The following is a 144,179-nucleotide window of genomic DNA, read 5'->3' as shown; positions in this document are numbered from 1 at the left end:
TGAGGCTTCATATACTTGTTTGTAGCTTTTAAAAACATGTTTTAATATTAAGAGTTTTGCTTTCATAAGTTACCTCAAATCTAAACATAAGTTCTTCTAACTACCTCCGAAAAATTGGTTTGCTGACCTACAGAAAGAAAACAGCTCTTGCTTTTGAAATGAAGAGGAAAGAAACAACTAAAAAGTCATTTAAGTTTAGTTTGGGTTTTGAATTATTTTCCCATTTAGAAATTGTCTCATTAGCTAAGCTAATAAGGAGTAGCATTAGAATTTTGCTGTTACTCACATAATGTAAAAACCGTGGGTAGTCATTGTTAAATAGAGTGACTCAAACGGAGAAGCATGCAATAGCACATCCTCAGAGCTTGGTGGAGTTGGGCAAGCAATGCAGATTAGATAGAGGCTACACCAGGGTTGATGACATCTGTGTCAGAGGCCCTAGCTCATCCACAGCTGTAGCAAGAAAGCAAATTCATAAACTACATACATAAAGTAAATGGTAAACTAATGGTCTCTACTTCTATACTGAAGATTTAGGCTTCCAGTGTGTATCAGGTGAGAAGTATAATAATTCAGATATAGAAAAAATTTCTGACATATGCATTCTCAAGAGAGATCATTTAACTTTTTTTTCTGAAAGCTACCTTTTATTTTTCAAATCATATTTAAGCTCCTAGATGGACAAGACTAGCTATATCTATCATGGGAAAGCAGTCTGTAGAGAGCATGGACATCTGAGCCTTAGAAACATGGGTTCAAGTTCAGACTTTGTTTCTTGCCGCCGTTTGACTCTGGCAAAGTCTTAATTACTCTGTCCCTCTGGCTTTTCATTTGTAGATGAGCAAATAATTCCTTGTACTCTGGGTTCTCAATTCACACTCACCATTATTTTCTTAGTAGTCAGGACCTACACTATGTTCTGTGTAGGTAAGACCTCAAATTACATTTATTGAATTAATTCTTAAACAATTGCCACAAATTCAAGTCAAAATCCATTCCTGTATTGACATACAGCCTTTTTGTTTGTTTGCTTGTGTGCTGCAAGGACATGAAGCATCCCCCCTTTGTTTGATTTCTACGCTGAGCTGATTAATCCCTTTCCCACCCTGTTCAACTTCATTTTTTTCTAAAGAATAGCTTTATTTCTAGGCTCAAGGATGTAGTGCTTGCCCAACCTTTGTGCAGAAATGTCCAATGAATGCACAGAGATGAAAAGCAGCTCAAGAAAAATCTTCAATTTGGCAAGTAATCTATGAGGTGACCTGGAGCAAAGCACTCGAACCAGCAGGCATGACGGTTTTCATGTGGCCAACCAGATGAACCCTCTCCTACTGGGTCCTGTAGAAGACGGGGAAACTGACCAATCAGCAATGGATGCAGAATGGACAAAGCACGCAGAAAGGCTAATGATTGTCCTATTGTTAGAATGAGATATTATGCAGATCCTTAGATTTTCCTGAGCTCCAGGTGGTCTTTTACTTCCAATTCTCATCACACTTATCCTTAAAATAAGTCTCCTTTTCCTTACAGTAGCTTATGTGAGTCTCAGATCCTGCCAACCAAAAAAATAAAACCTAATTAACTGATTTGGCACAACTTTCACCCTAAGTACATCCCAATGCTTGGCTACTTGCCGAGGCTACAACAGGAAGACACCTGTAAGGAATGTGCTACAAATCTGGCATTGCTGTGACTGAGATACACCTGCTCTTCATCTGATTGCACTGTTCCATATGTATGTGTCCCCCATGAAACATTCTTTGGGTCATATCCTAGCTCTCCAGCATGAATAATTTCAAGTAAGTAAAAGCATCACCCAGCCTTCATGCTATTTTAAAAAGCATCCTGTCTCAGAGAAGAAACAAATACAATCAGGCAGAACCTGTGCAGGGTACACATCTTGTGTAAACAATTATTTGTCCATAATGTTCTCATCTCCCACCAGGAAGTGTCTATGCTCCATGAAACTTCTTAATCCTAGAGAAGTTTGGGAAGTTCACTCTATGGGGTTTACACTGCTTTCGGCTCCCAGCATGTTCTTGTTTCACTTGACTAATTTTTGTGCTCTACTGAATCCCTCTGTGGGGCAGAAAGCAGTATTTTGTGTCTGGCAAGGAAAGAAAAAGAGACACACACACACACACACATACACACACCACTGAATCCTATTGACTAAATGCTACCTGAGCTATTAAAGGAAGACAGCAAGTGTTGAAATGCATTACTTATATGCCAGGCAGCCATCAACTACATTTTGCTTTATAGCATTGATCAGAGCTTTACTAGACTACACTTAGGGAAATTACCATTTGTGTTTATTTACAGGGAGTGAAGGTGAGATGGTTTATCAGCACTCTGAGCCAAAGGCTGCCAGTGGAAAGCACCGAGGTGACCGTGTATCCTAAAATAATCTCTAAACACTGCAACTGGCAAAAGCCTTCTTGATCACCATGAATAAATGGTTTCACCAGACGCCTTTACCTCCTGGGTATGTGTTTAGGTAATTTACAGGGAAAGGCCCACTCAATCAGTATCACACAAAGGGAGCTCCTGTGTTGGCAAAGTTCTATTGCAGTTCACTTACCCTCCTCTCCTGGGACAGCATTAGGTCCAAGGAGGAGAGGTTCAACAGCTCCTACTCTTTCCTGTTTCCAAACATTGGGTTATTGCTTCCTGTCTTCATGCTTTCTACTGTGTGCAAAATATTATCTGTCTATGCAAGTCTGTTAATTTAAATCCTCCAAACAGCAATACTAACCAAGTCTGAGTTGGCTGTTTCCAGTTCTCTCTTGCCTTGGGAACTCAAGGGAAACTACCCCATGGGGAAGGGTAGAGTGAGCAATGTGACTGTGACTGTGGTCACATGGTGCAAATGGAGGACATGTGAATAGACCTAGTATCTTCCATTCCCACCAGGGTCCAAATGAGCAACAGCTCTTCAATCCTAGAATTCAATGTCACTCTCCAAGTGGAGAGAGGTCATTTTAAAATCCCAGGTTCAATAAATTTACCTTATGACCCAACAATTCCACTCCTAGGAACCTCCACAAACACAGGTTCAAATGTTCATCAGCTAGTGAACAGAAAAACATCGTGTGCTTTATCTCCATGATGGAATACTATTCATCCACAATGAGGTATGAAATACTGATATATGTCACAACATGCATAAACATAAAAAATATGTGCTAAATGAAAGAAACGAGACATAAAAGACAACATAGTGCATGTCTCCACCATATAAAAAGTCCAGAAAAAACAAGCTGGAGGTGGGAAAAGGGATTGACTGCAAAGGGACATGTGGAATCTTTCAAAGGTAAAATTGAATTGTGGCAATGGTTGTACAACTCTGTAAATTTATTAAAGATCATTGAATTGTGCAGTTAAAATGATCAAATTTTACTGTAGGTAATATATACTCTAATAAAACTGTTAAGGAAAAATAATCCAAGGTTGATCATTCAGCTTGAATAAGGTGGGGGATTTGGAAAGAGATACTATGCTGAAGTTCCTCATGTTCCTAGAAATCATGACCCCCTTCTTGCCATCTGTTCATTTTTATCTCAGCCATCTCAAATGAGTGGCCAGCATGCATTCATTTACCTAAATCATATTCTCTGGGGTCTCTTTCTTGCCCTACCAAATGTTAAAGAATTTCAGGTAGAAAGAATTGGGGAGAAGAAATGATCACCTTGACATTCTCATTGGTTTTTGTAAATTGCCGCAGTGAGGCAGTAGACAAAACATGAACATGGTATCCCAGACTGCTCTCTTCTATGACTTTGTATTTTGTGTACGAAAAGTATTTGTGCAGCCATTTCTATAATCCTGGCTGATATCCCACAAAAGCATCAAATATGTGTAGGAGACGACTGCGTGTATACCTATTATTAAGAGAGGGAACATCGTGATCCAGGAGATAGAGGAACGTCCACTGGAGAGAAAACTCTTCCTCGAGCCTCCAGGGGCCTCTGACCCACAGCAGCCATGGTGTGTAGCTCGACTGCACATGTTTACAGCTTGGTGAACATCAAAAACATTCGTTGAATTAGGTAGTTGCATAATAGCCTTTTATTTTTGATTATTTATGCATTAGCAGCAAGCAATGGAGATGTGCTATGTAAGAAAGTTATTATTTGCTAATTTGCTGCTTTTAAAATACATGGCACACTATCTATTATTTATCATGCATTACAATTACAACAACAGTTTAATTAATCACCAGCACCCTGTTTTGTACCGATCTACAACAGAATTCTGGGTAATGGTGTTGTTTACCATTTAGCAAGTAGCAACATTTCACTCTGTTTCACTACATTAAACTGCTCAAATAAAGCAAACGGATATTGAAAAGAGTTGGCCATCTGCCTTTATTTTCCTTTACTTTTGTTCAAAAAAAAAAAACCTCTCAAAAGAGAAAGAACACATCCATGAAACTGATAGTGACAAAAAGCACTCTTTTTTTTCTTTATCAGGTCAGAATCTCATCTAAATGCAGTTCTGATGAATAGACTTAAAAATAAAAAAGAAACCTGCTTTGCGGATTTGGAGTGGGTCTCAAGACCAGCCGTGAAGCCTAATGATTATTTAACGGTGCCGCACTTGAGACTGGATTCTGTGAGCCTCCTTTCCTCGCCCCCCCTTAAGAGTTTGATGAATAGGTCTTGTGACAGCCATTTAGGAATAAACAAGAATTCATCAGTCTGCATAAGAAGAAGCCAGTTTATAGATTAAGTTTCCTGAGGTAATTCATGAGGTCAGTCCCATTTAGATGGAGACTATTAAGGCTTGGCTCTCAAGAGTGGCCATACAGGAGAGTCACTCCAAATGGACCCCGCTTACACAAAGCCCCCTTTCAGGGAGCAGACTGCCATTTTTATGACCCTTCTGCTAGGACGCACATCAACTTGTCACTGTGCAGATCTGCTAGGGCAAGACCTCATCACTCTATTAAAGAGCTCTGTGACCTATTGATTTGAAGTATTTAAAGCAGGGGTGAAGTTCAAAGCAATTTCTTTTCTATACTATTACTCAGTCTCTCTGTGTCTTGGCTCTAAAACATCTGCTGTCAGTTCTCTTCTGTTGTCTGATTCTGGAATCTGTCACTGGAGAACTGAGTAGTTTTATTTAAAATAAATTGGATTCCTTTTCAGTTTTCAGCATTTCACATTGTGATCAATGGTTTATGCTCCTTCATCTGTGGGGAGACTTCACTGCAAGTGTATCCTTTTATGTCTCTTTAGGGTGAGACTGAAGCAGCATTAGCCTCTGAGGTTTTATAATAGAATCAAGTCTTAGAAGTAAGTAGCAGCCACTAGCTCCTCTAATTGGCCAATCAACAAAAATAACAACCTTTGATTTAAAAAAAAAATGCAGCAAGAAGAAAAGAAAAAAAACTCCAACTGTGGCTCCAGGACCCAAATGCTAACAGCATCTGTTTTTACTTTTATTTGCTCCAAGAAATGAAAACAGAGTAAATAACTCAGTTATTTTTAAATGTCAGCAGGTAAGGCAAAACTGGGAGCCAGTTTTGAGAGGGGCCTTGTATAACGATGCAGGCTGCCATACCTGTTTAGTGGAAAGGCAGGAACTAGATACATTCATCATAGTCTATACATTAGGCACTGTATGTGCGTGACCTCAGTGATAGAAGGAAACTAGTAATGGCTTTAACTGGCTTGGTGGGGAGGCTGCTCCAGCTTTTTGCAAGAGTCTGTCCTCAGCCACAGTGATATCAGGAAAGTTGTTTGAAATACCAAACCTTAATGAAAACATTATATTTAAAAAACACACAAAAATGATTTTTTTAAAAAATAATTATGTTTAAATCACGGACAAAGAAAACAATACAAATTTCAGGATTGTACTCAGTTTCACATTGTTACCACTAAGTCCAAAAAAGTAATTTATCCTTCTTGTACTTTATTTCTAGACCAGGGTATCCAATGACAGTTGAAACACAAGACACTTCACTCTTCCTGAGTCTCTGTTAAATATATCTTCTATTATTCCTTAGGCCTCAGTGTGGACAGCATCTCTCTAACAGGAAACATTCTCACGGAGTCAGCTGTCACCTCTCTGAAGATGACTCCGAGCTCTCGCATCCATCTCTGACAGACCTCCTCGGCTCTGATCAGAGCAGCGGTCAGTGCCCAAGTCTGCAAGCTGGCTCCCCTTCCCTCCAGCACAACCTGTTTAAAATTAATAACTCCTCTTACAATCTTCTTTTCAAACTCTGCCTCCTCTCCTATCAACAGTGTTTAGTGCTTCCCAGTCACATATCTCTTTCCCCCGTCTTCTAGCTGTTGTCTAGTCCTGGAGAGCTGCAAACAGAATGTCTCTGAGCCCCACACCTTCTCCAGAGCCTGCAGATCTAGATCATCTCCACCCAGATCGTCAGTACTTTCCATCAACAGTTGCTGATGATTAGTAAGGCATTAATTAATGCCTTATTTAATCAATACAAGCTAAAAAATAAAGATTGATAGTGTTTACCACAAGATTTAACCCATTTCGGTTTTAATACGATTTACTAAGAATACTAATATGTTTAAGCCTATAGAAAACAGTTAACTTATATTCTAACTTTCCCTGTTTGCAAACATTTTGTGTTTTATCTATGGGCTACAAGGACATAAATATGAAAATTGCATCATTTATTCAATGGTATATTTTAAAAAACTAGTTGTACCTCAGCTCATGCAATATGTTGAGTACTTGTTAATTAGAATGTAATTCAGGCTTCAAAAAAAAAAAAACCAACTCTGAATGTGTATCCTTTCCAGCTGTTTTACTTTTTATATTTTTCCAGCACAGAAATTATGCTACAATCGCTCTGAGGTCAATAGCAAGTTCAGGCCTCACTGAAAATTTTCAATAAAGATAGCACAAAAGATTTGAAGAAGATAATACTTTCTGTTCAGATCCTCTCAGAAAGTAAGTAATAGATGATATTTGACATCACTTCTATACTTTAAATTTGAAAGAGGAAAGAGGGGAAGGAAACTTGTGGATGTCAATAGACTCAGATCGTTACAAGTCAGTGTCATCTTGAGTGTGCAATGCTGAGTATGTTGGAATTTATGGCATGAGTTCACAGAGTGCGCTTCCAAAGTGGACTGGAATAGGATGGATCAACTCGGCTCTATTCAATGAAAAGTAAGATGATAAAAAATATTTCTATCTACAAAACATTGATGATTTCATATTCAAGCACCTTTTCTATGAAAATCTAAATCTTAAGTATGTTCAACTTCTAACCCATTCTCTTTGCTAATCTGATATCTAACAATTTCTAAACTAGGGAGAAATAATCTTATTTATTTTTTCAAAAAATGATTTGGATCACAGAGTTGATACTGAAGAAAGTTCAAGTACATCTATCGATATGTCTTTTAGCCTTTATTTTCTGCATATGTACATATAATAAGACATTGAAGCAAAATCAAATAATAGAGCCTTTCTCTTCTCAAAAGATAAAGGACACAATGAATAAGGTTAAATTCTGCTGCTGGATATGCTGATCTTTCATTAAAATCCTATAGATTTTTCTATACAAAATCATGTCCAGGATACTCATTTTTTGCAAATGCATATATAATTCTGTATATTGAGTGCCTCTGTTATCACAAAAAGACAATAGTTAAGATATTTAAGAAAAATGATTTAGTTATGAAACTAAAAACTTTGTTCCATTTCTGTGAAGTGATTTAAATATTAATAGATTTAACCTAATTTTGTCTTTGATATTGTTAGTGAATCCTCAAGAAAGAAAAATATTTATCCATTACCTTTTTACTAGAAAAATTCAAACATATCAGAATAAATCTTAGGTGTTTTTCCTTTTAAAAAAGAATATTGGAGAACCAATATGAAAGAGCAATTCATAAATTATAAAGCATCCTTCCACTTACATTTTAATTAAAGATGCTGTTGATTTACTTACCTGCCTTGATTATAAACCATTTATAGCACAATGGAAATAACTCACTGTTTAGAAATTAATATTTTTATACAAACTTTTAAAGCATTTCTATCTTAATCCAATCCTACATTCAATTAGTTTAAAGTCTAGTGGATGGACAAAAATATAATTCATAACTTTAATTCATAAACTTGATTATTTCCCCACTATTGATATAAGCAAAGAAGCAAAGCACTAGTTCACACATTTGTTGAAACATAGGGATTATATAAATCAGTTGATTACCTTTTTTAGGAGCTGCTTTTGGATACACATGTTAGACATGCCTAGAGTGGATTAGCCAAATATGAGTTTATTTTAGCGTAAGAAGGCTGGTGATCTTGAATGTCATCGGTGTTCCAGGATTCTCTTATGTTTCTGCACTACGTTATCTTTACTACATGACTTTCATCTTTGAGTTCATCTCACGGTTATAAAGATATCACTCCACCTCCAAGTTCACATATATGTTCCAGACAAGAAGAAAAAGAACTCACCAAGAAGGGAAGAGCAGAGACTATATCAAGAGAACAAAGCTTTCACAGAAATCCCCAGCAAAGTTTTGCTTTGGTTTCACTGGCCAGAACCACATTACATGCTCACTCCTAAATGCATGGGTGCCTTGGAGATACAGCTTCTAAGCTGGGAATATCTTTGCCCTAAGCAAAATCAGGGTTCTATGTATAAGAAACAAGGGAATGTGGATATTGGTCAAATTGCTGGAAGTGCCTGCCATTATAGTCCACTATGTGAATAGTTTAACTTCCCAACTTTTCCATTTTCCCATATGCCTAGAATCCCTTAGAATCGCATGTATTAGGTCTTGCTCGGGGACCCTGCTCTGGGCCTGAACTTGAAAGAGCCTGCTCTGGCTCTCCCATGCCATGGCCTTCTCTAAAGGAAAGGAGTTTACCAGACCAAGGGGAGACATCTACACAGAAGCCATATTCCCATCCCTGCCAGATCATTCCCATGATACTCAGGCTACGGGATGACCTTCCCAAATGACTGAGGAGTCTCTTCCATGGCCTGGGTAAACCTTGTCCTTGGGTCTTTCCTTCTGAAATATGAATTCACTGCTGGTATAAATGCCCTTACACCCGAAGGATGGCCAAAGGACAGTGTTTACAAAGGGTGTGAACGGAGCTTCGACATGTAGGCAGGGTTTTTACTAGAGTGTGGGCAAGGATCCTCATAGAGCCAAACAGAGCCAAGGGCGAAGAATAAAGGGGGAATACATTAACCCACTGCCCTGGGATGTGAACACTGAGGAGTCTAAGAATTCTAAATTCAATCTGGTTTTCCACTCATTCTAAAAATATATTTGCAAAGGCAGAAGGATAGGACATACTTTATTGAACTATCTAATAAGTTATTTATAACTTATATTTAGACCTATGATATGCAGGCCTCCATCTTTACCCTACCCTCAACCACACAAATATTAGGGGTGGGACAGGACCAAAAGTCTACGGGCTCTGAGAGAATGAGTTCTTATCCATAAACTGGCATTATTTAGTGAACTTGCACATTTTGAAAAGTTAGACTTTGATAGAACTGACCATAGTGTAGACATAGTCCTAAATATTTAGTTAAATAATAGAACCAATAGCCCTATCTAACCTGACTGATATTGTATTAATTCTGCTAAATGTGCTTATTGACTGGTTATTATTTTTCTCAATTCTTAATATCTTGTGGAGAAAGAGCATGAGTCCCTTAAATTAAAAATTCAGCCTAGCACATAGAAAGTTTAATGTGATTTATTTAATTGCAATTAATATTTAAAAGAAATGATGATGATAATAGAAGATTCTATCTTGAATGCCTATTATTCATTTAATCAACAAACATTTTGTGGAGACCCACTATGTGCCAGGAACTATTCTAGGATACAGTGTTTAGGTTACAGTTGTGAAAAAGGCAGGTAAGCTGTGTGCAAGCGCAGCTGATGCCTTTTACATATAAAAACATCTCCCAGTAAGCAGAGTAATTTAGAAATTTCTGAAATTCAGACCTTGTCCATGATATAGCTAAGCAAGGGCTATTTCTTATTACTTTAAATGAGAAACATCGAATGCAATTTATTTGGAGCTAAACCCTCAAACCATTTTTTATGTTCACTAAAAAAAATAATAAAGTAGAGTGAACATAAAAATAAAGAACAGAATAATAAAGCTATCCTTTGTATAGAGGATGAGCGGAGTGAACTTTTCGGTCAGCTTTGATAATCCAGTGTGGAGTCACTGTCAGCCATGACAGTTATGTCCAGTGCGGTGTCTAGACTGAGGTAATGGAATGTAATGGGAATGTCCTTATGAGGGCCCCAGAATGCCCAAAACCACAAGTCTGGACACTGGGATGAAAACTCCATCTGGACACCAATATGAGTGGGGCCTCCACTCCTGTTGGCCTAGAAGAGCTCAGAGCTCTGGCGACCCAATGCTCGAGCTTGGCTGTGCCGAAAGTAACTCTTAAAGCCCTGCCAGGCTTCCATGCCACTGGCTGAGTGCCACCCCTGTAGCCACCTGGCTTGAGACTAACAGCCACCTCTCTATCTGCAGATGCCAGTGACCAGGACTTTGTGCCAGGTGCTCACTCTGCTCACTCTGATTGCATAAGCTCCCTCTCTGTGTGTAACATCTGTGTGACTCTATTGGCTTGTTGGGGAGGTCTCCCCTCATAAAGCTGGCATTGTAGAAAGACATAAACATGTGTGAGTGACTCCTTTGGGGGTGATCCCTTGCTCATGACACACCTATAAAGTAGTAAAAACTAGCAGAATGCAAAATACCGAAAACATAACGTCATTATCAAGCAATGAATATGGTTGTAAATAAACGGGTTCTTTATAGGCAATAACACAGACCTTCTTAGGCCCACCAACAACATGGGAAACACACAGCACCCATCCCCTTGCTTGACACTGTGTACATTGCTGAAGTCGACAGCTGATTCTGCTTCTTGTTAGTACCAAACCAGTTTTCTCACCACAGACGACAATATATGTGGAATAATGTACATGGAATAAAGTACATGGAACATCATTTTCAGACATTAGACAAAAGGCAATACAGGACTGTGATCCTGAGAGAAAGGAAACAAGCTCGTGAGACTACAGTAGAGCAGCGTCTGCGGGGAGGCACTTCTTGAACCACAAGGCAGAAAGGAGGAGCCCAAACGTAAGACAGACGTCTCGCGCAGATGAGTAAACAGAAATCTGAGTCTCAAAAGGCTAAAATAGCTACAATTCATGGAACAGAGGGGAAAGGAGGGAACCTCACAAAGAAGGAGTTCCAGAAATCTGCAGAAAGTCCCTTTGAATCTTTGATTCAATATTAATCGGCAAAATCACAAGGGGCGCTCCCCCTACCAGGAGACTGGATGCTCAGTAATTCCCAGAGCTGAAACAAGAAGGAAGATGTCCATGTTCAGCACAGCCAGACTGAAAAGATCTCATGGACCGCAGAAGGCATTTGGCAGTGTTTCTATATATTCTCAATGAGCAACCAAAACCAAATTTTAAAAATACCATTTAAGTGTAATTAAGTATATGAAATATTTAAGGAAAATTTTGTCAAATTTTTGCAAGACTTGTACCCGGAAGATGAAAAAAATATCATAGAAGTTCTAAATAAATTGAAAAATACGCCATGTTCTTGGATTTGAAAACTCAATATTGTTCAAATTTCAGCTCTTTCTACATTAATCTGTATTTTCAATATAATACTCTTCAAAATCTCTGTAGGCTTCTTTGTAGAAATTGATAAACTTATTCCAGAACTTACAAAGAAATAACAACTTCAAATATCCAAACACATTGCAAAAGTAGAACAGAGTTGGAGAATTTACACTACTGAACTTTAGGATATGTTACAAATCTCTAGGAACTATGGCAGTCTACCCTTAGAAGAAATATACAACTATAAATAAAAGGAACAATAGTGAGTCAGTAGATACACCCACACATACAGTCATTTGATTTTGACAAAGACTTCAGGGTAATTTAATGAGAAAGGCATATTTTCAACAAATGATGCTGTAACAATTATAGCTATATGCAAAAAAATTAATTTCATCTTTGCCTTACATCATATATAAAAATTTACTCTAACTGGGTCATAAACAACATGAGAATCAAAATTATGAAACTTTTTTGAAATAAACAGAATCATCTTTGCTTATGCAATGCTTTCTTAAATTGGACATAGCTCAAACTATAAAATAAAATACATATTGGTTATTTGGACTTCATCCAAATTAAAAATTTTATTCTTCAAAAGACAGTGTTTAAAAAAAGATAGGCAAGTCACAGACAGGGAGGACTAATAGTGAATTTAACAATTATATAAAAACAATATACAAGAATCAATTATATTTCTGTATATTAACAATAAACAATTACATAATAAAGTTTTAAAATAATACCATTTCCAATAGCATCTCAAAGTATAAAAATATTTTAAAATGTATTTAATGAAAGATGTGTCAGACCAAAACACTGAGTATTACAACTCTCTGTTTAATAAAACATTTAAAATATCTAAGTAAATGAATGGTGGACAGCTGTGGAGGGGGTGGTACAGGGATGGCACAAAGAAGGAAAAACACAGGAAAGAACTCACAGACACAAACAACAGTATGGTGATCTCAGAGGTAAGGGCGCTGGGTAGATGTGGAAGAGGGTATAGGAGGGATAAATTGGAATGGTAAAAACAAAATAAAGTAAAAAGTAAAAAAGAAAACAAAAATATATCTAAGTAAATAGAGAGACCATGTGTATGAACTGGAAGACCCAAGATTAGAAAGAAATGTATTCTTCCCAAACTAATATATACATTCAATTTATTCCCAGTTGAATTCTCAACAAGCTTTTCTATAGAAATTATTAGTGTTTAGTATGGTTTAGTAGCATGTCCTTTAAATATCATATAAGATCTGATGAAAATACTTGTAAGTTTAGCTTTAAGAATCCTATTTCTCAGATTGCGTTCACGGGCACTGAACATGACCTCTATTGACAGGTTATTAGATTTGTTGGCAGTCTGAGGGCTCCAGTTCACCCGGAGAAGACTCCACTATGTGTAGCCAATGGTGACGCTTATACCGGCCTGAAAGTAATAAACAAACTTATTGTATCAAATAGGAAGGAAAAAATAAATCATGTTTGATGTACCTTTAATTTTCTAACATTGCTGCTCAGAATATTATTTATAAAAACATTTTATTTCACTTTAAATATAAATTTTTATATTTCTGATTTACATATTAGATAAGTATCCTATCAGCTATGGTGATTAGCCATAATTCTCAATAAAAATAATGAAAACATTTAAAAATATTTTATTTAAAGTATTTGAAATGCTATTTATGCTGTAATTATAATTATATGACAGTTATAGGTATAGAAAAAGATTAATGGAAAAATAGCAAATTGCTATAAATGGTTATGTTCAAGGTATAAAATCATATATATTTTGTCAATTCTTCAAATTATTTTAATGTAATCATATTACTTTTGTAAAGGAAAAATAAATTATTGTTATCTTATCAGTACTACACTGAATCTGAAAATAAAACTCAAAAGGGATATATTCTTCACCTAAATACAGAAATTGACTGACCAAGCTTTGATTTGAAGTATTTATAATGTACTTAAATTAAAAAGGGTTTCACTTTTAGAAAGAATTTGCATGCATTGCAAAGTGAAGTGAAAACGGTGAGCTAATTACAAGGTAAATTCAATTAATGTGGCCACCTAATCTAAATTACTCAGGTTCATTGTAGCTCCAAGGAAGCAAAGACACCCGCCCAGGACCCACCACGTGAAAACCGACATTTAGTAAACCCCGTCAATGCTAATAAACAAAATTAATACTCTTTTTCTATTCTAACTGCTTTATTTTTATGTGTGGGTGTATGAAGTACTAGATAACTTCTCAACATATTTATTTCTAAGAAAAGCAGATTGAAAAAACTATTCCTACATCTATTGATTCTTAGATGTGTAACCCAGCTACAACTGAATAGTCTCAAAGTCATTTTATGGGCTAAAATCCCATGGTGGCTGAAATTGTAGGTCTAGAGAAGTTGGAGAAAAGAATACACTTATTGTCCTGTTTGGGGTTTAAACTATTAAGTTAAGAAAATGTATAAGCCAGTGCTTCTTTAAGTTTACTTGCAGAGCAATTGCCTTATGTCAATCGGAGATGAATCTGGTAAAATCCTGTGGAACAACCTGGGATTGAAAAGAGAAAAGACACTATCTACAGCTTTTGCACAAATGTCTTGGCTGCTAATCTTCCATCTTCTCCGGTAGAGAACAATGTCAAGGTAATATTTTGGGAAACAGAAACCCAAATCCCTTATGATTGCTCTGGAACCCCTAAATAATCCAGGATAATCCCCCATCTCAAGAATCTTAATGTAATCAGATCTTTAAAGTACCTCTTGCCCTTTAAGGTAACATTACCAGTTCCAGGGATCAAAGCCTGTATATCTTTGGGAGCCAATATAAGCTTACCATACTAATGTTAATAGTCCTGGTGGCCACGGTAATGAAGATGGCAGTGATGGTAGACTTCAGCAGAAGTGCTGACAACTTCCATTGTGACTGTACAAATGGTAAAGAGTGGGGGTGGCAATGGAGGCCATGGTGATGTTGACAAAGGCAAAATAGTGGTGTTACTGGGAGCAGAATGGCAGGACTAGGAACATGAGTGAATAGTTCAGTCTCAACAGTAGTTCGAACATCTCAGTGCAGACAGTACCCCTGACTAGCTCTCCAAGAGACAGACCAGAGTGCCCTAACTGGACTAACCACAGCTTGGCCTTCAACAAGAACTACCAGCTGGTTGTGCAGCCTAGAGCTGCAACTGAGATAGAGAAAAAGTCCCATGCTTGCAGGAGAATATAATTTATATACCGAAACCATGGCTACACAGCAATTCCCTTCAAAGTGTATAAAGAGCAGATATATGTGACCTATTAAATAATAAACGGTCACATGGTGAATTGGTTGGTAACTGAGAAAAGCTGTTGACTCGTGGGACTAGGGTAGTATGAACATTAAGCTAATAGAAAGACATGTTCTTTCCTTGTAATCTCCCCAGGATTTTCTATACAATTAATTTCCCAGGATGCATGAGGGAAGACTGTCCACTCCCAGGTAAACGTGTTATTCAGGGAGCCATGTGGTTCTGTCTTTGGAGAGATTACCGATGTGCTGCCTATGCAGTCGCACTGCTTCTCCCTGACTTCTGTTGACTTCGGGGAGTCTCTTTCTGGGACACGACATCCTCTCAATAGCTTGATCTCTCAAGAGCCATGAGACTTCCTCATAAAAGAGAACTTGCCAGCACAATCACTTGCGCTCCAGTTTCTGGAGGCACTTATTCATCCTCATTAATGTAAACGCTTCCCCTCTGGATATAAGGTAGCAGGCATCCGGTAGCCAGGCCGTGGATTTTGGCAATTAGCTCCCACAGTTCCCTAGAAAGACAACAATTAGTGTACCAGGCCAACAATAGGAAAGAAATTGCTCTGAATACTACAGACCACTGTTTTGAAACTCCATCTTGGTGTGTTGACATATTATAAAAAACTCCTAGCTCTACTGCCCTGTGGACTAAAATTGTGGAGAGCAGTTTTCAGCAGTCATCTCCAAACACTGTGCAGGTAGACACTCTGATCGCACCCTTGTTTTAGCGTGCTCAGCACCCTGTCCTGAGAAGTCTGAGTCCATTAGACATCTATTATAACTGACATCTTGTTGCAGTGGGGGTGAATAGATGCATTAGACAGATGATCTTAATTGGCTTTCTTCCAAAAGAATTTTTTTAAGAAGAGACAGCTGAAATTCATTCACATTTACAATTAGTAAAACTTTCTTTCATTATTGAAATGCTTGCTGAAACAGCAGCCGCAGCAGGGTGACAAATCCCGTTATCACGCTTTCTGCAATTGTCTCCCCCGATAGACACCTATTGAGAGCATTGTCTGGGTTTGTGTATAAGACTGACAAACAAGCTGTAGGTAGGGGTGGGAGGGGGCTATGCAGCTTGCTCCAAAGTGCTTTTGTGTGTGTATGTGCGTGTGTTTGAGGTTGTTCAGTAGAGAGATCTAAGATTCTAAAAAAGAATCTGAGGACACACTATGCATGCTAACAAGATCAGTCATTGGGCATTAATAGGATTCTCATGCTTTGCACCTTTAATTTTCCATTTTCTTGCATTTTTCTCTGTGAGCCATGGCAGGTGCTATTTGTTTGTTGGGCTGTTACTGGGCAAAAGGGGGGTGGGGGAGAGATCATTTTTTTTAAGTGAGCAGTTAACAGCTGAACTCACATGGCTGACAATGGAATCATGATGAAGGGCAAACAGAAAAGAGTGTAAAGATTATCCCCTAAGAGTCTTGTGGAATAATGAACTGCTTCCTGAAGGGACTGGGACTAGCATTCCTTCCTGGCCAGGTGAAGGGGACTCCACAGGCACAGCTCATGCGGCACTGAAGACCAATGAGCTTATCAAACTTAAAACTATTTCTCCCCAGGGGAAGGAAGAAAAGATAAGACCTTCAAATGTGGAGTAGAAGGAGAGAAAGGAGAGAAAGTGCAGAGGAAAGAAAAATCAGTGAAGCCACGTTGACAATCCCTGTTGCTGTTTTCATGAGACTTGAGTCTCCTTTTCATCCCACAAACTGCCTGCGAGACCTGTTTAAACACCTTGGTTTGTTTATTGAACTGTCCGGCAGGTGCCACGTTGTCTTCTCCCACATTCAAACTGAGTGCTTAATAGTTTCTTTCCTTTCTGCCCGTGCTCACCTGGAACCATGTTGGCTGATACAAGCCGTGCCCTTTCCATTCTCCCTCTAGTTCTCCCTCTGGTTCGAAAACCACAATTCCAGCCAGGTGAAGCCTGCTGCCCTGATTGAAAAGGGGCCATGTGCTCAGTGTCCTGGTTTTGCTGAGCTGTGTCAATGCGGCACTGAAGACCAATGAGCTTTTCAACCTTAAAACTATTTCTCCCCAGGGGAAGGAAGAAAAGATAAGACCTTCAAATGTGGAGTAGACACACAACATGGACACACAATGTGAGATTGAGAGGTGAGGCAATAAGTAGTGCTGCTTGAAAGAGATTCTGGACTCTCTTTCAAGAAAGAGAAGTTTTCATGGCTTTGTCACTGATAACCGTTTCAAAGTTTTATGCTTCTCCTTAGTGCATTCTGAACTTGAATGATGTCAACAAATTAAGAATCTCTCCAAATAGTAAGCACCATGAGGGCACAAATCACTTCCTGTCATGATCACCTCTGTAGTTCCCAGCCAGCACAATCCTGCACATAGTAGGTGCTCAATAAATTTTTTATCGAATCAATGAAGGAATTACTGAGTTTCACTCAGCTCTGCCACTATTGTGTGAAAAGAAGTTTCATGCTGATACTATGTACCAGATACCCAACACCACAGACAAAATGTCATGTAAAATAGTACCTTTGCTTTTAAGAAGCCTAGAGTTGAGGGTAAGAGATAGATATTTAAATCAAGAGTATTGCAAGAGTTCTGAGAAAAAACATGTAAGCACATTTAGAGTAAAGAAGAAAACAATTATTTCTATATGAGAGGGAGGGTCAGAAAAATCACTTTCTATAAAGTGACTTTTGAACTGAATTTTAACAGATGAGCCAAACATCGAGGCCCTTGGCTTGCCAGTACTAAACCTGACTCGAGCTCATCGTGGCCACTGCAGTGACCTCTCCATGTCTCCTCTGCGTGATTCCATGTGAATCCTGTCATGGAAGACTCTCTTGGGCCCAGGATGCCAGCTCATTTCAATGGACCTCTTATCACTGTTAGTTAAGATAGTAGCCTTCAAGATCATTCATTCTCTCATCCCACACTCTTCTGGCCTCCCATCAACTCTATCCAAAAGAGCAGAGAAACTAAGGGATAAATTATGTAAGTGTCAGCATTCAATGGTCTTAGTAAAACAAGGTTGTTGCTTTGCAAGTGTAGATTCCAAACAAGTCTTTAAGCCCCTAGTTCCAGCCAGTTTCCTCTCTTGTATAGAAATTCTAAACCCTCCACTGCTCTAACAAATTTTAGTTGTACCTTCTCATGGGGAAGGGGAAGAATAGGGAGAGAAAAAGTGATCCTGGTAGAAAAAGATGGAAATTTATAGATGTAATGATCTCTATGGTGTGTTTCTCCTCTAAAATCCAAGTATTTGGACCCATCTTTGAATGATAGGCAGATTGTGGGTCAATATCAGAGCAAATGTGATTATGGAAGCATATGAGGTAAGGTCCATGAACAATTTCCAGAAATGCTGTAAAACTATTTCTGAAATTAAGTGCACTAAATAACTTCAAAATTCCCTTCAATGTTTAGATTTTGTAATGTTATGAATGCTATTATAGCATTACAGAACAAGAGACTTAAAGAAACTAAGCAGATCTACTAAAAATTAGGGGAGGAATTATAATAATACATATTCTTTCTTGTTCTAAGGAACTAGTTGTTTAAATCATAATAAAAGTCTTTGGAAGGGCATCCTATCCATAGGCCAAAGAATTGCCTCTTGACTGACACTTTAGGAAGCAGAGAACAGTCTCCTAAATTTTTCCCCTTCCCAGTATCTTCATTGTTGATCTCAGTGCCTCCGTTGTTTCCACTTCAGCAGGATGTGCTTCAGAGCTAAACTTGACACCAACTCTTGACCAATGACCAGTGATGCTGACACAAGATAAATGGATGGAAGATTTCTGGTGTCGCCAAGCAGTTTTATCATAATTTGGTATTGACATTACCATTCCTCTCAAGGACTCCAAGCATATAAATAGACGTGCCGTGGTCACGTCACTCTAACAGCCCTTTGAAGGAGGCTTCTAACCCTTTGAAGGCAACATTCACCGTTGCTTTCTTCTAAGAATGAGCACAGGGTCTCCTTGACCCTTCAGCTAGATAGCAGCTCAGCCATAGAATTACAGTATCCTAGAGTATTTCTGATTTTAGAATATGAGAGGTTTAAATATCAAGTTTAACATAAATGAGCAAGTAGAAACTGAAGAGTTAGGTTTGCTGAAAATCAACTACAATAAAGAGGAAGGACAAAAGGAAGTACAAGAAAGAGGAGTAGAAGAAGTAGGAGGAGAAAGAAAGATAAGAAACATTTTTTAGATGTCTACTGCATGCCAGGGACCAGGACAACCCTTTCAAACCCTTTCACTTAAAACATCTAATTCTGTGAGGTGCATATTTCTCCTCTCATAGTTACAGCTGAGGGAAAGGAGCTTTAGAGACACTAACTGACCTGCCCAAGTATACACAAATACTGCGTGTCAGACTACCGTACTGGACTCAGGCTAGGAAATCAGCAGGGCAAGACTGGTTGTGAGTAACAAGTTTACAGAAGTTTAGAAAAATATTGGAGGCACTTGCATGCTTTGTGTTTTAATCTTGTACAGTTAAGTCAATTTCTAAAGCCCCACAGAGCACCAAAATATCAGAAAAATATCAACAAAATTTCTTGTTGTCTGGATCAGATATGGCAAACAAAAGAGTATTTACATACATCAAGATAAATTAGTTGAATATATACCAAAATTACAACTCCTCTAAAACGTCTTTTACTTTGGGTGGAAAGAATAGACATTAGATACTTTCATTTCAAAGATATATACTATATTACTTTGAAAATAACAAGGCATAAAATGTTACTGAACCAAACAAGAAAAATAAACCTAATCAAGGAGGTAAAAGACCTATACTCAGAAAACTACACAACACTGAAGAAAGAAATTAAAGAAGACACAAATAAATGGAAGCATATACCATGCTCATGGACTGGAAGAATTAACATCATCAAAATGGCCATACTACCCAAAGCAATTTATAGATTCAATGCAGTCCCTATTAAAATACCAATGACATATTTCACAGATATAGAACAAACATTTCAAAAATATATATGGAACCATAAACAACCCCAAATAGCTGCAGCAATTTTGAGAAGAACAAAGTAGGAAGGATCACAAGACCTGACATCAAACTATATCACAAGGCCACCGTAATCAAAATAGCCTGGTACTGGCATAAGAACAGACACATACATCAATGGAACAGAAAAAAGAGCCCAGAAATAAACCCATGTCTCTATGGTCAATTAATATTCCACAAAAGGGCAGAAGCATAAAATGATGTAAAAATAGCCTCTTTAACAAACAGTGTTGGGAGATCTGGAATGGTACACATGAAGAAATGAAACTAGACCACCAACTTACACCATACACAAAAATAAACCCAAGATGGATAAAAGACTTAAATATAAGTCATGGTACCATAAAAGTCCTAGAGGAGAACATAGGCAGGAAAATCTCAGATATTCCACGCAGCAATATTTTCACCGATATATCCCTTAGAGCAAGGGACATAAAGGAAAGAATAAACAAATGAAACTTTATCAAAAAAAAGTTTCTGCATGGCTAAAGAAAACATCGGCAAAATGAAAAGGGAACCAACTGTATGGGAAAATATATTTGCAAATGATACCTCAGACAAGGGTTTGATATCCAAAATATATAAAGAATTCACACAACTCCACTCCAGGAAGACAAACAACCCAATTACAAAATGGGCAAAGGACCTGAACAGACACTTCTCCAAGGAGGACATACAGAGGGCCCAGAGACATGTTAAAGGATGCTCAGCATCACTGGTCATCAGAGAGATGCAAATTAAAACCACAATGAGATACCACTTCACACCAGTCAGAAGGCCATCATAAACAAATCAACAAACAATGAATGCTGACAAGGCTGTGGAGAAAAGGGAACCCTAGTGCATTGTTGGTGGGAGTGAAGACTGGTGCAACCACTATGGAAAGCAGTATGGAATCTCCTTAAAAAACTGAAAATGGAACTGCCTTTTGACCCAGAAATTCCACTGCTGGGATTACACCTTAAAGATCCTGAAACACCAATTTAAAAGAACCTATGCACCCCTATGTTCACAGCAGCATAATTTACAATAGCCAAGTGCTGGAAACAACCTAAGTGCCCGTTAGTAAATGAGTGGATCAAAAAACCATGGTACATTTACACAATGGAATACTACACAGCAGAGATAATGGAGGACCTCCTACGCTTTGCGACAGCGTAGATGGAACTGGAGAGCATTATGCTAAGTGAAATAAGCCAGGCAGTGAAGGACAAAGACCATATGATCTCACCTATAAGTGGAACCTAATCAACAAAACAAATAAGCAAGCAAAATGTAACCAGAGACATTGAAATAAAGAACAAACTGACAGTTACCCTATGGGTTGGGGGAGGGGGATAATGGGGAAAAGAAGGGGAAGGGTCATCAAGGAACATGTATAAAGGACCCATGGACAAAGCGAAAAGGGGGAAGGATTGAGGGTGGGAGGTGGGGGGAGTGGGGCAAGGGAAAGTGGTGGCAGGAAAATGGAGGCAACTGTACTTGAACAACAATAAAATAAGTAAATAAATAAATAAATAAATTTTTGAAAAAAGCTCTTTCTTATATATCATCTCATTTAATTCTAGTAATTACCCCATATTGTTATTTTTCCTTTACAAATGTAGCTCTGACAAAATCAAGGTCACATCTGTAATGGGTATCAGAGCTGGGAATCCAATGTAGGTCTTTTGCTTCCACTATAATATGACCAGACTATTCATAACATATCAATTCTGTGATGATGAAACCATTTGCATAAGTATCTTTACTTGATTTCACTGAAGTTAAACTTAATTTTATCCTAATTGTGACAGCAAAGAGTTTCAGTTGAAACTAGATTTTCTTAGCTATTTTATGACCTGACATTTTAGAGTTTCCCAGAACCTCTCTGCCATAAAGGAAACAATGAACAGCTTGTGTAATTTGCCTGGTGAATGTTAGGTTAGGTGAGGGATGTTTGAGTGCAGAGCATCTGCGTCTGTAATCTGAGAAGCAGCTTGATAACCAGAAGCTGAATCCAGAATATTCACCTTGAATTGCACTCTGGCCTGTGACGTGTCCGTCTACATGTCTGTGAAAGTAGATGCAAATGAGAAGTGTGTAGATACATATCTATTTACATCTATACACATATGTATTTATATATGCATAGTAATGTGTAACTAGAGATGCCACTTCCTAAGTATCAAAACACGCAATCTGCATGAGTTTCACTGCTATATAGAGTGTGAGGAGTGTGGCAGATCACCTAGTAAAAATTGTGCATGTTATATACAAGACAGAATTAACATTACTCCCTCACTGGGCTTATTATTTAAAAAATAGATAGATAAAGAGCAGGATGACAGCTAAGTGGGGGGAGGGCTTTAGGGGGTGGAGGGATTGAGCACAAAAGAAAAGGAAAAAGGACTCATGGACATAGATAACAGTGTGGTGATTGCACAGCATGGGGAGGGAGGTATAAGGGGACTAAACAGTAATAGGAAAAAATACAATTAAAAAATTAAGTATAAAAAAAAAGCAAGAATGAAATGAACTAAAACTCCCCATTGAAAATCAAACAACATATTAGTCTGCTTCCTTTGAAGGTTTCTCATTTTTTAAATGATTATGGAAACCATTTAAATCACTCAAATTAGTATTTGTGGGATCTATAGACACGCTTGGGTTTCGGTGCCTATGCTTAAGAGAAACGAGTACACTCAGAACTCGCCTTCTCAGCTGGGCCTTCCTTCTCTTTGTCCTTGACCTTCGCTGGCACTCAAGCTGCAAGTCCATTTTCAGCCTCTCATTGGCAGAATGGGGCAAACCCTGTGTAACAGACCCTATTGTGTTCCACCCAGGCCCCTCAAAGCCTTTCAAACATTTTTTTGCTTTCTCTGAGCATTTCCTTCTAACTGTCCCACCCACAGTTAGAGAATTTGGAGAATTATCACTGGGCTGCGGCAGTGTTTTGCTTGCACAAAGAGCTGTGGAAAGCGCCTGAAGGTTACATGTCCCTGAAGCATGGAGTATGAAAGCTCTTGCCTGCGTTGGGACAAACTCAGAAATATAATTTACACTCAGTAGCTCCCCTCCAGGATCAGGCTGAGGCTGGAAATTTGCCTAAAATTATACCCTTACTGAGCCTCCTGCTCTTCCTGGTCCTGCTTCCTCCCCTTTTCTTCCAGTGTCTCCTGGGACACACTCTTAAAAAGTTACTCATGGGATCCACTGCTAGAAATCACCTATAACACCTGGAGTATGTTGAGCTGGCCTTCCTTCTTTCTTTCCTTCCATCCTTCCTTCCTTCTCTTCTTGTCCTTCTTTTCCCTTCTCTTTTTCCTCTTTTGCTGTGTAGTTTTTTCATCTTAACTCCTTTGAAAAATAAATTTCTGGCATATAAATCAATAAATTAACAAGAGCAAAGATTTATAGATCACTTACTATCAAGTATTGTTCTAAGTGCTTTGCATGCATTAACTCATTTAACCCTTATAACAACCCCAGATATAGGCACTAATATTATCTTCACTTTACAGGAAAGGAAATAGAGGTTTTCCTGTAAATTGAGCAGAGAGGTTAAGTAATTAAGGTCACACAGCTAGGATCTGAAGGCAGTGATTCTGGCTTCAGAGTCTGTGCTTTTATATTTAGAAACAGGTTGGCTTTCTGAGTCCCAGATGCGATGCATTCACAAACAATAAGAATTTAGAAAAGTTTCTGAACTCTCTACGCCCTAGTTTCTCTCCTTCTTAAACTCTCACTGTAAAATGGGACGTCCTGGCAGCTTGTTTTTACAAAATAACAAAAGAATTTTGTAAATCAAGTCTACATTTATTTTCCTAAACTTTTACTTAGTGAAAATTTAAACGCAGCCACAACTTCTGTCAAGTGTTAAATTATGCCTCTACTAAAATAAATCTCCTGATGATTTAGCAAGGAAACATTACTACTACTTTTTTATTGTTGTCAAAATATTAAATAGGATTTAACGTTTAAATTTTTCAAAGATATTCCCTAAGATGTTGAAATAATGAGGACATTGCCTCAAATTTTTGCTTTTGGCCTGGTTTTGACAATGATGAAACAAGTAGGATTATTTTACAACTAAATCCCTTTGTTACAAACTTGAGGAAATGTCAGTAATTACAATGTTTACTGCTTAGCTGTAACCCCAGGAAGTCAATCTAAATAAAACATGTTATATTCCTTGCAGAAATATTTAAGTGTAGTAGAATAAAGGTAATTTAGAAGGTATTTTATCACTTAAAGATTTTCTTTTTATGGCAACATATATGTAATACTTAGTATGTGCCAGACGTTGTTCTAAATGTGTTAATGTTCTTAATTTCATTAATCCTTGTCCATCCCATGAGGTAAGTACTATTATTATCCTTATGCCATAAATATGTAAACTGAGACATGGAAAGATTAAGATCTCTACCTCAGAGCACAGAGCTGGTGAATACTGAAAACTGAACAGGGAGTGGGGCCCTGAGATGCAACTTCAGGGTCTGTGCTCCAACCATCACACACACTGCCTCTTAGCTAATTATATGGAAATGAAGGGCTAGCTTGACATCACTTATAAAGATTAATTCAGTACAGCTATTTTTAATCTATGAGTGCAAAGGAAATGCCCTACTAAGTCAATGTGACTAAGGATTGTAGGTATGAGCTTCGTGAAAAAGATGATGTTGCCCTATATCTGTAGAAATGAAAACCAGGACAAACGATTTCCTCCATGCCTTCCAAGTCTATGTTAATGAACTCCAAAGTCAAAGTAATCTGATAGTTAACATGAAATAAATATGGGGAGGGGGAGATTAGGGAACCACAATTCAGCAGCATGTAATCCCAAAGGGAAGATATTCTGCTAGAAGCCCTTTGTTAGACAGGTCCCATGGTGTCTGGGGATTGGTACCCGATTCAACACAGAGGGACACGGCCTGGGCAGGTGTGTCACTCTGGGCAGGTTTCATAACTGTTCTACCTTGGACTCCTCCTATCCATAAATCTTTGGTAGTTAAAACATGCAGGTTTGCTTTTGGTTTGGTTGTGAGTGCAGAGAAGCGCCAGGACCTCCAATTTCATTTATTAATTGCATATTGGCTTGTGCTTTGGACATTCATCTTTGTGGATTCTTTTTTTAAAAAGACTAGCTAGCTAGCTAGCTATTTATTTTAGAAAGAGAGGGAGAGAAGGAGAGAAACATCAATCTATTGCCTCTCACACACCCTCAACTAGGGACTCAGCATTCAACCCAGGCATGCACCCTGACCAGGAATCGATCCAGCAACCTTTCAGTTCACAGGCCATTGTTCATTCCACTGAGCCACACTAGCCAGGGTCTTGTGGATTCTCATGCTACTTTCCCAATATATACCCAGGCAGTTCTTGTGACTGCTCAATGTTTAAATCATGTTCTATTCATACATTTAATTACAAGGTGCCCTGGAGCAATATACTTGCTGTTTGTCGGCCATTGCCATTGCCACCTCCCACTGGTGTCTGTGGGGTTACAACTTCCAAATGAACTTCCATGGAGGGTGGAGGGGTGGGAGAGCAAGATGAGGGAAAAAGGTAATGGTAATGTAAATGCTACTGGACATGAAAAAATAGTTGCACTTGACTGATGAATTGTGAAAGAACCCCTGGGTTTTTTCTCTGCATTTGAAGCTGGCCATCTGTTGGTCATCTACCTATTAGCTTTAATTCATGCAGGAAAAGGAAACACAAGGTATTTCATTCTGTGTGATGTTAATTCAATTTTCGGGGAACAGTACACAGATTCACACTAAACACCGCAGAAAGCTTTCTCTACAAAAGAGAGTCAGCTGTATGTGTGTAAATATACACTCCTTTTGCTTACACTCAAGAACCATTAGTGCCAATTCTATTTGCCAGACTCTTCAAGATGCAAAGGTTATGACAGGGAAAAATATAATGTCTCTGTCCTCATGGAGTCTACAGTCTAGTGGGAGAAATAGAGAAATAAACTAATAAATAATACAAATTCAGCTAGTGATGAGTGCTGTGAAGCAGAACGTAGCACAGAGAATGGTGGGAGAGGGAATGCTGCTATTTTATGTCTAAGCGCGCTGTCTGGGACGGCACTGGAGCAAAGGCATGAGTGGCGATAGCTCTGCAGAGACCCAGGGGAGGAGTCCTCCAGGAAGAGGGCACAGCAGGTGGAAGTGTCTCAGAGGGGAAATGAATGTGGTCTGTTCCAGGAATAAGATGTCTAATTATGGCTGAAAGGCACTAAGTATTGGGGAAATCAGTAGAAAATAAAAGTAGAAAAACTGGGAGGAGCAAATTCACAGAGAACCTTTGCATATCGTAATAAGGATTTAGAATTGTATTCAAATAACATAAGAAGCAGTGAGTTTTGAGCAGGAGAATCACGTGGTCTGATTTGTATTTTGAGACTCATGTTGTTGTGTGGAAAACAGACTTCAGTGAGCTGGAGCAGAAGTAGGACGAGCAGCTAGGGGATATTACAGAGGTCTGGGTGAGAGCTGGCGGTGGTTCCGACCAGGATGGTGGTCAAGGTGGTGAGAGTATATTTTTCTGAATGTTTTTAAGGGGGAGCCAATAGCAATCTACTTGCTACTAGATTGGATAGGGAGGGTGAGGGAAACAAGGAAAGTAATAATGACTCCCAGATTTTTGGCCTGAGAGAATAGTTTAATGACGATGTTATTAATTCAGTTTTCCTAAAAATTGGGGGGAAATCAAAATTAAAGAATCAAGAGTTCCATTATGAACTTTTGAAGTGTAAGATACTTATGAGGTAGTAACGTGAGGATATTAAGGCAATTGGGTCCATGAGTCTGGTTCCCTGAGGAAAGAACAGAGTAGAGGCATAAACTGGGATTCCTTAGTGCTGTGTGATACTTAAAACCAGAGGACTCAATGAGATGCATTCTCTACAGAGAGAATGCCGATAGAAAAGGGAATAGAATCAGTGGATGCAGCCCTGGAGAAGTCCATCCATTTGTGCAAAGGAGGAGGAGGAGGAAGCAGAAAAGTGTAATGTCTCAGGATTCAAGAGAAGAACATGTTTCAAAAAAGAAAGGACAGTCAGATTAAAATCAAGAGTTGTGGATGGCCAAGTAATGAACACCAGGTAGAGGAGAGACTGCTGGATCTGGTAAGATGAGGGTCATAAGTGAAATGTAGCCACAGGTGTATAACCTTGGGCTGGATTAAAAAGAGGAGAGTGGAGAAGAAAAGACTCAGAACATAGACAACCCTTCTTAAGTGTTTGTTATAAAGTAGGGAAAAAATGGGGCCTTAACCCAGAGTAAAGAGGGACTCGAGCATGGTTTTGTTTTGTTTTGTTTTTTGTTTGTCTGTTTCTTATGGAAGCTATAATGGCATTGTTTCGGTATTTGGGGAAACGGAGGAAGATTGATTAATCAGAAGAGACTCAGGTGAGGCAGTAGAGCAACAGAGTCCGTGAGTAGTTGGAGGGAATGGCATAGTTAGGAAGGTGGAAGGATAGTTCAATCACTCCACTGCAATAGGTAGAAAAGCAGTTTTCATGGGTCCTGATGCAGGATGGCAGCTTAGGGTTTAGCAAACCAAACAGTCCTAGTTTTTCACTCAATATTCTCACTTGTTAGTGACACGGAACTGTTGCCACTGCTCGATTTGACTTTTCTTCTTTAGTCTTTTAGGTTCTGATAATCTTCTATGTTTTATATAGTTTCCATTTTACTGTGGTCTATGCTGATATGTTTAATGTTTAGTTTTTTATAAATAAAGACCTGTATCAATAAAATACCCGAAATTCTTAATTTCTGCTTCAGCAGGAAAAACCACAGAAGAGTAACTGTACTTTTAATATACTCCCAAAGGAATGAAGTTGGATATTTAATGTCCCAGGAATGGTTTTCCTTTCTCTCTCTTGTTGATGTTCTGCCTTCTCTTGGACACAAGAGGCATCTTGCTCAAATACCAAAGGCAGTGGGTGTACAAAACCAATGCAATTTGTCAGGAAAAAAGCAGCTTCCAGGTTAGTTTGAAATGGACAAAATAAGAACTTCGCAAGTTCTCCCTGCATAATTCTACTGATTTCACCTCTCCCCATTAGAGATCAGCAACCCAAAATTTTACCTTTTAACCATTTTGTGCCTATCATCATATAGGCCACAGCAGTGTATAAGCAGACGATAAAAAATTTTGTAATGGTTTCTGGATTATTATGATAGCTATCGATTTTCTACTTTCCTCAAAAACAATTTCATAGTTGGCAGCTATTAGAAAAATAAATTGTCTCAAGTACTTTTCTAAACACAACTCTCAAATTGAGTTAGAGAACAAGAATATATAAACCACATAGCCTTTAGAATTTTCTAATTTTCTTCAAGAATTGGAGATGTTGGACTTGACCCACACACACTTTGGCCATGAATTCAGAGAGAGGACATTTGTTGAAGATTGGAGTGTCTGGAAGGACTAGTAAGCCGGCAGACTTACTTTATAAACTGGCAAATCTATGACAAATAAGTACCTCACCAAGTTGCTTATATAATAATAGCTAAGCTTAGTATAAGCACCAGGTCACACTAGGCTCTTTTTGCTCTTTATCTAGTCAAATGCTGACAGTTATTCGGTGACAGATAGGTCCATTATTCCCATTTTATGAATAAGGTAACTGAGGCTCCAAAACCTAGATAGAATGAGTTGCCCAGAGTCGCTTAGTTGGAAAGTGGCAGAACTAAGACTCAAACCAAGTCATCCTGAAGCAAGGCCCACCCTCCTCACTGCCGCAGTCTATGGCCACAAAGGATAGGCATCATTCCAGCCTTTGCGCATATAAACAGAGGACCCCGTGGATCTCATGGCTAATACCAGCTCCATGTGCTGACACCTGCAATGCAAAAAAACCAAATGTGAAATAATTAAAAAACTGGGTTAGAGTTTACAGATTATGTTTCATTTAATATTTAAAAATCGTTTTTCATAAATTCATTTTTTGTGACAAGAATCAAACCACCATTAGAAGAGTTGTAGCTCTGATTAATAGAGGGAAAATTGCATAGATTTGATGTATCATCCATCCTACCTTTAATTTAAATCACAATCAACAATAGACTTATTATCAATTACCTTTTATTAGGTCCATTATTTTCTTCTTTTTCCTTAAATGCAGGTCTTTGGCCCACGCACAGAACCATTTAGTATTCATTGGAAAATGTTGGGAAATGAACTGTTCCAAGCAATTAGGATTCCACTGGGTCTCCTTTCCCTTCCCCAAATCCATTGCCTTTGTCTGACTTTGGAATTGTAGCCTTTATAAGGCCATCCTGGGGTTTAATTTCTCACTCCCTGAACTAGTATCACTATTAAGTCTTCCATCCTTTGATGGAATCATTGCTACCTTCACCAAAAGATAAACAATAAGGTGTATCATTTGACTGGGCCATTACAATTCCTTTGGGGACATTGTGAGGCACCAAGCCACAGAAAAGCACATTAAAGGACCAATAACACATGTTATGTCTTGTCTAGTTGCTATTAGATTGTCTTTTTTACCGTGAAAAAAACTAAAATATGTTTTAATTTCTTATCATTTTTATAATTGGTGATTGATTTTTGAGCAATCATTCCATGATACTGATTCTCTTAAACAAGAAAAATATTGTTTGAAGATTTTAGGAGCCACTAAGTCATGCCAGGAGACTTTAACCAAGGAAGTACTGTGCGCAGGCATGGTTCTGTTAGATGTGTGGGCTGGGAGATGCTGCACAGGCGTGAAGCTACAAGGTTCCATGGGACCTTCAAACACAAGTTCACCAAGTCAAATGGGGCTAACTGAGGATAAGAAGACAAGACACAGGGCTAAAAGGATTAAAACCAGAGGGAAGAAATCAGTAAATAAGGATTTTGCAGGTTGAGTCGTGTGTCCCCCAAAACTTCGGTTGGGGCAGGGGACATCATAGCCCATTTGGGCAGGACAAAGACCCAGGCCCTCCATGCACACTCGTTCCTAACTTTCAATGGATACAGAAGTCAGGGATTCAGAAAAAAAGATGAACAAAACCCACATGTTAATTATCATCTTACATATAGTTTTCTATTGCAAAACTATGACTTATAGAGTTAAAAATAATCCAGAACTTTTGTCACACTACGTTAATAGTATATTTTATTTAAACAGAACAAATCTATAGGCAGCATACGACTAGTGAAAGCAGCACAATTTGGCAGACAATGCACGAATGTTCCTCTCTCTAGACGCACAGATGATTCATTCTTGAACTCACGACAAGCGTGCCTCAAAATCTAGTTACTGGAAAATTACAGACCAAATGTTGATCTAATCTAATGTTGATGCAAATGTGCAGACCTACATATTATAGGGTTAGCCAAACAGCCACATCATGCTGAAATTAGTAGTGATGAAGCTAAACTAACAGTTATTCATAATTCTAAAGCTAGATTAGCAGCAATTGAGAATCACAACAAACTGTTGCTGTAATAATAACAATATATCCTTCCCCCCAATTGTGGGAAATCCCTGTGATGCCTATGTGAAAGAGGAGCTGTCATTCATTCGAATATGTCAGTACATACTCAAGCATTAGTCATTGCCTACTAGGGTGCCGAGGATTCATCAGCGAACGAAACAAAGTCCTTCCTCCCACAGAGCTTACATATTGCCAAACATGTGTGATATGCAGTCAACACTTGAGCCCTCAGTAAACCCAGGTGAGTCAAATTTTGGTTTTAATATTAAACATGATAGGTTGCTATCAAGTAACCTTGGCCATATATAAAAGAGAAAAATCAAAAGAATTGTGCATCCCCACACTCAAAAAACATCCTACAGTTCTGGATCAGCCTGTGGCCCATTAGGAGGGTAATTGCTACTCTCCAACAGGTCACATATCATACTTGAGAATCACTTTTCTAAAACATATCCTTTAGATCTGCCGGAATAATTTGACCTTTGACTTCCTGAAACGGCTCCGAGTGTTTTATCCCTCTGTTGGAATACAAGCAGAGCATCAGCTGCGGTCTCCTCTCTTCAGTCTTAGCAGTACGAGGTGATGAAAGGACAGCCTGTTTTTTCTTTAGATTGCCTAGGAAAACACCAGAAACTCAGTCTGCCTCTTCTTCCAGTGGGACTCACTCGACGTCCTGGCTGCACCAGCTTTTTCCGGCAAAGAAGCTTGTTCCTGCGGCAGCAGACATGGAAGTTTGCTCCGCGCGGTGGGGTCTAAGCTACCCTGGGTTAAGGGGTTCCTGGTGTACCTGATCTACTTTTAATTCGCCTGGGATCTCTCTTAAAAATCTTATCTCAAATTTATCCATTTCACCTATGAAGCTTTCTGAGATATAAAGGTTTAATTTTCAAACAAGTGAAAAAATAGAACTCTTACACAAATAAAAAGTTAGGTCGTGTCAAAAAACCATTTAACTCGTTAACAAGAGAACTAGCAGGGCAGTGAAAGCGGTTCAGAGACAAATCTGAGGACCAGATATAAATCTAGTCACTCAGTAAAACATCTTAAAGGAAATTTGCTAATTTAAAGACAAACGTGCTCAATGTCCTTCAGGAAAATAAAATTGGGATCTTTAGGGTTATCTGCTCTGTGGACAGAGGCATTTACCTCTCTCCAGGATGAGAATCTCTGAGTTACCTATGTCTTCACAGAGTCTGAGCCCTAGCCAACAGCATATAATAAACATTAAACAGAGATTTTACCCTCAGGAAGGCCTATTAAAAACTGCTACAGTATGATACTGCAAGGACTTGCAATTGCCTCATTTCCAAATTGGAATTATTGTTGCTAACACAGGGCTTTTCTTTTTTAAAGAGCAAAAAGACCAAAAATTAAAAAAATAGTGTGTCTATGTTATTATGTCTAATGTTTAATTATTGGCTATATTTTGAGTACTCACTTAACACCCACTGTGATACCTTTAAAACCACTGGTGCGTCTATAAAATCTTCCAGCTGTATTAAATATAATGGTCTAGCCTCTCTGTGGCTCTTTCTGTGTGTGCACATGTGTGTATGTGAGTGTGTGTTTACCTGTCCATAGAAGGAACAATATAGGAGGTGATAAGACGGATTTGTCTTGCGCTAGCATTGTTGGCTCCAAGTCCCCTGTCTTCCAGCTAAAATTGCATCCTCCGGGCAGAATAATCTACTGGGTAAGAATGTGAGCTTTGGCTTCAGACAGTTGTGTGTAGTAATCCTGGCTCTTTTATTGACTGTGTCCTCTGGCAAGTTAGTTAACCTTTCCAAATCTCAATTTCTGCATCTGTAAACTACAGCAACAATACCTACATCGCAGGGCTGATGTGAGCATTGCATCCAAAGTGCTAAGACATTTCTGGCACGTAGAAGAGGTATATGGTAAATATTAGCACTTGTTCCCTTTTCCTAACTTTATAAACCCCTTCACCACACACAAAAATATTACACCGGGATCTTTGAGGTAAGAATGCACACACATTTTGTATGGATGCTTAGGGTAATTACCGAAATCACACTGTTACTCTTAGTCTTAATTTATAGCAAATTTAAAGTAAGATCTGGGTTTGCTTTGTTGTGTTTTGTTTATTTTCCTTTTAATTTTATTTGACTCGTTCTGTAATATGAATCTGGAGTTAAAACACGAGAATGCTTTGCCAACATCAGGCTTCTGTCCCAAAACACTAGAAGTTCATGGTTACATGTACATATAACACCCATTCCTGACATCACTGGATCCCTCATTCACTTCATGTCAGAAGTAGTGGTATATGAAGGCATGGTCCTCTAGAATCAGCTGGGGAACAAGCAAGTATGTTCTTTGTGTTTTATTCTTAATGCCAATCTATCGAGTTCTCCCTGTATAGATCTTGAGAGACATCTCCAATTTAGACTCATGAGCCATCTTCTCAAACCTCTAATTTATTTAATCATTTTAGGTAAATGCGTGTGTGTGTGTATAGTATGTCCAGAAAAAGTCCAGCCATTGTTAGCATAACAAGAATGATTTGCACAACATCAATATACACTGGCAGCCAAGGAGAGCAGACTGGAATGCACATGCACGAATAATGACCACTTCACTGTACTAGTCAGTGGGAGTGGGCCATTGAGTGAGCATGTGTGGCCATCACATCCAAAATGACTAAGTGGGTAGAACAATGAATCTGTACCAAATTTTGCATTAAGCTTCAACATTCTGCCTGGAAACTATTTGGATGATCCAGAAGGCTTTAGCTATAAGCAACTAGTGATTGGCAGCTTCATCAGGGCAATGTGCCTGCTCATGCATCATGTCTCACGCAGAGTTTTTGGCAAAACATCAAATCACCCACATGACTCAGCCCCCTGAAGCCCAGATTTGGTACCCTCTGACTTCTGGCTTTCCCCAAAACTAAAATCACCTTTGAAAGGGAAGAGATTTCTGACCATTGATGGGATTTAGGAAAATACGAGGGGGCAGCTGATGGCAATTGGGAGAACTGTGTGAGGTCCCAACGTGCCTACTTTGAAGGAGACTGAGGCATCATTGTCCTATGTGCTTCTTGTGTCTTTCTCAATAAATGTCTCTATTTTTCATATTACATGAAAGTAACATGTAGAAGAGAATCTCACTCAAGTTCATCTTGCTCATAATAGAGTTTGTTTCCTTAGAAAGACTTGTGCCAGAACCAAACTGTAATTGCATAAATTTGTAAAAAATTGTGCAAAAAATTTTAAATCGTTTATCCTTAATAAGCATTAGTTTGTTTGTAGCCTTTCCACAGATGAAGAAACGCAAGAAGCTGACATACTAGCAAGGTATAAAGTCAACAAACTCGGTTACAAATGCAAAAGGAAATCCACTATACTCTGTTGTTTCATTAAAAAGGTTGAGGGACTTTAGGAAAGGTACAGAATCGTTCCTTGGAGCATGAGATGACATTTACCCTGCACATCTGTCACCTCGTTGGTGAATTGTCTTCTGAAAAACTACTAGAAAAGGGGAAAAGACAAGCAAGAATGCGAAATTCCATTACTCATTTTATAGGTGCAATGGAGCTGTTTTTTTGGTTCCTCTAGGAGCGTCTTATTGTTTAAATGATGTAAGAGACTATCTGTGACACCGTAGTGTGCGGTGTTAACATCGTCACCACCGATTAGTAGTCAGGCTGACAAGTGCAGCTGTGTAAACGTGTGTTTTCACCGATGCTGTTGGTAGATTGTCTCTGAAGCAGCAATCACTGTGACATCAATGTCAACACTCATGGCCCGTAAACAAGGACGGCCTGCCTCAGGACGGGGTTGAGGGAATCGATGCTTCACTTGAGTGCTTTGAGAGGCCAAGATCAAAAGCACTTTTAAGCATATCATATAATTATTATCATTAAGAAGCATGAGGTGAGGAGTTCCAAACTCCCACATTTTCAAAGCAACAAAAGCAGCACAGCTTTAATGGGACTTCGAAGTCAGAAAAATCTCCAGGTATTTTCATTAGAGAAACTCACAACTAATTAAGGAAAACCCTATCAGGACGAGTGTTTAATTGTGTTTGCTTGTCTGCCCGTGTCACGTACTGTGTTCTAAAAGTGGATGGGTGTCAGGGATTGTGCTGAAAGACTGTGCTGGGACCAGCCAACAGCATTTATTGTGAACAAGCGTGGTGTAGCAGGGTTATTTATTTGTCTAAATAAATAAGTTCTTAATAAACACCAATGATTTGCTTAATTGTCCACATAGCCCAAAGGTTATTCGGAACTTTCTCTGCAAAAAAATCATACCTAATTTATATTACAGGGAGATATATTAAATCATCTACATAGAGACATGCTGGGAAAGTCTACCAGATAATAAAATGAAAACAAACAGTGCCAAATATGTATCCAAGAGAGGCTGCTCATAGAGATGGTAGACCAGAATTGCTTACTGGCTTGTTTGGGGTGATGAAAGTTCTAGAACTGGGCAGTGGTGATGATTTTGCAACATTATAAAGGTATGTATGGCCACTGAATTATATATTTAAAAACGGTTTAAATAAAAATTTTTTACTATGTGTATTTTACCATTTTTTTTAAGAAAGTAAGTAACAAACTGCTTGTCCTCAAAGAGCTGAGGGCACGGGGAAGAAGTGGTTGGTACAGCAGAGGTAAGTGTGGCAGCATTCCCCCTTCACTGGTGTGAGGAGGAAATGGTTCTTAGATGCTCCAGCACCCTCTGTATGCCCTACTTCTGACGTGGTGGCAAAAATGTCAACAGTCTACTCTGTGTGGCCAGGTGCTAAGGTTCACCTTCAACAGCATGCCTGTCAGTACTCACAGCTGAGTGGTTCTGTGGTAAGAATCCACTTCATCACACAGGGCTTCATGGAGGCCCTCGCAGAGCATTGCTTGTGGAAACCGTCCTGGACCTGTCACTCCAGGCTAGCAGCTAAAAAGTATCCCAGTTCAATGGCTCGCCCCATCCCCAAGCAAGCCAGGGTCCTGTAATGTTGGCATACTCCTAGCTGTGAGAGTTGGAACCATTCATATCTGTTTCCTACGTTAGAAGTGAAGGCCCCAAATGCTGAAAATATAATAGAATATCATTTACTGAGTATCTACCAGGTGCTTGGCACTGTTCGAGGCACTCACACATGTGCTCACTTAATGCTCAGAGAGGCTCTGTGAGATGGTTTTATAGCTGAGACGAGGAAAGCCCAGAGCTTCTCCATACTCCCCAATGCCCTTTAGCAACCGGTAGAGACGCCAAGATTCAAGCCCAGAGAATCTGCTTCTAGCTCTGAAGCAGATTGAATACTGAACTCTTCAGCCTCTGTAAATAAAAAGTCTTTACATGCAGATGAAAGCCTAGAAATCTTATTATGTTTCTTCTGAATTTCTCTTGGAAAAGTAAGAGGCGCTGCACTGGCACCTCAGGTGGGTGGGGATGAGGGTGGATCCAGGGAGTGTGCAGTGGGCGGCTGTGACTCACCTCCTCCTTTGACTAGAAGGTGACACCACTGCTGAGTACTTGACTCCTATGGCAGTGAACCCCGGGTTCGGGATTAGAGATGAGCCACTCTGGGGGATTCTACAGGGGCCCGGCACAAATAACACCCTTTTTTATTACAAAATCACAAGCATGTAATTCTGTAACATAACAATATCACACTCAAGTACATCATATGACATTGTAGGTGAAATGTTCAAATTAAAACTATAAATTATTACACCTGTCTTATTACCCTACCACCACATTCAAACAGGCGTTACTTCAGCCGGACCCTGTATAAGGACAGTGCTGTACTCCCTGACCAAGCAGTCGTCACATATCCTCCAACCCAATGCATCTTGGCTCTGTGAGGTCCAATCTGCATACCCTGGTTCAGAGAACAGTCCCGTCTTCCCATGCTATCAGTACACCATTAGTATCCATTGTACTGGGTACCAAGCTCCCAGCCTCACCTGCAGGATGAACCTGCACTATGGTCATCAGAGTCGGGCTCATATTGTGTGAACATCATTTTAATTTCAGCAAAACATCATTGGTCACCTAAATTAATGTTATTGAATTAGGTTGCTCATATTGTTTTAGTTTGATTTATATTTCTTTGTGAATTTTACAGCTATGGTAGAGCTATAAGGATAAGAAATACATGACTATAAGCTTTTATTGTATGCATGTTATATTATGTTAAAATCAGTTTAAGTCAATAGTGAGGACTCCTGGGAACATTTTTCCTTTAAATGGAAACTTGTGACACACTCAGTAATGTTTATTCTTCCCTTTTCCAGTAAGTACTCCTCTGCATTACTTACAAATGTTTTTTTTTTCAAAATGGAAAAATGATTATGTTAAACTATTCATATATGTTTTTTACTGCCTCCCACGTCATGAAAGTCCCCAGTCTAATCAGCTCTAAAGTCCTGTTGATTTAACACAAAAAAAACCCTCACTTTTTTCCCCACTGCCTTCATGCTTTGTGGGTTGCTGGTTAGCTTCAGTACCCCCACTCACTACACACCCACTGAATGGCATCCATTGCCAGCTACTGGGACTACCAGAGGACCTGGCCCCTTCCCAGGAGGATCTGGCAGGGAAGAAAGACCCAGGAACAATGGTGAAGCCTGGCAGGAATAGTGCAGCAAGAAAGAGGAGGTAACTCTGCAGAAGAGAAAGAGAAGGCGCACGGCCTGGACTTCAGGGACAACATCACAGAGGCAGTGGCTTCTCAGCCTTATCCTGACTATTCATCTCGTGATGTTCACCCAGAACGCAGATGCCTAGTTTTTGCAAAAGCCCTTTCTTCTTAAGAAATGTTTTCAAATAAAATGTAGTTGGTAGCATTGCCTAGTACATCTGAGGCTATTTTATTTTATTGTTATCTATTTCTTTGGAATCAGACTAGCCTGGCTCTGAAGTCCTGTTCTTCTATTTACTAGCCCTGTTGTGTTGGATAAAGCACCCAGCTCCTGCGAGCCTCGGGGTCCTTGTCTGTATAACAGATGTGATGTCGTGTCCACACCACCTGGTTGTCTTGATCTAACAAGATCATGTAAGTAATGTGCTAAGCATAGGGCCAGACACAAGTCAGCGCACCAGGGGTGGTAGCTGCTAATATTTTAATTAGTAGAACTCTTTGAAAGAAAGTCTGAAACACAAATCTCACACCCAACTATATCCTGATTGCAGTGGCATCACGTGGAAATAATTTACTTTATCCAGATTTTAGATACTTAGAAATGAATGTGTTTTGTTTCTAAATGGTGGCTAGGTGAATCTTCTGATTTTGAAAGCTGTCTCCTAGAGTCTATCCAAAGTGTGCCTTTGCGATGTGCCCATTGTACCTTTATGTTTAGCTATACCAATCAACCCTTCATAATAAGTTGAGATCATAATATGATGCCAATCACCCACAAGAATCACCCACAGGTATCACCCACAGGAATAGGCCATGACCACTAAATCGATCTAACACTTGAATGACTAAGATAAAAATAAAAATAAATAAACTTTAAATCCCCAAACATATCCATACAATGTTATTTTGGGGCCGTGCTCAGCAGAGTATTTAGTATGGATCTTAGTAAAATAAGTAAATAAACAAGGTAGAGAAAGTTTGAAGAGAGAGCGAGAATATCATACATTTCAGGTTTTCAAGGGCTGGTGGGCCTAAGTATTTTGGTAAACAAACATCTGTCAGGGTTTTCAAACCTTCCCGAGTGCCCAAGAGTCACTTGTTTGGTGTAAGGAGACTATGGAGTCAAAAGCCCCAGGCAAATTCAGTGGGCTGGCTGCCCCTGGGAAAAGCAGAGATTTAGCTGAATGTCTCGTGCCATTTTGGTGCCAACTAACGACTCCTCGATACTAATGAGGCCCCATCATTTAAGAGCAGGTACAGTAACTGACATTAATAAAAATAAATCTATTGGAAAGTTCATTCATTCTTTCAGGGACAGCTGTGTTTAGGGGCCTGTCTACTACTAGCAAAGGCTCTGCTCTCAGGGTCCTGAACCCAGCTGGAGGTTTAGTAATTCCTGTTCACCGCTGTGCCTCTCAGCCACTACGCTAACCTTTCAGTGGTGCACGGGACATCGGGCGCTCCTGTTTCTGTATTGGTAATGGAAGCCTAGAACCCCCAATGCTGTCTGTGCATATGTGTGCATGCGCGCGCGCCCTATGACTGTCTTGGAAATCTTCACCCCAGTGATGTCTAGATGTTGACAGCTCTTTGCCTGCAGTCAGCTTTCAACCATTCCTACCAAACTTCCTGATTAGTTCAGGCAAAAGGGAACAGTCCCCAACCACAGACAGAGCCTCTTGTAGCTGGTCGCCCTGCAGTCTCAGGCTTGTTTCTATGGTTATTGGGAACCAAATGGTGCGGTGGGACAATTTCACAGTTCATTATGTAAGAAGTAGTGGAACCTCAAAAATGTAGTTGAGGGCAAGCTTGCAAACCTTGCATATGTTTCTAAATTTGACAAAGTTACTAACATTGACAGTTGTTGAGCTTTGGTCAGAATTACCCAAAAGGAAATAAGAACTAGCCTTTGCCATATAACATTACAAGCAGAAGTGACTGTTATAGGTTCACTGTTTGTTTAGAAGTTTTGTGAGGCCTGTTTGAAGGCAGGAGAATGATTTTTGCAGGATTCCTCCCAACTCCATAGTTTATGAGTTCACAATCAGGCAGAAAAATATACAAATATACATAAGTGGTGTCCCTGCCCCCACCAGAGATTTCTGATCATTCCAGTTGGCTAGAACAATGTAAAGAGTGACTTTTCATGATGGTTTTCTCCATACAGTTTGGACTAAAGCCAGGATAGGCAGGGGCAGCTGTGCAAACCAAAGCTGACTGTTGGCTAAGAAGTCCCCATGTTCTAGCTGAACCTCAAAGAAAGGTGCTATTCAGTGCAAATTGTGTGAAGTGTGAGGGTTCCTATTTCACTAGACCTTGTTCGCTCACATCCAGTCATGACCAGGGAAGCATAAGCTTTCAGCCAAGTCTAAAACCCGCTCAGCCCCTGTGGATTTGAGTTTAGCTCTTTTAAAACAACATTTTGATGAGTTGTGTGTAAATGAATCAGAAACATATGGATTCAATTTTCCTTGAAGTGTATGTGGGTTTAAAAATTAAGGGGGATCAATGTGTAGTGCTTGAGTGTGTTTCCAAGGCAAACGTTTAAAAAACAATGCAAGACGCTGTGCAGAACAGAAAACACACCTTCCTTCTTGAAGCCGGAACAATCGCAGCAGACCAACAGGCCAGTCCTGGGACCCTGATGTTGGGGAACACATGTGAGGTCTGGCCTTCCCAGGCCTGCTCTTATTCCGCTGGCAGCATCCTGCGATGTCTTGGGACCTTGCAAACAACACCCAGCAAATGAAAAGCAGACACCATCCAACAGAGAAGCCAAATCATATCTAGACTGCAAATAAAATCACCAGGCAAACTGAACACATTTTCAAACAAAGTACTTGCACTCTCTTTTTAAGTTAATTTAATTCTAAATGGAGGAGAGTCTGCAGACTGAGGTATAAACTGAAGCTGAGATACATAAACCATACATGCTGTCTTCTGAACACTGAACCTCCTCAAGGCCAGAGGCCATGAATATCGGTGAAATGGACTGTTTGGGGCTGAAACTCGGCCAGGGGAGAGCCCAGCTGCCGACCCTTCGGGCTTCGGGGACACGTCACTGGTTTGCCACACCCTCACTGCAATCCTACCTCAGCAGCAAGAATCAGCTCCATGATAGAACTCTGAGTCCAGACGCAGGTTTGCCATGTTTTAAACATTTAAGAACCGATATAAGTTGTTGTTTTTAAGTGTGAGAACACTAAAACAACCTTCTATGTACTATTACAGTAATCGTGTAAAGCATAGGACAGTTCAACCTCAAAAATATATAAAGATAAAAAGGAGAGACACGAGAAAGTCCTTCCCAACTAGGGCAGTTAGCCAACATATGCTGACATTTGTTCAAATAACCTATCTTAATCATAATTTTTAAAGCAGTTAACCCGGACCATAATACTTTATCTTATAATTTTAATTGATTTTACTTGTACATAGTCTTTTATTAATTAAAGAGGCCCAGCCTGTCCGGGTAAGTGATAGGAGAAAATCAGATTGCAGACATGGTATGCCATCACTGTGTCACTCAGCTGGGAGTGTTTGAGGGACTAAGAGATAGCAGAGTTGCAGTGCTCTTGGCCTTGGATGCCCCTCCTGCCTTCTGGGCGAAGTCCATGGAGGAGCAGTGGGAGACCAGATGTCTGGCCCTGGAAGGGGCTGGTAGAAAGGCTGCAAACTGATTCAGGATGATTCCTTCCACCCACAACTCTGCAAGCCCTAATGTTCCTGTAGTGCAAGCACGATATTGGCTTAAGAGCAAGACCCGACCTTGTAAAAGCTTTATCAGTCACAGGCCCTGGCTTGCCAACTGCATTGGATTCAGCCCAGTTCTTTCTATGAGATTGGATTCATCTCATTGTTCTCCCACGAATGCCCGTCTACACTCGACCTTTTCCCTCCCCTGACATGGACTTCCTCTCCTCTCAAACAAGTCTAAGTTATTTAGAATCACACAGAGCATTTTCCATGCTCTTAAATGTTAAAAGAATATCTGTTCATATAAATGATGGTGTCCTGAAAGGCAGATTGTGGTTGATCAGTTTTATTTTCATGGTGGTTGTCTGACTTCATTCCCAAGGTCACCCTCTGCTTTCTGCACTCACAGACTTCCCATGTGGAAAAGAGCCACTTGTTCTCTTCCCATTACCTCCAATTACCCCTCTCTTCCTCAGCAGAGTGAAACATAAGCAGATACATCTCCTACCCTTCCACTGGCAATTTTTAGTCAAAGAAAAATTCAGCTTAGTTATTTGTGTTTAATAAGTAAGACATTTTTTGCCTTGGCTGGTGTTGCTCAGTGGATTGAGCGCCAGCCTGTGAACCAAAGGGTTGCCAATTCAATTCCCAATCAGGACACATGCCTGGGTTGCAGGCCAGGCCCCCAACAGGGGCCACATGAGAGGTAACCACACATTGATGTCTCTCCCCCCTCTTTCTCACTTGTTTCCCCTTTCTCTAAAAATAAATAAATAAAATCTTTTTTAAAAAGTAGGAAATTTTTAATACCAAAATCAACCATGTAATGGTTTTCAAAATTCACTCACCTGTCAAACATTTCCTGACTGCCTACTATGTACCAGGCACTCTCCTCAGAACCAGGAACACAAAAACACATGAGAAACTGTTACTTCAATCACCTTTCATTTTCTAAGAGTGGGGCGTAGGTGTACAGTATTAGCAAATTCCTGCAATTGAGAGATTTGTTTACCGAGGTAGAAAGATACGCAGTACACCATGGCTGGGACAAAGGAGGGGCTGGCCAATTCTACCTTAGAAGACTGGGAGGGAGAAGGCTTATGCAAGAAGACCACTGTTTTAATCACCTTTTATTGACCCTGTAGATGAGGGCGAGATTCTGCCCCAGGGTTATGGGGATGACTGAACGCATGAGACTCGACACAGCTTATTGGTCACATACTCACTGCTGGGGGAGAAGGACACTGCATGCCATGCGGGGTCACACAGGACTGGCAAGGTGGTTTGTCTGGGGGATCTCATCTGCAGGGGCAGAGTGGGGAGTAGAAATTGCGGTTTGGCCACTGGAGGCCTCCCAATTTCACCAGACAACTAGGCAGCACGTCATAGCAGGCCTCAGTTTTAGGTCTTGTACCACAGAGCCTGAAAACGAGTGGGCTCGCCCTCAGTGCCTGGGTGAGGGCGGCATTCCAAACTGAAGAACAAGTGACAGCAAAGGCCCAAAGGCATAAAGCAGCCTGGAAAATAAGTTAAATATTTTGGAAAAAAAATGAAGAATTCTTTCTCCAGATTCATAGAAAAGAAACCACAACCATTCTTTAAAGTTTAAAACATTTAAACATTAGAGCTATGAAAGAAGAGAAGACATGTTAATTGAGAGCAACACAATCCAGTAGAAATATAATGCGAGCCAAAAATATGAGTCACCTATGTAATTTTAAGTTTTCTAGTAGCCACATTTTCAAAAGTAGAAAGAAATAAGGGAAATTAATTTTAATGATATAGTTTATTTGACACAATATATCCCAATCTTATCATTTCAACATGTAATGATATAAGAAATATTAACAAGATGTTTACATTCTTTTTTTTATAATAAGTCTTTGAAATCTAATATGTATTTGTGCAGTTACAGCACACCCCGATTTGGACGAGCCACACAATTCAAGTGCTCCCATGCAGCTGATGGCTCCCATGCTGCACAGCCCAGATTTAAAGCATTTTGAATGAGCTTGAATTTGAAACAAAAAACTATATTTTTTTCATCTGTAGATCAGCTGTTAAAACAACAAGCTTGCACAATTGAGTACAAATTTTTAAATGTGGGATAGAAAATGCGTGAAGTGTATTATTACTTAGTCACAAACTTTTTACTGTAATAATTACAGGTAGTACTTCTAGATCCCACCATACTTTCCCACTAAGTCGGCCAGTGCCCCTATTACCTGGAATTGGCGTATGGGATGAGCCCCATGCTGCCCCCATCCCAGGTTTACAGGCAGTGCTTTCAGACGACAACAAACACACAAATCTAAAGTCTTCTTTATAGTCTAAGCTTCAAACACTAGACTTTAGGACAGCAGAAATATGACGCAAAAGAAACCACTGGCAGTAGGTTTGAAAAAAATAACTCTTCTACCATATGATTTCACTCAAATGTGGAATCTAATGAACAAACTGACCTAACAGGCAAAATAGAGACAGACTTGTAGTTAGAGAGCAGGCTGACAGCTAAGGGCCAGGGGAGGTTAGGGGGTGGAGGGATTGAGCAAAAAGGAAAAAGGACTCATGGACGTGGACAACAGTGTGGTGATTACAGTGGGGGGAGGGGAATAAGGGACTAAATGTTCATGGAAAAAGTACAATACAAAATTTTTTAACTCTTCATTTAATATCATTTATTAGATATTTAGATGACAACCATACCTAGCTACTTGACCAAATGACTACCCGTTTTATACCTGCAGTTAAACCGCACCATCTAAAAGACCTCATTTGTTTTTGGACTTCTGCAGAGAACATTCTCCCAGTTTCCCATACATATCTGCGCTGACTTTTTCAGAAAACAAAGGTAACTGTAATAGTAAGTTGTGTAGCAGAGCCCTTACAGACGCAAATTCAATGGTCACACACAAACTATTGCCCTACTAACAAAATATGCATTCTGGGGGGCAGAAAAATAACATCTTATCCAATTCAGCATGGCTGTTTTTGCCCCATCTGAATTCTTTGATTAAGAGACCTGATTTATTTTGATGATCTATTTTTAAGTATCTCTATTTTTTTCTCTCAGTAAAAATATTTCTGGCTGAACCTAGATTTTTCTGTCATCTTAAAAAAGCCATTGCTTAAGAATTCACATTTCATGCCATGTATTTACTATACAACATGGAAAATAACATCCTCTTTGACATAGAGTGATAGAAAGAAACCCAGGAAAGGAGATTCAGAGACCTTGTTTTCACATTGTTCTTAGTGTTTTATATATACAGGAATGAATTGTGATTTATCTGGGGAATTATTGTTCCAAAAATGTACAGAATTCCAAACATGGGGAGATGGTCGAAAGAGTTCGCAGTGAAGTCTGGTAAAGTCAGGATGTGCACTGATAAGTAAAGGCCCCGTTTCCAGGATTGTTAAAATATTTGGGAAGCAATTTCAGAAAGCTCTCCTGGAGGTTAACTAATAAAACACTCCATAGAACACCTCATGGACCAAACCAACCCCGTTCTCTGCTAGTGGGTATTTAAACTGCTTTCTTTTTGATCATATAAAAGGTCTCTTGCTTGACTAATTTTCTTCCATGAAATGTATGCGTTTCAGTCTGAAAATCCCCCCAAACCATCATTTAAAATTTTATCTTTGACATACATTAGGCGAATAGAAAAAAAATTAAAAAGTAATGAAGAGGGGCTCAAACTGCTTTGAGAAGTTCCCATACATGTGCTAATTAATGAGTCCATCTAAAAATATTCCCAGAAAGCTGGATGAGTAAAGCAGACTGGGATAAATAATGCAAAGACCCTGTGGCATTGTCACAAACACCGTAATCAGGGCCGTTGGTGAATTCAGCGGGAGCCTCCGAATGCTGTGCCTGAGAATAAAACATCAACGAAGTAAGACTGCGCTAACAACCTCAGGGTTATCACACACACACACACACACACACACACACACACACACACAACTTTTCTCTTTCAACCTTTTGGTTCAGACTAAGCAGCTTTTTCAGGGTTTATATTCTCCTGACCCTCTACTTTCAGGTCTGTTTCTACCTAAAGTGAAATAGAATTTCTTACATGTGCTGTGGAAATGTGCAATCTTCATGCAAACATTGGCCCCGTTACATAAGCACATGGAGATGATTAGCTGTGAAATAAGGCATTAGTGCACAGCCTCAAACACCAAATGAAATGCTCTCCGATTACAGGGATTGCGACCTCTGGAAGTCCCTTTTGTGAAATGACAAGCCTGCTGGTTTAGTCTTCGGATACAATGCCCAACTGTGTTTTTTAAGTACAATCGAGTTTCATCAGCCAGACCAAAAATACTGCTAGTTGAAATGCATTCTGTAGTCACTAGAAAAAAACACTAGTAGCTCCCTAAATGAGGGGTAAATAGCACTATTATGGTAATTTCTGGTTTTAATGCTTTCAGCTAACACAGGAAGGCCATGATTTGGATGTTGCAATGGAGATATTAGAAAAAACACCTAGATATTTCACTAAAAGTGCTACAGAAATGACAGCATAAATTGTGCAATTTCACACCCTCCACCCCTTCCACTGCCCGAAAAAAAAAAAAAAACCATAAGCATTTAATGGCCTGATGAGTGTGTATGTGACATGTGCCATGTATTTTGTTATACACATTTCTAAGGTTCCCTCATTCAAGCCATTAAGATTGCACAAGACCAAGTCAAAGCTGCTCTTCCTCCAGCTCTGCCCCTCCCCACATACTGAAGTGAGTGCTGTGTGATCCTAATTGTCCAGAGCAAAGGGGAAGCTGGACCACTCCCGCACTGACCCACTCATGTCCACTTTCCCAGGATAGCTGCAACTTTGCACTTTGTAAGACCAGACTGGGCTTCCACTCTGTGTCAGCGACCCATTTACCAGACTAATTGTACTGCTTTCTCAACCTTACTGAGTGTGAAAAAAGTCTACTCCTTAGGAGTAAACACAAGGTCTGGAGACAGTGTGAAGCCCACCTGCTAATGAAGGCCCTCGGTCTCATCTTCCTCTAAAATCAAGGCTTCCTACAAAAAGAATCAACTGCCCCCTGGGCCCCCCGACAGGGAGTCAAATAACCAGGTATTTACATTTAGAAAAGATAGAGTCTTCTCTGGCAGCCTGGAAAACTGCACAGCTGTCAAGATTCAAATAAACGCTTTCAAAAATCTCTCTTAAGAACCAAGGATGCCATTTGAAGAGCAAAGTAGTGAGCAATTTCCACTAGCATCGCAGGATTTTTTAAAACTAATTCTGTTTAAAAGACGCAACCTGACTATATTCACAAAAAAAGTCTATGGCTTGAGCCTTTAAAACGTATTATAAATTTTAACATACTAGATTTTTCATTCCTGCATAGTAAGTTTTTTTCCTTTAAATGGAATAAATGATCTAGTATACTGATTTCTCACTATAAAAGGCATTTTTAACATTTAGGAGAAAAAGAGGATTTTTTACTTTCACTCATATAATCCAATGTATGTTCTTTTAACAAGTTGGATAAAAATGTCAAAATTAATTGCTATTCTATGTCTAAATCTTGTTATAATAGAAGTTTATGCCTACACTATATGAGGGTTCTCTCATTTCTATTCATGTTAATGTTCTAGGGGGCTCGGTACCTTTGTGCCCCAGAATCTGGGTGTTCCTGAGATATCTGGAGGATTAGGAGGACAGGATGTATGGGAACAAGAGCTTCCTTGACTGACATTGGCAGTTGGAAACGGGTGGGTGGCAATTCTGAGTGCAGCAAGACAACCCTCATTCAGATTGCCCCTCTGCCTCAGCTTCCTTGGCCTCTGGCCTGGGTCATTAGGAAAGAAATCTTCAATCAACAGAGTAAAATGAATAAATAAGTAGATAGTAAGTGCATACATAAATGCAATAGCCAATAAGTATTTGCTGAGTCCATGAGACTATAGCAGTTAATCAATGAAGGACACAGAAATGCCTGCGCACCTGAAGTTTATAAACTGATGGGAGTGGGGAGGGGTGGGGAGAGAATATATCTAAGTAAAATATGTAATATACAGTTGTGAGTACACAAAACACAGAGTATATTCTTGTATTATTATTTATTAATTATTGGATTATTTTCCATACAAACAACTGTACTTTTGCCCACCCTGTATTTACAAGGCAATTAGTTGTAAAGGGAAAAAAATAAGTCAGGAAAGGCAACATGGGGAGATTAAGGAGGTCTGTGGACACTTCAGGTAGGTTGGTTGGAGGGGATCTACCTGAGAGGACACTTGAGTAAAACACTGAAGGAAATGAGGAACATCTGAGGGAATTTTTTTCCAGGTGGAAGGAGCAGCAAGTGCAAAGGACCTGAGTCAGACAATGTCTGATGTGGTCAAGGAGAAGAAGAGTGAGTGGGTGGAGACTAGTAGAAGAAACGGTCAGAGTGATGTGGTAAAGGCAGACCAACCAGATAGGGCCCAACAGGCAAATGTGACCACATCTGCTTGGAAGTGATGAGAAGTCCTTGGAGTGTTTGAGCAGAGAAGTGGCAGGATCTCAGTAATGACTTGATCTCCATAAGGACAAGGAGAGCACAGAGAGGCTTACAATCTGGAAGAACAGACATTTAAGTTGAGATTTTAAGAAAGAACAAGAGTTAGCTAGAGCCTAGTGTGTTTGAGGGAGGTAGACAAAAGGAATTTTTAGAGCCAAAAAACAATATGTGAGAAGGCTCAGTGGGATTAGTGCTGGTGTTTTCTGAACCATTGGCAAATGATGGTGGTGATAGCCATACTTTCTGTACTCAAAATCGGACATCAGTTTCTTTCCATGAGAGGGTACTGCAACATCAGTTTCTGGGTCCTGGTTTTTGTGAGGACAGCAATAACAGTATGCTCTGGTATTTTCCTAGGCATTCCTTTGACCTGGGTTTCAGCAATGATGAAGATACGGCTACAATGAGGTAAAGCAGAAGAGAAAAAAGAATGGTAGATGCCCCATAGTAGGCAGCAGAGAACCAGCAATTATTGAGATGTGGTACTAACTCAGGGCCTTTGCACTTGTTGTTCCTTCTGCTGGAAAGCTTTTCCCCCAGATATATCTCAGTTCCTTTAGTGTTGTAGAAATGTTATCTTCTATGGCAAAACAACTCACAATTCCTGGAATGTAAGGATTTAAAGCTGCAGTGTTCCAAGGGTAGGTTAAAGCAAAGCCAGAGAAATAAAAAACAGAGCTGTAGAAATATGGGCTAAAGATGAAAAAGAAATGGATAGTATTTGTGCATTTTTCAAAGAGTTTTTGAAGCTATTGCTTTCTTTTGTCTACACAAGTACATCTGCCTACACAAGTACACTTGTCTACACAAGTAATCTGAACACAGAATCCTTGGTAACCAGTTCAAGTTTCTTTAGACAAGCCTTGAGGTAAGTAAATGGCCCAGGAAGACAGGGTAAAAAGGGAAGACCAATAGACGAACTTGTCAGGAGAAAGTCTAGTCTGCATCTCCCAGAACAGTGACATAAAAGAGCCATAGATTGCCATATACTTCATTTTCATGCAGCACAAAAGAACCTTTTGCGTGTTTTTCAAGATGCTGTACCACTTGCTAACAGGAGAATGAATTAGTATGAACTTCCTAGAGAAATTTTCTAATCTTAAAATTCTTAAAATCAGAATTTTAAGAACTAAAAGCCTTAAATTGTGATTACTATATTAGTTGATATTCTTTGGACTCTACGTAACCAAAAATCCAATCAAACTGCTTTAGAAATGGGGAACTATATGGACTCCCATAAGTAGTTGTGAGAAGGTTGAGCAAGTTGATGTCTTGACTTAGTCCAGTGGCTCTACTTTTATTCCCCGTGACTTCCCATATTTGAGCTTGCCCATCAGACAGAGTAAAGAGTCCTGAGTACAACATAATGTCCAAAAATAGAGGACTGATTAAAGTATGGTGGAATATTAACCATCCATAAACATATGTTAGAGCACTTTAAAGACTTAAAAATATGATCATGATAAATTTAAAAAAACATATTTCAGAGAAATATGTCCAACACGATTCTACTTTTTGTTGGGGAAAATATGCTCTATGGTTAGAGGAAGAATAAACACAAATACTGAAATGTTAAAAGTTGTAAATTATATCTCCACAATGGGAAAAAGGATCATTTTTTCTTCTTTTTTGATATTGGTATTCTCTAAGTTTTCTACAGTAATTACATTTGGGAGAACATAGATATTATTTTAATGTCATGTAATGACATGTGTGAGTTTGATACCAAAATATGACAATGCGCACAGAGCTCCACTGTCCATAGTTCCTCGTGCCTGTTAGGCTCAGAGAACTGCACCCTCACTTCCCTTCTCTGGCCCTCAAGTCTCCCAGCACTGATCCCCACTCAAAGCCTCCGTCTCCAGTCTGCACTCAGGGGTCTCTTTTCTGACGTTATCTCAAACTCAGCCTGGCCCCTTGGGGAGCCCCAGTCTTCAGAGAGCAACCATGCCCAGGTAGGCTTGGAATCATGACGGCTAAAGGCATTTCTGAAGTTATTCCTTTTTTTTTTTTTCAGTAACGTCTGAAACATCATTTTGCTGTTCTGGTGGCCATAACAATCTATTTATCCCTCCTTATAAACCAACATTTAAACAACAGCATAAAAGGCTTATCTTTTAAAAATCAACTAAAAGTGGTTGAAATGAGACTTCGAAGACCTATGGTCTTTTCCTCCCCCATCAATTGATACCCAAAGGAGAAGCTACCCAATCCTGATGTTTACAGAATGACATCCATCACACAGGTAATTACTCATCCATCTTAATGCTTCCTTTTAAGTTTGCCCTTAAGGAGCCTGTGATCCCCCAAGTCAAGGGCCTCAGTAAAATCAATAAAAACTCGTCCTATCAGGCCACTAGCCAGATCATTTTCCACCTTTTAACAAGGCAGTGGTTATTAAATGCCTCGTTTGAAAACCCAAGTGGGGTCATCAGACTTTCATGATGAGAATAATCCATCAATTGTACATGTGCTATCTTCTCAGTGTCTTTGATATGATTGATAAAGTAGGTAATAGCCTACAGTTTTTCAATATCTGAACATGCTCTCTTTTTTAGATTGGGTTTGCAGCATAGCAAAGGGAATTTCATAAGTAAAGGAAGCTTGTTAAAAGAGAAAGAAATTTGACTGTGATAGTTCAGTCAATGCGTAAGATGTTCCGCTGGCTCTAACTTTGAAAGCTGAGCTCTAAGTGCCTTCATTAGTCTTTAACCTAGCTATTCAATGACCAGAGATTCTGATTCTATAAATTTACAATAAGATATATCTTATAACACCTCAAGCTATACTTTTTATTAGCTGGATTGTTGCCCTGAATTTGTAGGTGAGATTAGAGATCTAGGGCCATAGAAATTAAGAAGCGTCCATTGCTTTTGGACTCTTCTTAAATACCAGACAATCTGAAAAAGGTAACAGAAAAAAAATATATATATATATACTTTTGTGGGTGTCTACAAAAACAAATGTTTTGAATACCTCTCTGGTATCATAATTGCTAAAGACTTGTGTTCTGACACCAGCAGACATCTATATGAGTGATAAAAACAACCCATCACTTGACAAATTAAATCTCCTTCTCTCTTCATTCCATAACTGTTTGATTTGGTCGGGGAAGTATTTTATGGTCATGTATTTCCCACTTAAAATAGAATCCTTTTTATCGTGTCACATTAATGATTAAATTGAAAGGAAATGATTTCGAAACCCTTACTGCGTTATTCTGAATTTATGAAATTAATCAAAACAATTGAATTTGATGTATGATAATTTCCAGTAAAGAGCAATTATCTGGCATTCTGCACTCCTGCACATTATCAGGTCAAGGATAATTGGCATGGTGATGGAATCCTGAGAAATGGCATGACTCTGAAGCATCTTCCAAGTTATTAAAGACGTATTAGAAATTTCTTATTAAATATATTTTGTACCCTAAGTATTTAAAATTAGGTAAATCGCAAATGGTTTATTTGGCTATCTCAATTTACCAGATTATTGAATTGCCCCAAAGGCTTGATTTCCAGAATATAAGAGCATAACAGACAGTAAGCTCTTCTTACCTTCCCTGTTAGCTCAGCGACAAGCTCCAGCACCCAGGCCAGAAGAAATGGGAGTCAATGAAAACTCAAATGTTCTCTTTAGTTTTTATTGGAATTTATTTAGAGAGAAAATGCATTAATGGAAGAAATAAAATGGATCAGCTGCAGCCAGCTTATGTTCCTTTTCTTTTCATGTGAGTGATAATGGAAGGAAAAATAATGGTTAGGAAGGCAGTATAAATAAACACAAGCCTTTTATTTATGAATTTAGGCTTGCTTTACATGATGCCTTTGTGATCCGTTTATCCCTGACACCACCCTCTGGGTGAGTGGCACTGTGGTGGAGAACACCAGCACCAGGCAGGCAGGGGGACCTGGGCTCAGATCCCTGTTTACCACTTACTTGCTGTCTGACTCTGGACAAGTTACTTAATGTCTCTGCCTCAATTTCTTCATTTATAAAATAAGGTTAATAATATATCAGAAGGTTGATATAAGGATAAAAGAGTTAATGATTAGGAAAGTTGCTAAGATTCCAATCGTGTGCATGAAGATTACATGCATTTTATTATGTAATCTGCACACTCCCTAAAAACTATATTTGTCATTTCTGTTTTATCAGTGAAGGAACTGAGGCTTAGCAAAGTTAGGTGACTTGACCCTGGCCAGGAAAGGTAGGTCAGTTGGTTGGAAAGTCATCCCAATACACCAAGGTTGCAGGTTCGAACCTTTGCCAGGACACATAGAAGAATCAACCAACGAATACATAAATAAGTGAAACAACTAAAAATGACATCCTCTCTCTCTCTCTCTCTTTCTCTCTCTCTTTCTCTCATATCAATTTAAAAAATAGTTAGGTGACTTGCCTGAGGTCACTTGCCTAAGTAAGTGGGAGTTTGGGTGATGCACTTTAAACTGCTAGCACAGCAAATAGGATATATTTACTACTCCTGATCCACCATACTAGCCTTCTTCAGGACCACTGCACATACTCTGCTCCCTTCTCCCTTTGCATCTGCTGGTTCCTCTGCTTGTAATGCACTTCCCTCTCTTCTCTGCCTCCCAAACTTCTACACATCCTCCAGATCTCAATTCAGGAGACCTGAACTCCTCAGCAGAGTTCCCCAAGTTCCCGTATAGACCAGATTCTTTATTATAAGTTCCCAGTGGAATGCTGTCTTATTTGAAGTTTTATAATTCTTTGTATGACTGCAAGTGTGACGGAGAACTGTCTTCATCAGACAGTAAGTTCCTGAGACAGGCCTTGTGTGAATGTTTGCTCATTGTGATATTCTCAGCACCTAGAACTCTTCCTGGCATGAAGAAAGAGGAAAATAATACTTTTTCAAGAATTGTGAATGAGTGAATACACTAAGTGCATAATTCATTTTGGTTCTTATTACTTTTTATTCATTTACAGAAGAGGAAACTAAGGCTCAGTAGTTTAAATAAGCTGCTCAAGGTCACCCAGTTGACATGTTCTAAATCATGCTCACACTGACTGTTTGCAAGGCTCTCACTGTCATACTCGATTTTTTAACTGAATATCAAATTCAGAGACTGTGACAGAATAATGGCCCCCACAAAGATGTCCTGTTCTAATCCCCAGAACCTGTTAATGGGTTACCTTATATGACAAAACAGACTATGCAGATGTGATTAAAGATTTGGAGATTGGGAGATTATCCTGGATTATCTAGACAGAACCAATAATCACAAGATTCTTATAAGAGGGAGACAGGAGTCAGAGAAGGAAATGTGATGACTGAAGCCAAAGTCACAGTAATGTCATTTCTGGAAGGAGGCCATAAGCCAAGATAGAAAAGAAAATGAAGGAATTCTCCTTAGAGTCTCCAGAAGGAACCAGCCCCAACAACACCTTCCTTGCTCTTAGTCATATAAGACCTATTTTCAGACATCTACTTTATAGAACTTTATGATAATAAATTTGTGTTGTATTGTTTAGGCCACTGTGTTTGTAGTAATTTGCTCATAGAAGCAATAGAAAACTAACACAAATGTTAATCATCACAGGTCCATTGATAAGGTCATCTGCATGATGATGTAATAATGAAGTGTCATGGGCAGTATGCTGCAAGATCAAGGTTAATGAATAGATATAACTAACACACAACAATAAAGGACCATTTTTTGAACTCGATCTACACAGTTACTCAACCCAGATACTTCAAACCAACAAACCAAAAAAATTTATTCTTTAGTCTCTAACCCTGAATGATCTAAATTTTAAAAAAGCAAATTCCATGGAAAATTAATCTCATCTTCTTTGTTCTGAGATAATGCAATGCATTAGGAAAAGTTCCTGACAAAAGTCAAAAATGTTGATTTAAAGCCCACACACCATTTTTTATGTGTGTGACCTAAGATTGTGTACTTGCCCTTTCTTAACCCATGATAACATAAGTGAAATAAGAAGCTACCTCCCCAATCTACTATTCTATGACCTCATAATAATATTAGTTGGGTGAAAAGATTTTGTCTTTTCAATTAAGAGTGCTTGCTATGTTCTAAACTGCTCCTCCTACCACCATGCCCCTCCCCCAGCTTCTTCTTGCACACTGAAATCTAATATTCACTCTAAAGGCATGCACACCATTTGCAGTTCAGGAAGATTACAAAAGAGTTGAGAGTTCAAGCTGCCACTGGTCATTTGCTTGCATATGAATCCAGAATCATCACTAACCCGGGTATTAGACTATGGCTCTACTCTAAGTCTACCCTAAGATGTGGTAAAATTCTGCATGGGCCCATAACCTCCTCTTTAATAAATTCTCTGCCTTAAATCATGGGAATATTAAAAATAATGAGACTAATAAAAATAAAGCACCTTGAAGTGTGATTTTTTAAAACTCACAATTTTACCAGGGAAATATACATATCTCTTCCCAGACTCAGACAAGAGAATAAGAGATATAAGAGAAAGTGATCAGAAGGAAGACAAGGTTGAATTTGCAAATAAATCCTTGGCTTTTTCTTAACTGGAGACCTATAAAAATGAAAAGATTTAGAACTATCCAAATCGGATATGCTACCATTGTCACCACATGCCTGCTGACAGATAATTTTGCTAATACATTCAGTGGAACTGGAAAAATTGAAATATCTATTCCCTGTATATTGTAATGACTCCAGCAATGAAAATTTTATATTAACATTGATAATCATATCCTTGAAACAAGAAAGGAACGTAGGCTGGAAGAGCATTGTATTTTTAAACATCACACTAGCCATTGTTTTTGGAAAGACACAGTTTGTGTTCTAACTAGTACTTCACTGGCTTATCTTCACTAAGTAATAATATAGGGTAAAGAATATTAGTAAACTGAAGATGAAAAATAAAATGGCTTTCTTCCCAAAGAGATTTTTAAATATGCTATAATTTTATATATTACCCAACCAGCATTATTAACACATAGGGATATTTATAGCTCTTTATACATTATAGAATTGACTCATAGTTTGCTCTGTAATCCTCTGTCTAAAAGACCTGTTTTATGGCTATTTCTAGGACTAGAGGTGACTGTAGAAACTATGTCATAGACATCATCAGGAAGAAGACTGATCACTTGAGAAGCACGAATCTGCCAAACCTATTCTCGTGCCTCTCAATGGATCTGGATGCAGCAGCCTCAGTTGTGAGATTTCCTATCCAGTCACTGGATTATAGTCTTATAGAGAAGGCAGGACAACTGTTTCTGAAAAGAAAAATCAGTTGGAGGAAGCAAGTCAATAGTAAAGACTCAAGTTATGTAATTCCTTTAGCAACAACTCAAAAGAAAAAAGTTCCTTTGTGGGTTTTTTTTTCTTTCCTGAATCCAGATATTTATTGATTTCATTGGTTAGACTAATATATTGGGTATCTATGATGGACCAATATAGACTAATAGGGTAGACTAGAGTCAAGCTTAGAAGGGGTTATGGAAAAGGAGACTAAGTAGTCGTTTGCCTCCAAGATGCCCAGTATCTACAATGATCATGTCTCTTGGTATTCACACCCCTATATAGTCCTTTACACATTGAATCAGAGTTGGTTGTATGACCAACAGAATGTGGTGGGAGTGATAGTGTGTTACCTCTATGGCTAGATCATCAATGGCATTGTGGCTTCAGCCTTGATCTTTTGAATTACACATTATGAGGGAAGCCAGCCACCATGTTGTAAGGACACTCAATAGCCCTGTGTTGAGATCCACAAGGAGAGCAGAAGACCCAGCCGGCAGTCAGCATCAATCTGCTAGACACGTACAATGAGCCACCTTGGAAATGAATCTTCCATCCCAGTCAAGTCTTCAGATAACTGCAGCCTCAGTCAACATCTGACTACACCTTCATGGAAGACCCTTAAGGATTAGTGTCCACTTAACACACTCCTAAATTCCTGACCCACAGAAACCATGCAAGAAAACTTGTTATTATAAGTGAGATCATATGGTATTTGTCTTTCGCCACCTGGCTTATTTCACTTAGCATAACAGTCCCAGTTCCAACCATGCTGTTGTGAAAGGTAGGGATTTCTTTCTTTCTGCTGTGTAGTAGTCCAGAGGAATCTAATTAACAAAATAAACTAACGAGCAAAACAAAACCAGAGACATGGACATGGAACAGACTGATGGCTACCAGAGGATAGAGGGGATGGGTCCAATGGTGGAAATAAGGGAAGGGGATTAGTCCAAGAACATATATGAATGACCCATGGACATGGACAATGGTATGGGAAATGATTGTGGGAGCGGGTGGATGGGCTGAGCAGAGGAGGGCAAAGGGGGAAAATTGAGACAACTACAATAGAATAAATAAGAAAAAAAGAAAAAAACATGTCATTGTTCTTTTAAATCATTAAGTTTTGGGGAGATTAGTTACAAAGATAGACAACAAATTCTTCCAAATGAATGGCATGTGTTTAAATGTGACCTACAGGGCAATCTAACAGTGGTTAGGAACACAGTTATTGGAATTATACTGGTCTGGGTTTGAATCCTAGAAAAGTGATTCTGCAATATTTCACTTTTATAACTCATTTCTTCATCTAAAGAATACAGATAACAATGCTACCTTACCTATTATTGTGCCCAAGGTCCCACATCAATAGGCTGTATGAGCTTTAGTGTCCATTGACCGTCTAAAACTCTGTAAAATGAAATATATAGCAGGTCTCTCTATAAAGTATCCAGCCATGTAATATTAAAAATAGAGACATTTATTGAAGAAGACACAAGATATAAGAAACATTGTACATAGGACAATGACTCCTCAGTCCCCTTCAAAGTAGGCACCTTGGGACCTCCCAATCACCATCAGCTGCTCTGTTGTATTTTCCTAAATCTCATTGACAGTCTGAAATCTCTTCCCTTTCAAAGGTGATTTTAGTTTTGGGAAAAGCCAGAAGTCACAGGGCGTCAATTCTGGGCTATAGAGGGGCTGAGTCACCTGGGTGATTTGACGTTTTGCAAAAAAACTCTGCTCAAGATGTGGTGCATGAGCAGGTGCTTTGTTGTGATGAAGCTGCCAATCACCAGTTGCCCATAGCTGCGGCCTTCTAAATCGTTCAAATAGTTTCCTTGGAGGAATGTTCAAGCTTAACGCAAAATTTGATGCAGATTCATTGCTCTACTTGCTGAGTCATTTTGAATGTGATGGCCACAGAGTACACATGCTCACTCAACAGTACCTACTGCCCCCATACAGTGAAGTTGTCATTGTTCATGTATGCATGTTCCAGTCCACTGCCCTTGGCTGCCAGGTTATACTGATATTTTGCAAACTGTTCCCATTATATTAACAATGGCTGGACTTTTCCCTGATAGACATGTATATGTATATGTATATGTATGTGTGTATGTATATGTATGTGTGATATGTATATCAAGAGGACATGGTTTATTGAATCTTTACTCTCTTTTGGCTACTGGACCCAGTAGGTACTTTACATACATTAGTGTAAAATCTTATTTGATATCAATTGAGATCATATAATTTAAAAGCTCTGCCCCTCCTCCTTTTGGGGGGAGGAAGAATTGATCGAAGATGACTGTTGTATGATACAAACTACTAATTGTAATCAAGTTCTATTACAGCAAATTAATCTTTGTGTAAAAGATGAAAAGTATTTCATCAAACAGAAACCAAGGAAAAAGCTTTATTGTAGCCTAATAGTGAGCTAATCCTTTTATGCACCAGGGACCAGCTAAGGTAATAAATCCATGGGTATTTACTACCTAAAACTGAGGCTTAGAGGGCAGAAGCTTAGCCCCAGGGAGGCAATACTGCAAGTCTAACTTCCTGATAGATCTCCTGGTTTATACCCAGCACCTCTCTCCCCTGGCCCCACCCAACCTTCTAGCTATTTAGGTTATGTTTTGACTTATAAAAATAAAACAAAACAAAAAACTATTAAACCAGCCCTTTGTTACTGAGACCTGAAAAATTCACTGGGGCAGAGTATTTTTTAAGTGTTCTGATTTGAAACAGTATTTCATTTGGTTTTGTCTTGTTCTCTTTTCCCTTTCTGTTCTTCCTACAGTTTCTGGTAATCATGGGAACTTTGGACATGATCGTTCCACAGCCTCTGTCTCCAATCTTTTTTTTTTTTTTTTTTGCCAATTCCAATTTGTTCTGAGTCCTGCAGCAAATTAAATAAATAATAAATGAAATGGCCAGAGGCAATGGCACCATCGCCCTACACACTCAGGAGAGAACCCAGAGGTTGTAGAGAGCTCTCTGCAGAGAAGATGGAAAACAATGTCTCAAGAGCCCGATTATTTACCATAGCTGCTGAAATGAGATGATTTATGTCGAAGACAAGCCTGTCCGGGAAATAGTAACCAACTAGTATAAATTTAGATCTATTATTTTTTTAAAAAATGATCCTTGGACCAAAAAGAGCCCAACATAAATAGAAACTAAATGACTCTGGATTGTCGATACACCTATGCATTTTATATGTACAGACAGGTATTGGCTGTTTAATTATGACTGGATATTCTGACACTTAGTTGATGGAGAGTCAAAAACTAAGAATATAAAAATCTTGTGTCTCAAATTAATAGGTCACACAAAATAATTTCAGTTAGGTCACAGGTGGAAGAGGATGAACTTATAAGGGTCAGCTTTAATTTTCTGGTGCATTATATGAACACCAAGGCATTTAATTGGCCACAACCTTGGTAGAGAAACAGTCAAGGGTTACACTTACTATATTAGGATCAGGATTTACTTACTTCAAAAAAAAAAAAAAGCACCCTACAGGATCACATACTGAAATAAAAAATTCAAAATGTCAAATAGCAATACTGGTTCCATTGGACAAGCATCAAAAGGGAAGTCATTAAAGCCCTGGGAGAGTTCAAAACATGATATGCCCAGGCCTCAGAGAAGCATCGGGAAAGAGGAGCCCGTGGTTGGCTAAAGCTTAGAGGATGGGGTTGCTCCAATGGCAAGATGGTTGTTAATAAAGTTTTTTTGAAGCTGCATACAACCAGTAAAGAAAAATATGTTTTACATGAATGTATGTGATTATTAATATATGTTCTACTATATATCATATACATTATAAAGCACATGCAAAAATAAAAACTTAGAAAGCAACAATAAATACATATATGTTTCTTTACCTTTTTCCAACATCTCACCACTGGTTACGGCAATGTCACCAAGATTCAGAGATGAAGAAGAAGGTTGTAGAAATAGAAGTGGGATAAGGGTGGGAGACAAGAAGTAGGAGGGATTGAGGACTGCAGACGACTTAGGTTTGCCTGCCTACTACTTAATGCTCAAGCACACAGTGAGTGGATATTAAGGATATCAGTGAAATTTCACATCCCTTCAAATAATACTTTATTCCTTTCCCTGTGATTGTCAAGGACTGTACCCACGGGGGGGTACCATCCTGATTTACCCCCATTCCACCATTCTTTGAACTCTACTTTCCTGCTGGCCACATGGAAGCTGGGTGGCCAAACACTAGCATGAATAATCCAACAAAAAGAAAGACAGAAAGCCAATTAACCCTCACTTTGACCGTGGCAGTGACAGGACCGATCCCAGATCTATCACAGACTGCCTGCCCTTGAGTGGAGAGTGGTCCTTAGACTCCAGTCACCTACACAGAACTACAGTTTAAAGTGCAGACGTCTGAGCTCTGCCCGTCCTCAGGAAATGCTGCTTCAGCTGGTCTGCTGTGGGCCTGGAGTCCTGCATTTTATAATTTTCAGACAATGCTGAGGCAGGTGACTGATGGTATCAGTCAGGAGGAAGCTAGACTGCTGGATCCTAAATCCTTAGGCATCTATTCTACCACACCCATTTTTCTGAAGATAGCGGATCAGATGAGGAATGGTCAGAGACCTTCTAGGGAGAGCTCAGACAGGGCATGGCTGAGCGGTCCCCCTGTCCTCCTGTGATATTTAGATCCATAAATGCCCTTTGAGAGCACTGCAGCAATCACCTCTAGTGACCAATCTGAGGGTGCTGAGCTCAGCCATTCTACCCTGCAGCTCCAATGCCCGACAACGAGCATTTCTGCATGACCACTGTAGCTCAGGAAGCACATTGGGTAAGGGGTCCTGGGACAGCCTTGAGATGCTGTGAAGAAGTGGCAATGTGAAAAGACACTGAGGGGTAAGTGGGACTGAGAGAACATTCAGGGCTTTGGGCCGGTGGAGAGGGACAATAGGGATGCTATTGACAGGACTGGAAATCTACATGGACAGACGGGAAGAACAATGAAATCAGCTACGGAGTTGCACATGATTTGGTAAGCAATGGGAGCCTCTAAAGGTGTTTTCAACAGGTAGGTAAGTACAATAAGATGAGCTCGGGGAAATTATCAGAGCAACATGAATGATGTATAGAAGGCATAGAATTTGAATGCAACAAAATAAGCATTCTTATAGGTTCAATGATTCACTATTTTTGACACCTTATGAAGGAATTAACTGAGGAATTAATAAGGCCTTCTCCACCAAAACCAACAAAGTGATAGAGACAGAAAAGGAAATTCATACATATCGTGTTCACCTCCATAGAGATATATGGCTATTTCCTCACAGATAAATGCATAAATATGGTCCAGCAGAGTCTTACGTCAGTCAGATGTAAAATACAAAAAAAATCCCCTCCACTCAGTCCCAATTTTTCAGGTGCACTAGCATGTCATAGAAATAATCTTAGAACCCACAAATGGAAATGGCTGTTTTAAAGCTCTACTATTCTGCCAAACAAATCCAGGCCTCTGAGGACTAAGGCCAAGTAACCTGACTCATGTTTTTGCACGTGGGGTGGCCCTCTTCCAAACAAGTTCACATCCTGACAGCAGAGCGCCCTCCCCTCCTTTACATGCGTGTGTCCTGAGTTGGCACAGAGACCGCACTCTGAGGTGCCCTTCTGTGTGTTCCATGAATAACAGCCAGTGTAATGTAACTCCTCTGAGAACTAACTGACCCGCTTATTTTCATTACCTGTTTTCTGCATACCCGATAGTTTGAAGTTGCAATGACAATCTTGTTCAACATCTGAAGAGAATACCTTCATTAACAGATTCTGTGAATAGTTACTGAGTTAACCACAGTGTGTTACATGATTGCGAAGATGCATGGAGGGGAGCTAACAGGGGTAAATATGAGAGCAGAAACATTTACATCATTTCTTGGAGGCGGTAGGAGGGTAGAGTAACTGCTATAACAAAGAATCCTAAATCTCGGTGGCCTTGCACAATGTATGACAATACCTTGCTCGTGCAAAATCAGTGCAGATGTTCCCAGTCAGATGGCTTTCCTAGAAGCTCCTTCCATCTGCTGATACCAATGTCTTCAACATATGGTCCCCGGGGAAGGGAAAATCAGAGAGTAAAAGAGCAAGCATGAGAGGTTTTTATAAGCCAGTTCTGGAAGTGGCAGATATGAGGAAGGCTAATGGGAAATAGAGTTTAGCAGTGGACCCAGAAGGAATATAAAGGAGATTTGGAGCACACATAGCATTATTTCTGCCACAAAGTGTTAGCAATGTTTCTGTTTACCTCATTAGTTAGTGGTTTTTCTCTAAAGTGAAGCCTAATTTGGCCAAGCACAAACTAAAAAGTTATGTGGTATAGTAGGTAGATATAATAATTTTATATTATATTGTTTATCATTAATTAATATAATTATTTATTACCACTATTTTTATCAAACCCCTGATGATGTTCTCCTCATCTCAGTTTCAAAAACCTTTCTTATGAACTTTATTACTAAATTATTCTGGTAGCCGCCCCAAATCAGGCTGGCCCGTTTAAAATGGTTATTTTAGAAGAGTGATCCACTTTTTCCATTCTAGAAGAGATGACCTTTATAAGTTCGGAGACCTAATCACTTTTGGCGAATTCAAAACAGGTGAGAAATACCTTATAAAAAGTCACTTGTTATGCATAGGATCAGCCTGAAATGTCATCGACTCTCTGAACTCTCTCTCGTTGAGACTTCCTTTCCTGGATATGATTAATTGCCCCTCGTCTGTTTTCACAGCATTTTATGTTTGCTCAGTTTTAGAATGAGTCATGTTGTAGTATAATTGTTTGCTTTCATATTTGCCTCCCCCGTAGACTTGAACTCCTGGGGGTTAGAGAAGTTTGTATCTTCAAGGCCTAAAAGAATTGTTGATGCCTAACAGGCACAAGATGTGCCACCAGACAAACCGCCATCGTGCTCCCCGTGGCACGTGTCCACACCACCGTCACAGCACTGAGAGGCTGCCTTGCAATTTGTTTTATGTGTTTCTATGACTCTCTGGCTACTAAATTGCATAAATTAAGGCAGGAATAATAGCTTACGTGCCAATTGCCTACCAACTTGTTCCAAGAATGATTTGATATGCTTTGTAACATACATAGGGCAAGCAGGTAAAAATAGATAATGAAGGAAATAATAGCAAAGGGTAAATAAGAGTAGAAAAGATGATGCAAAGCGGCCAACAGTGAGATGACTACATAAAATGCCGGGCAGAACATCCCATCCTATACCTGTGAGAAGTGAACCATGGACTCGGCTCTCAGCTTTCTAGTGGTCGAAACAGATGACCACATTCTCAGTTACAAAATACAGTGTCTAAAAGAAGCAAGCAAACTGTTTTCTTGAGGCAATGGTGGTTTGTTCTTGTGTTCTAAATTTTTACTGATGCTTTGCAGCTACCCATTGGGTTTTCCAGTGGGGGCCGGGGGCCAGTGTTGGTCAAAACAAGTATTATCACCATGAGCCACATTTTGCACATAAAACCAGGAACTGTTGTTAAAAAGTGAGAGGTGAGACCTTTTCTTCTAAGCTCTAAGACGAAGTCCCAAAAGATACACAGTGAACAATGGTATCTGCATGAATTACAAGAGCCCTTCAAAGGACCTCTTTCCTCTCAGTCCCTTGATTTCACCAGTACAAAGGTGAGGGCACATGGGCCGTAGTATGCATTCAATGAAGATCAAATTAAGGTGGAAGTTAACTCTCCTACTGGTGCAGAATGTCTACCTAAAACTGGCATCTAGAGATCAACCACCAACCACAGTATGGACCAACGCTTCTCACATACTGGTATCAGACTAGCTCCATACAAATTACCAAAGGGAATGCATTTTTTATTAGAAATTCCAGGAAATTCTAATGTATTAGATCCTGTTTGGAGTTCAGAGATCTATATTACTACAAATCTCTTGACCAGGTGATTCCGATTAAGGCTAAGTTTGCATCAACATGTTTATTGCTGTAACAACATGAGTAAAATTTCCACCAGATTTATTTTTTATGTTTCTATTTCATCAGTCATAGGTTCTACGGTTTAGTACATTTGTTCCTAGAGATGCGTTTGTTCCTGGAGATACAGCTGTAAGAAGTAACCCTCCCTGCCTTCAATGGTGGGATATAGGGCCCATCATCCTAGAGCTCCACTCTCCAGCTTTAGAAAAATAAACTCACGGTCCCTGGATTATCCAAACAAGCCTCATGTTCCATATTAGTGGAAATACAAATTTTATAAAGAGTGAATATCCAACCTGTTAACAAATCAGCCCAGGAATCACAGACACTGCTTCCATTGTACAGCACCCACAATAACTGGCATCTGTCAGGGATGTCTCGTGGTTGACACGCTTCAGGCGCTGTACTGTGCGCTTTATAGGGCCTTTCATTTAATACCCAGAGGAGCCCTATGAGGTAGATATGATTGTCCACACTTTACAGAAAATACAATCGAGATGTAAATAGTTAAGTAACTTGCCCGGTTATATAGATAGAAAGTGGCAAAGCCAGAGTCTGGAACCAGGCAGTCTGACTTCAGAGCCCATGCTCCCACGTGCCTAACCATCCTGCCAGAAGCCAGGCACGACATTATAGACATGGCAGGTATTAGGGCAGAAACCCCAGCCCCACTTTGGCTAAGTTCTGTTCTGTTTTGTTTTGTTTTTACATTTTACAGGCTGGGTGAAAAATATTTAAAACTTTTCATAAAAGTGAAAGAGTCTACTGGAACTTAGCAGACATGTAATACTGAAAAACTACTCAGAAAATACTATCATCAGCATATTTACTGCATCTTTCCCAGCTGGACGTGTTCCAGGAAAGGAATATTACAGCGCCTTAAATGTTATAGGCTTCTAACTCACTCTTAGTAACAAAGGAACGCATGAATGAATGAATGAAAGAAAGATTAGTCATGTCAAATTGATGAGGGAGAAACCAAAGAGAAGAACAATAAGGGGAAGAGATGTGGAATATATTGTATCCTAACAAAAAATTGCTTTATTTTTCAAACAATCCAAAAATTAAGATATCCATTTCATCAGTCTAGATCTTCTCTGTGAAGGGGAGGGTTTGGTTCAAATGATTAAGTTTTCTTGTTGTTTTTTAGAGACATGTTCTATAACCACTTAAACCTTGCATTGAAGCAATTTCCAAGTAACTTTGTAATTTTTCTCCCTATTTTACGTACATCATCAAAACAATTTGAAAAGGCAGTTATAATATTATAAACCCTTGGAATATTTTTTGCTCATATACACAGATGTTCTCTAAGAATTGCTTTCACATAAGATCAGAAAATTGAAGTTACTAGGTAAACAATGATATTAGGGAATCATGCTAGTGGGTTTATTTATACTGGGACTCCTGGGCTTGGGACAAAAAAAAAAGTCCCACGTGCTTCACACAGAGCACAACTGAAGCGCATGCAGTTGGTTCCGCTGATGCATTTAACTCTCATCTGACACATGCATTTCTATATGCTGGTATTTCTAGCATCAGGGAATATGACTAGGATCCCAGAGAAACACCACACATTCCATGAGACTCCAAGGGAATGAGTACGAATGAAAGAGGAACGTGGAAAAGCTGGCACCTGGTGAAAGTACCAAGGAATTCTGCATCCTCATTTCTATCTCTGGGCACAGTCATACCCACTCACATCTAGGCACCAGCATATGCAAGCACGCACCTAACCTAGCAAGAGTATGGAGGTGTCCCCAGAGTCGGTTGGAGACCCTGGGCCATATGAAGAGTTTGGGTCTGGGGGGAAGAATGGAAGCCTGGGGTACCTCTATCCTAGAATCCAGAAAGCACGTTCGTCTCTTTTCCCAGTTAGCACCATGAGATGATCTTGGTTATGCATTTGTATCCTGTACTTATTTCATAAACCTGAGCACATAATCAGTTTTCAATACAGGGTCATGGAAATACTGAATAAATAAGTCAATGAATGAATGAACACTAGATTAGAACAGTCCACTGTAGACAGCAACCCCCATAGAATGACCATCCCAGCCTCCTAAATGTTCTTGCAGTCTGGACAGGAGCCAATTTCAACAGTGCCTTCCATGATTAGACTGCTTTACACATTGTTAAGGGATGTCTGTTATATTCATCCCTAAAACAACCTCTTATGAGAAGGTCAGACACCTCAACCTTAATTTTACATGTTAGGAAACTATGGGGCACAGAGGTAAAGCAACTTGTCTCATTTCACACCTGGAGTCTAGTGATTGAAATGGAACTGAAGTGTAGGTATAGTTATTATTCTCTGCCTACTCCTCCACTGAGAGACATTTATGTATATATAAATATAGACACACACATACATACTATATACATTAGTGTGTATATACACACAATATACATATAACAGTCAATTCTTATTCATGGTAGTTACATTCTATAAAGTCTCCGAAGACACTGAAGTCGTGAATAGTGAATTGTTGTTTTCATGATATATACCTATAGTTATGTTTATGTATATGCATATGCATATATCATGTAGATCATAATCTTAAATCCAAAACAACTGATTGATAGATTTTATTTATTTTACAAAAGAAGAAAACAAGGTCTAAGTATTGAGTGATTTGCCTAAAGTCATCCCACTAACAGTTACCAGAGTTGGGATTCAAACCTGATCCAACTGGCCCCAGAGCCAGAACTTCTTCTACTACTGCACTGTGCCCTCCTGACTCCACCCCCTGGTCATTTCAGTACTAGAATGAGACAAGTATGGAAACCAGGGATGCCTCCGCTGGCAACTTGTGCAGAGAGGGGGTTCCAATTTTTCACACTCTGAGTATGTCCTGGAGTTGATTTGCAGTTACAAATAAAATTTAATAAGCATGTGAATTCACAAACGTGGAACCTCTGAATGATGAGAATCAACTGGTATATAACATATATATCATATTGTATTATAGGAATGACCTTTCCCTTAGGTCTGGTCTCTTGGACAAGGGCAGGAAGGAAGACTAGATTTGTGATAAAAGGCTGCTCCACTGATAGGCAACTTCTATGAGTTTTCTACTTACAATGTATTCTCCATTGTGTCTGTCAGACAGACACAGTTAAACTCCCACTTCCATACTTTCATTATCCTTATAAAACTTGTGAGCACTGAACTAGTGTAAAAAAAGAGGGAAATGTGTTCTACACAAAGGACTCATTTCCCTCCCAGGCTCCTTCACCCTTTAGCACAAGAAGGAAAATATCATTGCCAACAGGATGCCCATGGGAGACACATGAGAAAACCATAGCAAGGCAAGGAAAGCACTCGGATAACTGATTAGGAACTTGAGTGAAGCCAACTCTGTTGTGTGGTCATCAGGACACATTTGATTTTGCGTGCTTTTAGCACTGTCTGTCAACTAGAGGGCACGGCTACGATGGTGCTAGACTGGATGACAAGGCTATGGTGACAAGCCAAGGAGTAGACAGCAATGCCCTTCTGCACCGATCTGCGCACCATCGAGTGAGGAGAGTGATCAGAGCCGCATCTCTGGGGCAACTGCTACCATTCACTCAACTCTGCTCCCAGCATGCTCTGTATTAGGCATTTTGTGTGTGTTAGACATTTAATTCTCACAAGAACACAGCCAGAAGCTGTACTGTACATTTTCCCCAACTGAGGGAAGTAAATCTTGAAGAGGTGAAGTGATTTCCCCAGGATCATACAACAGTCAGTGACAAGGCCAGGATTCAAGCCCAGGGCTGTCTGAAGCCAGTGTTTCTTCCACTGTGTAGATACTCAGATGCCTTCCTTCTGTGGTACTTAGGGAAAGACAGGTATGCATCTAAACACAGCTGACAGGAGTTTCCCAGCACTAGAATTCTCTACGCCACTCAATAACGAAGCCACATTAAAGGCTTACTCTGAGAAAAAGGTAAATGTAATTAATTAAATTAATTGCTTGTATTCTATATTAAGAAATTGACTTTCTGAACTTAGTATTTCAATCTACATAATAATATATATTCTAATAACCATATATTTGTCATTCTCATCATCAAAAAATAATTTGTTATAAAAGACACAGTTCCAAAGTTATCAAACTACAAAGATAAAAAGGTTTTGGAAATAGGCAGATTCTGTCTTCTCATATATATAAATCAATTTAAAAATTAAACATGAAATGTTCAGCTAAAGATGTTCAATGTTTTGCTGAGTGTGAGACATTTGGAAAAACAGTACATTGGGATGTTCCATGATTCCCAAACCTGCCTGGATTCACTCATCCTCACCCACATGCCTATGGAACCCAACCATCAACGCAAGGAAACACGCATTGGCCCTGCTTCCGTGGTCAAAAGCCTCACTTCGACACTCTTCTATTCCTCTATTCAGTCTTCTTGGGAAAAGAGATGCCATTCCTCCCACTCCTAATTTTTATGTATTGTACTCTTTAAATGACATTTGATGCAGTGTCTTTGAATTTCTTCTAAACATACAAAGCACTTAGGATCATTAAGATTCTTTCAGAATGCAAGAATGCATTCCTTAAGTACCTTTGCCACTCACTGTAGATTGAGTGTTGCCTCTGTCTCACAAGGCCTGGGTGTCAGCTCATGGCTTATTACTGTAAATTACTAATGTTAGAAATGGCGAATCATGAAGATAAATTATGGAAAATTATGCAACAAGAGTTTCCAGGCTGTGTGTCTGTGGAGTGTGCTAGGTGTAAGGCAGGAAAATAAGATTCAACAATTCTGAAGATATCCATCTTCTGAGTGAATAATTACACTGCAGTGCAGGAATGTAGGAAGGAATTTTTTAAAGTGGAGACCACCATCCTGATTTCATTGACTGAAGCTGCTTACTTCTTAGATAAGCCTCAGTTTTGCCAACATATAAAACACAGTGGGAATGAGAGCAGAGGGTCTAGGCCAGCTGGCCAAAGATGAAACAATACTTGACCATGTTGAATTGATTCCATTGACCTGGGCTCCTCATTTAAGAGATTCCCCAATCGGCTGTAGTAAATGGCAGAGGGACAGGAATTCAGGGAGGAAGAATAAGTCAGGAGGCTAATTTAGGTAAGGATGGTCAGTTTAAAAATAGTAAGTTTGGTTTCCATAAGTCACACAAGGAAATCAAGTGTAACATCTTTATCTCTCTATTATAGAATATTTGTTCTATAGTAGGTCTATCCTAACTTCTACTCACACAAATTACACTTGTTAACCTTTTCAAAATGGCCCTCTCCGAGGTTCATCTTAACCTAATTTGCCATTGTAAAAAGAATGTTAAAGGGGAACAGGTAGTCTCAGAACTACTCTATAAAGAAGTCAGTGGCTTTCAAACAGTTTTTAACCATAATCCATCATAAAAATACATTTTACATAGTGACACAGTACAAACATATGAATATATAAACAAAGTACACACATACACACAAACTTAATAGAACAATACTCCAATAAGTTATAAATCTAGGAATAAAAAAGAGAAGGAAGAGCCCAACCCAAAACTGACATATTATGCAGTTGATAATTACATTTACCTAAAATGTATTAACATAGTACAATGCTCACAATAAAAAATAAAATGAAGTATAGAAAATACAATAAAAAATTGTGTATAAGTGTGATCCCAATTTTTAATTCAATGTTATCTTGATAAATTCAGACTGTTAATACAATTTTTTATGACTCAAAAGGAAAAGATTGTTGTTAAAGTGGATGAGGTCCAAATCCTACTTATCTTGCAGAAAATGAACAGAAGAATAGCTTATCAAGGAAAAAGATGAAAAGCTCTATAAAATTATTTCAAAAGCCACAATTTCCTGGTAAATTCAGACTGTGTACACAATCAATTCACATTATTTAAAGTATGAGTCTTAATTAACAAGAATAGCAGCAGTAACAACAATTAAGTCTCTTACTGCCTACTAAAAAGAAATTTAGGACTGTGGTGATTCAGAATTTACTCCATACAACTAATGAGAAATATTCAGTTACTTTACTATTTATTTATTTATTTATTTATTTATTTATCTGAGCACATAGTATTCAATATTTTTTCCCACTAAGATATCCCTGACTCTTTAACAGGGCATGGAAATACTGAAGATAAATAAGAACAGCTCACAATTTAGTGGATGATCGACATTGGATATGATAAGCACAGCACTTGAGTGAACTTTAAGCACCACGGGGAAGGGATGCTAGGAGTCTTGGGTGAGTAGCAGAAGGTTCACAGAATGGCTGACTTTGGGATGAGTCTTAAAAAGTGTGCGGACTTTGCCAAGTAGACAAAAGAGAAGGGTGTTACCAAGAGAGAGTATAACAGGTTCAAAAGCCAAGAGATGGAAGAGAACGCTCCCACTTTAGGAACATATACAGTTCAGTATGGCCAAAATGTAGGATACTAGATGGAGGAGAATGGAAAGAAATGAAACAAGTGGGGGCAGGAGGACAAGGTGATTTTTATGCTGTTTTTAAGAGTTTGGGGTTCTCCTGGAGGTAAAGGAGAGACTATGAAAAGTTGGGGGCCGAGATGCACCAGATCTCATTTGCATTTCAGAAAGATTATTCCCAGTGAGTTTGAAGGCATGCAGAGTTAGAGACTAGGAGGTCTATTCGGGAGTTGGACTTGGGCTTGCAGACGTGTGTCGCTGTCAGACTGGCGCGGTAGAGAGAATTAGTGGAAACCTCGCCCTCAGCGATCCCCACGTCCAACTTGCAGACCCCCTCATGGCAACTGAGAGAAACGCTCTTTCGTGAGGTGAATGTGTTCCGTTTGCCAGCACTTTGACACAAAGAGAAGTACTGGCTTGATAGAAATAATTAATCCTCTTTTTCTGCCACTGGGATAAACAAAAAAGGAGAAAAAAGAAATAGATGTTATAAAAAAAAAAACAAAATCCAACGCAGATCAAAGGGGATGTAGCAGAGAACTCAGCAACTGCCACCCTTAAGCAAAAAAACAGTAAATGAAGAAATGAGTTTTGGCAGCCCAGCCAATGGGATATTAAAGAAATTAATCCAGGAGGGATGTAATGACCTGAAAAAAAAAAAATGATGAGCAAAGACCAGAAGGATCAGAAGAGAGAAAAAATGGAGCAGACGGGTAAGAACTATTTTCTTCTTTGTCTTATTTGAAGGACATCAGATTTAAGGTGTCGGCAAAGGTAGAAGAAACAATAAAGCTAGCCAAAGATTGATTTGGCAAAGTCATTTTAATTTCCTATTCTTCTTGTTAAGGCAGAGAATGGTGTTTTAATTTACTGTCATAACAAAGGAACCGGCTATTGATAAAGGCAGACTGGTTCAAGAATGGTGACATTCCAGGAGACTCAGGATGCATTTCCAGCTGAAGATTAGAGTTGCTTTTGAAGTTCAGACCTTTAATATACTCTGTGTTGATGGGTTTTATATTCTCTTTCTAGAAGAGTCTTTAGGGCAACAGGGAATTAAACTGAAATCATTCAATTCTTTCACTTGAGAGAATATTTCTATCCAGCCTGCCTAAAGTTAGTGAATGCTATAATAAGAAGTTGTTAATACTAAAGTATTTGGTGTTCATCTGATTTTTAAAATAATTTTCCATCTCGCTAGGTAGAGTCTTATCTTCTTCTAGTCCTGTGAGTTAAAAACAGGGAAGACAATCTTGGCGCTGCCCAGATGCCAATATTCCTGACGAAAGTCTTTCAGATAAACTGAAACAGCCACAAGGACAGGGCAGGATTTGTAGAGATTTTGAGTAATAGCTCCAGAGATTCAAATCCTCGCTTATTAACTGGTTTGTACATTTTACACACAATTTAATATCTGTTTCTTGGGCCTAAAGTGATGGTGCTCACCATGGGGGACTGAAAGCAGCCAATCAGTCTCAAATGTTTAAAACATGCAATCTTACCCATGGTTTTATGAATCAGGAAAATGTGTTACCAAAGTTCTGATTATTGAAGAAGTTGCAGAATAAAAATCAAATTAAGAAACCTTCAGATAATTTGACTTCATCAGTCAGTGCTGTGCTCCAGAATATGAAAAAAGGTACATAACATTGTATCCTCTTACCTTTACTAAAAATTAAACTATCTTTTGGTTTTAATACTCCCAATACTGGTTAAGTCTGCCATCTGATTTCTAAAATTTTAGTCTCCATCTTCCCAATCCTAGCCTCTCTGCTCCGGTTACTGCCACCACTGAAGAAAGTATTTCTACCCACTCCCTGAAAATCAAAGTAAGGGAGCAAATGCCAAGAGAGCTGCCTTTTACCATAAGTAGGCAAGGTGTGACCATAGTAGACAATGTCCCTAGGGACCTTGTCTTGTCATCTGGCCATAGTGAGAATTTTCTCAGCTTTCTAGGGGTTGGGGACTCTGACCCAGCTTTCAGCCAGAGCCTGCTGCAGGAGAGCTAATTACTAATGTGAAAAAAAAAGACTCGATTCAGGTCAGTGTTCCCTCAAACATTGTTTATATTTGATTTTAAATCCATACAATAGCAGAATTGACATTTGCAGCTCGCTACCACATTCATTTACAAGGCTTTATATTATTTTATTTTCAGGTTAGAAATGTTTGAGGAGGCATTTATCATTAAAGCCACGGCCTTTGCTCCTAGAGCTTTACCTTCCAAGTACAATAACAAAAACTGCTAATTAAAGGAGGGAAAACAACCAGGAGTGATCGCAAAGGGGCATTTCTTCCTCATCAGCATAGAACGACAGCCCAGCTCCGTGCAGTGCTCCATGAGGCTTAGTATTGGGAAGCTTTCTCTAACCACCAAGGGCATCCGCTTAATTCTGCTGTCTTTAGAACACGAGGAGGGGGAAAAAGGGCATTATTCTCTGGTATAATAATAAGCCAAGCTAGGCTAAGTTATGCACAAAAACAATTCCCAAATCTCTGTGATTGAATCCAGCAAAAGTTCATTCCGCACAGTCACAAAAACCACTGTGGGTCCAGGTAACACTCTGGAGCAACTTGCCCTCAGAGAGTGACTCAGTAATCTAGGCTGACGGAGGTGCCACTATCTTGTCAAGGTATCATCCAGACTATTGTCCTCCTTATTCAGTGTAGCACAGAAGAAGTAATTCAATGCTTCATTCAGGAAATAATGAATGATAGAGCTCACTGGCCAAACTAGTCACATGATCTCAACTAACTGTATGAGAGCAAGAAAACATCATTCTCCCAGAAATTAAATGAATAGAATCAGATGAGAGAGCAGTGAAGTCTACACATAATGTTTTACATATATGTGGTTGGTCCTTCCCAATTTATATAACATTTACATGCAGACTGGGAAGACTGTTTCTAATGAGGGGTTGATCCCTTTTTGATTTCAATAAACTTTAAAGTATCTCACAAATACTTCTATTTTCCTCTCCTCATTTCTTTGCTTTTGCATTGAAATGTGAATTTCTATTCTTACCAAATATCAGATAAATCAGTTGAGAAAGTTGATTTATTTCAACTGAGAATATTTTGATATGTTTAACATTGCTCTCAAAAATATATTTTGGTATACCTTGCCACCAACTACCACCCAGAAGACAATTTTATGAGCTCTCTGTTATAGACAAATAAAATTAGACTCTAAGGCAATGTGTTTCAAAAGGCCACTGAATTAGGAAAAGTTTGAATTAGCACCTTCCATTGTATCAATGAAGAAACTAAATTATAAAGAGGTTACGTGATTTGCCCTAGGTCACACACTAATTAGTGGCAGGGCCAGGATTCAACCAGATATCCTGGCTATACATTCAACTCTTAACCACAGTTGTAAATAGCCTCATGTACCAAAAGGAAAAAACCAAATATTGCTTTCTATTAAAGAGGGAGTTAAAGAGCACAAATTTGGACAGACAGACAGAGAGCATATGCTGGAGTGCATTCTGTGCCATGCAAACAAGGTTGAGTTAATCCTCTCAGCCAGAGGCCAGCAAGTTTTTTCTGTAAAACATCAGATGGTAAATAGTTTAGGTGTTCTCTTTCACAAATACTCAACTGTTCTTTATTGTTTTTGTCTACTTTCACATAATGGAAGAGTTGAGCTTTGTGTGTAGAAAATACATGATGGGCTAGATTTGGCCCATCGGCCATAGTTTTCCCTGCCCTGAGCAATGAGAGGCTTTGAAGAATTCTGATGGAACAAGGACATAATCAAATTTGTGGTGGGTGGGTGGTATTTGTAGTAGATGGATGGTGAGGGACAAGATTAGAAACAGGACATACTTTGGGATGGAACAAATTTGTGGTACCGGGGCTGGCCTGGTACAGATACCCACTAGACACTTGAGCATCCACGCATCCATGTCTGGGGCATAGGAGAGAGGTCTGCATGGGAAATAAGGGCTCAGAGTCAACAGCAAAAAGATAGACTTCAAGCTATGGGAGTAAATGAGATAGCTCCAGAAGGACTAAAGAAAATAATAGGCTGATGGGAGATTCATGATATCGATATTTAAATAAATATCAATATTTAAGGCTGTCATGGAAGAATAGACACCTGGAAAGAAGACCAAGAGAGGCACAGGAGCTCAACTTAAAAAAATGAGGAAGGAAAGTTTAAGAAGGATGGAGAGGTAAGTGGCAAATAGGGCAGGAAAACCAAATAAGATGACCATTCACGAGTCATGGGTGGCGGCAAAAAGAAGAGTTACGGCAGACTAGAGTGGAAGAACATCAACTTCCAGTAAGTTGAAGAGAAAAAAAATACAAAACAGGACTTTAGGTGAAAAGAATTTGTACATTGGTTGACAAGAAGAGCCCACATGGGCAGAAAAGAGGGACACTTCGAAAATGTAGGTAAGAAAGAGAGAGAACTCAATGGAACAAGGCTCCAGAGAGGTACACAGTAGACTGCAGAACACAGGAATGAACGTGGGCTTGCTCTAAGTATGAGGATGCAGAGCAGCAGGGGAATGCACAGGTGTATGCAGAGGATGGTATTCTGAGATGGAGAAGCAGAATGACGAGGAAATTCATAGCTGATGAGCCCCTATTTGGTCTGTGAGTAAGAAGTGACTTACATGCCTGTATAATCAGAGACCCAGCAAAGGTGGGGAACAGGGTTAATTCACAGGGTCAAACAGGCCACCAACCATCAGTACCTGGAAGTTAGGAAGTCCAAAGACTTTTATAAAGAAAGCGTAGGTATGAAAAAAGGCAACTCTACCACGTTTGTAAAACCCTGACTTAGGCTCCTCTTAGGGTAGTCCCACTGGCTCTTTGGTGTTTTTGATGTGTGGCCACCAGGTCCTACACGACAAGGTTGCTGCTCAGGCCAGGACAGTGCCTAAGATTTTATCATGAGCATGTGTTTCTGTGGAGCTGCAACATCTTCAGGTTGAGGATTCGCAGTCTAGAGGGGTTAGTTGACAACTAGCTGAGGACAAGAGGAGAGATCGGAGCACCAGGAGAGTGCGTGGATGGCTAGGACACTATTAATGAAGGAGAGTAAACTGCACTGAAGTCCAGCTTCATTTCCTTCACATGGAGACTCGTGCTGGCCTTGAGTGTAGGACTATAGTCACGCAGCTGTTGGCAACAGACACCACTAAAGCACTCCTCCGTTGCATCCTTATAATGTTCAGGAAAGTCAAGCTTGTGAAACAGAAAAATAAACATTATTTGTTGTCTATGAAGAGGAATTTTTAACAATATCCTGGAAAACAAGGCAAATGTGTGAGGAGAGATTCACCTTTCCAAGAATAGCAATTTTGAGAGAACAGTGCCATTGGTTTTTTTGGAGATTATGAAGACAAGGTGGTTTTCAGAGAAGAAGAGTATTCTCAGTAGGAATCTACTGTAGTGTTGGGATTACTGGGGAGTAGCATTCTAATGAAGGGGTGATGAGCATGCAATATGCAGTACAACTCTCCCACACAACCTACTGGGTGACTCGGGAGGGCAGAGTTGCATTCTGTCCCCTAGTCTGTAGTGTGGCTAGGGAGCAATGATGGGACCTTCCTGAAATGAAAAGTCCTGGCAGAGCCTCGGGCCTTTCATGCCTGAGCCCTCAGGCTACTCAGAATAGAATCGGTAGATGGAGATTAATCACAATGGGCTAGGAAAAGTCTCAGTGAAGAGGTGGTGCAGAGAAGCTCTTCTTCCCTCCCTCCCTCCCTCTCTCCCTCCCTCCTCCCTCCCTCCCTTCCTTCTTGTGCCCTGAGTGAGGTTTTCCTCACCCTTGACCTAGTTTCAATGTAAGCTCCTTGTGAAAATTTTCCCAATGCTCCTCCCACCTCCAACAGAATTGAGTGAGCCCACCTCTGTGTTTTCATTAAATGATGCCAATACTGCTAACTTAGCCACTCATTCTAGCAGGCTGTGAACGTGTCTTCCCTCCTCACCGGACTTGGAATATGCAAAGACTGGCTGTGACCTCCTCCTTCAGCATCTTCCCCATTTCCTAAGAAAGTGCCACACACCTAGAAGAAATAAAATAAACGTTTGTTGAACTGGAATACATATGGGAATTTGGCAAATCAAGAATATTTTTGAAATTTCAATTTCTTGGCTAATTAGACATAAAATAAGGAAAGTGGATGCATGGCGAATACCAAACTCTGAATCCTCTCCAAAATGTATAATAATGTGTGGAGCAGCAGGAATCTTTATTCTCTCCCTCTGAAAATATAATCAGAGCTACACTGACCAGAAGAATCATTCGCTCCATTCTTCCCAGCCTCCAGGTAGGTTATATTAAGTTATCTCTGAGAGATGAAAATCTATCTTTTATTTCAAATAAAGGAGATTGTAATTCCATCATTCTCGTATTTAAAAAGGCCTCAGTTAAGCACCTCACCGTGCTACCTACTCTAAAGTCCACATGGCACAAATGAATTGGGGATGGAGCTGAATGATATTTCTTTTGTTATAATTTTACAAATGAGAGAGAGAGAATTGACTTTATGTAATTTGAAATGAATAAAATGATTAAGTAGGGAATTCTTTTTCTACCTGAAGCATCAACTTCTAAGAACTTTAGCCTTGACCAAACTAAGTTTTAGATGTGAAACATGCTGGTAAAAAGACACAATACGGTGGCCCTCTAAGTCACTGTATATATAGTAGTACCTTCTAAATCACTCTTCCCTGTGCCTGAAATTTTAGGATGTGTGAAAGTAGCTACTTACTCCCTTTTTGTTGCCATGAGATCTGAATTTGTAGACATCAGTAGTCATTCATATTAATATTTAGAAGGAAACAAACTGGGGACCAGGAGGGAAAGAGAATGATAGAGTATGGATTGAGGCTATTGAGGGGAAACCTAAAGACACTTAGGGGATGAGGAAAAGCCAAAGGATACTGTGCTGCATCAGTGGATGGAGGAGGGGTCGGGTGTGGTGGCATCAGGGCACATGGCCAGTGCTCCAGCCTAGTAGGAGTGCAGGGAGGGCTCTCTGAGGGCTACCCTCATAGTTATCCCAAGGTCAAATACAGGTTCCCTCTATCTCCCCCATGTCTTTTTTTTCTGGGACTAAGGTCAGATTTTAGTAATGGACTTGTATAATTTGGAAGGCAAACAAAAATCAGAGAGGCATTAGATATTTGGAAAGAGAACCAAAAAGGGAAATAAACTATTTATTAGGATAAAATGATAGTGTTATAAGAGTAGAGTTTCCAAGATTCACTGAATTCAGACCCTAGTTCTGCCATTTACATGTGAATTGTACAAGTAATTTTTCTTTAAACTCTGCTCTCCTCATCCATAATGAGAATAATGGTATCTCTCTTAAGGGTCTTATGAAGATTAAATAAAATAATAAATATCTGTGATATAGCATGTGCTCATTTAATGGCAGTTATTATATTATTTGTAACAATGAAAAACACGTAAGAAGGAGATCTTGTAACAGATAAATAACAAATTAATTGTAGAGCATATTATTACTGCTTTGAGATATGTAAAATAGCATTGGTAATATGTGTTTTGTTTCTCTATTTCAGTAAGAGTAAAATATAGATAGGAGAGTCTTCTTAACTTTACCTGTAACCTTTATTTCTCTACAAGGTCCTGTTTTCCTCAGATGGGAATGCCACAATGAGGGTGTAGTGCATGCAGGGGTGCTCAGCCAGACCCACCCTGGTCAGACCAAACACTCATTCCAGCTGCTAGGCCTGTTGGCAGCTGAAGGCTCCCAGCTGAGTTCCTTGGCAGGAGAGAGCTGCCCTCAGTCATAGAGAGCCACCTTACTCAAGGTCGTGTTCCTCTCCAGGACAGCAAGCCTCTGCAACTGTTTGATGTCCCTTCTGGTTACAAAGACCCAGTCCCTTTACCTCCCTTTGGGACAACTCTGCAGGATTTCACTTGGAGTCAGCAGAGGCCTTTGTCAGGACTGCACCCCTGGGAACTTGTCCCTCTGCCCTGTGGGCTTCCTTAACTTCCCCCAGGGAATGACCCTGAGAGCACTTCCCAGGCTCCATCTCAGAGCTATTACCCTGGACCCAACCTGCCACAGAGGGTTTCAGAAAAATAAATATTGTCATTGGAGAGAAACCACCAAGACTCCAGAGAGGAAAGTGAGAAGAATTTAGGGAGCGATGGGTGGCCAGCCTCCTGCAGGGGTCACTGAATATGACTGAAAACTTTGTGAAGGAATTGGACATGGGCCAAGAGGAGAGTGGCAGAGGATGGAATGCAGAGTGGCTTGGCATGAGTGTGGAAGATCTCAGAATCAAGAAAGTCCCAGAGAACAGTCCAAGTCTATGACAGAAATACAGACTGAGAGAGAGAGAGGCCAGAGTACCCTCCACCTGTCATGGCCATATCAGCGTGATGAAATGCCAAGTAACATAGGTTACCACCATTCAAACACATGATTGAACAACACTTCTCTTCTTAGGAGTCTTCCCTCAACTCTGGACTACAAATTAAAGAGAAGATGAAATTTATCTGATCCAAGTTCTCTTTTTCCCCTGGGCCTAAGGGTTTTCATAACAATACCTAGTCCCCTTTCAGCTTCTGTCTACAGACAGACTAGAAGCTGTTTGTTTTGGCCTCTACGGCTGGTCAAACCACTCTTTTCATTCTAAACTTTTATGTTATAGCAAAGAGTTGTGAAGAGTCGCTCAACTCTGTGAACTCTGGCATATAGCTCAAAGGCCATAAACAGGCTGTGCCACCATGTCTGTGCTATTTTAAAAGGGCAGGTTTTATACCTTACTGTAAAAATACTTGCCAGGTGTGCTGTAAACACGAGTGTTTGAGGGTTTCCTGGCCTGGCCTTTGTAATTTTTTATTTATTGAGTATTTTATTATTTCTAGCTAATGGTAGAATTGTGTTTCTGGTTGTACTTTGAGGTAGTGGTGAGTTTGATAAAAGCTGTGTACTTCCCCTAGAAATTAATGATCAGTCTCACCTGGCAGTTCTAGGGAGCCTCCTATAAATAAATTCAATGAAGGCTTTTGTCCCCCTTTTCCAGGCAGCGAGGCATTTTTTCCTTCTCCTCACCCCATCATAATGGCTTTAAGTTATTAAGAAATCATCAACACCTGCATTATTCAAGAGCAGTGACAGATCGTTCTCCCATCAATTAATGCCATTGAGCGAGTACTAGAAACCACTGAGAATAGGAGAGTGGGGAAAAGGAGTCTGCTTGGAACCACTGTTGCCTACATCTGAGAATTGAAAGATCAGAGCCAGCTTCCAGGCCACTTCCCCTCCCTCCCTCCATTGTCCCCGGTAGGGCTTCCAGGGGCCTACCTCAGTCAGGAAGCCTGGAGATGAGTGCAGCTGGCTGGTGCCCCATCTCCGACACTTCAGGCCTGGATGGTCTCCACCTCTCCTTGCACCAGCCACAGATACAGAAGAGAGCAGAAGATAGAGCTGGTCACCCATGAGTAAGTCCACACTTGCTGAAATGTGGGAAGCATGTGTATTAGTTTTCTAGGGCTGCTGTAACTAAGTACCACAAACTGGGCGGCCTCAGACAACAGAATTTTATTGTCTTACAGGTCTGGAAGCCAGAAGTCTAAAATCCAGGTTTAGGCAGGGCCATGTTCCCTCTAAAGGCACCAGTACTACTGAGAATCTCTTCTGGGCCCTTCTCCTTGTAGATGATTTGTAGCTCTGGCTTATAGATAGTCATCTTCTTCCTGTGTCTTTTCACATTGTCTTCCCTCTGTGCGTGCAAATTTCCCCTCTTAATAAGGACACCGGTCATATTAGCATAGGACCCACACGAATGACCTCATTTAACTTGATCACCCCTGAATAAGACCCTATTTCCATGAAAGGTCAAATTCTGAAGTATTGGGGGTTAATGTTAAGGTTAAATGTTAAGGTTCTCCCTTTCTATAGAAAGAAAACTTTAGGAGTACGGCCCACAGGTATTACTTAAAGTACTGTCTAAAACCCCGAAGAACTATCTAGGCATCCTTCCCAGGTGCCTGCGGAGGCAGGAGGCGTGGCAAACAGTGACAAGCAAATTGGGTAGAGTTGGATCTTATCTTCCAGCCAATCTAAATAGAGATCTATTATTTCCAAGTTCTTCTACATTTGTATTTTCCAGAGAGAAGGTCTTTTCCCCTTCCTTTAATAATAATAATAATAATAAAAAGTCACTGTTCAAGTCAATAGATTACGTGGGTCATGGAAGCAAATTACAGAGCTGATACAATGGATCTAAAAAAAGAAAAAAGAAATTGCAAATGTAATCAGATTTGAACAAGCTTTGGAAATGGTCCCTGTCTCACAGCACCGAAGGTATTTTTTCTAAACCATTGGTTGCTTTCAACAACCCCATTACGAAACAGACTAAAAGTGAGAAAAGCAAATTCAGCAGCAACTTATCTTGTCAGGACAAAGAAACCTTCTCACCAGAAAGCTGTTTTGAGAGAAATATTCAATACCAAATAATCCTCTTTGAATTCTGCCACTCCTAGAAGTCTTAGATAGAGGGACTTGTGAAAGAAATTGTGCTGGGAGGGGCGACGGAGAGTGCAGGGGAGATGAGCGAACGGTCTTCATTGCTTCCTACCTAGATAAACAGAAAAGAGTTCTGCAGCTTTTACTGTAATGAAAATCATAGGATTCTAGACCTCTGACTTTTAATATCATATGTGAACCTCTTATAATACAATATCACTGAAGCCTTTACCTGCCCAACCAGTGAAAGAGACAGTCCAGTATGGAAATCCCGAAGGTCTTGCTTAGCACATAATAAGTACTCAGTTAACACAAACATTTTATCGTCTCTTTGTAAGGTGATCCATATGTCTGAGTTTCCCTGGACAGCCCCAGTTTACACTTGTTGCCTCAGTACAAATATTTATAAAGTCTGCTTTCACATTCAAAAATGACCCAGTTTAGATAATAAAGTCTATCCCCTTTGATAAGCAACCTTGGGAAAAATCTGTGACTATCTCACCACTGAGGTTTCTTTTATTTTTGGAAAGGATATCTGAAATTGCATTTAGGATTTAATTTGGGGGGAAATCATTTTCTTCAATATTAGACATGAGCACTTTTTGTAATGTGATGTTAGACATGTATTTAGGGGTTGTTTTTTTTTAATAAATTAACTTTCCAGAGCAGTTCTATCAACCGGCAAATGTTTACTGTCCACTAAATGCAAAATAACTTTACATCCAGTCCCAGTCAATATTCAGAAACATACTTGAAAGCTCTCACTTGATTGAAAAAAATATTCTTCCTCTGCTCATTAAGTTAATTTTATAAGCCTTTTTAATTTGGAAATATATGAAGACTTTACATTGATATGTAGATGAAGCAGCCATCCAGACTGGAAAAGACACCAGGCCAGGCCTTTAGAGACTTGGGTTCTCTGCCCAGCTGCTAATTAGCCACAGGATGCTAGGAAGGCATCTTCACCTCACTGAGTCCTGGTTTCCTCATCCGTAAAATGAGAGAGTTGGATAAGATTATCTGTGGGGCTCCTTTTAGCTCTAAAATTCTATGATCTGATGAACCATCTCTTTTCAATTGATTAAAATGAGTGTTAAGAGATTTCCTAAAGTAAACAAGTCAGGCATCATTCCAAGTTGTTTTCCCATTTTTCTTTTCATTCAATTTTCCATCTCAGAGCATTTGGAGGGACACAAAGTAAATATTTCTGAATTGTCATTTAGAAATGACACCTGAAATCTTCCACATTTACAATGCCTAGCACATCGCTATTTTAAAGTTATTTAGACAGAAAATTTAAAAGGAAATAGAGTCTGTACAAAAGGTGACTTACTTGTAGCCATGGAGAGTTTCAACAACCTTTTAGTTTGTTATCTTACAGCTTGTAATTTGGAAAAATATCAAAACAAAGGGTGACTGATGGAAAAATAAACTCTAATATTCCCACCACCAAGGGACGGGTCAGCCCACACCAGTTTAATGTCACTGGTGAGCTAGCCCCTTCGGGGCTGGTCACAGTTGCTCAGCATCAAATGACCTCATTTGTTGACTCAGTAGTTTAAAAGAAGCATTCTGTTTCCCATGCTGTGCTTCAGTGTGCTCTATCTACTCCGTAGGGGTTACTGTGGCAAAATATTTCCACCCAGTGCAGCATTCTGGCACAAGTAACTTCCTTCAGAGCAAAACTCCTAGTCAATTTATGGCCAACCAAATATTTATTTTCAGAGAGGGGAAAGAAGGAACAGAGGGAGAGAAACTTCGATGTGGGAGAGAAACATCAATCAGTTGCCTCACTTACCTCTCATAAGCCACACCAGTCAGAGCAAAGTAATTTACATTTTTAAAAGTATTTTAACATCATTAAAAAAATCTGCAACTCAAACCTTGATAGAATCCAAAAGGAATTTGCTGTCTTTTTTGTTTTTTTGTTTTTTATTGTCATGTTTGTTATTTCTTAATATAGCTTGGTAGGGAAAGGGGCAGGAGGTAGGGGATAAAAAATAGTATTTACAATAAAAGAACGATCTTAGTATAAAATTTTAAAATAAATGAGATAAAGTGGATGGAAGCATTAAAAATCGACATGTGCCACAGAAAGCAGGTGTGGGAAGAGAAGAAGGAACAACAGTTTGCCTTCAGTGGAAGAACCAAGTGAAGTTATCCTCAAAGACATTCATTAGAAGTGGGCCCTCATACTCCCTTGTAAGCTCAAGTTGAGAACTTGGGACTCTTTTGAAAGCACTAATACATGTCTATTACTTGTCAGGAACAACTGACTTTCATTTTGTTCATTCAGAACAAAATGAAATTGCAAGGCCCCTTGCTCAGTAATTATGAAGATGACAACAGCAGAGCATTAAACCAAGAACAAGGCCCTGTGACACCGGACAGGTCGCATGCTCATAAAGTTGAGCCTGGCACCAGGCATATCCACACCCACATAGCTCCCATTCTCTAACTAAATAGTACAACAACCCAGGAAATATGTACCATTATCTAGGCTTTATAGATGAGGCCATTGAAGATGAGAGTTTTACTCAAGGTCAATAGCTTGTTAGAGCTCAGATCCACTTCCAACAGGCCTAGTGCTTTCCACTACCCCAGCCACACTTAGCCTCCTGCAGTATACAGAGGCCAGTGAAACACGTAGTGTTATTGCTGAATTTTCAGGAATTATACTATCCCTCCATCAGATAAGACTTGATCGTGCCCTACCTGTTTTATTTGTGCTTTGCTTGTAGTTTTTGTCAGAAAACACTAGCTAAATGAATAAGTAGAGAAACATGAAATTCATTAAATTAATAGTATACTTTGGTAAGTCATTTTATGTTTTGAAAGCAATTGTCACATTTTGAATACATTTTGAATTCTTTTTTTAGGGGTTGTTAATGCTGGGTGTTTTAACTTATTCTTTTACTTAAAAAATCCTGGCAATCTGCACCTAACATAGTACCTGACGAGAAAACTAGAGAAAAACACAGCAGGGTAATAAGTGAAACAACACTTATGGGTGTGGACAGGCTCAGCAAAGAAACAGAAATAGTCAGACTGAAGACTTGGGAAAGGTTTTCAAAGAACAAGATGCTTTCAAAGGTGAGTAAAGGTACTTAGATGAAGAGCTGTGGGAGAAAATTGTAGAAGTAGGAACAAACGTTGCAAAGGCATATGAATTACTAAATGGCAAGCACAGAGAAAGGATGCATATGTGAAGTGGTGGGAGACAGAATGACTAAGACAGATGGGGGCAGACCATCAAAGGACCTGGAATGCAAAGCCCAGGGTGCTGGCTTTCTCCTAAAAGCTTAAAGGAGTCATTCTAGGAGCCAATTGGCATTCCTATGAGAAAAGCCATTGCTTTCAATAAGAAGACACTTAGAAATGGGAATCTTAGTCTTCATAGTGAAAACCTGGCCCTAATCTTTCCAGCTACATTCACCTCAATTCTCCATAACAGTTGTCTCAACAAATGTCCCAAGGGTTCTGAAAATGAGAAGAAACACACTTCATGGAATTCTTATAAGAATTTACTCTATGCCTGAATGCCTACCTATAACCCCTGTTTTGGTATCGCCAGTCCCACCAGCCCCACCATGCACTTATAGACACACGATCAGCCTTGTATGGTGGAGGACCTTCAGGTCCTGAAGGATCCAGTCTCTTGGAAACCATACTTTCTGTGGCAATTCTGTGGGCTTAGGAAACTCTAAATCACTTTCCATGCATTTAATTAGCCTCCATCCTTCCATTTTAACCTATTAGTTATTTTTCAGTCTGAATCCCTCAATATCTTGCTATCACCACCCTTCAGGGCTTTGTCCTGGACAACCACATAGCCTCCTATCTGACCTCCAGCCTTAGCTCTCCTGTGCTCAAATTCACCCTGTAGCCAGCTGTCTGAATAACATACATAAAGCATAAATCTGACCACTTCTATTTTCTGCTTAAGATCTTCTTCATCCTCTACTTGACGAAGCCCAAGTACATTGACATGGCACGTAAGTCCACGCATAACTAACTCCTACCTACCTCCTGGCCTTGATCATCTCCCTACCTCTCTGTCTGCATCTCTCGGTGACATGAAACTGCTTATGATTCCTGCATGCACTACACGTTTCATCTTCCCATGTTTTTCTCATCCATTCCCCCTGCCTAAAACTTACTCTTAACATTATTTTCCTGGATTATCCTGACTCATTTTTTAAAAGTTGATTTACTTGCCATCTCCTCCAGAAAACTACCTTTTACTCTCCCAGCCCCACTGGTAGACCTCTCTCCTCTATGATCCCATAAATACTCTTCACACACACCTTCCTAAAGTACATCATCACTATCATTTATAAATCTATGTCCCTTTTGGACTATGGATTCTTCAGGACTCTAGCCATATCGTATGTAGTGTTCCACGAGTGAACAGAATGCCCATACCCTCTGATATGTCTGTGTGTGTTTATTGTGGTTTTCCAAGTTGGAGTCCAAGATGGAAAGGAAGAAACAAGGTAAGATAGGTAGAAATAAATGTCCAGTGATCATAAAGGGCCTTAGAAAAATGACTTCCTCTTGTTTTTTTCCCTGCTGCTCAGATCTAGAGCACTAAATTAATAAAGAAATACCACGGAAATTCACAGGAAAGAAGGATGTGATTCTTACTCTATCAGAGAAGAAGTTTTCAACATAATCACCACCTCTCATGAAAATCTGAAAGCATTAGAAGTTAGTTTTCTACTGTCTTTGGACAAGGTATGCCCCATGAGGCAACTTTAACAAAATTGGCGAGACATTGGCAGCCCTGATGTGTCTTCCTTTCTGTGCCTAATTAAATTGTTCAAGGAACCATCCATTGTGAGATGTTAAGAAAGCCAGGAATGTAAAGACTTTTTTTTTTTTTTGTCTTCTTTTAAGTATAGCTCAGGACTAATTTGAGGATGAGAAACAATTCCAGTGCCTTGCACACTGCAATCCACATTGCCACTCCTAGCAGCCCCAGTTCAACGCAGTTAGAAGTCAATTAAGGGAGGCCCAGGATTAAGACATCGTGGAGGCTGAATTATCTCATGCCAGCAGGAACGTGTCGTTCCTTCAGTTCAGGTTCATGGTCTTTGGAGAAGTGGTTTCAAAAAGGAAAGAAAATATAGACAACTGTGGACTGTTAATTTCTGCAAGCCAAGGAAATAGAAAAGATTCCATCGTAAATAGATAGCCAGCTCTTCAATATTTCTCAATTAATAAGTTTATTTTTATACACTTCAAGTACAAATTTCAGGGCTCCAGGATCATTTGGAGAAGCTAAAAATACCAAAACATGGAATAAAGCATAACATCCTGCAGTTCCTTCCATATGTTTTATTTTATTTTCCTGTTTATGGGATAAAATAAGTGAAATAAAAGGAAAAGTTCAATTACAAGAAATAAAGTGTCAGAAATGAAGTTCACAGCAAATTTCTGGACTTGGAGTCATGTAACATGTTTCTATGATATGACTGTATGTTTTCTGTGCAATAAAATAATTCCAACAATAAAAACCATTAGTATGCAGTGTTCTACAATTTTCTCGAGGAGTTCTGCAGGAGTTGGCATGCACTTGATAAATGTACTACCAAACCCCAAGCTCCTATGCAGAGACATGTGGCTTCACGTGGAAAAGCCTTTTGCACACCTGCAGTAATCAAGCAAAAGCATAATGGGAGACAAGGGGGTTGGGAGATACACACCCTTCTCTCTTTAGATGAATACTGAAGCGTTAATGAGGCCTCATATACAGAAAGGCAGTATTGTCATTTGCTGACTTTACCCACCCATGTTTTTTAGTAACTATCACTTTGGAGATCCATGACTCTTCAAATACACATAAAGGGAAAAAGTCACATCCTGACTTACTGCAAAATTAAAAATTACGACGTAGCCTTTAAAATGACTGTGTTGTTCTTATAGTAAGAAGGCATCTGTCAGTCAATATTCACTAAGCAAATTACTTATGATGACTTTTCATACTGGGCTGAAAAAATAAAGGCGATGTGAATTCATATCTAAGCCTTACACTGGAGTGTCCATGCCAGCAAAATCCCTTCACAGGGTCTTTTATGCATCGCTCACATTTAAAGCAGATTGAATTAAAGCTGCCTGGTTGTGATCAGGGCAGGAGCCCTCAGCACAGCTCTGCACACACCTGCTGCTCACCTTGTGAGCACATCCGGGGAATCACCTCTCTGAACTCCAGCAAGAGAAAAATCACTGTACATGTTACACAATAATTTCATGAGATAAATTTTACATCCCTAGTTTTTAAATGTTAGCAGAATATTATTTCTTTCCCTTGGTCTTGCTAGCGTGCCTTGACTTGAGCCAACTACCTCCAAGACTCTACAGCCCAGGAAATGCAGCAATTGGCATGAAGTCAATTCCCGTGAGGTAATCACCCTCCTACCAGCTCACTCTTGCATCATGAAGTGACGGTCTTCTCACGGAATACACAAGACAGACCTGGAAGGGACATTCCTTCCTTCAGAATTTGAATAGCCCTTGGAAAGAAGAGTAAGAATGTGGATTTAAAGGAAAGAATCCTCTTCTTGTTACATACCATTCCAGCTTCTAGAATTTTCCCTTGAGGTGATTTCCCTGAGGCCCTCAGTAAATAAAGCAGTGCCCTGTCAGAGCCCACAAATATGAACAGGGCCTTCCTCATCACTGTCCATTCTATATCATTTCCCCTTCACACTACCACTGCCCATCCTTCCGCCTGCAAAGACTGTTGATAGTCTGAATTCCTCTCACTGGAGGAAATCCTGACCATGTGGTAAGTCTGTGAGGAGCTAAAATTAGGTCAAAGTATCCTAACACAACTCTGAAGGAATATGCAAAGGGCGAGTCTAAGCCACTATATGTCCAAATTGCTAAAAGCCCAAGCCAGGAAAACTTAATAGCAATGCTAAGTTCAAAGGGAAGAGTAGGTTGCAAAGGGGAAATAAAATCAGAGGTCAGGAACCAGGAGGAAAGGGGAGTGGAGCAGAATCAGATCAGGAAATAAGCAAGATGACCCCAGGCCATTGTTCTGACTCTCCCTGGCCTCGGTGACTCATCCATTTGGTTACTAGACCCACTGATGGGCCTGGGCACTGGCTGAAAAGTTCATAGTTGGAGCCAATATGCCCTGCTTTCAAAAACCCTTAATTATATTCTTTATCTATTTATTTTTTAAGCTGTTACCTGTTCAAGTAACAGGTAGTTCTTTACTACCCATTGAGAATCTAACAGTGAAACAGATGGAAAATTTGGTCCCCTCTGATTCCTAAGGTCAGTGGTTAAAGGCCAAGTCTCCTCTCCCTGTTGGGAGCAAAAAAGGGTAAAAGGGGGACAGTGGATGCTATGATATACCTAAGCTACCTAAAAGTTGTTTTTCTGATATTCTTTTACTTTCAAACTCTGTGTTTCCAAACAGAGGAATAAGAGCTTCCAGTACATAAAAATCATTCATGCAGCATCAGTCTAAACCCTGAACTAACTGGTGTAGAAGTCACAAAACTTGTTAAATACAGTCACTGCTCTAAAGGTTTTTACAATCTCAGTAGAAAGGTAGAAAATTTATATATGAAGCTGCAAATGTAGGTGGATTTTAGTTGGTCCTAGCCGAGACATCATGTCTCTACCCTACATAGTGTCTGATGAGCTCTCTCCAATCTCTAGGGCCTCAACTGGGACAGCTGGTGAGATTGTATTGGTTAGACCTTCCTCTCCACAGGAAAAAGAGGACAGGAATGTTCATAGAGTGGGCACATTCCACGAGGGGAAAAGCAGAGGAGAGGCTGAAAGGCCTCTGAAGGCTTAAATTTAAAACTTGCACATTGTACTGTCACATTCTGATGGTCAAATCAAGTCCTGAGCCAGCCACAATTTAAGAGGTGGAGGCACCATCTCCATCTCTTTATGTGACAAGCCACAAAAAATTTTGGCCATATTTAATACTGTAGTCACCACTGGCTATACTTATTTGTATTCCTCCTACGTGTCAAGTGAATTCACCCTCTCCAAGGCTGCCTAAGAGTCTCATCCGATGTTATCAAACTCAGAGTCCAATATCTCGGAACTGTATCTAGTGCAGCTGCGAATGAGGTCCTTCGGATGCAGCTTTTTGCAGTTGGCTTCTTTTAATACAGAAATCTGTGAACTAAACTAAGAACTTTTTTTGCGCCCTCCATCATGTACTCAAAATGCAATGGCAGGATGACAACAAGATAATCACAACCCACATTTCCATTCAAAAGAAGAGAAAGGGGAAGCACATCAGAACCATTGGTCCATAGCAATTCAAGAGTCCAGTCATGTATACATTAACTTCACATTTACTTCTTATAGTTCAATGGGTCAACAGCTGTTGATCTGGCTGATCAGCATACTGATCTGCCTATAATCGTTGCTGAAAATATTACTAGACTAAAGAGGTCTGTTTGCCTGAGACCAATAAAACAGGAACAGAAATTGCAGCAAACAAAGTAAGGGTTTATTTTCTTTGTAGTTTACGAAAGACGGGTGAGCTAATGCTCAAAGACTTGGTTCTCCAGTGGCTTCTGAGGTGTGGGATATATAGGAGAAAAATCATTAATCAAGGTGACTAGGGGAATTAGGGTCATGGTCAAGGTTGTGATCTCTACTGATTGGTTGGTGCAAGAGTAGGGAGTACTTGATGGGTGCATCTGGTCCTGATGTCAGCCATGATGTCGCTTCATCTGGCTTCACCTCTTTTCTGGGCCTGGAGCTGAAATACAACTGAGCTACCTAGGGCCCCACCAAGCGGCTCCTCATTAAAACAAAAGATACTCCTATCACCCTTATCACTTAGGAAATCCCAAGGGCTTTAGGAGCTCTGTGCCAGAAACTAAGGATAAAGAGCAAATATTTTTTCTTATTATATTACACTACTACATATTGGGAGAGGAGGGGTTTTTTTTAATAATGTTCCCATGCTTTGTGATACAAGCACACAGAAAACTATAATAACCCAGTATAGGTGGGACGGCTAGTAGGACAGACCCTTCATGAGTGAAGAGCTAGACCCCCTCCCACAATCAGGCAAAAACTATGATGAGTTAAGGTACTCATTTGGAGCAAAGGGATTATGACATGGTTACCAGAAGATGGAAGTTATAAATACTAGCTGTGACCATGTGACCACTTGCAGAAAAGATTTTTGTACTTATTAGTATTTCTTCCTTAAATGATAGGAGATATATATATATATATATAACCTATCTGATTTCTATGCTATCTCACATGAAATATGTTTATAATGGTTAACAATATGTATCAATATTCAAGTTACAGGATACAAAGGATGAATATCATTGAGATATGAGGAGAATAAGCACCCTATAAAGGGAATAAATTGACAGGTGAGAATGCTATTTTGGGGAATGGGTTACAGCATTTTTAATTGTGCCATGTCAAGCAGAAGCATGACTTAACTCTCGTTACTTGGAAGTTAAAGATACTTAAAAAGGAACATATGGATGCCAAGTTATCAGGGTGTGGACTGTGCTGGACTGTTCGCTCATTAGCTATTTAACCTGAGAACTACTTTTCCTGGAATCCCTCCCTCCTCTATGATTCAAGGCAAGAGTTGGCCAAAGGAAGAACTGAATGAGAATCAGCATCCGTTACTCTCAAACCTTTCCACAGTTAGATGAGGTGACAGACCGACCAGAGGTGCTGGGAGGCCCCCACTTGTCCACATTCTTCTCCAGCTCGGGTCCAGCTCTCCCCGACAGGTGGCACTGTTTTCCATAGCCACCCCAGGCCTACCACCAAATACTTGGTGACAGAACCACGGAGATACTACCCACTCAGAGGCAGTGGCTTCCCAGCGGTCTCTCTGTGTTGTCTCCCTTCGAGTCCTACTTTGGCAGCTGGACATGGTAGACTCCTCAGATTTCCTTCTCAGATTGTCCACCCAGCCCCGTGCTTCTGGATGAACGGTTATTGATTCTTCAATTGCCCAGCTCTCCCTTGGGGACTTTAATCCCTCAGAGCTCCTGCAATGTAAAGCCTCATTTCTGTAATAAATCTCTTATTTCCTAATACAATAGCTCTGTTTCTCTGACTGAACCCCAACAGAATCAAGATACATCAAAATAAGACATTACAGGGTAAGGTCCTGAGGAAAATCTTCTACATGGGGTTGCTCTTAAAGAGGAATACTTATCCCCACTCCTGATGTTTCTTTCCATGTAGGGAGAGCTCCACCACTGAAACCCTCCTGGCCTCTCTCCACCCCCAGTCTCACTCACCAAATGATGAGCTTGGGAAGAGGAAGTGGGACTGTTCCTTCCTCTTCCCTTCGGAGGAAGGTTGCCCCCCCCCCACCCAGGGCACACACCCTACCGCTCTGATGGGCCAGCTCTGCCTGTGACAAAGTGGGTGTGTTCTTCTGATTATGGATTATGAGATCCACTTGCCACATTCTCCAGCTTTATCAGAATAAGGATTATATTTTGGGCTTCATCTGTCTTCTTCATGTATATTTCTCCATGGGTTCAGAACTCAGCAGGAGGAGTGTTTAATTATTGGGCTCCCTGGAATGCCAGAACACATTATTCAAGGCGAGCTGCCTAAAAAAGCTTTCCACCATCTCTGGAAAGAAGTAATGGGAATGGAGTAAAAGAGAAATGAGAAGGCAGGCGCAGGAAATGGTGTGAGCAAAGAAAAGATTCAGTAGGCAGGAGAAGGAACATTGGGTTGAAGATTAAGACTAAGTTTTCAAGTAAATGAGAAATAACAAGGGATGGAGTTTGACAAGGGACAGGAAAGTGAGGCAGCCAGTGAAGGACCTTAAAGACTAAACGTAAGTGTTTTGGGTTATTGTTGCTGTTGTTTGTTTGTTTTATCCTCACCCAAGGATATGTTTACTGATTTTAGAGAGAGAGGAAGGGAGAGAGAGACCTCAATCATTTGCCTCCCATATGCACACCCTGACCAGGAATCAAGCCCCCAACCATTTTTTGACATACAGGATGATACTCTGACCAACTGAGCCACCAAGCCAGGGCTAAATTTAAATTTTTAATGATAGTTATTTTAATTTTGTTTTGACTAGTATGCTTCCTCCTGATATTAAATTATATGATCATCTTTAATTCCAATTTAATGAGATATTCAATAGGCTCTTTTCCTGCTTATATATGCTTCTTAATAACTAAATCAGAGAAAGGAACTACCCATAGTAATAATGGTCCTATAATCTTATTTATAAGGATCTCTTCCAACACCCTTACTTTATTTGACTTCACTTAGAACACATTTTGCAGTCTTAGATACTAAAAATATTTGCCAGGAGTAAAATCCCTTTCCAGTACTAGAAAAAATTATTTCATGGTGCTTTACTAAGGAAGACAAAGGAGAGAAAGAGACAGCATGATAGAAACATTTTACCCTGGCTCAGTATTTGTCAAGAATTTAACCAATGAATTGTATCTCAGTGTCTCAGTTCATCCATGTGTTATGCATCACACTGTTGGAAAATGTACCAGTATTTCCCTTTGGTCCCCTTCCTATTCTGCCCCTCCCACTTCCTACATTTTAAATTCATTTTTCTTTCTGTTCTAGGCCTAATGAGACTGTGATCAATGTATCTCAAACTGACCCTGTCTTCAAGTCTTCAATCATACCTTCACTGTCTAATCCACTACACTCTCCTCTTTGTCAACTGATGGATTTATTTAGTTAAGAAAACTAAAAATACAGTCACGCCTCAGCTCCACAAACAGGCCTCTGGTTTGATTTTCTTTATTTTATGAAATCCAGCCAACCACGGAAACTAAACTGTGCCTTCACAGAATCTGTCTCTGGGCTGCTAATATTTGTTTCTTTTGTGAAAGCATTTTATAGTCTGCCTCTTTCTTCGCACGTCACTCCCTGAGTGGTGTACTCTGCCGGGCTGCTTTCCTGAGGGTACAGTTCTGAGGGCAGATCTTGAAAGCTCTATTCCTAAGCAGATTCTTGCATGAATTAAGTGCTCACGGTCCCTCTCTCCTCAACAGATGGGGGCTCCGCACCAGGGGGGGGGGGGGGGGGGCTGGCATGGGCAGCTCAGACACCAGCTGTGCCCTGCCCACCAATCAGCCTAGTGACTGAGGACGGGGCACAGGTGCCGTGACTGCAAACCTAAGAAGACCCTTCCAGGCTGCCATTCTGTAGTTATACCAACTTCACATTCGGTCTTAAAGGCCTTTGTCAGCACACTATTTCATGATTTGGACAAAATGCTTGTTCAAATACTTCTATGTACTTGTACTTATATAACAAGTACATAAAGGTACAAAGGGTAACCTTGTTGAAGGTCACCCTTTTCTTTTCTTTCTTTTTAGCTCTGTTTTTGAGATGCAGAGTCTGCACTTTTGATAATTCAGTTACTCACCTTAGCTGGCATGACACACGTGAGTGGCTTGTTGGGGCAGCCTCATGCTTCTTTCTCCAGCGCCACTTCCTCGACCTCCTGATTCTGCTCCAACCCCTGTCACCACCGCTGTGCAGATCTCCATCCAGGGCCCCCACGATGCCATCTCCTCGACCACTGCCCTTATCTCTTGCTACTTCTACCATCGTGTTCCATCCTCTCTGGGCTACAGAGCATCCTATTACATGGCGGTGTACTCCAGAACACACTGCGATTACTTCCATTCTTTATTTCCTTGCCTAACGCCTTTCTTCTATCTTTACAGTAACTCACCCCTGCACCTATACCTACAATATCCACCACCAAGATGATCTCAGATTCCTTGGGCCACCAACCTTCCCAGGTGACTTTGCTTCAAGTCTACTTCCCAAGGATGGCCTTTGCCTCCTGAAAAGAAAATGGAAGTTTCATCTTACTAATCCAATTTAAATGAAATATGCTCCAAAGTGGTCAATTCCAATGAAATCAGTCTCTTTTTTATCATTTGTAGCTCACTGCCTTGATAAACAGTTATTCACATTTGCAAAAGGGGAAGAATCAAGTAAAGCCTAATTGAATTCTGAAACCACTTGGGAAACCTAGTCCTAGCTGTGAGAATGTTAACACGGGGAAAGGCACACTAAGAAAATCATTTGTGTAGTAGGCACACTGTATATTTTATCTGGAGATTCCTGGGCAAGGTTCATGAGACACACCATTCTTGGGTCACACAAGTCGTGCTCACTTTCCATTAAGAGTAAAACGCATCTTCCATCCGCAGTACTTTTCAGTATTTTCAAGAAAATAGCTGTCTTGTTGCTGCCTCGACACTCAACCAGGAAGACAATCAAAATTTAATTTTTAAAAAAAGCTGCATGGGGAATAATGGGGAGGATGGGGTTCTTAACTCTTTAAATAATCTGTATTGCATTGTTTCAATGTAATTGCAACTAGCAAAAGAGGAAAGATGGGGACTATCTCATCCCACTTTCAAAAATTACCACTAGCACATATTACATACAAATAATGTTTCATATTATTCTAAATATTTTCATGCATTCATTACCGTTACTCCCTCTACCACCTTGGGAGGCAGTTGGATAGTACATTCTTTTTACCAGTGAGGAAACTGAGAGAAAAAAACCTCTTGCCAAGTTTGACATAGCTGGTTAGTGACAGCACTGGATTGAAACCTGAATTTGTTGAACACTCATCCAGAACACTCTGCTTCACATCAGCCTATGTTACTTCCATACCAGTCATAATTTTCCAGGCATTCCTTAGAATCCATAAAAATTATATTTTTGATTGAGATCCTGCTGATTAGTTGTGCTCTGTGTTTGAGCCAAAAAAAGGCTTCCATAAAACGGAGGTTTAAATGTAAATGGATCCAATGTCTTGCATGAAAGGCTCCTGCCTTGAATTTCTTGTCGCACCTCTCTTTCAAAGAGCTAAGGGAAGTCCACAGCCACTTGCTAATCCTCCCAACATGCCTGCAAAAGGCCCGGTGTGCAGTTTTAATTATGCCTGGTATACAAATAGAGAAACTGAAATGCAGATGGTGAAAAGTGAAGCTGAGGAAGAGATTTCCCTAGAACCACTAGGCACATCAGACCCAGGCCAGTGTTTTCCAGGCCTGCACAATCTCCACTTGACCACATTTTTTAAGTAAGATGCTTCAAATGGCAGATGATCATTAAAAACTCCGGTTTGTGTCAACTGCAATGCTCACATTCTCTAAGAAGCAGTAAAATAGAGTTCAGAATATGGGATTGTTGCGAGGGGTAAACAACACGCACGCAAGGTGCTTGGCAGGAGGAAGCTGGCAGGTAGTATGGACACAAGAAATGGTAACAGAAATAGTCTCTGCCTAAAAAATATACGAGACTGCTCATGTAGATACGCAGTAAATATTTATGGAAGAAAAGAAAGAGAAAAAAAGAAGTGAGAGAGGGAGAAAACTTTTTAAATGAGAAATTTGGCTCGCTATCCTTTTCCTATGACTTGTTAGAGTCTTGTAAAGCGGTTTTATCTTCTATAACATATGAGGTATGGTGATGTAAATATCATTTAGAAATGTATATTTTGGCAGTGACATTTTTTAACATTGCTCTTAATAGAAGTCAACTCCCACCTCACTGTGCAGGCTCCTTTGTTTGAATTGCCAATAGTTACCTCAACCTAACCAATAAATTTTATGCAGACACATTCTGTCTCTTATGGTTTGTTTGACTATATTGCAATAGCCCCTGGGGTGCCCATCATAAAACCGATCTTTTTCTATTTTTTGAATTCTTTTAACTTGATTATCTCCAAAAATCAAACACCTCTCTTGTTTACATGCCAGTTGCAGCCAGATGCATTTTGATGTATGTAGGGTGCATGATTAAGACTCTGAAAACTTTGCTTAGCAAATTGAAGGAAAGATGTTAGAAAAATTCATGTAATTGATTGTCTACTTGGCTCTCTTTATGGCAAAATTCAATCTCCTGCCCCTTAATTCTGATGCAGAGCCCCTGAACACCGAGGACGCCTTGAAATGGTTGTCTTCCTGTTTGTCAGATGCAGTTCCTCTGCTCAATATGATACTACTAACCACATCTGCATTAAAAAGCAATGAACAAACACACTTTATTGCTTAGAAGGAAGGATTGCTAAACATGGAAAATTAAATTGCGTTTAACCTCACCAAGGTAGTGTATACAACCGCCTCTCTTTCCATGTTCAATGTGTGAAAGCAAATAAATAAAATGAGCAAACAAAAGTGGCAATGTAACATCCTTTAATCTGCAGTTCACAGTGCATTTAAAAATAATAATTTTGAAAGAAGCATTTGAAAGCACTTGATCTTCAAAATGCATATTTTGCTTATTCTTGTGTTTGTTGATCTGCAAGCTTTGCGGTCAGCCCAGTAAATATTCAGTTTGCTTGGCCCAAACTGTGCAGGAATCTAATAGAAAGCAATATTGTTGAAAATGGATATCAATTGAAAACAGAGAGCAGTGTCAACTGTTCCCCACTGGGAACAGACAACAATAAAACCAGTCAAGCATTACACAGCCGAGCCTGCCAAATGTCATTAGAGTGGAGAAAAAGGAAAGGAACGTGGTAGGGAAAGAAGCACTTTGCTTTATTTTTTTTCCTCCAATTTAAAAAGAAAGCAAAAAAGGACTGGTGAGGGGTAGGACGGGAACATTTGGAGAATAAGGACAATAAAATTATCCTAAAATCGTCCAAGCCAGTGTCACCATTATCTTAGGGTTGGCATATCCTCTTCTCCTTCCAAAAGTGATTACATTATAAAGATTTTCAAATAATTTTTCTGTTTCTACAGCTGATCATTTTACCACCCTGATGACTCTCTTAATCAGGTGCATTTATAATCACACAGTTGCCAATTTCTAAACCAGCATTTTGATGCCATTCATGGCAATCGTATTTCTATCATCATCTAATTAATTGATCAGAGTTCAGATTGGAAAAGAAAAGGCTTTTGTAAATGTATACATTTTTATTGTTGCTGCCAAGCTTTAATGGAGAGCCTTTCAGAAGAAATGGGCTTCAAAGAAGCTCTATTTCTGGGTGAAAGGCAATTTTTACAGTAGCTCTGAAATCTGTTAATTGATGGGAACATACAAAAATAATCGCTGGGCAACAGAAAGAGGGGACAAGCACATGACCACTACTGTCCCCACCTGAAGGCAAAACTGAAAGCCAGTGACTTAGCCATATATGTGGCATTTTCATTGATGATTTGTAAATTTTCAAACAAAGAAAAATTGTCTTTTACAGACAATGGCCCAGCCTCTGAACTGCCAGCCAAGAGCTCCCCCTAGTGAGGTAGCGCACATATTAGAGTGAACTCCCACCTATTCACACACACGCACACAACACACAGAATCGCAGATCTGGGTCTTTAGTCCAAAATGTTGTGCAGCCCACCCCCACCCTTTGAAAACAACATAAAAAATATCCCCCAACTTTTCTGGATTTTTCCTCCTATTCATTGTTAAACCCCACACCCAGCACTAGTCTAGTGAGGACTCCCTTAGAAGGCAACACTGTCATTTTGATCATATCATTTTGAAATAGTAATAATCACATATTGGCTCCAAATCTGCATCCTGAAGTAGATGCCATCAACATAGACAGTCCTCAGGGGCAGCATATTACCGTGTAATTAGCATAATAACTTTGTTGTGTAAACAAAATAAAAGACAGGCTTGAATATGAGAAATATAGCTTCTGCTGTACTGGTGTCTACAGCATCTGCAGAAAAATCCATTGTGTTTAGCCAATCTTTTATTTGGGTTGCAGCATTATTGTGATTAAACACCTACTAATATGCGCAAGGAGCTCTCTATGTAAGTGCACCACAATTGTATGTCTGCATACACATGCCGTGTATTTTATTGCAGAACAATATACAGAACATTAGTCCTACTCATATTTAACAGGACTAATTTGCTATGACATCAGCATTGCGTTCTATCTCTCAGATCAACCCAATTCCTTCAAATACATTTTGGCTTCCTCCAAAAAAATATTTTATTGGTTTTATGAGTCTTGATGGGCCTCTGAAAGAAGAATAGGCATTCTTTAGGGGAAAGAAGGTAGCAAATTTAGAAATCAGATGCAGAGATGAATTATTTGAAAGCCTCATCAAAATTTTTAGCAAAATACAAATGACTGCCATTTTATGATTAACAGCTGCTTGTGTTAAGCACCCACTTCTCCCTAGCTTCTGCAAATATATTTTTTCTCTTAAACTAAAGATCCACAAGACAAGTGATAATAGCTCTAAGATGCTAACGGTGACCTATTTCCCTGGGACTCTCTAAACCTCAATGCAGTTTGTGAGATGCCATACATTCATACTCACACCTGCAAACCCTCAGACATCAAAACGACACAGAGTAGGTTATTTTGTATGGAGTGTAACTTTTGTCATCAAGCTCCTCTGAGTAAAAATCACATGCACATAAAAAAACTACACTAAAATAAACCCATTGGCTTATAAATATGGCTACTTACCTCTGAGGAGGACGGTGACCATGAATGCTAAAGTCTTTGCAAAGCTTTGGTGAGACACACATCCATATAAATATAAACAATAAAATTTTTGGTTTTGTTACAATTTTCCACTTGATATTTTAATAAGTTCATTTAATATACTCAGTTCTTTGTTCTTTCCATGATTCTTACACCTCCACAAGATAAAAAAAAATAGATAAGGGGAGAGGGGTACAGAAATGGGGAAGATAACATCATTAAGCCACTCAGTAGGTCAAATGTAGAGGTCACCAATTTTACCACCATTGGCCAAGTTATTAGTTCAGAAACTTCACTTTCATAAAACCCACACCAGTGATGAACTCTCTACAACTCATTGTGAGGCTGAGGGTGTATAACTCAGCCTTCGAAGACTGATTTTCTTCCCTTACAAAGGGGGAATTACAATCTTACCACCTCCCTGAATCAAAAGGAAGCTTATATAACAAACTGAAATTAGACCCATTAAGTTAATTAAAATTCTGCCGGCATCTCTGAGAGTGTAATTTGGCCCAAAGTGTTTTAAAAAAAAATCATGAAAATTAGCTAATGAATATCACGCAGTCACTTCCCTAACATAAAATAATTTGACCATTTAAATTGCACAAATTCCAAAATGGCCTAATTTATAATACATCATTGTTTGCTTGTTTGTTTTGGAAGTGCTTAACTTAATAATGTGGTGAAATTTTACTTTTTAAAGAAAATTCCAATCTTTCATGAATTAACAAGATATTTTCAGCTGAATTTTCATATGAGTTTAGCTACAACCTTCCTAAATACTAACCCCTGACAATACTCACCCCTGCTTAGATGTGTTACTCAGAATTTCATACAGTTAGTTTCCACTAGGTGGGGGGTCAGAAATCCCAGGCTTTGAAGCCAATGTGGACAATTACCCACTATTTGACCTTGAGCAGCCACTGTGTCCTTGGACTCAGCTGTACATTATGGGTAACATCTTCCTGAGGCCACAAGGACCCCTGTGGGAATCAAATGAGATTGCATGCGTGATAAGTGCTTTAAATATTAGAAAGTGCTAGAAAAATATGCACTGTTATTTTTTTTAAATAATATCTTAATCGATGACCTATATGACCATCTTTTAAGACCATCTCCCAATGATTTCTGTAAGGTTCTTTCTTTTTTTCTTTTTTTTTCAAAAAATCATAAATGTTGAGTTGTCGATCTAGAGATTTCTTTTTTCAAAAACCAATCCCTGGTACCACTAGGACTTTAGTTTGGCGTCTACTCATTTCCAGCCACTCTTCTCTCATCAGAATTGTCACCCAGGTGATATGAGACACAGTCCATATATGTAACCATCATGCTCCTTGGGTTTCTTCAGTTTGAGTTTTCCTAGGCTGAAAGGTGTAGTCAGTGGTTTTTCACTGGAGAATTTTTCAGGAAGGTCCCATTGTCACCAGAGAGAGGCTCTGTCGGCCCTTGACTCCCTGTAATCAAAATGAAAGGAATAGCCACCAATTTTTTGTCTTATTTTATATGTGCAATCATATGGAATACTATTTAGCAATAAAACAAAATAAACTAGTGATACACACAACAACATAGATAAATCTAAAATATATTTATAACTAAATGAAAGAAGCTGAACTCACAAAGCTGCAGATTGGGTGATTCCATTGATAAAACATGCTAGGATAAGCAGAACTATAGAACCATAGAGTAGAAAACAGAAGAGCGGTTGCCAGGGGCTGGGGTGGAAGAGAGGGGAGAACTACAGAGGGCAGTGGGAAGTTTGGCAGGTGAGGGAACTGTGCTGTATCTTGATTGTGGCAGTTACAGGATTTCAAGTGTTTGTCAGAGCTCACACTCAAAAGTAGAACGTTTACTATATGCAAGTGATAGATCAATAAATCTGACATTAAAAAGGAAAGGAGAGAATCAAGAAAAAATCAACATGAGTATGTTCCCCTGCTTCCATTGAGATTCTTCCTTTGAAATCAAATTCTATTTCCGTGGAATCAAACTGTTTTCTGGCAAAACAAAGTCCTATTAAGAAGCTAATCAGACAGACACTTAACCAAATATGGTTAAACTTTGAAATAAAGTTTTCACATTTACCACACCCATGATTAATTATCAGAGGGTCCAAATAGTGTAATTGTCTTATAATTGTCACCTCTTCTTTCTAAATGGCAGCAATAGATTCCAAGTCTTAAGCATAGTTATATAGATTTTACATCTCCTCCATCCTAGAGAATGGTTTCTAACTTTGTTTTATGGGTGTTGCCCATAGGAACGGGAATATGTCCCATTATATGGAGCTGTGAGTCAGAGATTTCAGTTGGTTACAAGAGGTCCCTTGAATTGAGTTCTGAGTAAAATACGTACCCAGAAATATCAGATCAAAGGTCCAAAGAAAACAGAATAAAATAAATGAATCAAAAATAGCCCCTAGATTTCTGCCCAAAATTGCAACCCATATACTGCATAAATCTGCTGTAAAATGTTAGTGACTAGAGATCATCTTTCTTTTAAAGACTGAGGTGCAGCTTCCAGCTTCAATTATTTTTTTCTTATCAATAGAATTATATCATCTATAAAACAGGCAGAGGAGTCAGCAGGCAACTCCTTCCCGGGACATCCTTGCCGAGGGGGCTTATGGGGTGGGGTGGGGGGGGGCGGTGCACATTTGGAGTAGGGAGGGGTTATGAGGAAAGAGCACAGTACCACCTCTTTCTAAATCCCTGCTCCATTCCTTCCATTGTAAATAGCCATATAAAACAATGCCTAAACACTATTTTGCTGGAAATACAATTATTTGCAGGTGTCTCAAAACCATTTAGGCTCATTCACTCTTCTTTTCTCCTCATTGACATTAGTTTAATCTGTGGAAATCAAATCACAATCATGCCAGACTTTTTACCTCATTAGTTTTCTATTGTCTGTTCTGAGGCGTCGCACACACTTCCCCCTCCAGGCAAGGCTGGCTCTCGTCTGCAGTTCCCCCCCCCCTCCCCGATTTCACTCTTAGAAGTAAGAAACACTTTTAATTCAATGATTTAATTACTTCTGCGGCTAACTCAGAGAATTTTCACCTGCATTTTTTTTTGAAAACTGGCAAGTTTGGGACATAAACATGTTTCTGGCTGTTATTCAAATTATGTACAAGATGCACACAAAATGCCCCCACTCCCAGGATTTGTTCTCTGGGTAAACAGTGATTCTCTGTAGATGATACATCATATTAAGTATACGTAATTCCATTTTTTCCTTTTAAATCACAGCAACATATTTCCTGGTAAACTCCAGAATCTTGAGTGTCTTTAGCACTATGATAAGAATTGTTTAACATTATATGAACCATATTGGATTGGGGTTAAGGCACTCACTCTGTATAGCCAGATCCATGGGATCAAATGAGGGACATTAATGAGAGTATGGAGCTGTTTTTTCTGCAAACCCTTGAATTTAAGTATTTATTACAGCATTTTTTCCTTCTCCCAATACTTCTCTATACACATAGTAGATAAAAATGCTGAAATTTCTTGTCAATTAACAATATAATAAGAAAATACGTCTCATATTTTGGCTGCCACACTGTTTCTAAATGATTTTGATACATAGTTGAGGCTCTGAAATCTCATTTTCTGATTTGGTGCTCAGGGTCAGTTACTACAGGCTTCAGAAATTGGGGTCAATAAGGAAAATTGTCTAGAGTTCTTTGGGTTACTACATATTCCAGCGTTAGCTGTACTATTAACTAGTCAAGAAATCTAAGCTATACTCATAGAATGTCATGAACTGTTACATTCATTGTTTATTGAATATCAGCAGAAATTATCTGCCATACCAAGAGCCTCAGACCTCCTGAATAAACAAGTTTTACTTCCTTTAAGGAAAAATACAGTAACAATAACCTTTGATTGTATAAGAACATCCTAACCCACATTGTCATTCCTGATTCCCCCCATGCCAAGAACACAGGATGATTTACATATGTTCTAATCAAATATTTGGGGGCTGGGAATTCTCACTGCATATCTCTAGATCAGGATTATGTGACATGCCTTGGATTCCAGCCAGATTTGAGGCTCTTCATTTTTAAAACAATAACCACCTGCTAAAAGAAAAAAGAAAGCCATTTCCTTCTCGCCATTTGTTAGCTCAGGATCAGCAGAATCCTCCTGCTGCTCTGATTGAAGTGCAGTAGCTGCAAGGTTGAAAACTGAAATCTCGCACTAAGCACTTCATCGCTGCTGGCTGGTAATTTTTTTCTCTTCAAAAATTACATACACAAAGCAGTTTTAGACTCTGTAATCAGATATTTTGCCTCATACTTCTGTGTGATTTGGAATGTTTTCTTTTTCTTTCTTCTTTTTCTTCTCTTGAGAGAAGGAGCTCAATCAGCGCTTTCAGGATGCGCGCTGCACACGTGCTGCCCCGCACACTGGACCCGCACTGCTGCTATCTGACATTTGCCGCTTTTGACCAAGCTAAATGAGTGAGATAAACTCAGACTCGTTAACTTTCATGGGGCCAAAAACCCTCACCTCCAAACTCCTTTCCGTCTGCTTGCTGTCCAGCACTTCAGCCATCAGTAGACATGGCGCACCAAGGAGAGACGTCTTGGCAGGGGAGAGGCAGGGAGCTCGGAGAGGCCGAAAGGACAAAGGGCTTGGTCTGGGCGTCAAGGGTTGCTGAATAGCAGGCTCAGATTTTGCAGGGCCGTGATATGCACCCAGCTTAGCTGAGACAGGGGGTTTTCCCAAGTGTCCTCTGGTTTTTCTCCTTAATGAGCTAACAGTGGCATTACCAATTTATATTCTCCCCTATCCAAGTACCTACACTGTATAGAAAGCACTTTATAAATATCCATAAAGGAGCAACGGAAAAACATTTTGAACAAAATGATACGTTTTAATTGAAAAACATACAATTAAAATAGCATGGTGTTTGCAATATTTTAGGCACCACCACCTTGGGCCTGATGCTTCCTCCTCAAAACATATTATTATTTATAAAAATATTCGTTGGTTAAGAACTGTACTTTTAAAAGACAAATACAGTACATCGCTTCAGTGTACTGTGATAACACACTTTCGTTTAATGGAAATTTCAACTTACAGATTTTTTTAAGTTCTTCAAAATGGGACTTTTTAAGTATCTATCTTTATACTATGTACTATCATGTGCGTGTGTTTTAGCCAGTTTTTTCTTAAACGCCTTCTGACCTTAGACTTCACTTATCCAAAAAAAACATCATCCACCCTTTAGTTCCCAACTTTTCATATCACATGTCATCTATTCGCTCAGGATTAAACCTTTGCAATCATCTCAGAATCCTTCCCTTCCTCCACTGATATAGTGTCAGAGGATAAAGGAAGTAGGCAACAGAATTGGATCCGGAGATACTTATACATGTTTCAACTCTTAGTCTTAGAATGTTTAGAAAGCAACTACATAGTAAAGTAAACTTCAGCTAAGATATGACTAAAAATCCATATTTCTAGTTGTCTTCTCAGGAATTGGAAACACTTTTTGGCAGCCTTTTTGTCATATCTGATTGGAAGGTCTCAGATTTTCCATCTTTACCTTGAAAGAATGATGAAGAAGTTCTTACACTTAGGGCATGAGAAACATCTGCTGTTCTACTTTCCTTTTTCATGTATCCTTGTATTATTATCACTTACTTCAAACCAATGGATTCTTTGCAAAGTTCATCTGAAACCATTTTTCTATTGTGCTAGGGTTAGTTTATCTAAAATTAAATGATATTATCCATAAATGCATTTAATGTATTTATAAGTAATTGCAAAGAGCCCCAATACAATAAAAGCCTATGAATGTGCCCTTGAAGCTGAGATCAAGTCCTTTGTTCCTTTGGCCTCTCCATGCCCCCATGCTGGGGCTGGCAAGCCCTTTGCTCTGTGAAGTGACCCGTCTCCCCCATGCCCCTTCAGTCCGTGTTCATGAAATGTGACAATCTGGTGTGTGAATCCAGAGAAAGTGCTGGTGCCAATCTGCACGTTAAACATTAGTGAAGCAAAACTTCTTTCTATCTTCGGATTTTTAAAAAACCCTATTGATAGAAGTCCTAATATTTCTTCTAGCATCCCAATGGAGCATCCTGAACCACACTCCATTTTTAAAAACTCCCATGTAATCTACCCCATTTGAGATATTCTTACTGTATTAGGATTTTCCGGAAAAACAGAGCAAATAGGATAGGATATTTCTCTTTCTTGCTCTCACTCTCACTTTAACTCTATTTATCTCCAGAGAACTAATCTAAAATATTAGAACTGCTATCTCTCCAGACAGAGAGAGGAGATGGGATTGATTTTAAAGAATTGGCTCATGCAATTGTTGGGGCCAGCAAGTTCTGAATCTGTAGGGCAAGTCAGCACTCCAGTGATTCCGGTAGGAGTTGACATTACAGTCTTGAGCCTCAGGCTGGAAACGCAAACAGAATTTTTATGTTGCAGGCAGAAGGTGTAATTTCTTCTTTGGAAATCTCAGTCCTTTCTCTTAAGACCTTGAACTGATTAGATAAGGCCAACCCACATTATGTAGGGCAATATGCTTTACTTAACGTCAACTAATTGCAAATGTTAACTGGACCTTTACAGTAATATTTAGACTAGTGTTTGATCAAACAGCTCATCACCATAAGCTAGCCAAACTGACACATAAAATTAACCATCACAATCTATCACTATTCGCTGTGTTGCGGTGATGACCCGTAGGTGAGGAAGAGGAACCTCACCACGGTAGTCAGACAAAATCACAGGCTGCTTTCCTCTTCCTCCCGCTTATCCCAACTCCAAAGGCCTCAGTGCAGAGACAAGGGAAGGGAAAGCAAAGAGAAAACAACACCCTCCCACTCACTCTGCTTTAGATTCATGCTTTTTCCTGTCCTGAGAGAAAAGAGCTTTTGAGTCAAATCAGAGACTGAAGCTTAGAAATCAGCATGACTGCATCTTAATTACTAAATTGAAACTGTGGTAATCACTGGAGGGTATGACAAACTTGTGGAATTGAACCAATTCTACATTGAGAGAAGTGCAAAGAGTGAAAGGAGAGTTCGACACACCAGAATGGTAACCAATTGGAAAATAACAATATTGTAGGGAAGTGAAATATGTTGAGACTACATAGGCATTGAGTTCTGTACACGTGCAAGGGGCAGAGAGAGCTAAGACAACGGCGACGACAACAACACAGAAAACACCTGAGTTGGGCTAATGGAGGGAGGCGTGGAAGTTGTGTTGCTGTGGGTGTAACAGATCTTCCAGATGGCTCATGTGGACAGGCTTGCAAAGAGTTTTGCAAAGAGCTGTGGCTGACTGGGCATGGACAAGTGTTTGGAGGTTATCAAACATCCACGGAGCATGAACTTCAAAGTCAGGCACCTACTGGTTGGAGTCTGGACTCTGCCGTTTTGAACATGTAGCTAAACCATTGGGAATAACAATAGTACTTGTTTTGCAGAGCTGCTATTAGGGATAAACAGTGGCATAGAATGAATGCTCCAATAAATGGCAGGTGGAGTCTTAGTCATCATCATCCTCATCATCAGATATTACAAGTTTCTTTTCCTCCTGCTAAAAGTGAAGCATCTGGTAAACTAATTTACTGTGCTGAAAGATTTATGTTTTAAAAGAAGTTATTGGTGGCCTTTATAGAACTCCTATACCATAACAGGCACTCTACTAAAAGCATTTCTCACGTAATTGTCACAAAAATCCCACAAGGTAGATACTGCCTGCATTTTACAAATCAGAAACATCACTGAGGCTTAGGGAGGTCACACAGTTCATTAGAGGCAGAACCGTGCTGTTTCCACCATTCCAACTGCCTCCCACTGAGTGTGAACCTCATTCTGAGGAATTGTCAATAGTATAGAGTGTTAAACACTGAAAGAAAATGGCTATGTTCACAATAAGTTTGAATTGCCGTAAAAAGAACTAAATAAAGAAAAAGAACATAGGTAATAAAACATTTATAATAAAAAGAACATAATTATAAGTGTATCTTTGATTTTATGAGAGCAGATTTCAACACATCTTTGATTTTAAGTGAGAAAATTTCAATGTTTGATCAGGAGTAGGGAAAAGGGAGGGGTAGATCTGTTACCATGGACATTAAACTCTATGAAGGGGGGGCAATAATCAAATTTATGACAGTAAAGTTAAATATGGTCAAAGGGGGAAACCAGACAGGAAGGCAATAAAGAAGCAGGTGTGGCTACAAAGGGATTTCTCTGATGAAGATGGATTCTAAAAGACCTTGATCAAAGTGTTTAAGTCATCAAATGACAAAGAATTGGCACAAACAAGAAGGCTTAGTGTTCACTTGGCTAAGTCCAGAACAAGCTGGGGCTTGGGGAGTATGCCAAGGACCACAGAAATATTGTTAAATGTTTGTGGAAGCAAGAAATAGAAAGGAATGGATTGCACCATTGTTTGAAATAGGTGATATAATGAGAAGATGACAGAAAAAAGGCAGAATAACTCATTTCCAGTTTCCCTTACTTTTTCCCTCCAGGAAAAATTATCTCCAAACTGTAAGTGTTCAGGTACTTATGGGAAATAAAAACAATCTGTAACTGCTTTAAATGAAAGTCTTCAATCCCAGATATATTTCATTCCCAATAACCTGCTGGTGGAATTGCAGAATTGCTCCTAATAATCCAAGAGAAATCAAAATTAGAAAAAAAAAATACAGTCAAGCAATGGTTTTCCCCAAACTCCAAGTAAGTGTACCAAGTGGCTTACCTCACCAGAAACATCAAATGTTCCATGTTAAGCTACCATAAAGGAGATAGGGCAAGGAAAACAGAAATTACTGAGCAAAAAAGCTAAGGTAATTTGTCGCTATTTATCACTATTTATCCTTTTAAGGAAAAATGAAATATGTACCTTCTAGAGTCCTAGGAGTTCTAAACCTACATCATAGATCTTGGCATCCCTCTCCAGCAAGACTACATTCATCCCCTCTCCAGCTTTATACAGCATCTAGAAACTGAATCTTAATGTTGAACCAAAGCCAACATTTCTAGAATGTGCTCTTCCTCCTGGAGGGAGTATCTGCCCTCTACCACAGAGTGCCAACTGTGAGCCTGTGCACGGAATTCGGCGTGCAGTCCAGTTCTGCTGTGTCTTGAGTCATTTGTTTGTACATTTTTTGATGTTTTTGAATGGGTCATACACTCTTCACTATCTCCAGAAATCCCTACTGTCTTCCACTCCACTACCTAATCATGCACACTACCCACCTACCAGCTGTGGGTGTCAACTTGAGTTTGCAACCTTCTTCTGGGTACACATAAAATAAATGTAATCCTTCTCCTTTTGCACCCCTTCATGCTCCTAAAGCCTAATGATGTTTTGAACAATACTGAGCCCGTTGCCAGGCCACTAACAAGGCCTTCTGTCAATGACTCTCAAATGTTCTTATTCCAGCCCCCATCTCATGGCCAAGGATTCTGTGACCTGTATTACCAATCCTTTCCACTATCCAGAACTTAGCAATAAAAAACAATTACAGAGGGTTGATATTTAAATGCTTTAAATAAATATGCATTGCTAACAGCATAACTTAATTGTTCATTGGTTATTTCATACAGAAAAATACTACATGTAAAATTTTTATTATCTGCCTCTCTAGACATTTCTGAAAAATGGGAATACATGCCTTTCAGAATCATTGTGAGCATTAAATAAAGTGAAGTGTATTTTAAATGCACTATAAATTAAAAATAGCCTGGTACTTTTATTTTGTTTATTATGTATGTTTTTAAGTTGTACAAATTTATAGGCAGCAGTGTATCACCAATGAAGTGTCACCATGTAAGCACATTTTCAATAGGTATGTGTACATTTACTTTAAGAAATATATACAGATTATTTACATTTTAACTGTCACACCACTATGCCTTCAAATCAAGTAATTAAAAAATATTGTTGAAATAAAAATGCATCCTATAAACTCTGTGGTTAAATAAGCCACAACCCATTAAACTGATGTGAAGAAACAAAGCTAATGATAATTGATCATTAAAAACTAGAATAAAACCTGAAAGCAGGAGCCAATTCAATGACACTGCTAACAGAGGATTCTTTCTGAACTTGAAGCATTATAAAACTAGCTGGATGGGCACTTACGTAAAGGGGGCTCTGTGATGTTGCCAGCAGCCAGACCACTCAGGAGCAAATTGCTGCTCCCACCCATAGGGGTCCCTTCACACTACTTTATGGACACCAAACTGAGTGGTCTTTTAGAATTCACCCAGTCATATAAACGGACGGCAGTGATCTGCAGGTCATTTGTCCTTAAGAGCCAAGAAGCCTGGCTGATAGAGTAACCATTATCTGGAACATTCCGGCAGAGTGCCAAAGGGCACTCTGGAGAGTCTTGAACCAGCAATTAATAGTTGAATCCAGAAATGACACACGTCACCTCTGCTCTTGGTTGAGCTGTTTTTTCTTTCTTTTTGAGTATATCACTATCAACTCAAATGCCTGAGCCACATTCTCCTTGAGAAGGAAGAAACAAAGATGGGAAAAGAAATAGAAAAACACTAGAGCAGAGAGCAGGAATCAGCAGAAATCCTTCTCTACATAGACACGCCCCACTGAACAATGGGTATGTGTTCTAAGAAATGCACTGTTAAGCGATTTTGTCGTATGAACATCATTGAGTTCCCTTCACAAACCCAGACAGTATAGCCAACTATATGCACCTGAACTATATGGTGTATCACTCTCCGTATTCAGTCCGTCGTTTACTAAAATGGCATTATGTGGCACATGACCATATTTTAGTGAAGTACAAGGCAAAAATCAAAGGAACAGGTAACTTGATAAGAATAATGGAATTTTTGAACTGCTATGTAAGGGATTGAAAATTTCAGCCACCCAGAGATGAGTGAAAGATTTAATAGGCATCAAGTCCCAAGTATGACAACTATTGAAAGAATTATGTGGTTTTTGTCATGAGCCTCAGTGAAGTGAAGAGGAGAACTGACTAGTTCCTAATACACAGTAGGTGCTCAGTAAGTGCTTATTGAATGAATGAACAAATGATTCTGAAGACTCACATGACAAGTGTGTACCTGCTCTGTTACTCCATGAATTTTTTGACTCCCACCCAACGTTCAGAGTTTTGCCTCAATTAAGTTTGCCAACTCTTTATTCTCTCTTAATGTTACTGCAGCTCCAAAATGTGAATACAGCTGGTCTTTTTTAAAAAACCAATTGTTTGCAAGTAGTCCTTCTATTCCTCTAGGTAGTGCTAACTTAAGACCAACAGGGAGCACTTAGAAAAACCAACTCAAGACTTGAGGACATAATATCAGAATTGGAATTTGGAAAGCACAAAATTCAAACTGGCTAACAGATTATCACCGAAGAAATCCCTCTATACCCCTCACAGGGAATCCTCAGCTGGCTCTCTGTCTTTATAAATGACTTGCAATAGTATTAATAGAAGATCAGAATATTTTCCTTCTCCTATCTCCTCACCCAGGCCCATTTTGCTGGCTTCACCTCCATGTAGAGGAAACAAGTAAACACACAAACCAAAAGGTAATGTAACAATCTCTTGTCTCAAAGAAGATATTAATACAGTAAATCCTCACATTGGGGATAGGGTCTGCAACTTTAGGTGAAACAACGTATAATGCAACAAATTTTACCATAGGCTAATTGCTATAAACAAGAGTCAAGTACCGTTGACATCTCACCAATGTTTTAACAAAACGATGTTAATAAAATGACATTATTTGAGGATCTGCTGTTATTAAGTTGCTTTTATTATTAAGTTGTTTTATTATTAAAAGCAACTTAATTCCTCATGCCCCTCTCCACCCCTGCAGAATCTGCCTGGCCTTTGCCTACTCAGCAACCTGTTAGATTGTTCCCCTCCAAAAGAGTGGCACCAGCTTCTCCAAAGCTGATTTCAGTTGCCAACTTTAGGACATGAAGAGCGAAGAGCAAACAGCTATGCAAGAATACAGCTTATTTTTATTCCTGCCACAAGTACTATAGAGAATGATGGATGAGAAGTTTCCCAGACTTAAGAAACAGAAGGGCTTTAAAGGAAACCCCCTCAGGTGTGAAAGTGACCGGTGTGTTTCAAAAGGGCTAGAAGTTCATTTTGCCTCGATTTCAGGTTCGTAGGGGTGAAGTGCTGTGAGATGAGATAGACAGGTAAGGTAGGGGCAGCATGTAGGGTCCTCTGTGCCACACTGAGTCTATTAGGCAACAGCAGAGCTTTGCAAGTGGAAAGATGTGTGCTGATGTGTTTTCAGATGGTTCACCGCAGCAACAGTAAGGAGGATAACATAGAATGGATGCTGATGAGAAACGATGTGGACAAGGACAGTAAGGAAACACAGACAGCAAAACTGGCATGGCTTCTTTCCCTGTCCTAACAGGCAAACTTTCCCTATCTTAAATGCATTCTCTTTCATCTGGGAATTTCAAATTTAGTTCAGGAAGTTTCTTGTAGAGCTTGTTAAAAATATTTTTTCCTAGGGTCCACCCTACCAATTCTCACTCAGTAAGGAGTGAAGAGAGAGTTTCAGATATCTGGATTTTAAAGCAACAACTCAAGAAATACCGGTCCCCATTACCAAGATTCTATCCTTTTTCCAAGCACCTCTGTTGTTCTCCGTAAAGCCTTTCCCCACAACTCTGGTCTACATTGAACACACTTGGAACCAGCTTGCCCTGGTGCTCAGTGTTTATAGCAGAATTTCTTCAACTTCAATGTGCAGATCTTGTTAAAATGCAGATTGCCTTTCTAGCAAACTCCCTGGGGATGCTGGTGCTGCTCATCCATGTTTCTCACCTGGAGGACTAAAGTCACTGTACCATGTGTTGGCACCACATTATAAGGATGATCTCTTGGCTGTTTAATGTAAGTGTCTTGTCTCCCAACTTTACTGTAAATTCCCAGAGGCCAAGTTGAATGCCTTTGGGAGCTCCTCACATCACTAAGGACTGGGCATACAGCTGGTGCTTTACAAACACAAATTGAATTGAATAATTCAAAGCAAAAAAGCAATAAGCTTCTAGATTTCAGGTTGGAAATAAAGAATAAGTAGAGAACCCCAGCATTAATTCTTAATTGTTATTGTTCCTGTCGGGCGCTTTCGTCATAAAACTACATAGAACAGCCAGGGGGAAAAGCACGCTCAGTGGGGCATTCAAGACCAAAAATCTAAGATGTGTACATTAGAAATGCAAAATGAAGAAAGTACAGCTTTAATAACTTAGAAGACAGCTGCACTTTTCCAAGAATTTCTGGAACATCTTCTCAAAAGTTTTATCAATTCTATAATTGTAGTTTACAATTTTGGCCCCCTCCTCTATGTAGACAAATCACTGGGTTCAATGACATAAAAATAAGGCCCCAGCCTCAGAATAAGGTGTTTGTTTTTGTTGTTTATTTGTTTGTTTACCTTTTAGAGTCAGGGAATTGCATGGACTCGACCGGGAATCCCAGACTTTCCTGTGGTTATGTGCCAGAACCTGCTTTACAACGCTGAGTTTTTAATATTTTTATTCAGACACAAGTATAGAATTGAATAGTAGCATCCGTGTTAGGTAAATTGAGTAGAGCCTGCTAAAGCTAAAGCAATGAAGAACCAGAAGGACTTTATATAAACAAGAAAGTATGAGAGACAGCTTCCTGAACAGAAGAAAATGTATAGACAAGACAGAAGAGACACATTTTCACCACCCAAGAGTGCTCAGGCATCCTATCCAAACACAGGAACACGATTTACTATCGTAAATTATGTGAGCATAGAGCATCCGTCAAGGCCATTTTGAGTACTTTACATCACACCAAACTATTCCATTCTTTGAGTCGTCCACTAAGAAGATGCCTTAGACATCAGAGGAGAAAATTAGAATATAATAGCATGCTCTCCCTCCTGAACACCACGTGTCAAAATTCTAAATGCAAGAAGAGCTGTATTTTGTTGCAAGAAATTTGTTCATCACTACCTGTATATGAAAGAAAAAGAGTAAAGTCTCTAGGAAACTATGCCAGACATTACATACTCTAATATAACAAAGTATTTTTAGGCAGGATATTTTAAACCATTGTTATCAATTGAAAGGATGATTTAATTTTAGCAACTGTTTATAGGATGTTGAGAGGAAGTAAATCCATTATTATGTCATAAAATACCTTGTTTCATAATATCAATTTTGCTATTAGGATTTGAAACAAGAATTTTCCTAGGGATACACATTTTTACAAGACATTAAGGTCATTTGTATATATTATAATACAACCATAACTGTGATAATTATTCTTTTGTGCAAAAATTTTAAGTAATCCTTCCAGCAGAACATTAAAAAGATTATAATGTATGTGTGCGATTGTGTGTGAGTATGTGTGAGTAAGAGACTAATTCACTAACGATGCCCATTAGGTTAGCCAAGACAGTCAGGTGTTTTGTCACGAATGGGCCATGTCTAGCACAGGGACTGGGGGTGGGAATGTAGGGAGCAAAGCATAACTTGAAAGATCTAGAAACTTTGTACTGCCTTTCATGTTAAAACTTGGAATGGATGGCATCAAAATCAACAGGCATCTATTACTCCAGCAAAGCGACTTACTTTGGAAAACCCAGTTATTTCATTTGTTTGTAGTTTGCCAGATACCTGGCTGCATTTCCATCAGCACTGCATGCAAAAAATGCAGCATGATAGAGATTGGAGGGATGATCCCCTGCCAAACCTCTCATAACACCATCCTCGTGTTCTGCTGATGGAATGGGAAGCTGATGGCAAACAATGTCTTTTCCCCAGTATTATTACCAAATTTTAATATATTCCCAGCAAAAAGATTCAGGGTCTGCCTAGACAAAGTCACACATCTAAAGTTAACATTATGTTTCATCGAATCCAGAAAGCCTGCAATTGTAATATAACCACACTTTTTTTTTATGGCAGCCAAAGGGAGACATTTGAAAGGAATTTCTTGGAAGTTCTATTTATATGCCTCTAAACTATTGAGTAAATTTAGTCACATACATTGCAAAACAGGAGCCAATCTTGGATGTGGTGCTCTGGATGAGCATGGTTTGCCCTGGACTGAATGTTTCCAGGGCATTAGAAGGTTCCCATCCATCCTAATCAACTTTGCATAGACATGATCCAACATCCAGTGTTGGCTCCAATCAGCACAAGTGTCAGTCATGGAGCGGACTCTTGCCCGCAGCCCTCTGTCCTCAATTCCTTGCAGCAAAATATGTGCGGTTCTTTCAGGACAATTCCCTTTTGCCTGCATTCCGGCTCTGCCCACCCCTGACAGCCTTGCCCGGTTGTGGCACTGACCATATGGCTAGGCTCAACTCCACCCTCTCTTTTAATAACTCCATCTCCCTTACTGCCCAACTCATCCTATTTTCATGGAGGGTATTGATCAAACTACCCATTCTCACAAACGTACCCATGATTCCACTGACATGAGTGGTGTCTTTGCATTCGCACACACCGGGATGTATCTGGCTGAACATAGTTTATGTAGTTTATTTCTGAAAGAAATTAATTTAAAACACACAAATACAGTTGCCTTTGATGTCCCATCTTAAATTCCATTCCATTAGTTTCTTATGTCATGGAATATAATTGCTTTGCATTCCAAATTTATTGATTTTGATTCTGGCATATGTTAAATAAATTGGGCCTTTTCTCAAAATCTTATTTTAAATAAATTTTAAATACTATTTTTAAGCATTTTCTTTTACTTTGTATCTACCCCAACAGATATATAAACATACATTGCAATATTTGAGAAAATTTAAGATGGTAAGAGGCACCAAAAAGGACTGAAATAAAGTAATTTTTAACATTATTTACCACCCACCCCCAAGATTTTCCAAACTTATTTTTTAAGATTTTATTTATTTATTTATTTTTAGAGAGAAGAGAAGAGAGAGATAGAGAGAAACATCGACATGTGAGAGATACATTGATCAATTACCTCTCACCGGGTACATGGCCCACAACCCAGGCACGCGCCCTGACTGGGAATCAAACTGGCAACCTTTTGGTTTGTAGGCCACACTCATTCCACTGGGCCACACTGGCCAGGGCCAAACTTATATTTTAATAATCCATTTTATCTAGTGTGTGGGTGTGTGTGTATATGGGGGACCCCAAAAAACAATTATATTCTGGAAGCCTTATAGTACAGGCTTCCCCCATTAGGTGAGTGTTCTAGGAACCCATCTGTATCAGTGCATCAGCTGGCGTTGTTGTGAGAGGCTGTGCTTGGCTTCAGTGAATTTTTTTTTAAGACTCTTTCAACGGATTTTCCCATTTCATGATGAATGATTTATGAGCACACCTGCCCATACAGTGGTGAGTGTTTAGCAGTTTTTGACCAAAAACAGCATGACCCCTGTGCTCCACCCTCCCTAGTCACCTGACCTCACCGGAAGCGACTTTCTTTTTTGTTTTCCTGGATGAAAACATTCCTCAAATGGAAATGTTTTGCCAATGTGGAAGAGGTGAAACAACAATAACAAACAACAGCAGAAGCACTAAAAGGCATCAAAATCAATGAGTTCAAAACCCATTTTGAGCAGTGGAAAAAAAACATCTCAATAGGTGTATTGCATCAAATGGAGAGTACTTTGAAGGCGACTGAAGTTTAAACATGTTAGAATAAATACCCAATTTTTAATAAGTAAATTCTGTTTTTTGAGTCCCCCCCTCATATTGTCTTAGTCCATTTGCACTGCTATAACAAAATACTGCAAACTGGGTAGCTTATAAACAACAGAAATTTATTTCTCACAGTTTTGGAGGCTGAGAAGTCCAAGATCAATGCGCCAGCAGGGTCAAGTTTTAGTGAGCACCCTCTTCCTGATTTATACCCGGTGCCTTCTCCTTCTGTCCTTTCGTGGTGGACAGGACTAACAAGTTCTCTGGGGCCTCTTTTATAAGGGCGCTAATCCCATTCATGAGGCCCTCACCCTTAAGACCTAAGTACCTCCCAAAGGCCCCACATTCAATACCATCACACTGAGATTTCACACTTGAATTTAGGGGACACCAACATTCAGGTCACAGCACCTATTAAAGAATAGGTTCTAACTGTTCTAGGAGCACTGATTCATCAATGAAAATCTAAAGAAATGATTTCAAATCCCCTAAATTTACCTGTTTATGGGAGTCTTTCTCTCAATGAGCCTCAGTTTTCCCATGTGTAAAATGGCACGCTACCCATCTGATAGGGTTGTTGTGAGAATGAAGTAAATGAGAGAATATAGGCAAGTCTCACAGCCTAATTCCTTAGACAGAAAAACAGCTCCATATAATCTCCCCATTCTCAGCATTCTAAACTCTTAAAGTTCAGGAATGGTCCATGTCATCCCATGCAGTTTCCCTCAGGTACAAGTCATTTACCTCTGATTTGTGTGGCACAGTCTGTTGTGGGAAAGCAAGAAGCAGACAAGATTATATGGAGCTCTTTTTCTGTCTAAGGAATTAGGCTGTGAGACTTGCCTATATTCTCTCATTTACTTCATTCTCACAACAACCCTATCAGAAGGGTAGCGTGCCATTTTACACATGGGAAAACTGAGGCTCATTGAGAGAAAGACTCCCATAAACAGGTAAATTCGTGTTTTTTCTGCTACACCACAGTGTGTAAAACAGAATTGACAGAGTACATCAAAGACTTTGTGAGAGAAACAGGCTCAGTTCCTTTGGATATTATTCTGGATGTATCTGAGCAAAGTCTTTTTGCTCAGGAATATCTCAGACTTGATAAATCACATTTATGTGGCTCTAAGAATTTCTGTATAGTTTTATTCCTGAAGTCAAGGTGTGCTTATAAGTGGTTCAATGTGTCTGTGTGTCTTTGAATTTTGAAGATGATATAATCAAAGATAACTTGGAATTCAAGGAGAGTGGTTTAATAGCTCTTGTGACTCAGTGCCAGGTAAAAAAGAATTGCAATTTTTTCCGTCTGCTCCTAATCATAGTTAAAATAAAATTGTCATCAGTATTTACTACATACCCAGCTATTGTACTGAGTACTTTTTTAAAATCATTTTATTTAATCATCATTACTATAATACCATAGAGTGGGTTATTACATTAGTCCTTACGTTATAAATGGTGAAACTGTTACTCAGAAAGGTTCATTAACAAGCCCAAAGTCACAGAGCTATTAAATGTCGAAGATGAGATTTGAACACAGGTCCACTTATCACTGAGGCCATGTTCTTAATGACAATGATTCACTGGTTCCTAGTCTAGCAACACCGTGTTTGAGGCCTTCCACACTCACAGCCAGACGCAGGGCAGTGGTGGTTAAGTTTCTGTTTAACAAGCCATCCATTAGCACAATCAGCACGGTGACCCAAAGCAGTAATAATAATAATAATAATAATAATAATAATAACAAAGCATGGGGACATAGCACACCCTCCCCTAAAGCACAATTGCTCTGTAATCAGCAATGCCAGGGCTGCCGCAAGCACCGGCATTCCCAGGAAACTTCATGGCAGAGGTGAGCAAACTGTCACTCCTCAAAGCACCAACAGACACCAGATGATAGAGAATTAGAGTCCCGCAAGGACTCAGGCATCTACTGCTTCAGTCTTCTCCAGAGTCTAGCTGCAGATGGTTATGCAGAAAGCTGCTAGAAACTCAGCTGATGTCCCTACATATTACTGCCAGAGTCCGCAGGACTTATGCATAATCTAATTTACCAGGGAGGCATATGTACTGATGTTTTCACCTTTAACACAGGATCCTCTAATAGTTATTATACTTGATGTGCATCTCACTCTTCGCAAACTCCTCTCCTGATGAGATTGCCTGAAATGCCAGGGAGCTACTACTGACTCCTCCTCCCTGGCCAACAGGAGGGCAGGGCAAGGTGGTGATTAAGAGTGTGGGCTTGTCACTCAGACTGCGGGTTTGGAATTCCTGCTTCTGCTGCTTGACAGCTCTGTGCTGTGGGCAACTACTAATGCCTTCAGTTTCTCAGTTTCCTCATCTATAAAATGTTTAATATTGGGTCATATACAATGTTAATATTGTCAGTTATCGTAATATTACCACATGGCTATGAGAAAAACATGAGAAAAAAAATACAGTGTAAGAAAAAACAATATAAGAAAAACAATAAAGTGAATGTCAAGATGAGTGGCAAATGCACTAATCCTCAGAGCGGGGGGGACAGTAGGAAGTGTCTTATCCAGGACTGTATGGAACTGGGAGCCCAATCTCTGTCCAAGGGGCTATTAGCTCCAACAAAAAATTTTCTGTGGGATTTCAGGTCTAGAATTTCCTATTTTTCAAGTGAAAGCAAAAATCTATTGTAGATACTAATATGAAATCTCCCAAATTATAAATATCAGCAATATAATTCAAATTATTTTAAAACTATCTGTAGGACAAAAAATAAATAAATAAGAACAAGTAATACCTATGTGCTTCTGGTCTGCAAGTCCCACATGTTACCCGGGCAACTTCTATCTACCCGCAACTTTTATTAACTCTGAATATTGATCTCTTTGAAAGACACTACATGAAGCACTCCTTATTTTCATTATTCTTTCATTCTCTGTTGGTTTGCACATTCCTCCTGTGGCTCAGCATAATCTAGAAAGTAAAAAGATGTTGAATTTGGGAGTTCCTCATTTTTTCTATGACAAAACTGAGAGCAGAAGCACCTTGCCCAAAGGAGCCTTGTGATGCCCAGAACACCACACTGTACCTGTGAACAAACCAAGGATGTCGGGATGTCATCCTACCCCTCCGGCAGTCACTTCAGATGTAGATTAAGAGGGAAAAAAACCAAAACCCTGAGCTTTCCTTCTTTTCTGCAAATCACCAAGAAGTTATGAGGAAAACAGGAAACTTCTAGGAGCCTCCCTAAGGTAAAAGTGTAACACTACCTCTGGCATGAAGGTGGTAAAAACATGGGAGGGGTAGGGACTGGTTCCCAGACCTGGGATAGACGTGAATGGTGTGATTTCTACAATTAGTTGAAATGTTAAACATTTCCACCTGAACCAATATGGGTATCAAAAATATTCTAAACCTAAATCTAAATGACTGCTTACCCATGTGTTGAATTAATTATGCCATCGCCCCCATCCATTAGCAGCGAGTTTTGATCTTCTGAGGCATGGCTTGTTTTCAAGTTTACTACCAGCATCCACTCTGTTTAAGAGCCTGTTTTGTTGACAACTGGGAGAGTCACTATCAACAGCAGATGATCTGCCTAATTACACCTGTGTTGACTTCGCAACTCTCTATTCCTCTGTATGGGTAAGCCATTTGAAGCACAAACACTTCGTCAACTCTTGGCCAAAATGATAATCAAAAGAAAAAAAAATCATTCATCATTTTAAGACAACCTGGCGACAGCTTCTGGATTCAGACCTCTCTCAACAGATGTATGAGCTTGGGCAAGTTATTTAACCCCTATTGTGCAAAGGAGATAATAATGGTACTCCGCTAGTAAGAAGGTTAATAAAAGGATAAAATAATCTAATATCCAAAGAAACATCAGTGGCAGCCGAGTAGTATTAAACCATACATATATGTACCGATTATCAAGGGCTTCCTATGTGGCCAGTCAGCATGTAAACATTTTACACGTGTTATTGAATTTAATCCTCACAACAACCCTATGAGCCAGGGATCACTGATTTTCCACTTAAGAAAAAAATAGTTGAGGCTTGGAGAAATTTCCAGTTTAACAGTGGGAACCCGAGGCTTAGCAAATTCAAGTGATTTGCCTGAAATCACACAGCTAGTAATTTAAAAAGTCAGTATTTGAACCCAAGCAGCCCGACTACAGAACTTACACGGCTGGTGCATTCAGCAAAGGGCTTAATAGACAGAAAGGTGTCATTCTAATTGGAGGGGGGTGCAGAAGGAGCCAGTTAAAATATTGAACCATTCAGTAGGTTAGAAGTGAAAAAAGCCAGCACCCAGGTGGAGGGCAGGTAGTAAGAAATCAGGGAAATGGGGCTGACACACAGGGAAAGGCCAATGGTAAGCAGGTAGGATCCAAGGGTGAGATTGGGCCACAAAGCTGGAGTATGATGATCCCAGGAATGTCTACCAGGATGGTGAAATCCTACAGGTGGGGTTGAGAGGATGGAGGACAGTGGGCAGTCCGATGTGATGGAAGGGACAGTGCACTGTGGCTGATTATGAGAAAATAAGGGCTGACCATGGGCGCTCCCACTGCCCGCTCTGTGTTGTCTGTTTACTGACATCAGGTGGCCAAAGACCGAGAAGTCCTGGAAATAGACAACTTGGAAGAGGTTCCAGGGTCCACTGCATCGCTCTTGCTTCCATCGCACGTGTCTCTGATTGGTTTCCTCCGTCAGGGCAGGAGCTCCCCGCTGTTTCTTTGGCACCTGAACTGAAAACCAATCCCCGACGTGGGGAACATGAAGTCTCCCAAATCCTTGCTAACACTGTAAACATAGGCACGCTTCTTACATCAGGGGAGATTCCCTAGTTGACGGGTAAATAAAGAATAATGATTAACAATTATTTATAAAAGTATCCCCTTTCACAGGAAGAAAAACGCACCAGATCCTGCTAACATAGGAAGTGGTCCCAGATCCTGTTCTTTTTCTAAGAAAAGAAAAAGAAAACTAAGTATAAAATTGTGTTTCAAAACCCCTGATTTACCTCTTTTAACTTAACACTTGAGTTAAGCAGGAGGCTGCAGGAGACCATGTTATTACTAAATTATGCTTTTATTTCCCCTGGATGTGCCTGATGTGACTTGCTTGCACATATTGGGGTATTTAGCAAATGAACCCTGGGCCCCAGTTATTTATTTATTTACCAATTTCCCTGGCATTATCAAAAGCAAGGAGCAGCTGTGATTTCCCCTAGTTCAAGCACGCAGCTGAATGTTTAAAAGGACTGCATTTGCCCAGGCTCCTGCACACTGTAGGACTGTGTTCACTAATGCATGAAACCTGAAGACAGGATGTCAGAGCAAACCTGGGCTTCCAGCTGCAGGAGGGTATGTTCGCTAAAACCTTTGGGCTCCTGATAGACTACTCACAGATAAGCAAATGGAAAGAGCAGCTGATCATGGCCATTTAAAGCCTTGGACTCAGGACTGTCTCTTCAGTAAGTCGGAGGGAAGAACAGAAAGGGATTTCCACCTCCCCACTCACATCCTAGGGTCTGTGCCTCCTCATTCGGATGCTACTATCTGAAATGCGTTTCTCTGAACTGGCCTAAGGCTGATATCCAGGTGGGAGGCACAAACGGGCATGCTAAATGTTAAAAGATGGACATATTCCTGTTGGTAATTCACCTCTTCCTTGAGCCCCGCTAGCCTGTGAATGTTGCCCTGCCTTTTCTTCCAGAGCAGCCTGGAGCCCTCCACAATTCAGCAACTAAGGACACTGTGTCCCTGACACTACTCAGGAACAAGGCTGCTTTGTGGTTCATTGGCGTCTGTGTCATCCACACTCATTAAATCTTTACCTCTTCATTGGCCCCTTTTAGTACTCCTTACAGGATTCCAAAACAAATGTATTTTCCTCCCCAAGTTCCTCTCTATAGCAAGTGAATTATAGAAACATTCTTGTGTGTTTCAGTTGTTATATTAGTAATCTATGCCCCAAAATATTGTGGGTTAAAACAACACTTATTCTGTCACAGTTTCTGTGAGTTGGGAATCTGGCGAAGGCTTAGCTAGATGCTCTGGCTCAGGGTCTTTCACAACAGGGCAGTCACGGCACCTGCTGGGGCTGCAGGCGTCGCGGACCTCAGCTGGAGAAGCATCCGTTCCCAAGCTCACATGGCTGACGGGATTCAGTTTCTCACAGGTGTTTGGTCAGAGGGCCTCAGCTCCTCCCTAGCTCCTCCCTGGCTATTGGCCAGAAGACACGCTCAGTTCCCTGCCATGTGGACCTCTCCATTGTGCCGCTCCCAATGTGGCAGCCAGCTTCATCAGAGAGAAAGGAAGGGGGGAGGAGGGGAAGGAGAGGGAGAGAAAGAGGAAAAGGAGGAGGGAGAGGGGGAGAGGCAGAGGGGTCATTTAGATTAAACCCACTTCCACACCCACCCCACTATGAAACAAATGATTTATTGGTCATAACAGAGACATTAAATAGAGACATGTAATCTCCTACAGATTATATCCAACTTGCAAATGAATCAGATCTCAGATCCAGTAGTAAAAAAGCTTTTTAATTCCATTAATCTTTCCTGAAAATTGTCACTTTCCCACCAGGCCAGGGACATAAGCCTTTTTAATTTAGAGCAGACAAGGTGCCATCAAAGCTGGTAGTGAAAAAACAGTGGGCCAGTTTTAGGAACACATTTGCTTCTGCTGCAAAAAGTTGATCATGGAACTTTCTTTTCCCCTTTTATCCCTCCCTGCCCCTTCTTTCCTCATCCCTAGTAGAACCCGAGCTCACATTATCCCCACTCCATACACTGTCCCCTGCCATCCCAGGGAGCCAGAAATGGAAAATGAACCACACTATATGCAGATTGGCTTTAATCACCTGGAACAGATGACGCAGGAAGTGGCAGGTAAGTGCACTTTTGAATTTCCTTTGGATGTTTCTTAAAATGTGGAAACAACAAAGAAATTAAATGGACTGTCAAATGTCAGTGTCAGTTCTGGCTTTGAAAAACCAGGCTTCCCCATGTCTACACAAAACCCTAATACTATCAAATCTATTTTTCCATTTCTGTATTAATTAACTAATACATGATGGGCTAAATGTGAGAAGATATACAAAGAAACAAAGCAGACACGTTTTACTCCTTGGCTCTGGGAGAATGGAAAGGAGCCCAGTAAATGCATGTGAGCCCAGCTCACCTGAGCTCTGCACTATAACAGGTAATTGCAATAAATCATCCCTTGCCCTGTGATCCCAGCCTAGTGAAGATTAATGGCAGTAGACACTAAAGCTGCCAACTTGGAAGATTTCCGTGGTGGTGGAGAGGAGGCTATGCGTACGGAATGTGTGATAAAATGCTTCGCTGGGACCATAATAAACGGGCTGGAAGGGAGCCGAGGTCCTCCTCTGTAATGCAGAGACATTAAGACCTGTCTGATTGTGATGACAGACAGGTATTTGACTGAGCACACTGGCAGCTATAAAAAAAATAGCTAAAAGCTAATGTCAAGATGTAATGTAGACCTGCCACCTGCCATCAGGAGTAATTATGGCTCTGACCACTGGCTCACAGGGAGGGCAGAGGAAACAATATTGTATCTGGCTGCAAGGAATCAGTTGCATTTGATTTGTGGCTCTGATGACACGACTGGCCCCACTGTCACCCTTCGTGATAAAGCAGCAGAGTCCGACACTGGCACCTGTCCTCACCGGAGGGCATTTAAGGGCTGACTTGCTTTCACTTGCTCCAGTTAGGAAGGAGCAGATGAAGGGAGGGAAAGATGGTCTGGAGACACTAACTGAATACTTTATACTCAAAGGAAGACTGGATTGGACAAATAACTAGAGATGTGGACATCAGTCCAAGAGACCCTTCAGAAACATGGGTTACAAGAAAGCAAGGACACCTGCCAGGCGCAGGGCAAACATTTCAGAAAGCTGTGCACTGTGGACATGGAAGTAATCCCTCCCACATGGAAGGCAACATGCTCTCGGCACAGTTAGAGTGACTATGGCCACACAGTCTTTGAACTTTTGAAGCCTGTTGAAGAACCAAGAAAAGGAGTAGAGAGCTGTCTTGGAAGGGGCCCTCTTTTCATTTTCTTGGGGTGCCATAAAAAAGTACCACAGACCGAGTGACTTAAGCAACAGAAAGGTGTTATCTCTCAGTTCTGGAGTTGCAGTTTGAAATCAAGGAGTTCACAGCATTGGTCCTTCTAAAAGCTGTGAGAGAAGGGTCTCTTCCAGGCCTCTCTCCTCAGCTTGTAGATGATCCTCTTCATGTACACATGGCGGTCTCCTTGTATATGAGCCTATCTCCAAATCTCCCCCTCCTTTTAAGGACATTAGTCCTATTGTCCTTAAGATGAGTCCCCCCTAATGATCTCATTCTAACTTGGTTATCCCCACAATGACCCTATCTCCAAATAAGGTCACATTCTAAGGCACCAGGGATGAGGACTGGAACATGTGAATTAGGGGTGGAACACAATCCAGCTCGTAACAGGCCCCTTGAGGAATCTCCCTGGCAAATGTATATGGGAATAAAACATTCTCATTAGTCCAAGGAGAAATGACCAGGTGCTGCTTCAGTGAAGGGAGGTCAGGTCAGTAGGATCTGGTTTGAGGCAAAGATTGCCAGGTATGTGGTACAGAGGTGGGTATGATGATCACGGGCAAGGCCAGGCAGGTGAGGGCAAAAACCACTGGCAGAGCTCAAGTGAAAGCAGGCAACTGAATGAGCAGTCACCGACTGGAAACACACACTCTGGGGTCCCAGAGAGCATCAGTGGACAACCTTGAGCTAGGCTCTGAAGTGATACAGAAAAGCATGGGAATCTTTTTAATAAAGGTCATGCAATATAATGCACTTCAGTTTTCCCTTGTTCAGACCCTTTTTAGTCAACCCCTTACAGGGTACGGTTGGTCATACAAGCCCAACGCTGCATGGGGGCAGCTCACCCTCATCTACACGGAGTCTACAGTGTTTGTGCCTCTGGGGGTCGGGCATTTCGCTAGGAGGATTTGATCCTCCATGAACTGGGTAGGAAGTTCCTTCAAAATCCTCGCGATTCACTTCCTGGAGGTAATTGTCCTCTGCACCTTCCTGGGCAGAGGGCGAAAAGCTGATATGTGGATTTTTGACCAGTTTTTGATAGTACCATTATGAATTAGAGGTGACATTGCCATAGAAACGTTGTCACTCTTACTCTGAAGATAATTTAGAAACCCTATATTATGAGAGTGGGGAGGGGCAGGAGAGAGAAAACCAAGAGAACAACTTTGCACTGAAGGGAAAGAAAGTGCGATCACCTCACAGGATTTATCCCCTTTCATCCCTAATAACTAAATTTGAATAATATAGTACCTTTTCAGTGTTTTTGCCTGAAACATTGTCTTGATAACTCACTAGGGAGATGGAGATATAACAGACATCTCACCTTCAAACTATGACTTCTCAACAACTGTTTTGCTGATAAGGAAAACATGCCAAAGGAATTGTCTTCAGAAAATGGATGGTCCTGTTATTAACTCATAAATTTTTAAAATGTCCTTTAGTAATTAAAGGTTTTCATTTCTTACCAAAATGTTTGCAGGGTTTAAAAATGAGATTTGAGCTTAAATAATTTGAGCTATTAAATATTAAAGAGAAATATACAATTGCTGCTTTTGATGTAAAAGTCTTTTTAATAGCACAAGTAATTAAAGAATCTAAATTTGAAACCTGGAACCGTGCTTCTCTACGATACAAAGAAAAATTCTTTTTACTCAATGGAGTTTGAAAGTGTCAAAGTGGACATTTTAACTATTGCAAATATTACATGGTCAATGACTAAGCATGTAAGTCAAGAATTTCTCTAAATTTCTTCTTTTTACCCATAAATAGATCCATGGCACACAGTGTCCTACAGCCAAGCTCTTATTTCTTTGAACAAGAAACTAATACAGACCTATTAATTTTAAAAGCAAAATCAGGAGCAAAAGTAAGATTACTTAGCAAAATAGTCCCCTCACCAAAAAAACCTCTTGATATGTCCCCTAAATACTCATTTATGTATTAATTCAACTTACTACTACTACTACTACTACTACCTTTTAATAATGTTATTTATTAGGTGCCTTAGGCAGGCATAGTAAGCTTGGTAAGCAATTGGTAAGTTTAATAAACACTGTCACATAACAAAGTTTTAAGAGGTTTTTTACAAGTACCCTACATGGTAGATAGTGTTATGCCCAACTTGGAGATACCATTGAGGCACAGGGGGGTTATGCCCATGACCAGGGTGCCTTATGGATGCAGCCTGTGCAGTCTGCCACACAGAGTTCTGCAAAAACCAAATAAAACAAAAAAAACAAGCTTGGTTTTGTGTTCTGAGGCTACCATCTTAAAATTCTTCCTAAATTTGAAAAATAGCTCATTTTGCACAGGGCCCCACAGATCTTAGCTGTTCTTGACCAATGTCCACAGGTTTTAGGGAGGTAAAATGAGGATTCAAAAACAAGTCAGAAAGATGCCAGAGCACTCTGCCATTCTACTTGTATCTTGCTGGATTACACCTTCTTACCATTTTTTCTTCCATTCAGGTCTTAACAGTGATAGTGTGATTTTTCTGGGAATAAAGGCTTTATTCATATGCATAAAAATATTGAGTACCAAGTTATGAGTGTTACAACAAGCTGAATATGTTTTCCACAGATGCCCACAACGGTATCTCCCATTCCACATGTTCTTCTGCAGGGTGACCTTGCCACTCCCTCATCACAGAGTGGAAACTAATTTTCCTCCCCTCAGATTCAGGCCAATCTTATTGACTTGCCTTTGACTAATATGATGCAGCTAAAATGACATCCTGAGACTTAAGAGGAAAGATCAGAAGGGACTTGCAACTAATGTGGCTTGAAGTGTTGGCTTTTGGAATGCTTCTTTGGGGAGCCCCACTCCCATGGTGGTGGGAAGCTCAAGATACATGGAGAGGCTACCAGAACAAGTACAGGTGCTCCAGTCAACAATCCCAGCTACACTCCCAGCCAATGGTCACCATCAATATGGGTGAGTCGGCCTGGTTAATCCTCTAGATGGGAGAAACTGAAGAGCAAATCACCCAGCTGAGCTCAGTCAACCCACTGAACCTTGAGAGAGAATAATAGATGATCCCAAACCACTACATTTAGGGATGGTTGGTACATAACATTAGATAACCAGAACAAGTATTAAGACACTCAAACAAATGATTTGATTCCTGATTTGTTATTCTTTTTATTTACTGGACTTTTTTTTCTACTGACTCAAGAGTAGTCAGTCTGTGTATAACAGGTCCATTGATTAAATAATAGAGGTTATTTTAACTCCTTCAGGCCATTAGGTTTTCATTTAGATGTTATTAACAGTTTACATAAATGTGCTCACTTTTAACCTATCATCTGAAAATGCTCCTAATGTAGTCTTCAGGTAAACCAAGCTGGGAAGAGGTGTTCTACCAGTAAGCTCAGTTAAGTTCTAGTTCTCCGAAATTGAGCTTACCAACACCACCAGTCTAGAGTTGACCCTCACGATTTTATTTTTCTAGACTCATACTAAGAATTAAGATGTCTCTTCAAACTCTATTTAGTCTTCAAAGAAGTCATGAGTATTTGTGCACACAACTAGAGGCCTGCATTCGCCCACGCTGAGTTGTTTCCAAAGAGAAGCTAACAGCAGAAAACTGAACAATGGATGATAATGCACACAATCAATTATTGGGTGTTAATAGCATTTTTTTCTCTTTTCTTTGGAATCTTCACTCAGCAAACAGTAGCAAATCTGCAAAAGACATTAAAATAACCAGTTCCCAGCTATCCTCCTAATTCCACAAATTACCCTCTGCACCACACACACACACGCACAAACGTGTACACCTGAGAGTAGTCCAAGCATGGTGTCTGGGATGGATCAGGCTCTATGAAATATGTATTGAATTTTAAAAACCCGCAAAAATCACTGGTGCTTCAAAAGGATAATATCCTTAGAAAAGAATCTGGTCATCTATAATGCTTACCTGAAGTCCTATAACACATAGTGAATGAAACCAGCCTGTGAATTCTGGTAACTCTTGTCAACTTTCCTTTGTCTTCATGTCTGCCTACCCTGTTTCTCTCAATTATAAAAAGTTCTACACTAGCCTTTTGGTAGAGGATGCTACATTTTGATTGTTTATAGTGAGGTTATGCTCTGTGCTAGGAAAATCATTAGAGCTCATCCTTCTGGACTAACTTCCTTCCAAACAGAGCCATCTTTATAAAATATTCCAGCCTCTACCAACCTAAATTTAGTTTTCATTCTCCTTCTCTCTCTCACACACACACACACATATACACATACACACTTCACAAATAAGCTTTTGTCAGTGTAAGAAATGGCCAAACCTGTAGACAATTTTTATGAGTTTATTTGAGCCAAATATGATGAACATTGCAGAGAAGATCTCAAATACTCTGGGAAAATAACAGTTTTGCAGCTTCTTTTATGCATTTGAAATTAAGAAGGGAATGTAAGAATGTTTACAGGAAGATGGAAGAAAGTAACCTGGGGACTGGATTACAGAATAGTGAACAAGATAATGTGCTCTCTTGAGGGTGGTTAAAGCTTACTTCAGAAGTATGTTAACCTAGATGCAAAGAAACAATGGACAGGACTTGCTTAAGGCAAAGATAAGCCTTTTACTACAACGTGATACACCTGGGACTCGACTACCCACCATGACCTGCCCACTTAGGAATTTATGATCAGATTGCCCTGTGAGGTTCCTTTCCGTAGTACCCCCTTTTTTTCATCTAGACTTTCGATGTATTTTCTGTAAAATTCTAGTCAATTACTGTCAATGGGAATTTGTGTCTGGAATTAGGACCATTCACCATGAATTCACAAACAGCTTACAAGTTCTCCAAGTCAGCAACTCTCAGATCTGTTGCAGAAATTTTACCAGACATGATTTCTGGAGGACAGCCAAGAGGGCTGAGAATCTGTTGTGAGTTAGCCAGACTGTTTCCATAGAGCACATCTGACTCTGCTAACATTTAAGATCATGTACTCCCTAACGTAGAACTTTTGACTTGCCAGCAGAAAAAAATAAGACAGCACAGGCCCTGAGCCTTGGCCTCGGGGTTATGGTTTATGAACAGAATCAAATCATGGACTTGGACTTCCCTCCCCCTAAGGGACAGAGATGATTCAGGATGAAGCAGCTGAGAAATATGGAAATCATTAGCAAGCTAAGCTGTACACAACAACCAAAGTATTAAGAATTCTCAGTAAACAAAATGACTAGCATTTGTGACCCCACCCCCCACCCCAACTGCAAGGTCTTCAGGCTGAGAAACGTGGTTAAGAGAACTCAGCCATCCCTGGTTCAGTTCTTTTGTTCTGAAGGTCAGGAGCAGAGTGCTCAAGATTGCAGTTACTTGTGACCCAGCAAAGATTAGATCCAGGCCTCCTTCCCCTTGGCCCAGTGATTTCTCTACCACTAACTGCTGGTTCCTCCCTCTCCGCTGCTTCCCAAAGCACCACTTTCTGGCCTTGTTTTCCCTGTTGTCTTGGATTCTACCTACAGCCTAATTCCAGGGGTGAGAGTGACCTTATAATCTTGGGCTTCTGTGGCAGGAAGGGGGGAGGGGGGAGGGTAAGATTGCTGTTTTCCTACCGTCTTCTCTTCTTCCCTGACCAATTTGCTTCATGATGCCATCTTAGCATTAGTAGGGACTGCTATATTCATACCAGCCTTCCAAATAATTGATCATAAGAAAATGAGTATTCATCAGTCCACTGATCTCTAGGGATTATCTGCTCATCTCCATGGGCACCCTGCCCCAAAGGTGACCTCCAGATGTGCACAGGGACATTTCATTGTTTGCAACAATAACCAAAGCACACTACCAGCATTTCATGGGTAGGGCCAGGGATGCCAGGCACCCTGCAATGCCCAGGACAGTTCCCTGCAGCAAGTCATTCCACCCAGAATCCCAGTGGGACTCAGACTTGGACTTTTAGAAGACTTGGGAATGTGTGTGCGACTTTGGATGTCTAGGGCTAGGGAGCAGTGGAAGAGGAAGGTGAGCTTGAGGGACAAGTGCTAGCAGGATGCTAGTCAAGTTTGTTAACTGTGCAGTGTGACCCCCGAACCTTCCAGAAAAGTACTAGAAAACATGATATTGTGAGGTTAGATTCCTTGTGGAAACTAGCAGGAGGTAAATTCAAGTCACCTCAGAAACAGAATGTGTGAGAAGGCAGAGAAACAACCTTGGAATCAGAAGAGATATTAACCGAGACACAGAGCTTGTGATTTTAACCTAGTTTGTCTGAATTTCAAAGGTATAGAGAAATGGCAAGTCACAGTGGGATGAAGTAGGTGCCGAAAAAAAATATTTTTTAATTTGAATTAAAGCTCAGCATTCTCATTCCTTACCCCACTCTGCCAAAGAGCCTCAGCTTAAAATTGACCAGTATTTATTGAGAACTTAGCCATCAACAAATACTGAAGGGACCATAAAGCAGTTGAAAGTGCAACCATGCCCTCAGGTATAGTGGTGTGAAGAGTGGGCTTTGGAGTCAAATAGACCCACATGCAATTCAGGTCTATTATTTCCTTGCAGCCTCATCTTGGGCATGTCATTTGAACTCTTGACTCCCAATAACCTCATCTGTAAAGTGGCAACAAATACGGTAGCTACCTATGTGCAGAGCAATGCTGTGAGAGGACATAAGATAACCCATGAAAATGTGCACTACTGTTAATGCTACTTCATGGGACATGTGACTCAATGAACGTCCACTAAAGTAAAAGGACCTGAGGTGAATGGGGAACTCTGTGTGTGTGTACCTGCTGGGCGATTGCAGTTGCATAGTGCAGTCACTTACGATGGAATTAAGTCAACAGCTCAGGAGACAGACAGCCTGGATTTGTAAGTCCACTGATTCCTTGATGTTTTAATGCAATCTCAACACAGCATTTTTTTTGGAATTGGGGAACAGGACCCCGTTATAAGAGAATTTTTGCAATTGTGTAAATTCACAGAACAGTACTGCTCTCAAGCAACTGAAAACAACCTCTTTCTGGATAATTGAGCAGACTTAATGCTTCCAAAATTCTTCCAGCGTCTGGCATAACATGGGTGCTGCATTAGTATTTGTGTAATGGGTACTTTAAATGGATACTCTAGCTATTGAGATAATTGATGCTGATGAACCTGCTTCCCAAGGTTTATACGCTGAAATGCTTCCATTCTATTTTGAAGCTAGTACAACAGACGAGTCTGGATAAAATGAGATGACAGTTTGTGGGACCCAAATATGTGATAAAATGACCGTACAAGGCTCCTCCTCCCTTTAATGGATGGAACTGTGTCATTACACATGAACCCAGCCATTAAATCATTTTGAATAAGCACAGAAAAGTTCCTTTTGCATGATGAAAATTTTAAACAAACTAAAGAGAAGCTTCAGCATCTAATCACAAAAATTCTCTAAACCCATTTATGCATGTCAGTAGGCCTCACCAATGGTGCTGCTCTAAAGAGAACATAATTTCTGGGAGATGACCAATATCCTGAAAATAAGGCACTACAACATCCCCAGGCTTAGGCATCAGGCAACACATTTAGACTTTGAAACACCAAAAAGGTAGCGGTAGACTCCTTTGTTTCATTACTGATTCTCGGGGGCCAGCACAGTGCTTGGAAAGTAGGAGGTATAAAATAAATACATTCAGAATAAATGCCTTCTCAGCCACAAGAACAGCACCTAGAGAGGAAGTTTGGGCAGGGACGTGGCCTCCTCATCTAGGTTTCAGGGCATCTACTGCCTAATGTCACTGCTAAGGGGTTTAGTGTTTCAGCTTTTGGAAAAGGAGGAGCAAGAAATTTGTTAAACCCCACCAGCAAGAATCCTTGACACATGTGGAAGGAAGTTGTCAAGCAGTAAAAAGCAGTAACAATGCCAGGCAGACACTCATCCTTCTGACTGGAATCTTCATTTCATTTACCTCAGTTAAGACTGAGCAATTTTTGGAGACTTTCGCCTAAATTTCAGACTGAAAAGATTCCACAGGCTAGTGAAGAGCCCCGATATGGAGAGTTGTTAGAGAAGCAACCTGCTTTGTGACCTTTATTACTGAAAGCATTACCTGAGGGCTATCCATGATAGTGTAAAACGGTGCTGACAGTGGGGATTTGTAGAGCGCTCTGCTACACCTTTCACAGGTACTGTCTCATTTAATACTCACTGAGACACCAGGAGATAGATACTATTGTTCCCATTTTTTTTCAATTTCAAAACTTCTTCAAAAGAGCATAAATGTCTCCATGGTGGTCTCACATGTGCTGAGTAATGGAATCTACTTGGCTTGTTCCAAAAGCTCTTGATGACTAGATGAACTTCCTGTTCAGTGATAGCTTAAGATTTGTCTCTACCTCCTCTCTGCTGTCTTAGATGAAGACTTAGGAGACGAATAAGAGTGATATAAATATTGCTGTGTTTATTTTTCCTTATTCATTTCTACGACAAGTGTTAGCGTGACGTGGACCATGAGGAGTCCCAGCTACAGGGACGTCCCAGGACTTGTCTCACACACCAGGCCTCAGGGTGGATAGACCAGAGTGGGCTGGCATCCTCAAAATGTAAGAGAGTTTTCCTTCATCTGCCATTTCACAGAGCGTATACAGCATTTGTCATGAGAAGACTTAGGTAAATTATTCCCTGCTCTGAACCTCCTACATGGGAAAGGGCATCAACTTTGGATTCACACGGACAGATGGAAAGACTCCTGGGAATCCACCAGAAACAAAGCAAGTAAGCCATCATTCTATGAACTTTCCATCTGCTACAATGGAGTTATCACACGCTTCTATATTCATTCATGTAGTGGAGAGATTGTCTAAATCTTTGCTGCCCAATACAACAGCCACTAGCAACATGCAACTATTGAAATTTAAATTAGAAGTAAATAAAATTTAAAATTTAGTTTCTTAATTATACCAGCCACTTTTCAAGTACCCAATAGCACGTGGGGCTAATGGCTACAGTACTGGACAGTGCACATCTCAACAATTTCTGGAACATTCCAATCGCCACAGAAAGTAAAACTGGACAGCCCTAACCTAGATTTTAAACAGAGAGCAAACCCTTGCTGGTCAAGTGAATTTTATTTAAAGGGAAAGTGGCCATGTACTTCGAGTTTAGTGTTAGTTTAATGTAAGGCTTTTTTCCTAATGGGTTATATTAGTCAGAATTCATTCAATTATAAGTGGGGGTGGGGATTTAACTCAATAATAATAAGCAAAAATAGAGAATGTATTTGTTCTCATAGCAGAAGAATCTAGGAATAAAGTGTAACCAGACACAGGTGTTCACATTTCTCATTCAAACTATGTCTCTGCATGTCTCAGCTCTGTCGTCTTCTATGTTGGCTCACTTCTTAGGCACCTGTAATCATATGGGAGCAAAGGTGACCTCAGGTAGACTGAGGCTCATATATTTCTTAGGACACACCATCTCAAATTGGACCTCCCCTGTCAGTCTCTGATTGGCTCGTCCCTCACTCATCCCTATGCCCAGTACTATGGAATATTTTAATAGGCAAGGACTAGGTGCCAGGTGTGGGATGAGGGGGCAAGAGGAAGGTCACACTAACCCTGATCACACGTACCAAGAATGGAAATTGGACGGCTCCTCCGAAGATATCTGAAGCAAGCAAGTAAGCACGCGCCTGCGCACACATCACTGTAGCTAACCTATCATTTCCAACAGCAGTAGGATTCAGGTAGTAGTTTCAAGGTGGAAGTGCTTCCAGAGTACTTTTTGCTGAAACACGGGGATATTTATTAAGGACTGCTATTCATTGAGACAGTTCATTGACTACTGTCCCAGCATAGTAGGGGAAGAAGCATTATAGTTGCACTTTAAAAGATAACAAGTGTCTAAGCATACCTGGTTCCATTCCAGACTCTGACTTTTATGAGCTGTATGACCTTGGGCAAACCCTAATCTTAATTTCTCTATGCCTTAATTCTTTCATCTTAAAATAGAGATAATAATATCAAACTTATGAGGCCCATTTGAGGATAAAGAGACAAGTCACACTGTAACCACACTCTACATGTTGGTTATTGTTATCACTCTGATTATGATTAACCATCCAGGCAACACAGAATAAACATCCAATGAGGAGTAAAAACAGTGTGTGTCCTAGGAATCAGGAAAGCTAGCAACCCCTGTGAACTGGTGTGTCCCAGGGGGACTTCCCTGAGAACAGAGGAAATGAGCTGAGTCTGAAAGCATGGCTACCCAGGCAGAGGGAAGGGGCAGAACACGTCTCACCTGGGAGCCCAAGAAACTCATGCCTATGTCTCTGAAGCCCTGTTTCTTCTAGGGTTTAGGACACAGGAGACAGTGCAGGTGGGAGTTTTCCTTTAACCATTATCTGCAAAGTTGAGAGGCAGAATCGTTTTTTTAACATTAATAAAAAGAGCACAACTAACTGAATCAGAAACGTCAGGCGTGTCTTCTGTGCTGTTCCAGTACTGAGCTCCAGCGCTGCTGGTGACTGATGGTGATGGGGTCTCCCCGAGGGGCAGCCGGAGCGGACTGTCTGCGAGGCGCGGTTGTCTTCCAAATGCCTGTCTGTCCGGGGGGTGAGGGCCTCCGAACAGCTGCTGTGCTGCTTTGTAAACAAGTGGGGGACACACTTCTTTAACCTGGAATCCTGCCGCTGAAAAATATGTTTACCTCTCCAAGGATTTGGTTGGAAATGCTTCAAAGATTTCTGCTTGTCCCAGCAAGCTGGAGCTCAATATGAAACGATGTGCTTCATCTCTGAGAACAGTGCTCTCCTTGGGTGAGAAGAGCAGTATTTTCCAGCTTGACAGTAAATAACTTTCTGACTCGGGCAAAAGCACAGGACCAGATTACCTCAGAGGAAGATGAAATGCAGTTTAGCTCATGTGCAAAGTAAATGGGAAGAAAATGTTCCCACCCGAGGTGGGGGCCAGCACCGCGCAGGAGAAAGGCGCAGGGGGAGAAATTTCCAGGGCATGTTGTGATGATTGGATCATTTCCAGAGACCATCGCTAAGGCAGCCTCCGGGCAGCTGCAGGTTTAGTGAAGCTCCATTATCGCCCCCGCCCCTCCCCCGCTCCCAGCAGCCTTGTATGTGAGTGCTTGTGTGCGTGTGTCCGTGCATGCACCAGCCAAAAACATTAATTAGCGTGCTTTCCTCTATTAGAGCTTAAAAGCCAACAGGGCAGCTGTTGTCTAGAAGCCAGGAAACTAAATTCAAGTCACAGCTCTGTCATTTGGCCATAGGACCTCTGCCAGGTCATCTTTCCCCTCTGAGCTTCAATTTCTTCGTTTGTAAATGAAGATGATACTATCGGAACCAATTAACTCAGGGTTTTGATGAAGAGCCAAATTGAAATGAGACGACTATAGGAAAGTGTTCCTCAAACCTTAAAGCAGAGAATGGCAGCACTGACTTAACCTGTGCGCCTGGTTAGAAATGCTCCTTCACGGGTCCCACCTTGAACCCACTGAATCAGAACCTGGATTTTAACACAAGCCCCAAGATAATTAATACGTACATTCAAGTTTGAGCAACACAGCTCCAAAGCACTATAAAAATGGATGTGCGGACTACTTGCAAAGTTGAATAAAACCCATCTGACTCCTGGCTACCAAAATTTGAGCCACGAAGCTGACTTCCTGAGCCAGTCCTCCTTCCTCAGTGGATCGGACACTCCCAGAGAGCAGCAACACTGGCATTTATCAATTCATGGGGACATCCAGCACAATATGAATAAGGCTCATCTCATAATAGCAAGACAAATCGCATTCTCACACAGGATTCATGAATGTGTAACTTACACATTAAAACGAAAACAACTTACCGTGGCTTGAGAAATCCTACAGGACCATCTGGCCTGCCATCACTGACTGCATCTACTGCCCACCGCCTCCTTCCACATCCCTGCTAGTCCTCGAATAGACCAGGCAGCTTCAGGACAAAGAGACTTTGCACTGCTATTCCCTCTGCTTGGAATGCTCTTCCCCTCAACAGTCACAGAGCTTGGCCCCTAGTCTCCTCGAAGTCCTTACTCCAATGTTACCTTGTGGATGATGACTTCCTGTTTAAAACTGCAACACCTCCTTTTACTCCGATGTATTTTTCTCTATAGCGCTTATCACTTTCTAGCACATTCCTACCCCAAAATACAATATAAGTTCATGAAAGCAGGAATTTTGCCCATTTTGGTCACCATTGTATTTCCAGCTCTTAGGAAAGTCCTGGCGCACACCTGCTTGACATTCATTGAATGGACGAATGGATATACAGGAGAATGGCTTTGAATGTGAGCTTGCAATCAGATAAACTAGCTTGAATTTCAGCTCTGTGACCATGAGCTGTCTGACTCTAGGCAACCGGTACTTGTTAACCGGTACAGTGGCCAGTATGTAGGAAACGGCTCCACATGTATTACCTGTCGTCATTTAAAAATAATTATTATCATTAAATATGAGCCTAATTCTTTAAAATTGTCATTTGTTTTAACAAATAATCATACTTTTAAAGAATACTTCATGTCAACCAAAATAGGTTTAAGGACTGTGACTCATTTCTTAACAGCTAATTTTTTTGCATCAGTAGAAAAGAAACAAAAAATTAAAAATTTCATACATGGCCATATTTCACTTAAAGAATAAAGTTCCCTGTCTTTTTTTTAAGGGGCAGGTCAGGAAATATTGGGTTTTTATTATATTTGCAAGTAATATATAACATCTAACATTAGACAAGTGAAAACGTGGGCTGAACATCAAGGAATCGTTTTACAGCATCATTAGACTATAAAACTGACCATGGACTCCTTTACCTTGATGAGTCACTTAAACATACAGGAAAAGGAACTGGAATATTGTTCCTACATGCTCAGAACCATTGCAAGAATTTATAAAGTAAGTGGTGAGTGTCTCATAAGAGTTATTTAAGTTATTTTTCTCAGAGGTAAGAATTAAATATAAATAAGCTATGTCTAATTCTATTGGCTCATCCTCTTGGCCTTGAACAACATTCATTTTATTGGTAGTAAAATAATTATTTGTGTGGGTGAGTTACCTCATCTCTCAGAACCTCAACTCTAAAATGGGTAGTTGAATCAGGTAGCATCTAAAGTTTCTTCTGGCTCTAACAGTCAGAGTCTCAGTGACTTCGAGCATCTCATTCTCCTATATCCCTCCTCCTGACTCCATCCAATCCATCACTAAGTCCTACTGATCTGAATCTAAAATATTTTTTAAATGTTTCCACCTTTACAGTGACCACATTAATACACGCTCGCTCACCTGGACTAAATCAAGGACCTTCTAATTGGCCCTTCACTTACCTCTCCAACATATGTTCCCACACACACAAAAAAAAGCCAGAGTGGTTCTTTCAAAATAAAAAATATCTTCTATTTATTCCTCTGCTTAAAACTCTTCAATAGGATCCCTTTGCACTTAAAATAACATCTCAAATCCTTCCCATGGGCAATAAAATGATGCACCATCTGGCAGGGGCCCTCCCTGCCTCCTTCTCCTCCCTCATTTTGTAACACTCTCCCCTCCTACACCACCAGACCACACCCTTCTTGCAGGTTCTCAGCTGCATTCTAATCATTCACAGGTGTTCATTCATCTGCATGCCACTCAGCCTAACTCTTGCCTTCTCACTCCACAACAAATGTCTCTTTCTCAAAGAGGCTTTCTTGGATTCCTCATTGTGACACTTATCATAATCTGAAAATACATATCCCTTTATGTGTCTCTTTGTTGTTTGTTTTTTTTTAATGTATTTTATTAATTATTACCAGGAAACTGACCTCAAATTCATTTTTGCATAGTTTTTTTAAACTTTTTTATTCCCTTTTGTGTAAGTTCTCTAAATTTCTAGGGCAATGACTTAGACAATGAGTAAGTTACAAAATGCTTCTCATATAAGGTTGGGAATGTGGCACGACAAGTAAAAAGAAAAAAAAACTAAGCCATCACTTAGAAACTGAAGAAGATGAGAAGGGAGTAGAAATCCACTTGGACGTAAACCTAGTTAAACATGAAGATGTAGCTATAGAGAACTGTTCCATGCGTGGGAAATGTAGCCCAGCCCCCACTCAGAAAAGCCAGTGTGGTGCGAGGTCTGGCACACAGGATCCATGCCCATGGATAGGTTTTCCCGTGGGGAATCAGGCCTGCATTGTACCTAGGCTGCTATGAGACTTGCTTTTGCTAAAACTCCCTCACCCTGGATTGAGGCAGCAAGTGTTTACTCAGTATTTTTAACTTCCTAAAGTCTGTGCTAAACCTCTCAAGTAGGGAGTGTAACCAGTTCAACCCCTTCTCCCCTTGAACTGTAACATCCTTCTCTTTGAAGTAATTAGCAGCATTCTGTCCTTTGCTGTCTGTAAAAGGTAATCACCTACAGTGAACCTGTGCATAGTAAATGAGGACCGTCCTGGATGTAATGTGCCCAGAAAAGCAATAAAAGCTTGTCCAGGCAAGGGTCAGGCTCTCTCTGGCCCTCTCGCCCTCTCTCACTCAGAGAGTGACCATGCTGTCCCTTTTTCTCCACAGGATTTCTGTAGTCCATGTGAATTTTTCCACTGCAGCCACAACACACAGATCCCAAGGGCTGGGATCTGCATCATGCAACCATAGGACATGGTATGGTAGCAAGGATGAATGGGTAGGCACAGTTTCAGGCCTAGGCAGCTGAAAAATAGAGATAATGATCCCTGGCCCTAGCAACCAATGAGGACTAATGTGAGAATAAATTAGATACAGTTTTCCTTTGAAGAAAATGCACTATATAATTTATGATATTGTTATTATAATCATTAGTTATCTTTGCCTGGATTTATGGAGTGACTCATCCTAAATTAAGCCTTTGGAACAATGAGGACAGGAAAATTTATGAGACCTACAATGATTTGCTAGTCTCATAAAAGATTGTAGTACTTGATTCTTGAGATGTTGAAATATTTCTGCCTCTTAACAGGAGGCTACAGGGAGCATCCTTTGATTCATTATTTGATAAGTTTTTCAGGTTTCTATCCGCTTGCTCCTCTGGGACTAATAATTCAGCAAGCATTTTAACAGTCACTTTGGCTGTCGATAAATTATTTTAACTTACCTTTAGAGTATCTTCTAGTTCTCTTCTCTTCCTAAGAGAATAACAATTATTACTTTTTATTCCTCATACTTTCTATATATATTCATTTAATATTTTTGAGCACTTATAACATGCAAAGCTATGAGCTAGATTTACAGCTACAAGGAGAATAAGATCCTGTCCATCATCAAACAGCTTGTAATCCAGTTGTATCTAAGAGGATCAGATCTAAGAAATTTTTTAAGGAAGAATTTTTAAGACATAGGAAGTGATTTGATTCAGAGTGTGAAAGAATGGGAGGAAGAGTATGAGGCTTTTCTCTCCTGGCAGATTAGATGGAGAATGATACCTCTAACCAGATAGGGAGCAGCTTTGGAGAGAAGACAGCTCTGTTTTAGGCACATTGAGCTGAGGCTGAATAAGATATCCAACAAGAAGCTTGACCCATGGGTTTAGAGCATGGGAAAGAGGCCAAGAATGAAGACACATATTTGAATTTCATCCAAAGGGAAATCTTGTGAATGAAATACTCAGCATAAGGTATGAAACAAGAAAGGAAAACAAGGGAGTCTGATGGTTATGAGTGAAAGAAGGAAATAGAGGACTTAGCAACTTTTTGGCAAAGAGTAAACAGCATCAGAAGCGCTAATGAGAAGAAAATTAAGAAGAGGAAAAGATAGGACACATGAGGAGGAGGAGCTGCAATAAAGAGCATGGTTTGGAACAGTTATCCTCGGAAACAAGCCCCTTTCTCTCTCTCATAAGCAAGAGGCAATAAAGAGTAGACAAATACAGACATATTTTGAGATAGGATACAGTAGATCTGAAAGACAGCTATTTTGTGAAAGCTTAAACAGCTGAATTAGAAAAGATTCAGCTCAGAGAAAACAAAGTGTGAAGAAAAAAACATGGCCTTTGGAATTGACCAGACCTGGATTCAAATTTCAACTCTTACGCTTCTGATCTTGGAGACCTTGGCCAAGCACCTTTATCAAGTTGAGCCCCAGTGTGTCTTTTGAGGAAATGGCAAGTAACAAAAAATATATTCCATAAGGTTGTTTGGAGGATTAAGAGAGAACATGGGTGTGAAGTGCCTAGCTCTGACCTGGGAGTGAATGAGCAGGATAATCTGGACCAAAAGACAGAGCGGGAGTTCTCCCACTTGAACATACATCAGAATCAGCTGGAGAGCCTCACTCAGGATCAGTTTCTGATTTAGTAGGTCTGGAATGGGCTTGAATATGTGCATTTCTAATGAGTTTGCAGGTAATGCTGCTGCTGCTGCTGCTGCTGCTGCTGCTGCTCTGGGAAGTACAGGACCTCTGAGGTAGAGAAATCCTCTGACAGAAAAGATCCAAAGGAGTAAGGGGTATTTTTGACACCATAACACAGGGTCCAGAAGAAAAGGGTCACATCTCCTTCTAGAGTTCATTTTCCATTAATGCATTTCATCACTTTGTCTCTCAAACCCTGGCCTCCCTCTCTGAAGAGAGGCATTCTCTCTTACCCCAGAATCCCCCAAGCCAGAGCAGTACCTGAAATTTAACAGGACCTCATCCAGCTGAGTGGCTGGAGTGGTGGATGAAGAGAGAAAGAGTAACTTCAAGTTGCCTGAAGAGAGAGATAAAGGGGAAGTAGGTGATCCTCCATGCTTCCTCCAAGGGCCACCAGGGAGGTGGCAGTAGAGTGGGAGCCAGGCTGAGGCGGCACGGCTTTTTCAAAAGTGGAAACTGTCAAAATTTATATATTATTTTAATTTTGCTGTGTTTTTCAATATTCCATGGGCCAAGTGTTTAATATTTCACATTTCTCCCTTTTTCCATATTTAATTACTTTTTATTTTTCTTATTCTTTTCGCTGGCCCAAAAGTACCTTTATTGCTAAAAATGGTAGTTTATAACCCTTTGCCAAGAATCAGTTTATCTTTGAATGCTCCCTTGTCCTCATTTGGCTCCTAATTCCTCCCCATTGTATTATTCAATTATTCCATTCTATTGCACTCATTATTCACTACTTTTCTTTTCCAAAAATTGATTCTGCAAAAATTGAACACCCTCATTTTTCATTTCTTGGTTTGAGTTACTTTGTAGAAACTCAACTAGATTATGACTCCTAATGCACTAATGCTGTGCTCAGTGCACAGGGCCAGGCATTTTTATAATTTCTGCCTAGAAAGTCAAGTCAAATCCTATTTCTTTTCAAGATTCTTCTTTCATATACTGTTTAAGAAAATTGCTCAACCATCTAGCTTGCCTCTACTTAGGCCCTGACTCATATCCTGACTGCTAAATGCCCCATCATCCTTCCCACACTTACATTTTTAGTCAAGGGAAGAGCAAAGTTAACCAGATATATAGATGCAGAAGCTGTGTTACACAGCTGGGGTCTGGGGAACGGCAGAGACATAAAGACAACACTGTGAGTCAGACATCAGTCCTGTTTCCTCTCTGCATGCAGCTCCAACTACACCTCACCTGGGATCTCTTTCATCAACATTTTTGAAATCATTTGAAATCATTTCGGCTTCCTTGAACATACGGTGTGTCACCTCCCACTTTGTGCATGACAAACACTCAAAACCATGAGCAGATGAATGACTGAATGACAAATGAGTGAAACACAGACCTATCACAGCCTGATCCTGTCCTCTTGTGACCTACTGCCTGACCGTGATCCCCCTTTCCAGGGGACATGTTTTTCGGAACTCCTGCCAGTTCCCTAAATATTCCACGCTCACTCACATGCCATGCCTCCATGCCATTGCATAGGTCACTCCCTTCCCACTCTGCTTTCTCTGACCAGCTAGCTCAGCATCCCTATATTCTCCAGAAAGTCACCCCTGAACCTCGTCCTGGCTTGGTCACCATCTATGTGCACTGAATGCTTGTGTTTCTTTGCTTTTGAATACTACTTATATTGTCAACTTGCTTGTCCTGCTCCGTAACTGTACTAAGGAAAACTTAAACATAGGGACAGTGTCTCATCCATAGCTGCAGCCCCCACTCCTACTTCTATGCCCTAATGATAGGGTTTGGAATGAATGAGGATATGCCAATGTCCAGGTGAAAAGCAGGGGATTTCAGTATGCATAATTGCCCTGGGCACGGAGAGGAGTAGAAAGGCGTGAGAGAGGACAGAAAGAGCCTCTGTTAAAATGGACCATTCCCTAGATGCAGGAGAATGAGAGGGAAAAGAAAAGCATGGCAAATAGGGGGCTGAGAGGAAGCCTTCCCATCTGCCACAAATGATTCAGGTACCTGTTACTTTAACAGATATCTAAAAATGTAAATTTCCTTAACAGAACAACAATAGCTTTACGCCATACAGCCTATTCACTAGCATTTTTTTAATAGGAAGGGTATTCTTTACTGCAACAAAACGATGAAGCACTCAATTAACTTTTTTAATTTCCAAAACAAAGCAATATATAGGTCAAGGAGCACAGGTACTCCTTTTCCAGGAGTCTTTCCAACTATTAAGTAGGTGAAATTACACCTGTTAAACACTGGCATAATATTTTCTCAAGCCTTCTGAAAACAATGCAAAATCTCAAGACTTACTTCTCCTTTTTAGAGTAATTAGTCCCCCATCCCTACCCTTCTCTCATCTGTCCCATTCTCTCTCCTCTCCCTTTCTCATTACATATTCATTCCATAGTCAGAGCTGCCCCCACATGAATGGAATGTATTATATAGTAACACCTCCCCCAAGCTGTTCCTAGCTCTGGCCCCTTCCCATTCTACTTTGATGAGAGACACTCATGAATTAGCATTGGTTCCAACATCCAACAGGGGCTGCAAATGTTTTAAATCTATGCCTGTTTTGTGATCCTTCTCTGCACTTCTGTTAAGTCCTACTTTTCCTTCCAGATCTGGCATCCAATCCATGTTACTCAGCTGTGAACCTTCCTCTTCATTCTTAGGGAATGTACTTGCCATAACAATAGAAAATAAGTGCTTGTCTCTTGTGCATTTTCTGTGGATAGTTTTTTCTTTAGGAGCAAGCACTGGTCTTTCCCCTGCCATGTCTGGTATGAGACAGCACTCAGTAGAGTGCTTGTTACATTGAATGGCCTGCCTCTGCTTCACGCAGCAATTTCATTCCCTGTTTTGAACACATTTTTGGTGATGTTTCTAGGAACATTCCACAGAAAATAGAAGTTAGTGCTACACACGAAAGTCACTTCTTACCATCTCTTTTAGATTCACTGTCTGTCCTTACCTAGCTAGAGAGCTAAGTGGTCTGTTTTCTCATCTTGCTTGGTCAGATAGCCCCATTCCTCTTCATTTAAGAAGCCGTCATGTACTCCCAGGAGCCAGTATATTAAAAGGCAACGTCACAGTGGTAAGGAAAGACTCCGTCTCCAGACCTTCTTCCCAAGCCCCTCACTCCACGCTGCCACGTAGGAAGTGAACGCCCCAGCCCACTGCTGAGCGGTGTGAGCGTCCAGAGCTAGTCGTGAGGCGAAGGAGCCGGAGCACAGAGTGAGGACCTGCTCGCTGGCTGCCTCGGCCACTGCTCATGCTGCTGCTGCTGCAGCCGCCCTGCACCCAAGTGCAGGTGCAGGAGGATGGTCACCTTTATCATGAAAGCCTCCAACAACTTCAGCGTATTCCGTAGCATGTAGACTGCTGAGAAAGAGCACGGTCAGCAGTGTCATTTCCAAGGAGGGGAAAACAGTACATGAACCAGAAGAAAAAGACAGAAAGAACACCCAACCGGGCTGCACCCTAAACATCCCGACAGAAATCTACGCCTTTTCTCCACCCCCCCACCTCCCCCCGCGCCCCCGGACTCCCGACAGCAGCAAGATGCCCTAGAGGGGCGCTGATGTTCGCACTGATTGACACTGCGGGCCGAGAATTAGAAAAACTAGGAACTTTTAAAAAGGAATGCATTTTTTAAAGCATTCCTTTAAAAAAAATGACACATTCATTGTCGATTCAAAGGCAATTACACATGTCTTATATATGGTATTCTGATTATTATTTGAATACAGTCAAATAAAAATTGTATTTTATGTACATGTTTGATTCCTTTGCATGCATATGCTTTTGTCAAAATTTTGACACAGTAAGTAAGACCTCTTCCATGGGAACCCCAATTGATTAATTACAGGGAAGATTCACTGCAAACTTGCCAGCTGCCAGAACAGAGCCTGGGGAGTCCTACACCAAAAAAGCCAGCATTTCTAAAAGATATATCAGAATTTTGTGGAAAGCGAGTCCTACTTCCCAATCCAAGCTTTTTTTCATTCTATAAACTATTTGGAATACTTTATTTATTTTCCATTTAAAAACAGGTAACTTGCATTCTCTCTCTCTCTCTCTCTCTCTCTCTCTCTCTCTCCCCCGCCCTCTGTCTCTCCTCTCTCCTCTCTCCAGACAAAGAGTAAAGAAATACATGGAAAACAATTTTTTTAAACTAAAGAAAAAGAAGTGCATGGCAAGGCAGAAATACCAGAATATTTCATCAGCATTGAAAGGCACAACTAAGAAGTGCAATCTACTTGTTACAAGACCATGGTCAAGACCCCTGAGGGAAAGAAAGCTGAAACGACTTCATTTGCAAGCTCTCTGAGTCCTGCAATCTCATACTCTGAGTTCTGCCATCAATGGGGAATATGCTTGGCCACGTGGAATTTCAGATCCATCCAGGAGGGTAGATAAAAGAAGCTTCCAACAAATACCAAGAGCAAAGTATGTCAAGAACAAGGGCTCAGTGCACGGGCATAATCGGAGATTGTGGCAAGGCAGATGGGAAACAGTCAGCAGCAGAGGGGAGCTTCACAGGAGAAAGGGTTCAGAAGTAGAAACTTTCTAATAAGTCATGGCACTGACAATCTCTAAAGGTATTCCCTGATCCTCTCGCAAAAGCTCACGTTGAAATTTTCTCCATAAGCACTCCACCTTGCCAGAAGCTCATTAACCTGGGCTCTGACCTAACCATGATGGAGAACTCAGCTGGGAGAACAGCCTGTGGGAGGTTAGGGAACATCTGGTCGAGTTCATCTCTTGCCACCACCAAACAGGGTTTGATTCTGTTACTTATGTCTGTTTTAATGTGCCTCTTTCTTCAACACAGCATCTTTGGAACATCAGGATGTTGCATAATAACTGAGTGGAATCCAAGAACCAAGCCACACATGTAGAACTATGAGAAACCACATGTGGAAGAGAAAAATAACTTCAACTTGAATATTATTTTTCTTCCCAAAGCAGTAAATGTGTTGGAAGCCACATTTAATGTTTCATACAGACTAAGAATGGATGAGAATGTGCAGTGCTTATAAACTTCTGCATGAAAGGGACTTGGGAAGTGTTTTCAAACTAATCTTAATGACTACCATTCATTGACCGCCTACTAAGTGTTGGACACCTTATAAACATTATCTCTGATTATGCAATATGGCCACAAAGTGGTTATTATCATGCTAATTTTTCTAATTAGCAAACTAACTGCTGAAATAATAAATGAGTCATCAAGTTCCCACAATTGGTAAAGGACAAATGTAGGTTTGGACATAGTTCCTGTCGTCTCCAAAGCCGACAGTCCTCCCACTCATTGTGTTCTTCCCTATCCATCTACAAATGTTAAAAGTGACAAGTACTGACTTCCTTTGTTTGCAGAATTGCTCAACTCCCTTAAGTAGGCAGAGTATGGCCAGGACTATGTCAAGGAGTTAGCTATTACTATTATATATAGTAACTACACATCATATACGTGGAGAGAGGGGGAGAGAGAGAGAGAAAGGGAGAGAGGATATCAGGTTAAGATAGATGCAGAGAATGAATAAATGAATATCAGATTAAGGTTGACTGGGGACTTGAAAACTGTTGATGAGAAAAGTCAACATGAATATGCCCATTCTCTCAAGAGAACAATGCAACATTAATAAATGTTCAGAATTATTGAGGCTCGATGGTACCAAAGAAAACCAGAGACATCAATACAGATTCTTTTTCTTCATGGAATTCATTGATCCTCAACCATAGTGGGTAACAATTCACCAAACCTTTAGTAGCAGCATCTGCTGCCCAAAAATTACCTGGATTTAATCTTGGGGAGTCTGCTAAATCCTGTAAGAAAGTAAAAAAGCAATAGTACCATGAACTTAAAGCCAGTTCACAATAGTACCTGTCAATCAGGCACTATCTTATCCTTTTTTTTTTTTCTCACTTTGCTTCAACCCTCGAGGGCTCAGAAATCACAGCTGGCAAGATCAGGGAGAATAAATGAATAGGCACAGGAAAGAGAAAGGGAGCCAGTCAAAGTCTTGCCTTGCCATAAACTTCAGGCCGCCAGTCTGAAATAGATCCAAGCTCCAGTTCTACATTTTGAGGAAAAAAAGATTAACATTAAATCAAGGTCAGAGGTAATTTTATTATTATTATTATTATTATTGTTGTGTTGTTGTTGTTGTTATTATTATTATTATTATTATTAAACCAGACTTGATGAATCTATTTAATATGTGTTTGGAGTTAAAAGGGATTATGGAAACTTCTATTACTTAAAAGTG

The sequence above is a fragment of the Desmodus rotundus genome, chromosome 8, assembly GCF_022682495.2.
Source record: "Desmodus rotundus isolate HL8 chromosome 8, HLdesRot8A.1, whole genome shotgun sequence".
Lineage (NCBI taxonomy): Eukaryota > Metazoa > Chordata > Mammalia > Chiroptera > Phyllostomidae > Desmodus > Desmodus rotundus.
The sequence above is the reverse complement of the archived record's forward strand: the minus strand, read 5'-3'. Positions refer to the sequence as shown.